At 37.9% G+C, this 144,179-nt stretch overlaps 2 protein-coding genes across 2 annotated transcripts; one reads left to right on the top strand and one right to left on the bottom strand.

Annotated features, from left to right (window-relative positions):
* The first annotated feature begins 48,271 nt into the window (after positions 1-48,271).
* Positions 48,272-134,282, top strand: CEP85L (centrosomal protein 85 like). Its single transcript, XM_070417554.1, has 13 exons — positions 48,272-48,511; positions 60,205-60,366; positions 76,652-77,439; positions 106,811-106,932; positions 108,589-108,706; positions 113,403-113,582; positions 116,929-117,081; positions 119,036-119,190; positions 122,147-122,264; positions 122,769-122,819; positions 123,646-123,753; positions 125,583-125,814; positions 129,591-134,282. The coding sequence occupies exons 1-13, from the start codon at positions 48,439-48,441 to the stop codon at positions 129,752-129,754; spliced, it is 2,424 nt and encodes an 807-aa protein (XP_070273655.1). The 5' UTR covers positions 48,272-48,438; the 3' UTR covers positions 129,755-134,282.
* PLN (phospholamban) lies at positions 81,067-92,323 on the bottom strand. The gene is made up of 2 exons (XM_070417553.1): positions 92,216-92,323; positions 81,067-83,804 (listed from the first exon to the last, which is right to left on the bottom strand). Exon 2 carries the CDS (start codon positions 83,713-83,715, stop codon positions 83,557-83,559), a length of 159 nt encoding a protein of 52 aa, XP_070273654.1. The 5' UTR covers positions 83,716-83,804; positions 92,216-92,323; the 3' UTR covers positions 81,067-83,556.
* Positions 134,283-144,179: the final 9,897 nt, after the last annotated feature.

The raw sequence follows: 144,179 nt of genomic DNA, 5'->3' as shown, positions 1-144,179 counted from the left end.
TTGGTGCCGAGAATATGCTGGGTTCGCTTTTGGACTTGCCTTCATTTCCACAGACACTTCAGAGGTTCACAAAGAATGACATGTTTTTCATCAGTTCCTGAAATGTAACTGAGATGAGAAAGACCTTCATGACTATTGACAATGTAATATGTTGGGGTTCTCATTAGGAAAATAAAAGTTTTGCTGCTTAAAAGTGTTTGAAAATGTAATCCATTCATTTGAGAATACATTCTCAAAGTCCTTTGAAAACTCATTGAAGACTTGTCTTGAGGGGGGGAAAATACCTGATGATTATTCAAAACCAAACCTGGTATATTGGGAGACTAATCAAAGCAGTTGTGAAGAACAAAGTGTGAGTGATAAAATTAATAAAATCAAATTTTCTTATGTGAGATTGTGAGATATACAATGATTAGTTACATCCTGTATTTCCATCACAACAAACTTTGGCCCCAAACCTGATGTCCACTAGGGAGTCTGCACAGGGACCAGGTGATGGCTCACCTATTCAATAACTGCTGTCCAAGAAAGGGCCAAAATGATGATCTAAGGGAGATGCATTAATTTAGCAGCTGGTGAACTTTGGAGCAAGGCAGATGGTGGAGGTAATGATCTTGCAGGAACTCTTTCCCTTCTCAGCAAGACTGCCAAAAATGTGCTCCTCTGCTATTTTCTCAACTGAGGAGAAAATAAGATGTAGGTCAGTGATGAGCATGACCTTCATAAACTGTTATGCATGTTTTAAATGGGGACATATAAGTTTCATAATGATAAAACAGTCAAATATTCTTTTGTTAAGAATTCTGAATTTATTCTATTTAAAGTTTTGATTCTGTTTCTGGTATGGTTGGTTGTTTGCCACCTACAGCTAAATGTAGCCAAAATCAGACTTATCTTCTGTCCCTGCCGTCCTTACAAACCCTCATCAGATCTGAAGGTTCCTGTTGTTGTCAAAGGCTCCATTCTCCTGCCAGCCTTTTATGTTCCTAACCTTGTCAAACCTTTTCCTTCTATTACTTAGTCCAGAAAAACAGCAATTCCAGGACTCCTTGCTCTACAAGGCTTCTCAAAGCCATACACTGTCTTTATTCTCATTGGTGCAGGCTGGATTGGACCTCAGCATCATATGTAGACAACGGGAATAGCTTTTTCTTCTCCCCCTTGTGTTCCTTCCTTATTCAAACCATCCTGACCAGCAACAAGCATTCTTTTCATGACTGGCCTGAAAAAACTCACTGTCTTGTATGCTCTTGCTGTGGCATCAAACCTTCATTGTCCCTTTCTTTGACCACTTTCCACCTCTGAGGCATCCACAGACCATTCGGCCTGGCACCTTCCACCAAGTAGCGCCACTTCATCCCTTTCCAATACTGTTCAAGATTGCCCTTTGCCATGAGGTTTTCCAGATTATATGAGGTGTCCATGTTTCGTTACCACAACTCTCAACATCCTTTTATTCCTTAGGCACTGAATTATCGATACAACTAAAGGTCAAAATTAAAAATTTACATGCAATTGTATTTGCATTTCTAGCCTTTTCATAAATTGCTCAAGCTTCTTTTGTGCAAGAGTCAGTCTCAATTTTCTTTTTTTGTCAGTCTCATTTTTCATGCCACACCCAGGCCTTGGGCGGTCCCCCGACACAAGGCAGGTTTCCATTAGTCCCATCCCATGCAAGGGTCATCTTTACAAATTCCACATTGAAAAAACAACAACTTGGAAGTCAGAAAGTCCTTCCCTGTCCTATGTAACCAAACCTCTCTTGCCAGATTTAACCGCCCACTGAACAACCTGATCTCCTTTGCCGAGCATTTTCTCCACAGGAAATCATTGATTCTAAAGGCCGAGTTTAAAGATAATTCTTTGTACTGAATCTTATTTATTTAATGTTGTGTGGCAAAGGAGAATTGGAGATTTTTAGAAAGCACTTTCTGTCTAGATAGACAAGTTGTTAAACAATCAACCTGGAGTTAAGATGCCTACTAAGCTATTTGGCTAGGATATGTTTATTTTTTTATTTTATTTTATTTATTTTTTTAAATTGTTTGATTGCTTAAAGTATTACAAAGGGTATTACATATGTGTCCTTTTTTTCCCCCCACCCTTGACAATCCCCTGGCCTCCCCTACCCCCCAGTGTCTTATGTCCATTGGTTATGCTTATATGCATGCATACAAGTCCTTCGGTTGATCTCTTACCCCCCTCCCTCCTGCCCCTCAACCCTCCCCGGCCTTCCCGCTGCAGTTTGACAATCTGTTTGAGGCAGCTCTGCCTCTGTATCTATTATTGTTCATAAGTTTATAATGGTCTTTATTATCCATGAAGGAGTGAGATCATGTGGTATTTTTCCTTCATTGACTGGCTTATTTCACTTAGCATAATACTCTCCAGTTCCATCCATGCCGTTGCAAATGGTAAGAGTTAGGATATGGTTATTTTTTAAGTACCAGAATTTGATAAGTAGATTCATGTATATTATTTTACCCTTACAATAATTCTTTGAGATAGATTTTGTTATTCTTATATTATGGGCACTGAAACTGAAGCTCTGCACAGTTAAGCTACACATTCAAGGTAACCAGGCTACAGTGGTAGTAAGGTAGGACTGGTCCTTAGCCAATTTAACCCTTTCTTACCGTCTACACGCTGCACTCTCCTAATCTGGAGCTGTTCTATGCCAAGGGCTTCTGGTTAGCACTGAGCCTCTTAATGAGGAAGAGGCAAAGGACCACATTAGCATGGCTGACGATGGTGGTGAGGCAAACAGACTCAGGGGGACATGCCAGGTTGTTCAGATATTACATTTTCATTTGCATTTGGAACTATTTCTGGGCATTAATTCAGTTCCATTTAAAAAAAAATTTTTTTTTAAATTTTTTAAAAAATATATTTTATTGATTTTTTACAGAGAAGAAGGGAGAAGGATAGAGAGCCAGAAACATCGATGAGAGAGAAACATCGATCAGCTGCCTCCTGCACACCCCCCAGTGGGGATGCGCCCGCAACCAAGGTACATGCCCCTGACCGGAATCGAACCCGGGACCCTTGAGTCCGCAGGCCGACGCTCTATCCACTGAGCCAAACCGGTTCGGCCAGTTCCATTTTTTAAATCTGTTTATTTATGGGTTAGTACCACACTCTTAGTTATTGAAGCTTTATATTTCAGTATCTGATAGGACTAGCCCCATCCCCCACTACATTCTTCTACATTTTTCTTCTTGTTTACAATCAGTTTATCTAGTTCAAAACATCATTATGAAAGTTTTGGGATCTTTTTGGTGTCAAATTAACAGATTAAATTAGGGGGAGTTGACATCTTGAAAATATTTTGTGTCTTCCCAGCACAGAACATAGTAGGTTTTTTTCATCTGTATCTTCACAGTGTTCTCTTGTGTCTTCCAGTAGTAGTGTCTTTTGTGTTTTTACTAGATTATACAGGTACATCTCTTTTATCAATTTAAAGATAATCTCCCCCCTCAATTCAGTCTCTGTGTTTCAATATTGCTTTCTTTTCTTCTCTCTCTCTTTCTCTCTGACTTTCACACAGCACACATGGGCACATATACAGTAGTAACTTCTTCATTCACAGGGTCATCAGGGCATTTGAAAGAAATTAAACAAAAAAGTCCTGGACTTTCACCTGGCTGGTGTGGCTCGGTGGTTAAGCATCGACCTATCCACCAGGAGGTCATGGTTCGATTCCTGGTCAGGACAGCTGCCTGGGTTGCAGGCTCAATCCCCAGTGGAGGGTGTGCAGGATGCAGCCAATCATTGATTCTCTGTCATCATTGATGTTTCCATCTCTCTCTCTCTCTCTCCCTTTCTCTCTGAAATCAATAATATATATAAAGTCCAGCACCGTCTTCCTGGAAGAACATGGTTGTCATGGGCTTCATGATGGAGGGACTTTGATCTGTTTTGTCCATTGCAGTTTTCCAAGTGCCTAGAATAGTACTCAGCACATAGTGTCTCTCACACATAGTGTCTCTCACTCATTAAACTATTTAATGAGTAAATAAGTAAAAAAATCTAAAACCTGCACCCCTCACTCCGATTGGAACACGTAAGGCCCTTGGTTTGTTTTGCCATCAGGTGAAACTAACCAGATATTTTGTTGTAGAAAGTCTATTGAGAAGAGAAGCAATGATAGAATATAATTATCTTCCTGTGCATGCCACACTGACCTATTTCTTTATTGGGGTATTAACAATAAACTCCCAAAGCTCTATTGAAAATAAATTACCATACTCCTTTCTGCTTCTTATTAGCCAAATCCTTGAAATTCACACTTGCACAATGATGGCTCTAAAATGCGTCCTGACAGATGGATACTCATGAGCTGTCATAAGGCCTATGGAGAAAATCCTGTCAGTGTGTTAGTCGGCAATGAACAATCATCATTTTTGAACCACGTTATAAAGCAAGGCACCAGCTCCCCATCGCTAGAGCATTTCCCAGCGCGTGCAGGAAACACAGTCACATTGTGGTTTCACACCGGAGCTCAGGTTGCCTCTTTTGAATATGCATGATGAGGCTGGATCTTGCTGTGGCCACAGGAGTTTTCTTGAGCTTAACTTAACTCCCACAACCCCATTTCCTGCCTATCATTTGAAGACGTTCTTTGAGGAGGTTTGAAAAAGTGAGTTGTTTCTCCAATTTTACTGTTTTATTTCTCTTAAAGATGACAATCTGCACCCTCATTTCTTCTTATTCACTGTGAGTCATGTGCTAGTCTTATTTTATAGATAATATTTTCTACCTCTTCCTCAGAGGGAGATGGGAAAGTTCAAGGAAAACACCCTCTGGAAAGAGGAAAATGCTCCGGTTTGGAGGCATGCATTGGTGCCATTGCTGGGGTCCCGAGAGGCAGTGTTGCCAAGAGGGAATAAACAGATGGCAAATGGTCCTGGCAAAGCAGCCTTTACACTGGGCTTTCTTTGTTGTAGAATCAACTGTTATTCTGCCCTGACTGTGAGCTCCATGCACTCCTGAGAATGCAAAACACAAGTTGTAAACTCTTCCCCAATATCCACAGAGCAGGTCACTGGATCTGAAGAGCACTTGGCCAGTGGGGAGCTCGCACGCACACTTGCTAATTGTTTTTGTGTGTTGTCCCTGCGAGAGGAAATGGGGGAGGGGAGACTCCTCTAAGCCAAGAGGCAGCCCTCCAGGAGCCCACGTGGTGAACAGCATGTGCTGGGAAATGCCAGCATGTGTTGCTCCTCAACTTGGCACAGCAGACTCAACCCCTGTTTGACAAAATTGACAAAGCAGACAGGGAGCAGTGGGGGTGTTTTCCCTGGACAAAGAGTAATGGGCGAGGAAGTGGCCGGTGGAGGTTGCTATGCAGTTGTTTTGCTGTTGATATGGGAGCGATGCCAGGCAGCACTTAGACTCTGGGAACATTTTCGTTATTCCATGGAGGTCCCAGCCTTCCCATAGAGAACCCGCGCGAATGCCTTTTCCTTGGAGGACAATAGTTGGGGAGAAGGTGTGCCCCTTTCCGGAGGAGCTGCTCTGCTTTCTCCGCAGTCTGGCAGTCCCTTGCTGAGATCTGCTACTCACATCGTCTTGGTCGCCAAAGATGACCCGTTTCTAAAGAGCTATCTGTTGTGTTTGCTTGTTTTTAATATCAGGCATTCCTTTCCTATATAGCATTCATGCTTTTAAAATTGCTCAGCACTGTTTTGGCATTTGAAGTTCATGATTTAAGAGCTGATGATTTTGCCTCGTTGTTAAATGATGAAATAACAGGGTCAACGTGAGGTTAGCAGGATTTTAGAATTGCAATGTGATGGAGTCTTTCCTTCTCCTAAAAAAGTGGTGTGGGAAAAGAATGGTAGGAGGGAAGAAAGGAAAGGAGAAAAAGCCTACTCAAGGAAGGGTTGACTAGGTGAGATGAGTGACTAAATCCCAGTTTATCTGGGCTAAACTTTCTTATGTGCTCTTCTCGTGTCTTACTTGATTGCTTCAACAGATACCTTTCAAGAGTGTGCTCTGTCCAGGCATCTGAACAAAACAGCATTTTTGGCTACTGTTTAATAATACAGTCTTTTGATTCTGTCCCCAAAATGTAAATCTTTTTTACATTGTGCATCTCATATTCTGTCTCCACTGCCATTAGAACAATTGGATTACCTGTGACTTGTATTAACATGATTTTGTTTCATGGCAAGTTTATGGGTTATGGTTTCCCTGTGACCAGTTATCTTACTCTCTCTTAAGCTGTCCTGGACCACAGAACTTCATTCAAAACCTTAGAAACATGCTGTATGTTCCAAAGTCATGCAAATTTACTTTTCAGGGAAGTTTCTGAAGCCCTCCATTGCAGGCCCCAGGCCGGATTGCTTCCTCAGCACCTCTCTCAGGAGTTCCCTCTGCTTGTGTCCATCTCCCTTATGGGCTGTTAGTGCCCTGAGGGCGGGGCCTGTGTCTTGTTAATTTCTAAAGTGATGGCAATATAGTTAGCACTTAACAAATATTTGTAGAAAGAGATGAATGTGGCCCAAAGCATCTTTGTTTATATATTCTGAACTTTTGGCCTTTTATTTTTATGGAATTGGATTCTAGGAGTGGGTTTGTTGGTAAAAGTCTACATATGTTTTTTTTTCCTACATATGTTTTTAATATTAATAGATTTTACTAGATGGCTTTCTAAAAAATAAGCTAAAGCAACTTTCTCTGATATTTTCACCAATAATAGGTTTTACTGATCTTTTAAATGTTTGCCAGTGTATAGGTATAAAGTAATATGCCATTGTTTAATTTTCATTTTCCTGGCTATTAACCAGTTTGAATATCTTTCTGTGTTTGATGGTGATTTAGATTTGGTGTCGTGTTAATTAACGTTTTGTTCATTTTGACACATAAAAGTTTGCATTTATTTCAAAATATATAAAAACAAAAAGTATAAAGTCCTTTTTTACCTAAAAATTCTAATTCCAGGTGTAACCTACAGAAACACTTGGATATGTAGACAAAACTATATGAATATGCATCCCATTAGATCATTGTTTATAGTAACAATAAATAAAGTTTAATGGCAAGAAAGTAGTTTAATAAATTATGGTACTTCCTTATTGTGGAAAAGAATGAGGAGTTAAAAAGAATGAGATAGAACATATTTGCATAGTTCTATCCAAAATTACATGTGCATAATTGTAGAAGAAACTGACTTTCTCTTAGGAACTATCAGAAATGAGTGTTTGACTCATACTGCAACAAGCATATAGCAATGATAAAAGCTAGGTCAAACTCCAAAAGATACACTGAGTATTTATAATGTGGGAACTATATGACTATTTCAAGGTGGGAAAGAAAGAGAAAAATATATAAAACCCAGTGAGTCAGTTCCCTGGGGGTTCAATTGGTTCTGAAGTGACTAACAAGAGGCACGATTTATTATTTATCAATCATATATTGTCATATATTATGACTTTCTATCTTATTTTGAACATGTTTCACAAACTCTGATATGATAACTAAGGGTAGTTTCCACTTGAGATTGGTATAAGCTGTGTTTGTAGTAAAAACATCAGAGTCTTTATCTATCTTGAGAGATCCTGTCTGTTTCCTTATCCTATATAATAAAACCCTAATATGCAAATCAACCGAACGGTGGAATGACCAGCGGAACAACCAGTCACTATGATACGTACTGACCACCTGGGGGCAGCACCTGTGTTGAGCGTCTGCCCTCTGAGAGGGAAGCGACCAGCAGCTGTGGCATGGGGCGGGGCCGGCCAGCGGGTTGCGCCAGGCCGCCAGCCAAGGCAGGTGCCAGCGGGGGCCTCCCAATCGCCCTGCTGGCCGGTCGCCCCACAGATCAGCCCTGATCGCCGGCAAGGCCTAGGGACCTTACCCTATATATTGAGAACAGTCTCTTAGATTTAAAAATTAAAACCTGGCAAGGCTACTTTAACACTGAAAAAACAGGATGATGCAAGGATGACATGCATGGACTCTGGCTTGCACATTTTGTGGTCAGCCCTGATTCTGACACTTATAACTGTGTGACAAAGCCAATTACTTAACTTCTTTCTGCTTCAGTTTTTCCACCCATAAGTTGGGGAAAATGGTACTACTGCCTCAGAAGGATGTTATGTACTACTTTTTAAAAGGGCAAAAAAATTTAGCTGCCCATACAACAGCAAGATGCCTTTCACCTGTATGAAAAGTATGGTCACTGGTGCATGCAGCATCCTGGATTGCAAGATGGATGTCTGACTGCCAGTTTAGGCCCGATGCCCAGGCAGTCTGACATCTCCTGAGGAGTCCCAGATTGTGAGAGGGCACAGGCAGAGCTGAGGACCTCCCCAACCCCCCATTCATGAATTTTGTGCACCGGGACTCTAGTTTAGATATAAGTTGTGACAAAAGCATATAACAAAATTTAATTTTACTTGCGATTATCATCTCAACCTGATGAGTCAGCAAGTAAGTTCTTTGTTTTGTTTTCTGGATCATTAATTGTTTCTATCATTTAGCTTTCTTATCAGCTTATAGAACGTAGCTTAAGTTCAGGTCCAAATGATTTGCTTCATAGGGAATGAAGTTTATTCCTATTTAAGGGAATCCACTTCTTTCTAATGTTTACCTTTCCCCCACTCAGAACGACATATATCTAGCAGTTTTCACAACTTAGATGTGGATGCATATGCCTGCAAACCGCTTTTTGTTGTAAACCATAGAAAGGAGAACTGTTAAAAGCACTTATGTGCAGGGACAGGAAATGGGGTAGGGCAAGGGGTGTTGGGAGAGTTCACTCTTATTCTGAATACTTCTATATGTGTGAATTTTTAAAAAATGAGAATATTTTCATAGTTTGTACTTACGTAATATTAAAAATGAAAAGAGAAAATAAGTAGTAGTTAGCAAAAATTAATATTTCATGTATCTCTTGGGACAATATATAAGGAGAGTACAACTTTTTGGAGAGAGGATACCCTTTAATTGTTGAATGATTTTCTGAACAGTTATATGATAGGAGTTGCACGTTTAGTATTGGTTTAGGAAATAAACAGCAGAAGGTACTACGAAACCATTCATTCCTTTTTTTTTTTTTAAATTAAATCTTTATTGATCAGATTACATTTGTTCCTCTTTTTTCTCCCCATAACTCCCCTCCTCTCAGTTCCCGCCCCAACCTCCGCTTTCACTCCCCACCCACTGTCCTAATCCATAGGTGCACGATTTTTGTCCAGTCTCTTCCCGAATCTCCCACTCCTCTTTCCCCCCCAAGAATAGTCAGTCCATTCCCTTTCTATGTCCCTGGTTCTATTATAATCACCAGTTCATTCTGTACATCAGATTATTTATTCACTTGATTCTTAGATTCACTTGTTGATAGATGCATGTTTGTTGTTCATAATTTGTATCTTTACCTTTTTCTTCTTCTTCCTCTTCTTAAAGGATACCTTTCAGCATTTCATATAATACTGGTTTAGTGGTGATGAACTCCTTTAGCTTTTCCTTATCTGTGAAGTTCTTTATCTGACCTTCACTTCTGAATGATAGCTTTGCTGGATAAAGTAATCTTGGTTGTAGGTTCTTGGTATTCATCACTTTGAATATTTCTTGCCACTCCCTTCTGGCCTGCATAGTTTCTGTTGAGAAATCAGCTGACAGTCATATGGGTACTCCCTTGTAGGTAATTGAGTTTCTTTCTCTTGCTGCTTTTAAGATTCTCTCTTTGTCTTTTGCTCTTGGCATTTTAATGATGATGTGTCTTGGTGTGGTCCTCTTCGGATTCCTTTTGTTTGGGGTTCTCTGCACTTCTTGGACCTGTAAGTCCATTTCTTTCACCAGGTAGGGGAAGTTTTCTGTCATTATTTCTTCAAATAGGTTTTCAATATCTTGCTGTCTCTCATCTTCTGGTACCCCTATAATTCTGATGTTGGTGTGTTTGAAACTGTCCCAGAGGCTCCTTACACTATCTTTGTATTTTCGGATTCTTTTTTCATTTTGCTTTTCTGGTTGGGTGTTTTTTGCTTCTTCGCATTTCAAATCTTTGACTTGATTCTTGCGCTCCTCTGGTCTGCTGTTGGGTGTCTGTATAATATTCTTTATTTCAATCAGTGAATGCTTAATTTCTAGTTGGTTCTTTATCACAACATCAAGGGTCTCATTAGATTTCTTGAGGCTCTCATCAAGTTTATCGGCAGTTTCTAGCAAATTATTGAAAGCCCTCAAAAGTGCGTTTTTTAGCTCTATAGCCTCCATTTCTGTCATGTTTTTTTGTCTCCGCATTTTTTATGCTTTCTTGGTGCACCCCCTTGTGGTCTTTGTGCGCAGTCTTGTTGTAGTTAAGCCTTAATTGTTGTCGGCAATACTAGGGGTGAATTGACTTCCAGCCTAACTGGCTATGAGAGTCAGCTGTGTCTGCAGTGGGAGAGCTTCCGTGCTGAATCTCTAGGGCGGTGCTAATCTAGCCTTTGCCTGAGGCTCTCCAGCAAATGCCTCTGTGCAGGGCTTGGGTGGGGCGGGTCCCAGGGGATCTACAGGGCGGGCGGAGCGAGCAGTTATGGCTGCTCTCAGTTCAGCCCCCAGCGGCTCTGCAACCGCTGCAAACCTCGGAGAGAAAGCTGCCTTCCCTCTTCTCCCGTTTGAGTCTGGGTCCCTAGAGACTCGCCTGGATCTGGAGCTCAGAGTCTGAAACTCCCTCCCGATTGAAACCAACAACCCCGCCCTCCACCACTGGCCGGCTCCACGTGCACCTCCGCACCTTAGTATTTCACCTCTGCACTGCGCCTCCTCTGAGTCTCGGTATGGATTTCTCTTTACTTCTAGTTGTAGAATCTCTCCTCAGCCAGTCTTCCTGTGGTTCTGGGTGATGTCCGTTCCGTCTTTTAGTTGTATTTTTGAATTAGTTGTTCGAGGCGGCAAACTCTGGCGTTAACTTATGCCACCATCTTGGTTCCTCTCCATTCACTCTTTTATTATCTTGTCCATGGTGTTTCTCTCTAGTATCTCAACTCCCTTGCCCTTCATGAGCATGGTAAAGCCCCAGCCTTGAATGAGGTCACATTCACGTTTTCTCTGTCTGCATCCAGGCTATCGAGGTCTCCTGGGGGAACAACAGGATTCGGCCATGTGCGCTAGTCCGACTCCATGTGTTCCCATCAACCCTCCTGTGTTTCCCGAGCCATCTTGACTCCCACTCACCATAGTAAATATTTCACCCACTTACTATTCTTCTAAAAAATTAGCCTCCAAATAATTCACTTCTCTGAAGTTGATTTAATTTCTGTTTCTAGGCTAGATTTTTAGCTCTCTGAAGGCTGAGACCTTGTCTGTCTTATCAACAGTTATCTCCTAGGATCCAATATGCTGCTAGAGTGAGCATCCAGTAAATATTTAGGGAATGAGTGAATGCATTCATGAATGAATGAATGAATGATGCTTTATAACAGCAAGTAGATGTGGAGGAATGTGGCAGCTTTGAGGGACCCATGCTCGATGACATGGAGCTGAAATGGCACTTGTGGCAGAGTTGTGCACTATTTCTCCAGAAGACCTCAGCAGCATGGGTGCAGATAGGGAAAACATGAAGATACACCCATTCAATGTTGGAGATTTTCCAGGCTACTGAGAAGAAAGGGCCTGAAATGCTAGAGAGAGCAGTCAAAGTGATGGATCTCGGCTGGTTAGGGAAGGAGTCAAGAAAGGAGGAGACTAAAGGGAAAGAATAGGACAGAGCCCATGAAGGGAAAATTCTTATGGGATGTGTGGAAGGTAGCTAAATGACACCTGGAAGAGGAGGTATTATGGTTGGAGGGAATATTTTTCACCTAAAGGTTTCAGAGGTGAAGCAGTCCCAGGTGATGGGTTGAGGTTGTGACAGAGGAGGTTGTACTGGCTGAATGTAAAGGGGTCATTAGTTTTGAAAGTTCAAGAAAGATGAGAGACCTTAGGGCACTGAATACATCACCATGTAGAGGTTCCCAGTGGAGAGTAAGTCGGTTTCTGGGAAGACTGCCACAATTTTCAGTGACAGAAGGGACTGTGAGACTGTAGATCACACTGATAAGGAGGATGGAAAGGGATAATTGAATTAAACATATAGAGATGTGAAGAAAAGAAGTAATATGACATAGGTGGTGTTGACTGATACCTCAAATTTAAGAGAAGAGAATTAAAAGAGAAATGAATACAGAAGGGTAGTGAAATTTTTGTATAATTCTCTGTTGTTTAAAGTAAGCAGTACCATAAAACAAAAGTTCCAACTTCAAATACATACAGTATTTCATTAATTGAGATAATGATAAAAACTGAAATATTAAAATGTTATCAACCTCTCAGAAGACCTAACATCTCAAAAGAGCTTGATTCTAGAAGGAAAATTGTACTGGCTTGCCAATTAGTTTCCAGTTCTGGTCAGGCATTCCTAGAATACCTTGGAGTGGGTTTTAGTCTCATAGGGATTCCACTTTCAGAATATCAGCAGGTCCTGACAAGTAAGGCTCTTGAAGTTTTTCTCTACACAGATGCTCAGTCTGTAAATTAGGAGAGTGACAGAAAGACAGAAGCTTCATTTCTGGTACTTTGATTGTTGATGAACTTGGACTTTAGTACAAAGAAAACTGTGTTCTCCTCTCTAGAAAATGAAACTAAAAACAACTCCCAGGTCAGGGTATCTGAGTTCTGTGATTACATTTAAGTCAATTTATGGAGTAGACACTACATGCAGGATTTGAGTCCTTCCTTCACAGTCAGCAGTGCCTGAGGAGCAGGGACACACACCCGGTGAAGGGCTCTGGTACTATAAACAAAGCAACCCCCAATGCCCCCAATTAGCTCAGTGCTGACTGTGGCACAGAGCTGAGAGCATCCGTGTAGGGCTGGGTTCCCAGGGAAGGCCTCCTAGGCATTGCATCAATGCACAAGGAGAGAGAAAGAATTTATACCAGGGAGGGAAATTATTTCTGGCATTGCAAGGGTGAAAGGAGATGTCTTCAAGGTCCTGGTATCTCTGTTACTCTGTCCTAGTGTGTGGACATATGGAGTCAGCATCGCCATTAAACTATTAAAATGTGCCGGAAGACTTGGAATCTCTCAAGAGCATGTTGTGAGAAGGGCTGACACAATTCCTGTTATGCTTATGGTCCAAGTGCCCTGTCAGACTGATGTCTGGGAAAGGATTGAGATTTGGAAAACGGCACAATGAGTTCTTGTATTGCATTTATCCTTTGTTTTGTGTGAACCATGCTCAACGTGCCATTAGTAGCTTCATCACAACTCAACAAGAAAAAGGTCTGTAAGAGGGACTTGCTCGCTCTCTTGATCCCAAATGAGAACCTCTTAAAACTTGGATTTGCTTCAGGGGCTAGGCAGAAGCCCTTGATGAGCCCATGCCATGCCTTGTAGCTAAACTTTAATCAGTCTTCCTTTTGTTGTTCCTTTAGCAGAAAGCATATCCCTTCCTCCTGTCCATAAATGCTTTCAGCTCAAAGGGATGTTTTGTGCTTTTTTAGTGTTTGCTCACAGCCTAGGGCAAATTATCAGCTAAAACAAGAAGCCAGCATCTAATAAGAGGAGGCAGGGTGCGGGAGGGTGTGGGTCCCCCTGGAATGAAGAGAACACAGAAGCGCCCTTCATTTCCTTTAGAGACCATTTGACCTATGAGCTTATAAAAGCAGCAGAAGAAATGAGCAGAGAGTGGAAAAGGGTGTATGTGGGTGATGTTGTTACTTAGCAACAGAGAAGCTTCCGGCTGATGTTCTGAATTGAACAAAGGCTAACAGCTAGGACAGCATGGAATAAATGAATGGGGGGGAAATGAAATAGAGGAAAGCAGATACGACGGCGAGGGGGAGCTAGAGGAGAATGACAAATAAAACAGTAAAGGAAAAGCATGAAAATGAATATGGTAGTACTTTATGCATATAAGTCATTTGGGAAAAAAAAACAAGTGAGAGAAAGGTGAAACTAGCCAGAAGCATAAGAAAGCACCTGCAGTGGAAGTTGCCAGGTAACTGGTGGGATAAATAAATGGAGTGAACTCTTAAAGTGTGACTTTTTTTCTGGTGTTTGAGGTCATACCCTGGTGGACTTGAGGCAGGTGCCTGGAATGAACTCCAAGCCACTGGCGTCTGACTGGGCCACTCAGAAGATTAGCCAAAGAACATACATGCATAACCCATAGACACAGGCAATAGTGTGGTGTTGGCCAGAGGAAAGGGGAGGGGAGGAGGAGGATGGGTGGGAGCAGGTAAAGTGTGTGTGTGTGTGGGTGGTGGTGTGGGAATGGGACATCTGTAATAGTGTCAATAACAAAAATAAAGTTTAAAAAAGAAAGATGAGCCAGGAGGTAAGGCAGCTTTAGAGATGTTTTCTATAACATTTTGTGACAGGTATGAACCCTTAGAATGACCCTAAAATAGCATATAGGTTTTAAACTACTGCATCGGGCCTGAGTCCCCTCTTCCCCCAAATGCCTGGTAATTGAATGTACTTTAGATCAGGCAAGAAAACAAATAATTCCAATTTTGATTCCTCCAAACAGCTTATCACAGTGTCATGCAGAGTGGGTCATGCATATGTACTATGGACAGATATGCCATGACGTTTTCTCAGGGCCTTTACCAGGGCATGGGTGTGTTTATTTCTATTGCATGACGGGTACTTCTAGATATGTCTCTTGAAAGGGCAACTGTGATTCCTAGCCCATCCTCCATATGCCTTGGTCATTTACGTGTGTAAGTAAAACTATTGTGAGCGTTTCCTCCCAATGTATGTATATTTTAATTCATAGACTATATACATGTTATCTAATGACACATGAGTCATTAGAATACGGTACACATATTAAGAAAGATAAGAAAAAATAAATTTATTTTAAATTTTATTTAATTGTCTCAGAGGTTTATTTTGTTTAGTAATGGAACCTTCACCTCTCCATCTTCGCCTTGAAGTCCCCACCCACCCCTTAGCTTACCTACCTGCCTAACACGGGGCATAATGCAATAGCACGTAGAGGAGCTCATTATATATTTGTAGTAAACAGAAGTGGAATGGCATTTTCCAAGTCCCCACTCAGAGCTATCACATCATATTTTATGGGGATGCATAGAATTACTTATATTATCAAACTCTGTCATTTGCTGAGATCATCTATCCCCATAGCACACCCAGAAACTGGATAAATAATCATGCAAGGGCTCAGGGGCCTAGCCACCAAGGGAATGGCAACTACAGATTAGCTTTCAAGATTGGATTGCTGAACCAATCACTAGGAGTGGGGAAGGAATTAATATGATGGCTCAACCTAGTCAGTTTACTCCTGAACATGAGGTTAGGTTGAATACCTGAATAAAATTGAGGCTTCCATTAGGAAAAGGAATGGGGAAAGGTCCATATAGTGTAACTTCTACTAATATAGTACAACATCTATTGAGAATGAGGAATTTTCTTTCACTCAGTAGTCAGAGAATAAAAAAAAATACCACATATTATTTAAGGTTAATGTGCAATCTTGGAAATAAATGCATTATTTTTTCTTTATATTTACTCTCCATGGATAGCTCTGCTTTGGCATAATAGGACTTTCACTTTCTAGTGGAAATTCTATGCCTTTGATATCATTTTTTAGTTACACCTACTTCGATATATGCTGACTAAACAGCAGAATTCCCACACTGACTCCCAACCTGCTGAGTGTAGGCTAACAAAGTTATCATGGTAGGGATAGCTTAGTGAAAGCTCAGGAGGTCAACTTCCCAGCCAAAATCCTATATAATAAAAGCCTAATATGCTAAATGTCGGACCGTTTGACTGTTCTGTGATACGCACTGACCACCAAGGGGCAGACACTTCAACCGGTAGGTTAGCTGGCTGCTGGAGTCTGGCCAATCGGGACTGGGCAAGACTGGCCGGATATGCCCTAGAGCCCTCCTGTGGTCCCTTCCCAGCCTGATCATGCACCAGGGGGTCCCTCGGCCTGGCCTGCACCCTCTCACAATCCAGGACCTCTTGGGGACTGTCAGAGAGCTAGTTTCAGCCTGATCCCCACAGGCCAAGCCAAGGAACCCCACTGGTGCACGAATCCGTGCACTGGGCCTCTAGTAGTAAATAAAAAAAGAATCCTGCTCTACTTCAATAAAAAATCACTGTAATTTTTAATTTAATTTTATTCATTTTTAGGCAAATCGCAAAGATGAAGCCTCTGTGTTTTCTAGAACATCGCCACTTCTAGCCAGTGCAAAAGATGGATGAGTCTTGAGAATCACAGGGATTACTGTAGGTGAAGTGTTGATTCCAACTGCATAAGATCTTCTGGATGCAGTGGCTTTATTGCAGCAAATCCACATACACTGTGGCGTACTGACTGCAGCTTTTAGCTGGACCATCCTTTTTCTCTGTTCCAATAAACAGACAGTACCAGAAGTAGTTTCATTTCACCTAAAATGGCAGAAACGTATTTTAAATACGTATTTTAAATAACTCAAGCTTATTTTAACTCTCTATTCTCTGTGCCATAGTCTATAAGAATGGGGTTGTCTCACCAGGACTAAATTGGTGATAGTATGCTGATGAGCTCCAGAGAGCAGGAAGTGGTGAGTAGTTTAGATAGAATTATGTGTGCCAGAAAGGGGGAAATAAATCCTAGCACAGTCAAGTTTCTTGGGATTTGTGTTGTGTGGCATGTGAGTTTATCCTCTCCAAGGTCAAGGGCAATTTTTCCCTACCTCTAGAAAAATGTCCTATGATTGGTGGCGCTCCTTGAATTGTAGAAGCAGCACATATCATATGTTGGGTGCCCTTCAGCTCTTTTCTGAGTGACCTGAAATGCTGTCAGCTTTGCGTAGGGTCTAGAGGAAGGCCCTCCAGCCGGTCCAGGTTGCAGCCTTTCCATATGGCCTTGTGGGACCCGGTGAGATCCGTGGTGCTCAAAAATGCAATGAAATCTGTGATGCAGAGAGACCGAACACACGCTTCACAGCAGAAACATCAAGATTTTGGAACAAAGCTGTACCTTCTTCAGAGTCACCACTCCTCTTTGATGAAAGAGTATTCGGCTTAACTGGGCTCCGTAGAAACCAGGTGACTTTGAAATATAAGCTACCTATCGTGAACTCAGTGTTATCTGACCTACCCAGTATAAAGGCAAACATATCCAAGTGGAAATAGTATATAAGTGAGTGCATCTGAGCAGGTCCTGAAAGCTCACGTTTCACAGGCTGCTGTCTTCCTAGTATGCCTACTCACACACTGCCACCTCTTCGCCAATCAATACTTACAACATCATGACCAATTCTCCGTTATCAGTTAACTGAATGAAAAAAAAGCATACTTCACAGATGGCTTTGCATAGTCAGCTGACACCAGCCTCCAATAGATTGCTGAGTCCCACTGAAGTGAAGATGGAAAATTCTCCTAGTAGGTAGAAATTTGAGTGGTATAACATCTCTGCTTTTTCCTGGAAAGGGAGGAGTTGATGGACAGTAACAGATGGCTTGGTCAGATTGTCATGGACATGAAAAGAGTATGAATACCAGAGGATTAGTGACAAGGGGGTTTGGGAAGAAGCACGTGGGTGTGTCCACTAAATGGGCCCATAGTATAAGGACTTTTGGGTTCTGTATAAATGTTCACCATGTGAATTGTCAACCCAATTCTGTACAATCATCCACGCTCTTCTGTGTGACTTTATATTCCAAGGAAGGCTAGTCACATCTTTATCCCAGCAAGCAAATCAATGAGTATAGCCAATCATGGTTAGTCTAGTCTCCTTCTGAGTGGTTGGCTTAAAAAGGGCCATGTGACCCAATTTGGGCAATACGATATTGAAGGAAGTCAGCTGTGGGGTTGGTTCTATGAGAGTTTCTTTGTTTATTAGAAAGAAAATGAGAGGTACTCCCTTCTCCTACCTCACTTGAATTGGGAGCTGGTCTTACAAACAAGGAGAGAGCACGTCTGCTTGTTGTGGTTTCCAAGGACAGCCTTGCCAGTGGCATCCATGTAGTAGTGAATGCATAGTGTCAACAGTGTCATGGCGCAGCTGTGCTACCTGACACTGAGTGGCAGCAGCCTCCGTGTTCTCACGGACTTGTTTTGTGTGAGATTTTGGTTGTATCCCTGGCTGCATGGCCTCCGAGACTGATTGCTCTCCTGGGGAGTCTGTGAGCTAACCACTGTCCTCTTGGTAATCTCTTTTCTGCCCAAACCAGGCAGAGTCCATTTCTATCGATTGCAGTGAGGCTCCTTGGCTAATATAGTTCCTCTGTATCAAGTTATCGGTGAGATATTGGTCTAAAAGTATTTTTGCAGCACTAACATTTCTCAGAATTGTGGGCTTCTTTGTAAGTTTATTTTTTGATGTTATTCAAACTTAGGAAAGATACATTCTGGATACACAATGGAAAAAGCTCCCTATCTCCTCTAATTCCTAAGGGAAGAGCATTGGCCCGGTGCACCAAAGGGTCACAACTCGATTCCTGGTTAAGGGCATGTGCCTGGGCTGTGAGTTCACTCCCCACCCCCAATCTGGTTGTGTGCAGGAGGCAACCAGTCAATATGTCTCTCTCACATCAATGTTTCTCTCTCTCTCTCTCTCTCTCTCTCTCTCTCTCTCTCATGCTCCCTCCACTCTCTCTGTAAAGCAATGGAAAAATATCCTCAGGTGAGGATTAACAACAACAAAACAACAACAACAACAACAACAAAAAACAAACCTGAGAGGCTGAGGATTTGCAAACAAGCTAATGTCCCTATGAACTATAATTTTCCTTTCTAAAAAAGTTGAACACCCATTTAACCTGAGATACTTTGAGCTTTCAACTTGGGCAAATAATTTACAATGTAAAACCCTCCAAAACTAGTGTCAGCCACTGACACAAAGGTGGCCAAAGGAACGGAAATAGGACTCCAAAGTGTCTGCTACATAAAACAAACATGTGGAGGTCAAATATGGTACATGGTTTGCCAGTATCGGACTTTTAGCACCTTGGCCTAGAAGCTCACAAATGAATTCATAGCATGGTCTCACTCACTTCCCAGAGATTCTAGAGATATTGAATTGTAAAAAGAGGGGGAAATTCTGCTTTTTTCCATATATATATGTATATATATATATATATATATATATATATATATATATATATATATGTTATTTCAGAGAGGAAGGGAAAGGGAGAGAAAGATAGAAACATCCATAATGAGAGAGAATCATTGATTGGCTGCCTCCTGTGTGCCCCCCACTGGGGATCAAGCCTGCAACCCGGGCATGTGCCCTGACCAGGAATCGAACAGTGACCTCCTGGTTTATAGTTCGATGCTCAACCACTGAGCCATGCCGGTTGGGCTTTGCTTTTTATTTATGCTTTCATTCAACAAATTTACTAGTAATGAACATTTACCACATGCTAAGTGCTGGAGATATACATCAATGAACAAGAGAGAAAAGTACCTGTCTCATTGAGCTGGGATTCTGGTTGGTGGCCAGTCAGTAAACAACAAGAAAGGGAATTGTAGGTTATTCATTTATAGGTGTGAGTGGAAAATGAAACGTTGAAGCTAGTAGTGAGAGAAGCATGGCTGCTAGTTTAGGTAGGGCGGCCAGGGAAGGCTTCTGTACCTGTGTGATATTTGAGACGAGAACTGAATGAGAAGCAGAGAGCCAAACGAAGATCAGGGAAGAGCATACTAGGCAAGGAGAATAGGTTTTGCAGGAGCCCTGAGGGCTGAATAAACTTCACAAAATCAACACTGTTGAAGTTGAGAGGGAGAAGCGGAAAGAGATGAAATGAAACACGCCTGCGAAGGTCGGGCCAGACAGGGCCCTGCAGGCGATGGCAGCAGCGGGGCTTCATTCCTAGTGAGAAGGGAGGACACCAGGGGAATTTTAATCAGAGGAGGGATGTGATCTGATTCTGTGTCTTAAAAGCTTCACTCGAGCCTCAGCTGCTTTTGCTCAGTGGATAGAGCATCGGCCTGCGGACTGAAGGGTTCCAGGTTCAATTCTGGTCAAGGGCATGTACCTTGGTTGCAGGCTCCTCCCCAGCCTGAGCCTTGGTTGGGGCATGTGCAGGAGGCAACCAGTCAATGTGTTTCTCTCACATCGATGTTTCTCTCTGTCTTTCCTTCTCGTTTCCACTCTCTCTAAAAATCAATGGAAAAATATCCTCAGATGAGGATTAACAACAAAAAAAGTTCACTCTAGGGAAGGCCAGGGAGGGTTGAGGGGTGGGGTAAGAGATCAACCAAAGAACTTGTATGCATGCATATAAGCATAACCAATGGACACAAGACATTGGGGGGTAGGGGAGGCTGGGGGAAGGTCAAGGGGAGAAAATAAAAGAGGAGACATACTCTTTGTAATACTTTAAGCAATAAAATAAAATTTTAAAAAAAGTTCACTCTAGTTGCTGTGTGGAAAGTATCCATAGGCAGTTGTGACTCCCCAAGCTGTGGTACACGACAGACCTGAGTATGTCTATTTATTTTTAATTTATCTTTATTGTTGAAAGTATTACAGATGTTCCCTTTTTTCTCCCCATTGGCCCGCCTCTTCTCCCCCTCCCCAGGCCTTCACTGCACTGTCTGTGTTGAGTATGTGTATTTTCCATAAACAAGTGAATCTCTCTATCATGTTTTGCCTAAAACACATATAGGTGTTCACACAAAGACTTGCCTGCAAGTATTCTTAGCAGCATCTTACCTAAAAATAGACAAACATGTAAATTAACCATCCCTCCGCTACGCTCACCAGCCAATCAGGAGAGTATGCAAATTAACCCAACAAAGATGGTGGTTAATTTGCATACGTAGGCCCGAAGCGGCAGAGAGAAGACTGAAGGCAGCTCCAGCCAGAGCAGCGAAGGCCTGGGTCCCAGGTGCTGGAGGAAAACCGGTGCCAGTAGCCAGGGGAAGAGAAGGCCTATTGCACAAATATCTTTGTGCAACGGGCCTCTAATTATTTATAATAGCCCCAAAATGGAAATAACTCAAATGACCAGTAACTTGTGAATGGAGAAACAAAATATATTCATCCTCAAGCACCTATCTATACAATGGAAAGCTATCTATATATATAAAAACCTAAGTGACTTTTATGACCAGATGACTGGATGACTGGATGACCAGCTAGTATGTGCACTGACCACCAGGGGGCAGATGCTCAATGCAAGAGCTGCCTCCTGGTGGTCAGTGCACTCCCATAGCCAACCTCCCACAGCTGGCCAACCTCCTCCAGTCCCTCCCCCTGGCCAGCCAACCTCCTGTGTCAGCTGGCCCCAATTGGCCCTGATGGGGACCAGGCAAGAAGGCCCCAATTGGCCGGGAGGGTGGGGGAGGGACCCCACCCCCCACTCATGCATGAATTCATGCACTGGGCCTCTAGTTTAACAATAAAAAGAAATACTGATAAATGCTACAACATGAACATCAAAATCATCATGCTAAATGAAAGAATCCAGACACAGAAGACCATATATTACAGGATTCTATTTATATGAAATGTCCAGAAAAAGCAAATCTATATATAGAGAAAGCAGATTAGTGATTGTCTGGGGCTGGAAGTTGGAACAGATTAACTGTAAAGGAACAGAAAGGGTCTTACTGGATTGATGAAAATATCCCCAAAAGTGTATGATGGTAAATGTACCAGTGCACAACATGGTAATAAACCTACTGAAAATCATTGAATTTCATACTTAGGTGAATTTTAAGGCATGTAAATAAAAACTCAATATTTTTCTAAAAATGTATAGATATTTCTAAATTTAGAACATATATCTTCAGATCATATAGACCCTTGGTCTCCATAGACCGTGCTTTGCCTGACCTGAGATTCCCCTCATCCCCCTAAGCTGCCCGGCTTCCCACAGCCACCAGTGGCCTGCTTTGAGAACCAGTTGAGTTAATGCTTCTTCCTCTCTCAACTCTTTCCTCTCGAGATATCATACAAATTCCAAGCTTTCCCCATTTCTCCTGTTTTCAGAATTCTCAGGTTGGTTGGTTCTTCGGTAAGAAATGTCTATCATCTTTAGTTCATTCACTTTCTCTCTCTCACTTTTCTACCTCTTGCCAACTGTTGTAAGAAAATGTCTTTACTACTTTCTTTTCTCTTTTTTTTCTCTTCTCTTCCTCCCTTTTCTGCCTCTATTGTCTTCACTATCCCCAATCATACTTACTCTGTATTTGTTCCATTTGTGACCCCTCAAAACAACTATAAAAATGATGGCCTGTATGTGGGAGAACAGTATTGGGAACACATTACTATCAAGAGACAGGAAAGACTAAGGAATACATTGCCATATCAACTTCTAAACTTGAAAGTACCCAAAAGTCCTTCTCAGGAATATTCTAGAAATTTCTTTCTATCTCACTGTTGTGCATTTAACTTGCTCTCTCCCTAGAACATTCACAGAAAATAAAAATGTTGTTATTAAATCATACTTTAAAGTTTTGCATATTAGCATATCACTGTATTTTAAAATTATTTTTTATTATGAACAACAATATTTCATTACAAAACGTATTTTACTGATATCACTGTACTTTAGTGGACTGACCCAGTAAAAGGAACACTATTACATTATTTCTCTAGAAAAAAAAATGTCTTAAGTCCAATGAATAACTTAGAGTTTATTTTTGGTTTATTAATTGGAGATTGCCATTACTTCACTGATTTTAAGGACCTTTATGTATTCTTAAGTACTATGTTGTCATTGTTCTATTGGCCAACACCTATCTTGTTTCATTGCAATTTTCTTCTGTTATATTCTTAAAAGCAAAAGGACAATTATAGATATAACAAAGAAAACCACATTTCCCTGGCAGTAGAATATATGACAGGTTCTTAATTTTCTGGTCTTCCTTTCACATAAAACATATCATTCTAGGAATTATTAGCATGCTAATAGTCTCTGTTGTCAGAGTTCATTTCTTGGTAACAAGAATGTAAAAAAAAAAAGAGATTCTAATTTCAGTTTTAAAAACAACAGTCAGGACTGCAGGTCACCATGCCCTGTTATGTGAAATCAGGGTTATTATTATATCTTGCCTTAAGGGAGCTGGATATATTCAGACATGCTGAGGCAGACTTCATTGGGGATAAAGAAACTGTTTAGCCGTGTTGGGAGAAGTGTAGAGAGAAATGCTAAGCTTTCATTTCCTGTAGGTTGCTCATAATTTATGAAATGTCTTTGCAGCTTCAAATATCTTTAAGCTTTACATATACTTGTTAAGCCACAATAATGAAACTAAGATCATAAACAGCAAAAACTCCATTTAACTGCAAGGTAGATTTTAAAATATATATATATTTCTTTATTGATTTCAGTGAGGAAGGGAGAGAGAAAGAGAGATAGAAACATCAATGATGAGAGAGAATCACTGATCAGCTGCCTCCTGCACACCCCCACTGGGAATCGAGCCCGCAACCCAGGCATGTGCCCCGGCCAGAATCGAACCCGGGGCCCTTCAGTCCACAGGCTGACACTCTATCCACTGAGCCAAGCCGGCTAGGGCCAGGGTAGATTTTTTTAATGTAACCTAGGGAGGGAGTATCTCAGCAGGATTTTATGTTTTGGTTTTTAACTGTTAATTATAAAATAGGCTGCCATAGAAAAGGGTGTGAGTTTGTTGTAGCCTTGGTTCCCATTTCCTGCATCAGTCCTTTGGGATGGATGCTAGGCACAGATATGAGACCATTGGTGGAAAAAAACAAACAAAGAGAAAAATATTATTATGAAAAATGAAACATTAATTTTCCACTTAGTTCTTTGACAGGAAAGTCCATTTGGCAAGGCAAAAAGGACTTTGGCAAAACAAGTGGCCCCGAGGCCTCTGCCTAGGCGCCCTGCAAAGAGGACCCAGTCTTTTGAAAGATCCTCTCCAGACAGGAGCAGGCCAAGAGCCAGCAGATGCTTCTTCCCCCCACAGCTTGAAGTCTGCAGGAGACAGATGATTAAGTCTGGGGCTTTTACGGGAGTTGGCCATGTTTTTGAATTCTGCCCTTTAATTAACTATATGCTTCATAACATGAGGTAGCTGTAGTAGACTTGGTTACACTCAGGTGCTAATCACTTATTTCAGTAAGAAAAACATTGGAATTTACAAATGGACATTGGTCTGTCACTATATGATCTTTGTTAAACCACACTGCAAATGCACCCGAACCTGCTTTACCCCTGGAGTTGGGAAGGAGACTTGAGACTGGCCAACATCTACCTTGAGGAATATTACTCTCCTTGCCCTTTGGGCCAATGACTTCTGGAAATGCAGCCAATAAGAGATTAAAAAAGTTAAGTTTTCATATAAAAATGTTTATGTTTTATGTCTTTCCATATAAACATTTAAACGGGGGTGGGGGTGGAGGGGGGGAAACACTCCCACCAGCTTGAGATGGAAATGTTTAGATTCTCCTCCAAACATTGGTTTGGAAGACTTCCCAAAAGAAAGCTGTCTGATCGAATTGTTGTAATCTTAAGTAGTGAAAACACAATGCAGTATATTTAAATGTAGCTATCAGATTTTTCTAATTATAGTCTAAGAACCCTCAAAATCATCTTGCCGGGAATCTTCAGAAAAATACACACCTTTGTGATTTAGGATGGAACCCTCTGCGGAGGACTCCACAAACTTCACAACTTCTCTTAGTAGCAACTACTGGATTCCAACGGCCTCATGTCTGTACAAACTCGTGCTTTTTCAAATTCAGGCCATATCTCCCGTTTGGCATTGTTCTGGTTCCCTTGTCCTCACTGGGGATATTATCATCACCCTGGAAATTCAAGAAGAACTCAAACTGATGGATCTAAGCTCTAGCAACATTTCTATATTGGATCTGTGAACTGTAAAAATAATGTTTCATTACTATGTACTTGATATTCAAGAGCAAAAATTTAGAGCAACCTGTAAGTGTGTGGGTGTGTCTGGGTATTTCAAAAGTGGGAGGATTTAACTTTAGGGTATAATACAGGGGTGGGCAAAACCAGGTTTACAGTTGTAATACAAATAAGTAATACAATTAATAAATAATAATTCAAGAATAAACTCTGGCCTTGCTGGCATGGCTCAGTGGTTGAACATGGACCTATGAACCAGGAGGTCATGGGTCAATTCCTGGTCAGGGCACAGGCCTGGTTGCAGGCTCTACTCCCAGTATGGGGCACTCAGGAGGCAGCCAATCAATGATTCTCTCCCATTATTGATGTTTCTATCTCTCTCTCCCTCTCCCTTCTTCTCTGAAATCAATACATATTTTTTAAGAATTAAAAAAAGAATAAATTCTGTGTTTTGTGTACTCACAACTGTACCTTCATTTGCCCATCCCTGAATTCAAAATTTCACCTACCTCTACCTGAAGCACACAAACCAAAGAAATGTAAACAAATTAGGAGTGAAGGGGACACTTGTGTTCCTTGTGCCGGACCAAATCACTTGTTTCTTTACTGCACATACACGGCAAAGGCACTTCTTTAATGCTTCTTTATGGCATCATACTGTGGGCCCTTGGAGATGAGGCCATATTTCACACCCAGAGAGCCCATGGTTCTGAATCCCAGCATCTAGTATAATCCCATTACATAAAGCACTAAATTGATGAATAAAAGAAATCAATGAAATAGTAACCATGTATTTACAAACTGCTGTAACTATGAAGTGTGAGGCCTTACTTAATAAAATCCGTTGATTAAATTAAGCTTGAATAAACACTATTAAATAGAAAATTGCAAAAATTTAAAAATTCAGTGGGGATAAAAAGAACTACAAATATTTTAAAATCTTTTAAGTTTTCTTGAAAATATTAACATTAGGTCTGCTTATGATTAGTAACGTACATATTGTTTTTTCCACTCCAAATCCTTGATAATGAGTATTCAGACTAGTCCAATTCCTTCTTCCCAACCCTTCTCCCTCTTATGAGTCTAAGGATGAACCCAAGAATACCTGAACATAACACACTCTGAACAAAAACAGCAGTTTCTTGTAAAAAAACAAACAAGTAGTTTTGTGTGTGTGTGTGTGTGTGTGTGTGTGTGTGTAATTGTCTTCTCTCATTTGACTTGCATAAATCTACATTTAAAAATTTTCAGGACTGCACTCAATGCTTTAAGATAAAAGGCTACTTTTTTGTGTTGAGTTACTGTAAGTTTTTTGAATAACGTGGCAACCAAGTGAAGATTATTTACGGACCGGACTCAAAAGCTCTTATTTACCGTCCATCCAGAATTCAGTTCTCAAGGCAAATGTCATACACACAATAGTCCTGTTGTGGATTCAGAACCAAGTTCCATTTCAACACTAAACTCCTCCTCTCCGGGCCTGTTCCACAGACATCTGGTTTCAGACCCTTCACGGTCACCTCAGGATGTCTTTATTAGCTCAGTTGGTCATAAGTGCTTATAGTTACCCAGCTTAGAACAAATTTTTTTCCTGCTTACCAGCTACCTAGCTTTGAGTATGAATATCAATGCCACAGTTCTACAAAGCACCTCATGCATAAACTAAAATGCCAAATAGAGGCTGCTCACTGGTAGTGAAATTTTGAGAAATTATTTTCTAACTTTTCCCTATATTTTCCAAAGAGCTTAGGTTAATTTTGTAACAGAAGACCATTTTTGTTTGTTTGGAGAAAAACAAAAGCAGTGCCAAAGGTAGATATCAAGATGTTTTGTATAGAAGGAAAATCTTTCTCAACCCGCGCCCCCCCCCTCCCCCCGCCCCCGCCACCACCACCACCTCTTTTGGCCACCCGTGAAATTTCTGATCTAACATTCTGGCAGACTGTGAAACCACTTCAGAAAGTATTTATTTCTTACTAGAAATATAGAAGCATCCTCTTTTTTTACATGGTAAATAGGTTGCCCACATCTCTTCTCACTCAGTTTCATTATAGTTGAGAAAATACTTGATTTTCAAATATATAGGAGTGGAGGTAAACCAGCATCTTTCAGAACACACCAAGCCCAAAACCTGTGTTGTTTGGTGACCACATGAGTTAAAACTTGAAACTGAATGCCCTTCACATGAGCATTTGGTTCCCCACAAGCCCACCATGCCTTTAGGTAATTAATCTATTTGGCATTAGAAGGCATTTGACATTCTTGGAATAGCACAGTGATGGTGAACCTATGAAACACGTGTCAGAGGTGACACGCGAACTCATTTTTTGGTTGATTTTTCTTTGTTAAATGGCATTTGAATATATAAAATAAATATCAAAAATATAAGTCTTTGTTTTACTATGGTTGCAAATATCAAAAAATTTCTATATGTGACACGGCACCAGAGTTAAGTCAGGGTTTTTCAAAATGCTGACACGCCGAGCTCAAAAGGTTCGCCATCACTGGACTAGCATCTAGTAAAAACATGGGCTGAGAGATGAAGAGACTAAACTATGTTAGGCAAAGCAACAATTGTGCTAATATCATCATCTGTTGTTCATTTTGTATGTGGGAAAAACTAATTCTGGAAATATGGAATTACAGCTAATTCACTCTCCATGTACATGTCTCTTATATAACCCTATAATTTCTTCCCCTATATCATCCTCCCTGTTTAGTTCATTCTGTACACACTTCCTGGCTGATATTCTTAGAACTTAATTTTACTCATGTATTTATTGTTTATTCATTTATTCTTTCATTCTTTATTATGTGCCAGACCCTTTAGGTGCTAAGGAAGTAAAAATGAATAAGAAGATCACAGTCTCATATCCCCTGAAGGGGATCAGATGTGCAAATTTAAAGTAACAGGATTGTGGTAGTTGATACGAACTGCTTCTGTAGAAACACAAAGAATGACTATTGTGAATATGTATGGGAAAGTTTTCCAAGGGTGACACTGAGCTGACTCCTGAAGAAGAAGTGGGCATTCAGCTGATGGTCAGGTCAGATGAAGGCATTCCAAGCCAAAGTAAGAGCATGGGTTCAATGGGAGGTGTGGGAGATTCAGGGACCTGCAATTGGTTTGGTTTGACTGGAGCACTAAGGAGTAAGGAATGGGGAGAAAAGAAATCTGTATTATTCATTTATTTAAGGATTCATTTGAAAAATTATTTAGTGACTTTCTGTGTGCCAAGCATTGAGGATGCAACGACTTACATAGTCAAAGCATGTGTTGTATAGAGATCACAGTCTAATGAGAAATACAGAGGAATAAAAAGGCAATATAACCAAGTGTAGTGGGGGGGGGGGGGGCGGGTGTCCCTCAGCCCAGCCTGCACCTCCAGGACTGCTGGCTCCCAACCGCTCGCCTGCCTGCCTGCCTGATTGCCCCTAACCTCTTCTGCCTGCCAGCTTGATCACCCCTTAAGCACCCCCCTGCCAACCTGATCGACGCCTAACTGCTCCCCTGCTGGCCCAATCGCCCCCAACTGCCCTCCCCTGCTGGCTCGGTCACCCCAACTGTCCTCCCCTGCTGGCCTGGTCACTCCTAACTGCCCTCCCCTGCCAGCCATCTTGTAGCTGTGGGTGCTGCCATCTTTGAGGGCGGGGCAGTCAATTAGCATATTCCCTCCTTATTTAGCTGTGGACGCTGCCATCTTTGCGATGGCGTGAGGGTCGATTAGTGTATTCCCTCTTTATTAGATAGGATAGTAGGAGTCAAGGAAGCACAGAAGGATGTGAACAAGTAGACAGAGCATGGTAGCTTTTCTGATGTGCTGCCCAGATCCCCCTTAAGGAATGAAGAACTTGGTCTCCCAGCTTCTGGGAGTGCTTCCAGAAGACAACCTCAAATTGTAGTGTTGTCTCAAGTCATTGCTTCCTTTCAGGGACATCCTGCATTTAATGACTGATCAAGGTGTTAAATAATGCTCTGGTTCCCTCACTCCAACTTCGAACTATTCTGAAGGGCCATTGTAGCTACAGAGCTCTCTGTGGGATGGGCTGAGAGGCCTTTGTTGAAACTGCAGCACAACTTCTCCCTCTGCCCAATCCTGCTTCCTTCTTCACCCTCCCATGAGTAGTGACCTTCAAGGAACTCTCTAATAAATATCCCGAACATTAGTCTATGTTTCAGAGTTTTCTTTCCTGAGCAGATTATAAAGTATCCTTGAATGATATTCTAAGTAACTTTGGTTTTGTATTGCAATCAATTAGATCCAGAGAGGGCTTCTCACAGAGGAACAACTTGATCATATGTGTAAGTTGAAAGGGTGCAAAGCTGAAGTTAGGTTAGTTAGGAGGATGTTAAAATAGTCCAACCAAGAAATGTTTAGAATCTGAATAAAGACAGTGACAGTGGAATGGAGAGAAAGAGATGGATATAAGAGGTATTTATGGGAAACATTGGCAGAATTTGGTGATTGATTATAGGTGGCAGACAAGCTAAAATCATGTAGGAGCTCTACTAGATCTCTGACTTGGGAGAAAGAATAAATTTTTATGTCATTAATCAAAATGGACAATACAGTGGAAGAAGTAGGATCATTAATGAATATGAAAAGTTCACTTTTTGAAGTAAGCTCAATGCAATAAAATAAAGGTGATGCTTGGCAGATAGTGGAAAATACACATTGAGAAATGAGAAGAGGTTAGTGCTGGACATAGAGGATTGGGTACCATTAGTATATATGAGGAATTTAAAATAGATGTACATGATCTCAAACTATCACTGTTCTTTTCTAAAGTGGTCAGATCTCTATATTGCTTAACAAATTAATTCCTAACTCCTTCTAATAGCATTCAGATAAAACAATAATGGTTCAGCACTATGGACAGGGGCAGTATTGCTTGCCTTCTTCCCCCCTCCCCCACCCCACCCCCATTTTCTAGTTCTGTTAGATCAGGACTTCATCACCTCCCCCTGTCTAGCTTTCTTCCTTTACCTCCTACTACTCCCTGGTGCATATCATATGTTAAAGTCAACTGTGTTAAAAGTAATGTAGTTCAAGTTTTTCTTTGTTTTTATCAGATGACAACCTGAGAACCAAAGAGGCTAAATAATTTTCTTGAAGCCATGTTCCTGGTTACTGGGAGTTTGGACCTAGAACTACAGGATGGCTTAATGTTCTACTGCAGTACAACATGGGATAGTGACTCCACAATTTTCCAAACAGGAAGATTCAAGCCAACTAATGAGGGTAGAAAATAAATAAAATAGAAAATAATAATATCAATGAAATTAAAAAATAGATTGAAAACAGCTAGATACTGGAACCAAGATGGCGGCATAGGTTAACGCCGGAGTTTGCTGCCTCAAACAACCACTTCAAAAATACAACTAAAAGACAGAACGGACATCATCCAGAACCACAGGAAGGCTGGCTGAGTGGAAGTTCTACAACTAGGAGGAAAGAGGAAACCATACAAGACTCAGAGGAGGCGCAGTGCTGAAGTGAAATACTAAGGTTCGGAGTGCATGTGGAGCGGGCTGGCGGCGGAGGGCGCAGTTGTTGTTTTCAATCGGGAGGGAGTTTCAGACTCTGAGCTCCAGATCCAGGCGAGTCTCTAGGGACCCAGACTCAAACGGGAGAAGCGAGAAGGAAGCTTTCTCTCCGAGGTCTGCAGTGGTTGCAGAGCCGCTGGGGATGGAACTGAAAGCAGCCATAACTGCTCGCTCCACCCGCCCTGTAGATCCCCTGGGACCTGCCCTGCCCAAGCCCTGCACAGAGGCATTTACCGGATAGCCTCAGGCAAAGGCTAGATTAGCACCGCCCTAGAGATTCAGCACAGTAGCTCCCACTGCAGACACAGCTGACTCTCATAGCCAGTTAGCCTGGAGGTCAATTCACCCCCGTATTGCCGACAACAATCAAGGCTTAACTACAACAAGACTGCGCACAAAGACCACAAGGGGGTGCACTAAGAAAGCATAAAAAATGCGGAGACAAAAAAACATGACAGAAATGGAGGATATAGAGCTAAAAAACGCACTTTTAAGGGCTTTCAATAATTTGCTAGAAACTGTTGATAAACTTGATGAGAGCCTCAAGAAATCTAATGAAACCCTCGATGTTGTGATAAAGAACCAACTAGAAATTAAGCATACACTGACTGAAATAAAGAATATTATACAGACTCCCAACAGCAGACCAGAGGAGCGCAAGAATCAAGTCAAAGATTTGAAATGCGAAGAAGCAAAAAACACCCAACCAGAAAAGCAAAATGAAAAAAGAATCCGAAAATACGAAGATAGTGTAAGGATCCTCTGGGACAGCTTCAAGCGCACCAATATCAGAATTATAGGGGTGCCAGAAATGAGAGACAGCAAGATATTGAAAACCTATTTGAAGAAATAATGACAGAAAACTTCCCCCACCTGGTGAAAGAAATGGACTTACAGGTCCAAGAAGCGCAGAGAACCCCAAACAAAAGGAATCCAAAGAGGACCACACCAAGACACATCATAATTAAAATGCCAAGAGCAAAAGACAAAGAGAGAATCTTAAAAGCAGCAAGAGAAGGAAACTCAATTACCTACAAGGGATTACGCATACGACTGTCAGCTGATTTCTCAACAGAAACTTTGCAGGCCAGAAGGGAATGGCAAGAAATATTCAAAGTGATGAATACCAAGAACCTACAACCAAGATTACTTTATCCAGCAAAGCTATCATTCAGAATTGAAGGTCAGATAAAGAGCTTCACAGATAAGGAAAAGCTAAAGGAGTTCATCACCACCAAACCAGTATTATATGAAATGCTGAAAGGTATCCTTTAAGAAGAAGAAGAAGAAGAAAAAGGTAAAGATACAAATTATGAACAACAAGCATGCATCTATCAACAAGTGAATCTAAGAATCAAGTGAATAAATAATCTGATGTACAGAATGAACTGGTGATTATAATAGAACCAGGGACATAGAAAGGGAATGGACTGACTATTCTGGGCGGGGGGGGGGGGGGGGGGGGGAAGGGAGTGGGAGATGCGGGAAGAGACTGGACAAAAATCGTGCACCTATGGATTAGGACAGTGGGTGGGGAGTGAAGGCGGAGGGTGGGGCGGGAACTGAGAGGAGGGGAGTTATGGGGGGAAAAAAGAGGAACAAATGTAATAATCTGAACAATAAAGATTTAATTTAAAAAAAGAAAGAAAGAAATTAAAAAATAACTTTCACCAGTGTCTCTGAATCTTAACTTACTTTAGCCTTCTGCTCAGGAAAATTAAAAAAAATATATTTTTGACGAATTATGCTATCATCTTTAAAAAAATTAGATATCCTAGATCTGTTCCCAATGCATCTCTGACTTTTCCAAGAAGGCTCACAACCAGTTATACAACCAATTTTCAAATTGCTGGGGATGAGCACAATTTCTCCCAACTTACTGAAACCAGAGAGAAATTTCTCCAAAGGCTAAGTGTAGTCTGACACCATCCTACAGCCAACACAGCAGTTTCATAGAAGTCATTTTCCAATATAGGCTAAGGACACACAGGTCTTTACACAGGACGTTCAGTAAACCAATTTTATGTTGGGCAGTGTTTTCAGCTGACAATCCTGCTGGTGGCCCTCGTGAACATGTCCATGGTCAAACGGAAATGCCTCGACACCCATAATGCAGCTCAATAGCCTTGAAGAAATTTCCAGATCAGAGGACATCTTGTTGGATAAAATTCACCAAAAAACTAAAAGTGCAAGAGATCTATGGTATCAGTCAGTCTGCTACAATAGTGCTGCATAACAACCAACCACAGCTTTTAAAGGCTTAAAACAAGAAATGCTTGCTTTTGTAGCTGAAGGCGATGGTCCGCTCCACATCTCTTCATTCTTGAGTCAGTGGCTCTGCCAGTAGATTACAGAGGCAAAGGAAGGAAAGCCAAAGACAAACAGCTTTAAAGCCTCCGCTTGCATCACATCTGCTAACCGCAGCTGACCAAAGCAATTTACATGGCCAAGCCCAGTGTGCAGTAGATGGGGAAATAGACTCTGCCTACTCGGGTGGAAGGAACTTCAAAACCAAGTCTACATGGAACCCTATGAGTTTAGTGCATGAGATAAATATATGATTAATGTTCTAAACTTCAATCTCCAGAGGGAAAAGCCTAGATTGGCTGCAGAGGTAAAGAGGTTTGGTAGTACACCGAAGGGAGACCTTAAAATCTAGCATCTGACTTCGAGACATTGGTTTTTTTCAGAGAGTTTTTCTAAAGGAACTATTAATAGAGTCTGAGTTGTTATTTAAAAATAGGTAATGTTTCCAGAAGGAAATGCTTAGCTTGTTGCCCAGTTGCTTGCTATTGTCTTCCTATTTCATCTGACAAAGAATCAAACATAAGAAGGGGCAGGGCAGTGGGTAGGTGGACTGAGGATGGAAGCTTGCCAGAGATGGAGGAAAGATATTAAACAGGCCTTTTCAAGTTGACTGCTGTTTTTTAAGTTTCCCTAATGTCCTCCCTAAGGTAAATCACTCGTGGCTATGTGTTTGGCTTACTCCTCAAAAGCAGATCTGAGCTGGTAAGCGAGCAGAAATGCACTGAAGTAGGGTTTGCTTTGAGAGACGGGAACAGCTGTTCCTCCCGGAGTCCCCAGCAGACACGGAGCCTATCCATTGCCTCGGTGTTCCTAGATGGTATTGCTTACAGCCCTTTTTGTATTCTGTTTACTGTTCCACTTGTGTAGGTCAGTTTGACCGATATTATTATTTATTAGAGACACTTAATAGCTAAGATAGTATTTATTAATGTCCTTTCCCACGTTTGACAGTTTCTTTAACATTTCATGGTTTTACATCCAGTTAGTTTACTTCGGCGAATCAGCTCTCCTGGCAAGAAACTTGACCCCTGTCGATGATACTATCTTGGAGGAATGCAGGGCTACGCGAGAGGGTAGTTTTTCTGAGAATCAGTGATCTGACCACACATAATAAAGCCAGACAAGAAGCAGTCATTCAACATGAAAAACAAGAGTGATAATTTAGCTGTACAACTTTCAAATAGAAACACAGGAGAAGATGCAAAATATGTGTTAAAATAATTATTTCCTGTATTAATGTCGCTCTGTTCCCTTTATTTTAGCCTGGAACAGACAATCCCAAAACTTTCAAGAATGATCCCATTTTTAACAACAACAACAACAACAACAAAGGAATGTCATAGAACCCCACATAATAGTAATTGTGAAATTTTAGAATTTGAGAAAATATAGGACAAAACATTGTTATAAGTTTAGTAATGCTTATAATGAAAGTCATACTTTATTAACAAAAGAGCATTTACCTTTACTTGAGAATAGGCGTACATATCAATGCAAGCCACCTTATTTAAGATTCAGATAAGTGTACTTCATGGAACTGTGGGTTCTCTTATAATAATTTTAAAGCCAGTAGATGTGAATGGCTCATAAGTTGGGATCTAAAGATCTAATCTTTTGCCTGGCTGGTGTGACTCAATGGTTGAGCATTGACCTATGAATCAGGAGGTCAGAGTTCGATTCCTGGCCTGGGTTACTGGCTCCATCCCCAGTAGGGGGCATGCAGGAAGCAGCTCATCAATAATTTCCTCTCATCTTGATGTTTTTCTCTCTCCCTCTCCCTTCCCCTCTCTGAAATCAATAAAATCAATCAATCAATAAAACTGTATAAAGACCTAAATTTTTGTCCTTTATCTCTTATGCCTGTCAATTTTTGGAGCTATCCAATTCAGTGATATCATTGGTCTACCATGTACACATGCATATTCTTGCTAGTTGGATCAAATAGAACAATATAATGAACTGAGTCCTGTCTGTTTAAAAGTCAGAAGGCTGGAATGTGGGGTCTTTTAAAAAAATTTACTAGTATGTTCCTCTGAGGAAATCAGTATCTTTGAGACTGGTTTACCATTTTCAAAATTAAGGATGAGGGCTGGAGAGATACTTGCTCTGTTCAACTCAACAGATCATTGTGAGGATCAACTTAGATTATGTAGCACCTAATTATAGAAACAATAATTGGTAGCTGGCCAGTCAGTATTGTAGTACAATCTTCCCATTAAGAGCCCAATTCTTTGCTGTCACAGTACTAGCAATGTATAGTTCACCCAGAATCACATCGGCCTGGGTGAATGTCATGCTCTCCAGACTCAGTGGCTTGGGGGACAGGGATTGGAAGATCTGTGCAGTAGATGGGCCTAGTTTTCAGATTTACCTCTGCCATTTCAGCGACTCATTTAACCTCTCTGGTTTCAGTTCTTTGTTGATAGAGAAATGGGCCAAAACCTCAGAGGTGTTCAGTTTTTGCAATGAGGCTCTTTTTTCCTTCCTAAAGAAAATATTGTGAAATTCCAAAATATAAACCTAATACAAAACAGTGAACAATATTCACATGCAGTTTAAAACTTTCATTGTTTGCAGATAAGGCCCTAGGACTACAGCTTGAAAAACCACTGTTTTAGATCATATTTAAAATCCAGCTCTGAAGGAAGATGTCCATTTATTAATTTAAGGGGAGAGGTGTTCCTGCCCAAAGAATTGCTAGTGGTCATCTTTGTGGAACATGTTGCCCTGGTGGTCATGTCTACTCAGGAAATAAAACCTTAGATCAGAACTTTGAGCATAAAATAAATCAAAGCAAGTTCTATATTCTTGAGAACTAGTTCCATCAAACAATGTGAACCAATTTGATGCCCTTCATTATGCTAATAACACTTCTCTCTACTGAACTGAAGAGGGAGATCTAGACTCTCAGCACCATCCCCCATTGACCAGCACTGGAAGAAGCACTCACCATAATCTTACCCTTTGTCTTTTTATGCCTCCATGTAGATCTCCATACGCCTATTGACATGACTTTCTTCCTAACATTCAGAATATGGATCGTGAACTCCAGGGTGAGAATTTTTCAGGTCATCATGTTTGAATGCTCTTCATAGAATCCTGGCCAGGTGGTCATCCAGGCGCTGCTTGCCCATCTTCTATGGTGGAGGGTTTGCTCCCACTGGTGGTACAGCCATTTCTCTTTCCTCCAAAGAGTAATTCTTAGACATTTCTTTCATACACTTACCTAAGATATGACTCTTCATAACCTCAAGTCTTGTCAACTGTGTAGCTGTCTGATGAATACATCATACCACAGCTTGCTCTAGACTGCACAGGATTCTGAACTACTCCAGGACTGAGCCTGGACCTGAAGGATTCATCTTTGTTTGCTAGGTGCCTAACAGTCCCTTACAGAGACACTTGAATGACTAAATTGAATTTGTGAAAACTCATTAAGCAAGAAAAGACTGGATTACATTATTATTTTCAAAAGTAGCAATTATTAAGTTTATAATTCAGTTTGTCACTGAGCAAATCTAGGTGAGACCCTCAGTCCCCAACAATGCCCCTGCATTCTCATGGCTTCAGAAAACTCGAGTTTCCAAATCACACTGGGATCATTTTGAGCGTGCAGATTGAACTGTCACCCAGTATCTGCCTTCATTTTTAGTCACTGAAAGCATGAGGCTAGTAGAGCATGGCAGCTAATGATGGGAACCAGAGACCGATGACCCAGGTTCTAATCTTGATCTTTCCCTTTGTGAGCTATGTGCCTTTGGGTATCTCTGTATCTATCTAATGGATGTTAGCTAATATGAGGATTTAATGACTTAAAGCCCCCAAAGCTCTTAGGACAGACCCAGGCATGTTGTAAACATTCAATAAGTACCGGCTCTCATGAATTCACCCTGGTTTAGTGGAAGGAGCATAAACTTTGAATTAGGCAAGCCAGGCTTTTAATTCACAAATTCACACTCTGGCCCTTTTTCTGGGTAATCATTTACTTTCACTAAACTTGTTGCATCTTGTGTAAAATGTGGATAATAACATAGCAGTCGGGGGAGAATGCCACTTAACACTACAGCAGACTACAGGCCTTCTGATTCCTAGACTCTTAAGTAGAGAAAACAACCGGATGGGCCTGCTTTGGATATGAAGGAAGAAGACCCAGGCAGAGAACGGAATCGCTTGCATGATAAAGGAAGAATTCTGAGCATCCCTGAGCTTGACATGAGAGCACCAACCCCAGGAAGGAGAGATGTTGGGCAAAATAGCCAAAAGCCTGGGGCTCTTTTTGGTGCAATAGTCTAAATATACAATGTTCATTTGTTTGTTAATTGGCACCGCAGTGGACCATTCCTTACTTTTTAACCAGAACATAAATAGAAGTTTATTATACCAACAGGCATACATAGGTGATACTTTGGGGAGTGAAGAAATGAGGGTGATGTGTTTATGGTGTTGGAAGGCGATACAGCAGAAGAGAAAGCCAACATTGGGATATATAGAGGAGAGGTGGAGAATTTGGCCTGGGCAGAAAAACAGAATGTGTAGTGAGGAAGAGAAACCCAAAGATGTAAGGAGCAATAGCAGATTTTTCACCAGTATGTGAATGGCAGTCGGGCATGTTATTTTACACTGTTCTTAAAGGATAAAAAACAAATAAACAGACCAGTCGGTAAGGCTCAGTGGTTGAGCGTTGACCAGTGAACCAGGAGACCATGGTTTGATTCCTGGTCAGGGCATAAGCCTGGGTTTCGGGCTCGATCCACTGTGTAGGGCATGCAGGAGGCAGCCGATCGATGATTCTCTCTCATCATTGATGTTTCTATCTCTCTCCCTTTCCCTTCCTCTCTGAAATAAATAAAAATATATTTAAAACAAACAAACAAACAAACAAACAAAAACAAAACTAGGGTCAGTTGAAGAACCTAAGTACCCTTAGGCATTAGAGTTAGACACTCAGCAGGATTCTTAAAATTAGAGTTAATGGATATAAACTTCTAGTATAAGGTAATCATTCTATAAATGATAGCTATCGTCATTCATCTTGCTAATTCATATATTATTCAGTGAATATATATCTAAGCCAAGGAAGCTGGGCAAGGAGCATCTGGTGTATGTGGGGGGCAGTGGAGCATACAGGTTCATTCATCTTCCCTGTGCGGGACATTTACCTACCATCCCTCCCCCTTCCCCCCCTTCTCCCCACATCTCCATCTCTGACCTCTGTCTTCTTTCTGCACGATACAATACACTTCCTGAAGGAACAACACCGGCTTTCGAGAGTGCCAGAGCTGTCATTCTTGGGGAGCACGCTTGTGTGATTATAAAAGATTGTCCCTAAGTCATGTTCATGCTACAATGCCTGTAGACTGCGAGGTTTGAAATGATCGACTCAGTTAAGGTAGGAGTGACAAGCAGTGTTCTAAAAACATGCAGTTATTTTTCCCATGATCCTTTTTCCAGTAAGAGACTACCAAGATAGCTGGTGCACAAGAATAGGTAATGGCTTTGTTTTCCCAAGATGTAGTCACTGCGATTATTTTTAGATAAAAGATTTGGAGCCAGAAGCACAGCTCACAATTATGTTGCTATGATTTGACAACCAGTTGTTTTGAGGAATTAACTCAACCGTGACAACTTTAAAGTCACCACATTTTCTGGAAAAAAAAAAATCAGCAAATAAAACCCTAAAATAACAGTTTCCATGACATGAAGTGCTTTCTCCTTCAATCACCTCACATCTGTCTGCTTTTACAGCTTGCGTGTCCCCTTCCCTTAGGCCCTCTCCTAGTCCTCAGCTCCTACCTGCTCTACCAATTATTGAGGCCCACTGACAGTATTTCTAAGGCCCCAGACTAACGGGTCTCCTCTTCCTCTGAACTCCTACAGTGATTGTGCGTTGTCTACAACCTTCCTTGGAACTTTTCATCCTCTCCCTTGAGTTCTAGTTTGTTTTCATGTAGATCTCATCATTTCTTGGTTCATGGGTTGACGCTCAACCACTGAGCCACACCAGCTATCTCATCATTTCTATAGCTAGGTTTGTCCTATGTAATAATTTTACATTACAAAAACATTTAGCCAGAAATCAATATTATGAAAAATTTGAAAGAGAGAGGAAAGAAAAATATTCAAATCTCATTATCCTAACACTAATTCTGTGTGCATCATTTTAGGGAGTTTTTTTTTTCTAAACTTCTTTCTATGCTTATTTTTTCACTGATTTAATTCTAATGGATATGCAATTTCATGTTTTGAAATTTTTTTTTCAGAGGAGACTATTAACCTATGGCCCTGGTTTATCAAATTGTAGCACATTTCCATATTTCACTAGTTTTATATAAATAAAATATTACATATATGGTTGAAGTCTTTGTGTGCCCTTTCCCAATTCCACTCCTTCCCTCCCTCTCCTTAGACAACTAGAACTACATGTTTATCATTCTTTTGCATTTCCATTTTCATCATTTAATTGTTAAATCTTAGATTACTAATGATCTTAAGCCTTTCTCCATAGCATAGCTAATATTAAAGTACTCATGTTCTTGCTAACTTTGTCTTCTTGGACCTTTCTGTGCCTCAGTCTCCTCATATATAAAATGGACATATAGTCATTCCTACTGTTCATTATTGTGTTGTCATGAAGATTAAATGAGACAGTGCAAGTAATATTCTCAGCACTCAATACCTTTCTTTATTACTCTAGATTCTCTCTTTTATTCCCACCATCTTCTTAAAAAGATTTGATGACCTAGAACTTAGAAATACTTTATCAAACATGATCATGTTTAATCGAACCAGCAATTTGGTTAATGGGTCAAAGCTCAACAGCTGAGCCACACCATCTGGGCCATTAATGTATTAGTAATAAACATTTCAATTTAAATAACCCAATAATAATGCTGACTATTTATTAATAGTTAGCTGGAATAGCATTGCAATTTTATGATTTATAAAAATTAATTTTAAAAGAAAAAGAAAAATAATAAGCCTTATTAAGTATATTTCTAAACCATATTTCTCATACCCTATTTTTTATATTTTTCAAGGCACAAGAAAAAAGTATACTGGATATAGATTATAAAATACTCCTGCATGCATTAATAGGTCACATGAATAAATATTCATTTTGTTTATACAAATTTTAGACTACAAGAAAGTTTTAAAGTTGTCATTTTATGGTAATCATATTTTTCTCAGTTTATTAACACTCACTTTCTTTGAATAGTCTGACATCTCTCCCATTAAGTGACATTCTCCTTATCATTCTGTAAGAAAACCAGACTCAGAGCACCCAGGAGGGCTGGAGGTAATGAGGCAGTTACAGACAACATTGCAAAGCCTGGGGCCTGGTGAAAGGAGGGACCCTTAGTGGCAATTGGGGGAGCAGAGCTCATCTCAAGATTCAGGAAAAAATGTGAGTTAGTGGACACACAGTATTGCATTTGGTGAAATAAATGCTGAAGTATTTAGAAAAGACCAACATAGATCCAGCCCGCCTAAATCCAGTGTTTGTTTTGGTTTTATTTCAATAGGAGAATAATCAGGTCCTTTTTTCTTCCAGAAACCACAGAGTTCAGGTACGTGGCAGTAAGGTTTCTGACAGTCCATAAAACCATCACGTTATAAATGACAGTCTGCCCCTCCCCTGGCAATCTGCCAGTTCATCCAGCTACTCACAGTAGCAGTACCCTGGGTCTGGCCTTTGGCCAGTATCTGAAAAGGGATCAAGGCATCTGAGCCTCACTGTAGCTCTCAGTTGAGGGCTCCTTCCGCGGACACCTTCTCCAGGAGGCAGGCAGCCATCGTAGGCGCCCGGATGAAAAGGCCACAGAAACACTACAGTGACCGGTACCGGCGTCCTGGTAGCAGGTAGGTATTTAGAGAGACACACGAGAGATGCGCACACTCTTATCGGCTAACTATGAGTCATTTCCTCTAAGAAATGTTAAGCAATCTGTTGTAAAAGATGGCAGGTGGGAAGATGAAAATGCTTTGAAAAATGAGGTAGTGAAACCCAAACTCAAAACCAGGGCGACAGTGGCATTGCTCTTCTACGCTTGATGAGGCAGCGGGCTCAGGAGTTGGACGAGTTCAGGGGCCATGTTAGGGCAAGCCGGTGGGATTAGATGTTCCAGTCTGCACTGCTCTCCTAAGCCTGCCATGATCTGAACTTGAGCCTTTGAGCCTGGGCCAGAACCAGACTGATGTCCCAGGGTGAGCAAAGAAGGCAGCAGCCTTCAGGCATCTGCTGCGCAGAATTCTCTAGATAATTTTCTCTCTTCTCTCCCAAACACTGGTCCAATGTCCCAAACTCCTTTCCCCCCTTTGTGTCACTATTGGTCCCTACTGCTGAAATCATGTACCTTTTTAAGATTATGGAAATAAATGCTAACTGTTATCTCTATCTTTTGACCTCAATTGAAAAACAGTGATCGTTCAGCAATCTTTCACAGTTTAAGTAACTTGCCCAGTTTTACTAAGACTAAAGTTTGCTCCCTAACTTCATTAGGAAATTATCTGTAATGGAAAACAAAATTATTTAGTATCAAGAACAATTAATATAAATATTTGCATTATATCCCAATTAGGAAAATGTCATAAATGTATATCATATATATATATATATTTGTAATTTATTTTGTCATCATTCACAGTACATGTGGGAAGAGTAAAAATTTAATTGTAAATGCTTTATTCATTGTTAATTCATTTCATATTCTCTGTGAGAACTTATGATGATGAATGCATTTGATATTCAGGTGGCTTTCCGGTGCTTTCATTTGCAGTTCAATAATTGGTGATTCAGGGAACATAAAACATTAAAAAGCAAAGGGCCTCAATTACTGTAATGAAAGTATAAATTAGTTATTCTACTGGATTTTAAAAAAACTTTTAAAGCCTTACCGGGATTATAAGAAAAGTCTATGAGATGTTATTCTTTCTGAATTCTGTTTTAGGTGGCATGTTAAAAATAGACTCCCATAACATTATAACATATGAGAAATATTTTATAATTCTTGTTATATTTTATAACAAGACTGTCTGTGGCTCAAAGTGGAGAAAAAAAATAATTTTAATTAACTTAGTCTAGATATGTCCAATATAAGGTGATCCCATTTGTTTTCAGGTGTATTTAAAAAATATGTTTGGGCCACTTAATATGTTAAAATGTTGAGATATAAGTGAATTAGTGAAATTTCCACACAATGTTAGTTTATTTACATATATTATACAAATTTAGGTTTGTATTTGTAAATGTTGCTTTTTTCCACAGTCATATTTAATATATATTTACAATCACTGCAATATAATAATTATTGCACTACATTTTAAAGTTATCTTTTAAAAGCTCAGATTTTACAAATTAAATTTACATTAGACTAAGTGACTTCTCCCATCAGTATGTTGTTGTTCAAAATAAAGTAATTAAAAGAGTGACCCTGTTAATATGAGAAGCTGTAAGGAATGGAGTAAAAAGTGACTTCATCTTTTCTGAGAGGTAATTTGGGTTAAAAAAAAAAGTTAAAACAGCTCTCATCTTATCAATAATAATAAAAGCATAATTAGACTGGATGGCCGAACAACCTTCTAGGTGTCCTTCCAGACGACCTTCTGGATGAAGCTGAGGCTGTGAGGGCCAAACCCTTGCACGAATTACATGCATCAGGCCTCTAGTAAATATATGCTGAGTGGCCAGATTATTATGACCACCCCATCATTACTTCATTGACACTTCCAAAAATACTGAATATTGAAAACTTCCTAAGCAAATACTCTCAAGGTTTTATTATTATTATTATTATTATTTGCATAACTAATTCACTTCATTGTACTGATAGGGTGGTCATAATAATCTGGCCATTCAGTGTATATGTATGTTTACACAATAGAAATTAAAAAACTATAAAGGGTTTTAGTGAAGTAGGCCAAACTAAAGTTCTCAACAAATATTTACTAAATAAATAATGAATATTTTTATACTATCTTCTTTCTGCTTGTTAATAGGTATTCTTTTAACAAGCAGAAAAAAAGATACAAAAAGAAATATATTCCCCCATATACCTGAAAATCGTAGCTAGACGTGTGTTTCATTTTCTGAATGCTTGTTAAAATTTCAGACCTCCATTGAAATTTTGGCAAAAAGATCCAATCCTTAAATTAGCCCAGATCATGTTAGGGATTGTTTTAGTGCTAGTAACTCTATCTGTAGTTCCAAAGATCCCTATGTTCTTGCATTGTGAAAGCAACAAGGGGAAAACTCTTTGGAAAGAAAACCTACCAAAGTTAACAGTTATTGAAAAGAATTCTCTTCAACTACCTACAAGTATGGAAGCCTTTATGCAACTGTCTTAATGTTATTTGGGTAGTGAAGTTGTAACCAATTTAACTTTTATTTAACTCTGAATTAAAATCCTGTTGACCTCAATGAAGTCAATATGTTTTACCGTGTGTAAGTACGTTTGGAAACTGGCAAACTTTTCTAACGAGGGCAGCAGCTGCCAGGGCCAGCCCAGTCAGACTATGGAGGCCTTTCTCCCAGGAGTTTCATGTGTGCCCATGTGGTATTCTGAATCCACTTAAACCTGCGGCTCCTCTCAATCCTGCCTTCCTCTGCTGTTCAAAATGTAAGGCGTGATTTATCTGTACTGTTGAATGGTTTCAGTCCGTGTTGCTATGTGCTGCCTTCCTGATAACCCATTCTGGGTTTGCGGTCCTCAGAAATCTTTTCATCATGCTCTATAGAACCTCCATTTTACTATTTAAAACAAACCAACAGAGGGAAACCCAACTCCTTTATATTCTTCACAGATTGCTTCAGTTGGCTTCTCTGGGAAGCAGAAGCTAAAATGGAGTTAAGAGTGCAAGAGGTTTATTGGAGGATAACACCTATCTATATATATAAAAGCCTAAGCGACCATTCCGACCAGTTGCTATGACACACACTGACCACCAGGGGGCAGACGCTCAATGCAGTGGTTAGACCAACCCCTGGTGGTCAGTGCGCTCCCACAGCCAACCTCCCGCAGTCCCTCCCTCTGGCCAGCCAGCCCCAATCGGCCCTGATCGAGATTGGGCGAGATGGCCCCAATGGCCCCAATTGCTAGCCAGGCCAAGGGACCCCACTCATGCACAAATTCGTGCACCAGGCCTCTAGTGAAAGATAAAAGGGGCAAGGAATCAGATTGGAAATGAAAGGCTCTGACAAGGTCTCAGTCAACTCAATGGTGAGCTAGAGAAGAGCCTGATGATTAGGAAGTTCTGCATGGGAAAGAATGGCAGGCCACAGGTCTCTGCAGTCCTTATTCATTGGCGGGGGCTATCTAGGAAAAGTGTGGCCTCCACTCAAATGCTGAGGCAGATCCCACAGGTGCTAACAGCTGGAGACTGTCAGCCAACTGCACTCCTTGAGGCAGAACATCAAGGTCTTTCTGGAAGGGAGACCAGAGAGATGCAACTCCAACTGCCTTATAGATTAATTCCTCCACTGTGCCACCTCTGAAATCTTAAACTCCAACATCCTAACACTCACCCTAATGCCCTATCTTTTCATCATTCACTCCTTTACTCTCATATTTGTTCTTTGATTTCATATGAAACTTCTACTCTCTTATTCCCTCAACATTCTTTCAACATTTCAACTCTCTCTTGATTTTACTGTTTTCTCCAGATAGGCTAGCCTCAGTTCTCTATCATTTCATCAGTTCTACAACCAATATTCTTAAATTCCTTGCCACTTTGTCCCAAGTGCCCACATTGCAAGACTCTGTTTGTCTATCTGCCTTCGTTCTTCCTATACTCAAATTGCTGGCTGCAGCTAAAGAAAATCATACAACACTGCAGCTTAATGTCACATGGTTTCCAATCTTAGCTGAACCCTAAACATTGTACAGAAATCCTATAATTAGGTACTTCCTTCTCACATGGCATCTGAAGAAACATCTTATAATTTTAGTTTTGCAACATGTTCGAGAGCATGATTGGGGAAAGCATGGACTTTGGGGTCATATGGATTAGATTTGAATTCTAGCTCTTTACTGCCTGTAAGGCCTCACTTGACTTCTCTGGGTCTTCTTACTCAATCTTTAAAATGGAGCTGATATTAACTGTCGATGACAGATTGTTTTGAGGATTATAGAAAATATGGTTTAGGGAGATGTGTTAAATCATTGAACATACTAGTAAATACTCTAAGGTTTTTCCCCAGTAACTGCTACCAACGGTACAAAAACCCCTTTAACCTTAGCTGGTTGTTCAGTGGTTAGAGCATCAGCCTGCAGACGGAAGGGTCTCAGGTTTGATTCCAACCTTGGTTGCAGGCTAGATCCCTGGTCCCAGTTGGGGTGCATGTAGGAGGCAACCGATCAATGTTTCTCTCTCTGTGTCTATCCCCCTCCCTTCCATTCTCTCTAAAAAATTAATGGAAGAAATATCCTCGGGTGAGGATTAACAACAATAAAACAACAATAACAAAAACCCTTTCCACTGAGTACATTTAAATCCAATTCTATAATGGTTTGGACATTTTAAGTTATTTCAAGTCCTCTTCTCCACTAGCGAAGGTTAGATAGGTGGCTGTGTGTGTGTGTGTGTGTGTGTACTGAAGGCATGGTCTGCTTTCTTGAACGATACACTTCTCTCCTTCCACTTATACCTCTGGTATCTGAATAGGAAAATAGGCAGAGAAAAGTTTCCCTCTTTATACATTGGCAAGATTGCTGTCCTCTTTCCTTGAATCTTTTCTAAGGGTTAAGTATGACCAGGTAGTTATCGTAATAAATTCCATTGACAAAGGCATTAGTCCTAAGGAGTTCCAGTAGACGTTGATGGTCCCTTGGAAGACTTTGGCTGACTTCCATCCCTCCCAGCCTCATCTCCCACCCAAAGGACTGCTCCATATATTACCTTTTTAGTGGCCCATAGCTTACCTATTTTCTCATTGGCTATTGCAACCCAACTCTGGAGCCAAAGGTGCAGTTGGAATTCATTTTCTGTATCTCCCAGGCATCAGGGACTTGAGATGAGGTGTCCTTGCCCTCTTGGTTGGGCGACACCACCTGGCTACCTCTTCCTAATCTTCCTTCCTCTAATTTGGTCATGACAGGCAGGACAGGAAACCCAATCGCTAGGCAGACATCCACAGGGGGAGCTCAGGGAATCACAGCCTCGAATGAAGGTGTCAATGAACTTGGCTTCAATGAATTTAGTCCATATTTCTTGAGTGTACCATTGCATCAGAATCCCTGGAATAATCAGTAACCTCAAAAGGTCAGGAAACAATGTCAATCAGTACTTTTTCCACTCTGATACATATATACAAAGCATCATTTATAACTGACCTGGATATACCAATGGATGTTATTTTTTTCTTGATGAGGTATATCAGAGTTCCATTTCTAGACTGTATGCCCGTATCACCAATATAGGGTGCACACTTGAGTTGTTCTAAGGACTATTCATTTAATCCCCACAACAATCCTATGAGGTATTTACTATTATAAACCCCAAATTGCAAATGAAGAAATTGAGGCACAGACAGGTTTAGTAACCTATATGTCTGCCATTCACCTTTGTATAGTTGAATGTATCTATTAGGAATCCAATTAAGATTTTCAAATCCATCATCAGAAGACATTGATTCTTAGTTTTCTTTTTCATTATTATAAATGATTATTTGAGATTATACTAACCATAATAAATTCAGTAACTTGTCCTTTTTGTGATCTGGAAGAGGTTATAGCATGGTCTTTGTTATACCCTGATAACACCACAAGTATCTGTTCCTTGGAATTTTTAGACTTTAGTTATAAATCTGTTTCTATCAAATATCAATTGTTCTTTAGGAACTATTTTAATCATTATTGATTTGTTTGATTTTTCTATGTTCTTTTTGTTTTGGTATTTTTTATTTTTGTAAACATTAACTTCTCTTGAGATTTCCCCATATTATGCACAAGATTTTCTTCTAATTTTAAAATATTACTTTAACCCATTGTTATATCACTCTTCAGTTCTCTGGTTGTTTGCTAAATATGATAAATTTATATAAGAAAGATATATGTAAGTTCAACTTAATTAGTTCAGAGATTCATACCCAAAGAATTAAATATTTATGAGCGGAATGGTTATTTTTCATTTTTAAATAACCTTCTTTGAATGTAACATTTAAAATAGTTTAATATGGTTTGATGTTAAATATGGTGTTTTAAGTACTATTTTACTTTGTGATCTATTTTATATTTTTTAAAAGTTCCCTCATAAAACATTAAGTATCTGACTTTCACATAAATAAATTTATGTACATGTATACACACAAACATACAAGTCACTATTTTCATTACTTGTATTATTTTGGTGTATAAGATTAATTACCAAGATACTGAAGTTCAATAATAAATGTTTTTGCTTGAGATTCTCCTTGTGGTCTTTACAGTCTGTCACAACAAAACAAAAATATGCCAGTTTACAACATTAGGCTTAGTACTGGTTAGGTAGTCCCCAGGCTCTGGATCTTGTGTTTTGATAAATTTTAATAATTTTGAGAACCATGGATACTGGATATATCATGAATGTGGGGGAAAATATAAGCTCAGTATATTCTCAGAATCCATGTTTTAAAAAATGGATGGTTACAATTTACTTCGTATACATATTTTCACTTAGTATTTCAAATATTTTAATTGCATTAAATCTCTATCATCCCAGTTTAATTAGTAGGAAGACAAAAATATTTCTTTTTGGTGCCAATTGCCAAAATAGCAACTTTTGTTTACTATTTGCCTTTACTCTTGTAATGGGTATTGAAATATTTTACATAGCCTCAACTTCTTATGTACTTTTTGTGTGTGTGTAGTAACATGCCCTTCACATTGGTAAAAACGTGGGACACTGGAATAAACGATTTAAAAAAAATTCTGTTTAGGATTGAGTGGCAGTTAGCAGAGTTTGGGAATAACAAGTATTTATTACATTCTCAAAGGACCAAGGTGTATGTATAATAGTTACGACCTTTTTTCATCCCCCACTGTGATCTATAAACGATGTTTGTGTAATGAACGTGGATGATTTTAATCCCAATCCCCAATGAGACCTGGAATCCCTCTCCCTTCTAGATTAGTCTTTATCTCAGCAGTTGTGTTGCCAATGCAGGTCCTGCAGGTCTCTTTCGAGAGGTGCCCTGCAGGGCCTCGGGGATTACCCAAGGGAGGGGGTTGCTGAAGATGGGGTCCCGGGCCCCGTTATCGCCTTTTTCTCATCTCGCAGGGCACGGAGATGGGGAAGGAGGGATGCAGCGGGCGGGTCGGGCCGACCTACTCCAACAAGACCAAGGGAATACCCACCGCGACCCGCCCGCAGTCCCGCCTCGCGCGCCCCGCGCGCCTTATGTAAGCGCCGAGGCCCCTCCCCTCCGGGCCCCGCCCCCGGCCCTCCAGGCCCCGCCCCCGGCCCAGCTCCGGCCCCGCGGGCGGAGGGGCGGAGAGAAGCAGCCGCTGCAACTTCGCGTGGAGCCGCGGAGCGTGGGCTCAGCCGGACGCCGAGCCGCCGTCGCCGCGGAGCCGCCGCGTCCCCGGCCCGGGCCCCAGCCCCGCGGGCTCGGCATGGCCCCCGCCGCCGCCGCGGCGCATCCGGCCCCCGCGCCCGCCGCTCGCTGCTGAGCAGCCGTTATCAGCCCGCCCTCCGCCCGGCCGCCGCGGCCCAGGCTCCGCGCAAGTTTCCGCCGCGGGAGGAGCGGGAGGAGCGGGAGGCGAAGGCGGCGGAGAACGGACGAGGGGAATCGGGCGCCCCCAGCCCGCCGGCCCGCCCGCGATGTGGGGGCGCTTCCTGGCCCCGGAGGCCGGCGGCCGAGACAGCCCGGGCGGAGCCCGCAGCTTCCCGGCGGGTGAGTAACGGGACCGTCCCCGGGCTGGGGTGGGGGTCGCGGCCGAGCGCTGCGCTTGGGGACCCGCCGCCCCCTCCCTGGCCTCCCGCCGCCGACTCCCCGCCGCCGCCCAGCGCCCGCCCGCCCCCGACCCGCGGGCTGACATCTGGCGGCGGCGTCCCCGGCCCTGCCCGCGGCATCGCGGCCCCCACGGCAAGCTCTCCGGGACTCTTCGGTGGGCTTTGTTGTCCATCCTTCTCCTTCCCCTCGTGGGGTGTGTGGCAGACGTGGATAACGGGGCTCGCGGGGACCCGAGCGGGAAGGTCGCTGCGACCGTGCTGCGGCGGCGTCTGGGGGCGCGCTCGGGGGGCCGCGGTCGGCTGAGCCCACGCCCGCGGCCGCTGCTTTAGGGCGCGTTTAGGGGCGAGAGGGGGGCAGGTGATGCCCTCGCCGCAAGTGACCCCCGAGGGGAGTCAGCCCCGCGCTGCAACCCGGTGACCGCCCCGCGTCCCTCTCCCTCTCGGAGTCGGGGATGCCGCACGCTCTGCAGGAGCCCGTGCATCCTGGAGCAATGAGGGTGTTCATCCGTTTGCAACCCTTTTGCATCTCCCTTTCCCCTCCAAGGTGATTTGGGGGTTTGCCGGCTTGGGTGTACGAAGGGAGCTGTTTGAGTCGGACAGCCATTTCATGCCAGCATCGCTCAGAAGTTGCATAGGAGCCACCAAATCAGGATAAATCTTACCCCAATTTGGGATAAAAAAAAAATAAGTCTAGGGTAGTCTGTGACAAATTGTCTGAAGTTGACAGGTCCTCCAGGCCCTTTAATCCTAATTGAATTTTTAACCCCTTTGAGAAGCTGAAAGTTACATGGACTCTTTATTCAGAAAGAAACTTCGTATGTACATACACATCCCCCCCGCCCCTACTATTTTAGGTGGTTCTAGGACTCCCACTAAGTAACCTTGTTCCATAAGATGTTTGCGCTCAACTTGTGTAACTGACATTTTTGTATACCTTTTTCAAAGCTATTTGCAAAACAAAAAAGCAGAAGCAATATTTGGAAGTGGCTTTTTTTTTTTTTTTTTTTTTTTTTTGCTGGTAGTTTCTGCTGTTTAAAAAGTATTGAATACAAACTCAGAAGATTGCTAATTAAAATGTCAAATAATGCAATTCCATGACAAATGGAAATTGTGTATATAGTCAAGGTGTACTACTTGCTGTTTTCATATGTATACATTGTGAAATGACTTCCACAATCAAACTAGTTATCATATTCATCACCTCAGTTTTTTGTTTTGTTTTGTTTTGTTTTGTATTTTGGTGTATAGTGAGGACACTGAAGATCTACCTACCCTCTTAGCAAATTTCTATCATACTATACAGTATTGTTTACTGTAATCAACATATTATATATTATACCTAAATACACATACATTTTATAACCCAGGGTTAGATTTGAAATTATCTTGTTAAATTTGATCATGTAACACTTTTAGAAATAATAGAAAAAAAAAATAAATAGGGAATTATTTTCTCTAAAATGTATAATGTTTGTGTACATAATAGAGGAGACAGCTGTTGAGAAGTTTCTGATGCTTACTGAATATTTACAATCCTGAAATCAAAGTACCTCAAGTGAGAAGACATTTCTTTATCCCTAATGGACTGGAGGGAGTCTTTCAATTATGTGTACATGTCAAAAGCCATCTGTAATGTTTTTGTGACTTAACCTCTTAAAGTTTATTTGTAATAATAACATGTATAGTGGTGTAATGTCATCCAAGCATTGTATCAATTTTTCCATTGTTATATCTATGATAGAAAACTACCATAGTGCTTAGAAGTTAAGTGACTAAAGCTTTGAGATTATACTGCAGTCTCTAAATCTTTGCTGTGGCAAAGAATATAGAAGAAGATACTTTATAAATCTACCCAAGTTTAAGGAATTTGGACACGATTGCTTTACAAAGTATATATTTTATCCCAGCTTTGATATTGTTGGTAAGTCAGGACTTGCCTTTCCAATAAAAATTTTTTCAGCTGTATGCTGGTAATTGATTACTTTTATAGTAATAGTGACGACATGTTTTTTTATTCTGTTCTTGAGCAAACAAATATTAAAATTATTTTTATTTAGTTTAAAAAAGTTATACGTTAGATGAAAAACTGTGTGGTTTCTTTAGCAAATGAGCAGATGGTTAAGGAAGGTAAAGATAATGACCTCTTAATTGATTCATGTAGGGATTTTTTTCTGTTTCTGAGAACTTGAAGAAAATTCATAGTTTTTGAAATATTGTCCAGTACATCTTTTGACTAACTTGAGTGATTTTACAGTTTTTCTGAAAACAAAGAGAACCAGTCTTCTGATTCAATGTGTCAGCAATCATTTGGTCCTGAAGTGCCAGTGGGAAAACATGGATAAATAATTTCTGCTATTTAAATAAATTTATCTCAGTATATGGGTTAATTCTAAAACTAGTTTGTTTATACAAATATGTAACTAAAGGGAGACCTAAAGGCATTATAGAACTAGTGTTCTAAAAAACTGGAGGACACTTTCTTTTTAAAGTAATGCCAGTAAAAACAAATAGAAATAATGTGTGGTTTGGAAAATACTGAACTTTTGACCTTTGCTTTAGGATTTAACTTTTTTTTTTGCTTTACCAACAATATTTCAGCTTTATAGAGTAACTGTGTTATAAATTAAAATAAGATAAACATTTTCTATATTTCTGTACAATCACACACCTTCCCCCTTTTTTCTCTATTGCCTTGACAAGTGTGGTTAAAAAAAACTAATTTTAAGTAGAACGTGTGGTTTGTCTTTATGCATTTGGTTGATTTTTCGAGAACAACCTATTCAAAATGTATAATAGTGCCAAAGTTGGAAGGATGGATGCATTTCCTTTAGGTGTTAAAAATCTAGTATGATATAGGGCTATTTTGAGTACTTATACTTAGTTATATTGAATTTGTTCCTTTTTGTAAATCATACTTTAAAAATATTAATATATTCATGTGGCGGCAGGATATGCCAGTTTCAAGTTAAAAGTAAAATGTTATAGAAACACTTACGTCATCTGAAGGAGTGTCACTTGTTCAGTGCCTCCAACTTTTAAATCTACCTTTGCCTAGTTCAGTGGTTCTCAACCTTTTGGCCCTTTAAATACTACAGTTGCTCATGTTGTGACCCAACCATAAAATTATTTTCGTCGCTACTTCATAACTGTAATGTTGCTACTGTTATGAATCGTAATGTAAATATCTGATATGCAGGATGGTCTTAGGTGACCCCTGTGAAAGGGTCGTTTGACCCCCAAAGGGGTCACTACCCACAGGTTGAGAACCGCTGGCCTAGTTGCTGCATTGCCATAGGTATTTAGTGATGTCATAATGAGTGTGGTAGCAATTGGTGTGATCACAGCAAATACTAAAGGTTTCTGCTGTGGTTCTGAATTAGATGGACCTATAAGTACTATAGTAACAATGAAACATAACTCTTTTGCCTAAAGGCAGTTGGACATGTTCTTTTATAATAGGCAGTGGGGGCGTGAGGGCTTCATCTCAACTTCAGTGATGACTTTTGTGAAATGAACTTGATTAGTAATTGAAGCTCTGTCACTTCTTGGCTTGAATGAAGCTAATTTGAGGCCAGGCAATAAATGGTGAGTTGACAACCTCTTTTTGTTACACTGAATATTTCTGTATGTTGCGGACAGAAAGGCTTTACAGAGTCGTGATTTTTCTGACTGGATGAAATGTGTTGTATGTGTACTTGGAGAAAAAGATGAAGATGTGAAGGCTCCTAGGTAGTAGTTTATTGAGTGATAGCTTAATTAGTTCCCTCAAATTGTACATTGAAAAATGGAGAATGTGATTGTCTAGATGATTCCTAAGGCTACAGTGAGATACTCATTATTTTGACTACTTTAAGGATATTCATATTTTACACTGGCAGAATAATATTCTAAAAAGTAGAATTTATTATATAAGGCTATTCATTTTAAGAACAGGAATGATCAGCATAAAAAGAGCATGAAATTGCTCTTCATACTAATATTTTATTTCTAGTATCTATTTTTCTATGATTAAAAAACTCCATTGTTGTTACTTAGCATAGTGCTTGCACATAAGCACGTAGTAAATGTTTGTGAGTGGTAGGCATTGTGCTGGACTCTAAGGATACATTATTGAATAAGAACCATAAGGTCCCAGGTCCCTAAGGGAGCTTACATTGTAGTGGAAATAAATAATCTATAAGTAAACTAACAACAAGACAATTCTGCTAGTGTTAAGTATATAAGGAAAAGGGAACAGGGTGAGATGACAGGGGATGGGTAGAGAAACCTGCTTTGGGTAGGCTGGTCAGGGAAGGCCTCTCTGAGGAGGTAACACTGTATTGAGACCTGAAGGATGAGAAGGAGCCAGACCTGAGGGGAGAAGCGTTCTGTACCTGAGGGTACAGAAATAATTCCATGATGCGAGTGAGTTTGAGGAGTTTGAGGAATGTCAAAACCAGAGAGTCTGGAGCATAGTGAGCAGGGATGGGAGGTGAGGGAGGCCTGGTAATGGAAGGCATTGCATGAAGTTTGGATTCTATTCTCCATGAGGGGAAGCTACCCATGGGAGGAACCATTCATTCTTTCACTCTGCACATTGAGTGCCTGCTATGAGATAGACATTGTTTTATGGACCAGAGAATGAAGCAGGCATTCCTTATCTTTGGTATTTACAGATCTCTCCTGGCTTTTTTGAGGGTGGAGAGGGGGTGACGGGGATTGTGGAGGAGTGAGGGAAAGAATAGCAGTAGAGAAGTAGGTTAATAGGTCATTGTAGTTAGTTATGTGGGAGATGATGGCTGGGATTGGAGTGGTTAGATTGGATTAGGAGATGATGATGTGTTTGGAACATGTACTTGAGAAACAAAGCTAACTGAATTTACTGATAGTTTAGAGGTGGTAAATGAGGGAGAAAAGAGTCAAAGATGGTATCTTAATTTTGGCTTCAGTAATTATAATGGATGGTGGTGTCTCCCGAGGTGGGGGAAGGGTGTGAGGAGAATAAGTGGACTAAAGAGTTCTATTTTGGCCATGTGACGTTCGGGATGCTTCTTTAGAGGTTCATGTGATCGTTGAGTAGGAAGGTGGGCATACCAGTCTGGAGCTCAGAAAGGACATGGGCGAGGTGAAGGTAGGAATTTTGAGTGTTACCTGTGTGTATATGGTGTTGAAAGGTGATCACATGGAGAGAGTAGAGAGCAGATAGCAGAGACTGTAGATAAGATAAGACAGCAGAGGATCAAGCTCTGGGACACTTGATGTTCTGGTCAGGTAGAGGAAGAGGAACCATCCAAAGAGACTGAGAAGGAGAGCTGGTGATGTAAGTGTGGTGTCCCAGAAGAGAGGAGACTGCCGGAGAAAGGAGTCATCACTGAAGTCTGTGCTTCCAGGAGGCTATGTAAGACGTCAGAAGAGAATGGAGTAACTTAAAACTGGCGGAGATTAGAGAGTCTCTAATCCAACCAGCCCTCTTTATTATGGAGAAAGTGATCTATAAGGTGGTTACATTACTCCTGTAGAGTAATGCAAAGATTGTGTGTTTACTGACCATTAGAAGTACATACTGCCTTGCCATGACATTACTGAAGCTTTTCTGAAGCCTTTTCATTAATACTGAGCATTCCATCTCATTTTAGGAATAATTTACTGAGAAGTTTGACTAGAAATTAAGTTTCTTATTATTGGGGAGATATTTATAAATTTCCTCAACTTATTTTGGGATGTTAGTTTTAATACACTCCAAAATAAGTTGAAATTTAACTAGACTACTATTTGTCTCCATGTACAAAAATTAACTCAACATATATTAAAACAACCTAAATATAAGACCTGCATAATAAATTACATAGAAGAAAACATAGGTACAAAACGTATAGACCTCGGTCTTAAGGAGGATTTTCTGAATTTGACCCTAAGGCAAAGGAAGTAAAAGCAGAATTAAATGAATTGGTCTATATCAAACTAAAACGCTTAAACTGCCAACAAAACAAAAAGGCAACCAATGGAATGATAGAAGATATTTGCAAACAACAGCTCTGACAAGGTATCCAAAAATATAAAGAACTCATACAACTCAACACCAAAAAAAGCAAATAATCCAATGAAAATATGGACAGAGGACCTGAACAGGCACTTCTCCCAAGAAGACAGACAAATGACCAACAGGTATATGAAAAGATGCTCAACTTCACTATTAGGGAAATGCAAATCAAAACTACAAGGAGATACCACCTCTCATTTGTTAGAATGGCTCATTATCAACAAGACAAGTAATAAGTGTTGGAGAAATTGTGGAGAAAAAGAAACCCTTTCATTCACTGCTGGTGAAAATGTAAACTGGTACAGCCAACTATGGAAAACAGTGTGGAGCTTCCTCCAAAAATTAAGAATAGTTACCGTATGATCCAACAAACCTCTCTTCTGGGTATCTACCTGAGAAATTTTCAAATATTATTTGCAAAGATTTATCTGTACCCCAATGTTCATTGCAGTGTTATTCACAGTGACCAAGACATGAAAACAACCGAAGTGTCCTTTGAGAGGTGATTGGATAGAGAAGATGTGGTACATATATACAATGGAACACAACTCAGCCATAAGAAAAGATGAAATACTGCCATTTGCGACAACATGGATGGTTTTGAGAATATCATGCTATGTGAAATAAGTCAGAAAGTCAAGAACTGTATGGTTTTACTCATATGTGAGATATAAAACTGAAAGCAACAAGTGAACAAACAAGACGAACAATTAACAGTATGGAGGTTACCAGAGGGAAAGGTTGAGGGGTAGTAAAAGGTAAAGGGGATAAATATATGGTGATGGAAGAAGATTTGACTTTGAGTGGTGGGCACACAATGAAATGTACAGATGATGTATCATACAGTTATACACTTAAAACATATAATTTTATTAACCAATGTCGCCCCAATAAATTTAATAACCAAAATTTTTGTTTCAGTTTTTGCCTTTAAATGTATTGTGTACAGCACTTAGGTTCCCAAGAGTCAGAAAATAAATGGCTAATTGAGAAATAATTGCTAATCTACTCTGCTTCCTTTGGAAGCCGATGCTACATAAATAAAAGTAGCATGTGCAGAATTAGATCTAACAACTTCTTTATTTAGTTTCTTTTAATTTTTTCCTGGGTACTGATAATACTTCCTTCTTAGTTTTCCCATAATTTGCTACCATGTAGAATATTTTTCTATTGATATTATTAAATAATTATATTTAAATATATTAATATTTAATAATTATATTTTAACCCCTCTGGAATACCACTTGGTATACTCCCTCACGCTTGTAGTGGTTTTATTAAAAACTTCTTATTAGTTTTTACCATACCTTGTTTTTCCAATTTATAAACAGAAACAAAGGCTGTGAGAGACTAAATTAAATATGTGGCCCTCATTCCTCATATCTACCAAAAAACTTTTGAATACAGCATTTCATGTAACCAGAAGATAGGGCTTTTTGGCCCGTCACACTCTGAAATCAACAGGCATGTAATTTTTTCATAGAAGGAGATAGTCTTATCTGTGTTGGTTGCTACCCTAACTCTTAAATTCCTTGTTTATATAATGAGTACTTGGGGTGAATATTTATTGGTTTGAATGAATACTTTTACTGTGAAAGGTGAACCACTTATTTATCTGACTATTCTTAATTGAGGTAGTTTACACCTCAACCTGAACCAACCTAGTTTGAAGCTCTTCCTTGTTATATTAGAATTGAAAATAGGAAATTCAGAATCACTTCTGAAGAATATAGTTTTATACCTTTTGTGGTAATGTTTTTAAAGTTAGTTACAATAGTTAATGAATGAACTTCCAGATTTTTTTTAAATTTAGAAAGCAAAGAATACTAGCTGTCAATTACTTAGAATTCAGTTTAAATCATTAACTGCAAGAAAGCCAATTCCAGTTTGATTGAGATGTAATTGATATATAATATTGTATTAGTTTAAGGTATACAATATAATGATTTGATATATGTGTATGTTGCAAAGTGATTACCATAATCGTTTAGTTGACATGCATCACCAGACATAGTTACACTTTTTTTCTTTATGATGAGAACTTTAGGTTTTACTCTGTTAGCAGCTTTCAATATGCAACACAGCATTGTTAACTATAGTCACCATGCTGTAAATGAATCTCTAGAATTTACTTATCTTTTCACTGGAAGTTTGTGCTTTTTGGCTACTTTTGCCCTTCCCCCCATCCCCTGTCATTGGCAACCACCAGTCTGTTCTCTGTTTTCATGAGTTGGCTTTTTTTAGAGTTCACATTTAAGTGTACTCATATGGTATTTGTCTCTGTCTGGCATAGTTAAGGTAGCATAATGCCCTCATAATCCATCCATATTGTCAAAAATGGATGCAGGATTTTCTTTTTTATTTAATGGCTGAATAAACATCACATTTTCTTTATCCATTCATCTGTTGATGACACTTACCTTGCTTCCCTGTCCTGGCTGTTGTAAATAATGCAGTAAAACAAGGGGTGGGCGGGGTTGCGATATCTCTTGTGAGAGTTTGTTATATATACCCTGAAGTGAGGATTGCTGGATCATAAGGTAGTTTTATTTTTAGTTACTTGAGGAACTGGAATAAAGAAGAAAAAGTTTCTTCCATCTTAGCTAGAAATTCTCCTGTGAAGAACAGGATTTGCTGTTGTTGTTTTCCTTTTTTTGTGGTTATTACTAATATGAATATCTTAAAATGTGTTTTAATTTTACATTTACAATTTTTATTACTTTTTTTGGTCTTTTGATCCTATTAGAGATTGTTTTCCCATGTTTATTTGGAATTTTGGCTATAAACTCCTCAAACCATTTATAATTATTAGTATATTTTTAGCTGCTTTGGAAAATATTTACTGATCTTTAAATAGATACTTAAATGTACACTAGCTCCAGGGATAGTCTAAAATCTCCTGGATTTAAAAATAAACAACAACAACAACAACCAAAAAAGAAAGAAAAGAAAAGCTTCTTCTTCTAAATGGAAGAATATTTTTTAGATCTAACTATAAGTCTTTGAGAGTTTTAATTTTATACCACGAACATTTATTGAGTACTCAGTGGTAATAATGACAGCATTTATTGAAACCCTGCCTAACTGTGAAGCTCTGTGCTAGAGACTAAAAAAAGAAAAAAAAAAGTTGTTTTTCAGTGTTCCCAGTTTGGTTATGGTGAAGAAAGTAATATATATATGGGTTAATTTAAATTAGTAAATGTTGTGAATAGAATTTTGAATGATATATTGGGAGAGCACAAAGTAGTAGTTATTTAATACCACCTGGAGGAATCAGAAAACACTTAGAGAGCAAGCTAATTCTGCATACTGGGACTTTTAAAAGGTAGAGAAGGGAAATAGCTTGGAGTTACCAAAGAACCTAATTTGTTTGGAGGCAGTGATTAGGTATGTGTGGCTGGAGAGTGTTTGTAGGGGAGCCAGAATTGGGGAGGTAGGGTTTGCGAAGTTTTAGAAAATGAAGCTTCTAATTGATGAAGAACTTTGCCAAACTTAATGAGTTTGAGTTTTATTTAATATGCAGTAAAGAACCAAAAGACCTATGTAAGCAGGAGAATGACATAAATATGTTGATTTTAAGAAGATAATTCTGATAGTAGCATAGAGGCCGGCTCTGATGGAGTTACTCTAGCAGGAGCTCTTTGCAGTAGTCAAACCAAAAGGTCTGATCTGTGACAGTGGGGATGGGCTGGAGGGCTCTAATTCAATTGGCACTTCTGAAATGGACTGAACAGTTTCAGAAATAGATTAGATGTGTGGGTTAAGGAGAGATTTTTTTGTTGTATTCCCTGCATTTATTCTTCTTAAGTTAGTTGTACATTAATTTCTATTGATGGTAGAATTGGGCAATTGAAGGCCACTGCTCTGAACTTTGTGCAGAAGTACTGTGTACTTGTTGACATTTCAGAGATGTTAAAATGTGAGATACTAGTATGTGCATCTTATGATGTCATATAAGGGTTAATGTGCTTTGATATTTTCTGTTCAATTCTCTTTTATTTATAAAGGTTGGTCTCAATATACTGAATGGGTGATAACCTTCATTTTGAAAAAAAAAACAACAACACTGCAATTTGTATTTATGATTTGTAATATGTATTCAGCTTTTTATGTAAAAATGTAAATCTGCTTTGTCAGTGGTCTTTTTTAAATTTTCTTTTGGCTCAGAGTTGTCATTAAAAAATAAGATTAGTTGTTTTTTTAAATGTAGTTACAAGCATATTAACATATTGTAGAAGACTTGATATTGTATGCATTTTTGCTTCCAATTAAATAAAAGCTTCAGAAACAAAATAAGATATAATAGGTTACTCCTTTTTTAATGTAATCTTTCTATATTTTCAGTGTGAATTTTACTACTACTGGGAAGTTAGTAGTCTGTGTAAAAGAATTGAAATTTATATTAAAAAATGTAACATACTGTACTGCCTTCCAAAGAGAAGTTCAAATGTATGCTGTCTTGGGATCTTTGCTATTCTTACAGAAATGCTCTGTCTTTGTTCTAGAGAGAACTGATTTTACACAATTATTCAGTTGCTTTAATATGATAGGACCTAGTTAAGACTTGATTGTCAGAGTTCACTGAACCTTAAGTTTTTGTTAAGTGCATAGCATATATCTAGAAATTAAGTAGTTCCCCTTTCAGTAGCATAGTCATAACTATTATGTGAGAAAATTGTCCTTATTATATCACTGGTGAGTATATTTCACAGCTAGTTCTTACTGCTTTGTGATTCTGGATTGACTTGAATAGAGACAAGACATATTATTCTTTGACTGATGCAGTCAATCTAAAATAAAGATTAGAATGTTATTTTATTCATGACATTTGTTAATTATAATCAGTATTCTAATTACATAAAATATATTGAGTCTTTTTAAAAAGAGGAATATTTAAATGTTAAGACAAATCTGAGTTCAGGCTGGAGGAGATCAACATATAGATAATTCTATCATTTTATTATGTTACTGTCATTTTGGGAAACCTGAATGAATTGCTTTGCTTTCTTTAAAGGAAAAGTTTGACAAAAATAAGATCATTGTGATAGCCTCATAAACAAATTAATCTAACTCGAAAGGGAAATGTGGTGTTAAACATTTATCGAAAGATAACTGAAGAAATAAAATCAATTAAAATAATCCAAAATAATTTAAAATTTTAAGTGATTAGGATATTGTAGAAAAAAATAGATTTTTTTGACCTTTCATAAGCATAATCTACTTATATTGCCATACCATATGATTCAGTTAGACCTTATCTGAGCCCCAGTTCTCAGCTAATGCCTGTGTGTGGAATCACAGATGCCTACCTATCAAATATTCCAGAGCAGAGTAGTTCCAGATAGATTGATGATGTGTTTGATATTTTAAGTAAGAGAACAGTATGTGTTTGAAAGTTCAGATATCTATATGCAGATATCAGAGTCCTTCAGCCAGAGGAAGCTGCTAAATTAGCATTGAATTCATGTTGAATCTTATCTACCATTGACCTATTTTAACTATTTTGGGCAGAATATAACTTGATGTGCATTTTTTTTTACAAGGTGGAAAAAGATATCTTCTTTCTACTCACAGAAATTATAAATGTCATAATTTTTGCACATTTTTCTTTGTAGGCCCAGATTATTCTTCATCAGCATGGTTACCTGGTAGTGAATCATTGTGGCAGGCCACAACTGTTCCATCCAACCATCGAAATAACCACATCAGGAGACATAGTATAGCTTCTGACAGTGGTGACACTGGCATCGGAACTTCCTGTTCTGACAGCGTGGAAGGTGAGTTAAAATTCTTAGTGTTTTGATACGCCTATTTGGAGAATGGTTGAGTTGAGAACATTCAAGGGATATGTTTTATTGTTTTAGACCAAGAAATTTAAAAGTAGTGTTTGAATATTTAATGATGTTCAGTGTTGCTATTTTGAATAAATTATAGATTCACATGCAATTTTAAGAAATAATACAGAGATTCTGTGTACCTCTCTCCCCCATGGTTGTATCTTACAAAACTATAGTACAACATCACAACCAGGATATTGAGTTGTTACAGTCCAAATACAAAACATTTCTATCACCAGAGAATACCTAATGTTGCTCACACCCACTTTCCCCTCCTCAACTCCTGGAGACCATGAATCTCCATTCCTATAATTTTGTCATTTCAAGAATGCTGGATAAACACAATCATTCAACATGTAGCCCTTTGGAATTTTTTTCCCCCACTGGAGATTCATCCAGCTGGTTGTGTATATCAATAATTTCTTCCTTTTATAGTTGAGTAGTACTTACATAGCAATGGTGGTATTGAATAGACCACATTTTTCTTAACCTTTCACCCGCTGAATGACATCTGGATTGTTTCTAGTTTTTTGCTAGTAGGGATAAAGCTGCTACCAGCATTCATGTATAGGTTTTCGTGTGAACTCGCGTCTTTATTTCTCTGTGGTAAATGTCTATGCAATGGCTGGTCATATGGCAGTTGCATGTTTACTTTTTAAAGAAACTGTCACATTATTTTCCAGAGTGACTTTTCCATTTACATCAGTAATGGAAATGGATTAGAATGAGTAACCCAATATTGTCTTTATCCTTGCTAGCATTTGGTAGTTTTCAAATTTTAGCCCATCTGATAGGAATTAAGTGATATCTTATTGTGGTTTTAATTTTCAGCTCTCTAATGAACAGTTTTGAACATTTTCCACATGGTTATTTGCCCTCTGTATTTTCTTTGGTGAAATATCTCTTCATGTCTTGCTCATGTACTAATTGGATTATTTCCTTTTTTTAGTGTTGAATTTTGAGAGTTCTTTATATACAGGGTGTCCCCAAAATGTATACATACTTTAACAGCTGATAGCTCAATTTTGAAAATGAAGTGTATTTTAACAAACACTGCCTTTATAATTATTTATATACAGGGTATCCCCAAAATGTATGTTTTCCTAGGACACCCTATATTTTAAATACTAATCCTTTGTTGGCTATGTGGTTTGCAAATATTTTCTTTCACTCTGTAGCTTGTCTTTCATTCTCTAACAATGTCTTTTGCAGAGCAAAAGTTTTAAATTTGATGAAGTTAAGTGTGTGTGTTTACGTGTTCCCAAGACCACGCTTAGTCTTAGTGATTTGCTAGAAGGAATCACAGAACTCAGAAAAGCTGTTATACTAATGGTTATGATTTGTTACAGCAAAAGGATACAGATATCAGTCAGCAATAAAAATAGAAGGTAAAGGGAAGGGTCCAGGAGGCAACAGGCCTAAACATTCAGTTTGGTCTCTCCCAGTGAAGTTGCATGGACAGTTTTTTACTCTCCCAGCAATGATGAATTATGCCCATATGGAGTATTGCTAGGCAAAGTCACCTCGTTCTTGCTGGATGATGGTGAATATCCACATGATTAGGCCTCCTTTGACATAACCTAAGTGTGTGTGCATGGTGAGGGTGGGGGACTTTATACTTAAGAGAGATGGAAGTTTTGTTTCCCTACTTGACCTTCTTTGTTACAGATTGGTAAGGTTCGAAGTCCAGGCTCCCTACTTGGCTTTTGTTGGCATGGGTGGAGGAAGGGCTACAGTTTTTTCTTTGGCTGTTGTCTGGAGAAGAGTAGCTACTGTCTGAACATTTTCAGTCTTGTTAGGCTGCTTCTTTGGGCCATTGACTAGGGAGAGCAGGTTTTGTTGGGACTTTTCTGGGCGGTGCCTTTTGGTTCCTTTGTGTTGCTGATTTTTTCAGCTTCAGTTCTGGAAGTTATGGGGCAAGAAGAAAACCCAGGGAATTTACCACCGTCTTGTTCCTTGGGTCCTGAGGTTCTTAGCCAATTTGCTGCCTTCTTTCCAACTTTTAAAGTCTGTATTTGTTTTATATTATAATGTCCAGGGCTTTTAGTTGTTCTTAGTGGGAAATATAGGGAAGGGTATCTTTTCCATCTTCTAACAATAATTTTTTATGACCATTAACAAAGTCTTGTTTAACTACTGTCATAACTTTGTTAGCAACTACATAGAATCTTAACTTTATTATGGTCTTGTATCTAATATCAGTTGACTAAAACGGCTGGGGAACCTTTTTCCTGCCAAGGGTCATTTGGGTATTTATAACATCATTTGCTTAATGTAATTCATGTAATATAAATTTATGTTGCTACGAAAAATGTTCCTGGATTTATTGAATTTCAAAGTTCTGCCTGTGGTTGCTTTGGCAGGGCCAGACCAAATGATTTCATGGGCCTTATACAATGGCCTGCAGGCTGGGCGTTCCCCACCCATGATCTAAAACATACAACTCAAGCCCAGCTGGCATGGCTCAGTGGTTGTGTTTTGACCTATGAACCAGGAGGTCATGGTTTGATTTTCGGTCAGGGCACATGCCTGGGGTTATGGGCTTGATCTCCAGTGTGGGGCGTGCAGGAGGCAACCAGTCAATAAATCTCTCATCATTGCTGTTTCTATCTCCCTTCCCCTCTCCCTCTGTGAAAAAATACATTAATAAAAATATATATTAAAAAATAAAAATGTAAATTTAATTTTGGGGGTTTAGATCAAGTACATGGAATAATTTTTATTTAAATTCTGTGGTGCATTGCTTTAAGTAAAGAGTACACCTGTGAAGCAAGTCATCCTCAAACAAACAGAATGTTACTGTCTAGTTAGACCCCTCAGTGTCCCCTCCCAAAAACACTTTCTGCTCTTTAGTTTTGTTGGCTGATATTCCAAGTGATGCTCTTTGGACCCTGATAAATCCTCTAAACATCCTGTGACTCATCTGAAAAGTAACTTGCATTCTTTTTTATTTTAATGTATTTTATTTTAATTCTTTAAAAACTTAAAATTCATACATGAGTGTAAAGTAACTGAACACAGGATATAAATGCACTATGAATTACAAATATACAGTTTCATAAGTGACTATTATATAAATAGAGATACTTTTCCTTTCTTCTCTAATCTACAGCTTTTAGAGGTTCATTCATTTTTTCACTTAATAAATACTCAGTTATTACTGTGTTTCAAGAACTGCAGAATTGGAAAGAGCAAAATGGAAGAGAATTACATCGGAATCTCAGTAGGGATGGGATTTAGGACAGAACAGTATTCGGAAATTGCCATTGGGTGATTTGCTTTTAGCTGTGGTATTTGGAGATTTAAAATACTGCTAAATAAGGGTGTGAGATTTTTACATTTAACAAGAAGTTGAAACACTAATTTAACATTGGCAGCATCACTTTTTTAGCTGTGGTAATTTGTTCATGAGGTGTCAAGTTCCAGGTCGGTAGGAAATAGATCTGTGACATGAGGCTGGATGCATCTGCAAGCCTACCAAATTGTAACATAAGCCACATCAGCAGATCACCAGTTTCTCTTAGGTTTTTCTTTGCCAAGACCTGAAGGCCATGTAAATAGCTGTTGTTGCCACAGACATGCGTTTGAGAGGGAGTTGTTTTTGAAGTACGTGTGCAGCATATGTTGTGTAGGGCATAACCTATAGATTTAGTGCCAGAGTTGAGTGATTAAGGGAGAAGCAGAGGAAACCAGGAGTGGAGTATAGGACCCTGAGACCAAAAAAGAACTTAATTTTGCCTTAGGCTAGACTCTGAAGCCTTCAACAGTCTTTCTCTCCTGTATCACATGGCGCCAGAGAGGCAGGCTCTCAGGCAGTTCTTTATCTCATAACATCTGCGTTCTTAAATGTAGCTCCTAACTGTCTGTTTGGGATAATTTTCAAGCATATTTATACATGGTACTTAAAAAAGGTACAGATAGAGTTAAATATTCTTTTTGTTAATTTCCAGCTGCTAATTTGTATTGGAGATAATTTTCTTATCTAATTAACCTCATTTATTTCAAATAGGAGGGACTGATAAAAATGGACTTCAATTTAATCATATCTTCATTAGTTGTTCTTACTAAGAAATAATAGGGCCATTGAATAATACAAATTTTGAGGTCATCCTGTGAATATAGATCATAAAGGAAGAAAAGGCAGAAAAGTTACCATTTAGTGCATTGTTTTTATCTTATGAAGAAACTAAGGTCTTTTAAGATAAGGACTTGTTCAATCATTTATTTATTCACGTAGCCAGTATTTATTGAATGTGTGTTAGGTGACAGATACTGTACTAGGCGTTAGAATTAAACAGACATTTTCCTTGTTCATTGGATATATAAAGTGGAGAAGACAGACAGGAAATCATCAAATATGTTGAACAGTATAACGGGTGACGTGCCAGGGTAGGTGACATACCTAAACCCAGTAGATGAGGGGAAGGACCCTTGGCAGAAGTGATATTTCAGCCGAGGTCCCAAAAAGTAAGTTAGGACTGGCAGGGCAAAGGGGGGCGGGGAGGAGAGTAGTCTAGGCTGAGAGAACAGCGTGGCCAGAGGCTGGCAGGTGAAAGGACATTCTGAGCATGGGTCAGAGGAGAGTAAAACTGAGTGATGCCAGGAGACCACCTGTTGCAAGTAGGCACCCATGGTGACTTGTTCATAAACAAGAAGCAGTGGGAAAGGAGAAAATGAGATGATTCAGGAGATACTGAGACAAAAACCATACATTCTTTTTTTTTGTTTTTGAACTGCTTTATTCAGATGGAATTCACATACCATAAAATTCACCCATTTAAAGTGCACAGTTCAGTGGCTTTTATATATTCGCGCAGTTGTCGCTGGTGTCAGTTTTCAGACATTTTCATTACCCCAAAATGGAAACCCTGCTTCTCTTAGCCATCATCCACCAACACCACCTTCCCCTAAGTTCCAGGCAGCCACTGATTCTGGGAGACTTCATACAAGTTCCCCAGGGCTCTCTCTCTTCTTTGCTTGTATATTATAGTGATTAGGTTTTATTAGTTTATTTTGCCAAATAGTTTCTTTAAGACACCTCCTCTTAATGTAAAATATCCTCTTGTTCTTATTCTTTGTTTTTCTGTCTTCCCCCCCCTTTTTTAACAGAAAATTTCAAACATAAAATAGTAGAAATAAGATAAAATGGTAACCCAAATGTACACAACATCAAATTTATACAATTAGAAATTGTAGCACAAATCTTATTTCAGTTATTCTCTGCTTACCCTCATGTCCTCTTAACCTTTTAATTATAATAATAGTAACATTTATTGAGCACTTACCAGGTAAAAGGCATTATGATAAGAAGTCTACATGATTGTTGCAGTTAGATGTTAGGTACAATTATATACCGTATTATAGGTAAAGTAAATGATACTTAGACCATTTTCTAACCTGTTATCCTTGTTTTATTTTATTAGTGGTCAGTTCATTGGTGAGTAAAATTATGTTTTTGAAAGTTTATAGTTTTGAAACTTCTAGGACTTTGATGATGGATACTTCAATAACATGACTTCTGGATATTACAGTGGATTAGTTGGTTATTTGGCTTGCACTTAACCAAAATACCATAAATTTTTACAATATTATGTTTTTTATTTTATACATGATTTAAACTATTTTTATTTATCGAAATCCTTCTGCAGTAAAATATAATTACTTTCATTTTACTTACTGATGAAAAATTAAGATTCAGCATGACGATAACCTATCTGGGAATATACTGCTGTTCAAGTAGTAGAGCTAAGATTCTTCAAGTCAATCCAAAGCTCTGCCCTTAGCCCTGCTAGGTTAGATATCTGTCCTCAGAAGGGAGATCCAGGAGGGGAGAAGCTCCTAGGGGTGTAGTGTAGGAGCATTTGGGTAATACTAGATTGAGAAACAGGAGACCAGGATTCTATTTTGAGATTTGTACTTTGTCAAGTAATTTAACCTTTATGGACTTTAGTTCTTCATTTGCATATGGAATAGGTCAAAGGTTATGCACAGAATACTTTTTTTGCTTGTGAAATCAAATAATTTCAAGGCAGTATTCAAAATAATTACGATTTACATTTTATTTCAAACCAGATAACCCTTTTCACTTGCCCTCTATTTCTACTTAATTTTTTGGTCGTCTACATTATTGCTTAAAATGAAATGAGCATTACAGCTCTCTTAAGTTTGCAGAAATTAAAATTGTTTGTTGGAGGTATACTTTGTCTGTTTATGGGCGTCATTTTTACCTACAGTGTTATCCATCTATCTATTTATTTACTCATTCACTCATTTTTTATCTATCATTTTGTTTCTTGGCTGATAGAATATGAATGCTGTACCTGACCAACTGAGCTGAATTTAGAGACCTGTGATGAGCCATGGGTTTAGGGAAGAGATAGTGACTCTAATTCCCTTCAGACTTGCAAATAGAAGACCAAATAATTTCTTGTCTGTTCAGTAATTAAGTAATAATTTTGTTTCTGAGAAAATTTTCATTTTCAAAAATCATATCCCATAATTTAAGAGAGAGAGTTATAATTTGATTTGTAAAAATTGTTATAGAAGAGAGAAAATACTTATGGCTCTCTGCAAGTAAAATGCCTGATGATACTTAATCTTAAATTGAAATTAGTGGGAGATATCTAGAAAATGGGTACAACTTTATGAAATTTTAAGTTATTGGAGAGAAAATATTTTAAGTTTTTGTGTAAATAAAAAGTGATCTTTTTTTACTGACCAGCTTTTCAAATGAGTTTAGCTTTGAATTGTTGACCTCTTTAAGCTGTATCTCTCAGATTTTGCTTTAAATAAATTGCCAATAATCTAGGTGCAGATTAGAAATACCCTGTCTAATTTGTGAATGGTAGACTTCTGTAATTATTTTTAACAAGTACTTTTAACTTTTTGCTCATTTTTTAAATTTTAATAGAATTTGAAGTGGCTTAACAAAATGCAATTGAAAAAATATAAAATAGACAAGAAAACATAAAAATAATTAGGCAGTAACACAGTGAGAACTAAGATTTGCACAAAATTGCATACTGTTACTAATCATGTACAGTGGCTAATAGGACATACATTTGACTGTTGGGAAACAGAAGTTTCTATCTTTAAATATAAAGAATAAAAGCAAGCAGTTCAAGAAAGCACACTTTTTATAATATTAATACCTGGCATGTAGTTTTCCTAATGTTCTTAACCATTATTTTTGAATGATTTATTTTTTCCAATCATTCTCAGACTCTGCAGATACAATAATGCCAAAATAGGACCTAATAGTTTACATGTATCTTTTGTAAACATTTAGCTAGATTTAAAAAATTATTTGGACAATTTTGTTTTTTTCAGTGAATTTTCACTTACTATAATGATTATCTTTTAAAAAATCATGTTGTATACTTTTTCTGCTTTTCTCATTTTTTTCATTTTTCTTGCCTTCTTTTGATTGACTCTTTTCTTAATGTCATTTTTCTAGTCTATTAGAAATTATAAACTCTACCTATCTTTTAAAACTACAGCTTTATTGAGATATAATTCACATGTCACACAATTCTCTCATTTAAAGTATACAACTTAATGCTTTTTAATATGTTCTCAGAATTGTGAAACTATTACAACAATCCTGTTTTAGAACATTTTTAGCCTCCCTAAAAGAAATCCATTAGTTGTCACTCCCTATCTTTCCTTCTAGCCCTAAGTAACAACTACTTTTTCTGTCTCTATATATTTCTTTGTTCTGGTCATCCTATATAATAAAAGCCTAATATGCAATTCGACCGAATGGCGGAATGACCAGTTGCTATGATGCGCACTGACCGCCAGGGGACAGACGCTCCAATGTAGGAGCTGCCCCCAGCTGCAGGCCCCAGGCCAGCCAAGGCGGGTGCCAGCGGAAGGCCCCCTGATTGCCCGCCGGTCACCCCGCAGAGGGAGGTGACTGGCTGCGATGGTGGGGGGCGGGGCCAGTGATTGGGCGGCACCTCTGAGGTGGGTGCCAGCGGGGGAGCCCCTCCGATCGCCCCATCAGTCACCCCACAGATCGGCCCTGATTGCCAGCCAGGCCTAGGGACCCTTACCTGTGCATGAATTTCGTGCACCAGGCCTCTATAATAATAAAAGCATGATATGCTAATTAGACCAGACATCCTTCCGGATGACCCTCGGGACGAAGCCTGGGTGCGAGGAAATCCTGGGTCGCGGTGCCTGCCGGTGGCCAGAGGGAAGCCTAGATCCCTGGTGCCTGCTGGTGGCTGGAGGAAAGCCCAGGTCCCAGGTACCAGAGGGAAGCTGGTGCCAGCAGCCAGGGGAAGGAATTCCTACTCCTGCACAAATTTCGTGCATCTGGCCTCTAGTTTCACATAAATGGGATGATCTAATTTCCTTAGTGACTGATTTTCACTTACTATGTTTTCAAGATTCATTAATATTGTCGTATGTATTAGTGCTTCACATTTTTTTTTTTTGCCATATACTATATTCTGTTGTTTATCTGTTCATCAGTTGATGGACATTTGGATTGTTTTGACTTTTGGCTATTAGGAATAAAGCCCCTCTGAATATGGTTTTATTTCTCTTGGGTTTATACCCAGGAGTGGAATTGCTGGGTCATATGGTAATAACTCCATGTTTAACCATTTTGAGGAACTGCCAACCTGTTTCCTAAGCAGGGACACCATTTTACATTTCCTCCAGCATTGTATGAACAGTTCAGTTTCTCCATATCCTTACCAACACATTATCTTTCATCTTGATGATAGCCTTCCTAGTGGGTGTGTTGTGGTGTCTCATTGTGGTTTTAATTTGCATTTCCCTGATGACCAAATGATACCGAGCATCTTTTCTTATGCTTTAATAAGGCCATTTGTGTATCTTTGGATAAATGCCTATTCAGATTCTGCACCCATTTTTACATTGGGTCATTTGTATTTTTATTATTAAGTTGTAGAAGTTATTTGTATAATTTAGATACAAGTCCCTATTAGATACATAATTTACAAACGTTTCTTCCATTCTATGAGTTGTCTTTTTACTTTCTTGCTGGTCTCATTTGCAAGAAAATTTAAAACATTTTGATCATGTCTAATTTTTTAGGCAGTAAAAAATTTAAAACATTTTGATGATGTCTAACTTTTTTCTCTTGTTACTTGGGATTTTGGTGCTGTAGCAAAGAAACCACTGCCTGACATGAAGATTTGCACCTATGGTTCCTTCTGAAAAGTTTATATTTAGGCCGTGATTCATTTTGAGTTAATAAATGTGGATGGGAAAAAGTAGGAATCCAACTTTATTATTTTTTTCTGGTGGTAGTACAACTATACTAGCTCTACCTATTTTTTTTAGTTGTTACTGTAGAAGTTATAATATGCATCCCTAATTTGGCTATCTATAATGGTGGTTAGAATCTCTTTCCTTCTCTCACAAAGACTTTTAAACCCTGGAATGCTGATCCACCCTTGTTTTGAGTTGTATATCACAATTGTCAAATATTTTGTTTTGTTTTTTAAACCTACAAATTTGGTATTGTTTTTATTGACTTATGCAATCATTGTCCTTAGTTTTTTAAATTTAATTGTAATTTTACTTAAAAAATTTATTCCTTTTTATAATTCAGGGCTTCTTCTTCTTGAAAGAAACTGAGGAGATCTTAGTAGTTCTTTTAGTGAGTCTCTTGGTGATAAGCTCCATTTTGCTTAGCTGAAAATATATTTTGCCCTCAATCTTGAAAGATAGCACATATTTCCAAACAATTCTTGGGTGCCAGTTATTCACTCTAACCCTTTGAAGGTATTATTTCACTGTGCTCTGGATTCCATTATTGCAGTTGAGCATTTGGCTGTCATTCTGAGAGTTCTTTTATGAATAGCCTGCTTTTTCTCTGGCTCACTTCTTGTTGTCTGGTGTTTTGTAGTTTCCTTATGATAAACTAGTCCTGCTCTGCAGCTGCGTGTGTAACAGCGAAATTGTAAACCCTTAGGGGTAGAACTGTATTCATATTGTTATTGTGAATATGTTTGCATCATTTTTTCTGCCTAGCACAGTACCTTGCACATAATACATTCCTCAGAGAGTCTTTGGTTGATTATCGTTAAGATTCTGTAGATAGCCCTTTTCCTACCAGAGTGTAGTTTAGAATATGTTAAAATATATACCTAAAAATATAGTGAAAGCTTAGAAATGTTCATTTGGGTTTTGTTTTTTTTTAAGAAGAATGAGGTTACACGTAGCATTAAAAAATTGTTTTTCCCTCATATGATTGTGACAATAGTAGGGGAGGAAAAAAGTATCATGGTATTGTATAAAATTGAATTACTGACTTTGGGTTAGAGTTAACATTTTTGTTTAAAAATATGAAATATAGTATTTACTATTGACTGATAAATACATTAAGCTGTTACATTTAAAATCAGAATATTTTGGATACAGGTTTGTATAGTTTCCTGATTACTTTTTCTTTTGACTGTAAAGACTCATGATTTATTGTTAAACTATAGGTCTGGAGGGTGTGGTCTTACTCCTTTTTACTTTAAGGAGGATAGAGCAGAGAGATAGACTCTCCCTAAAAAGAGAGATGATATAATCAATGTATTTATCCATTGCCAGGTGTGAATAACATGCGAGTAAAGCAGGAGGCTGGGATTTTCTTCAGAATTTAGAATATGTTATCTTAAATGTAATGAACTTGCATTATCAGATGACAGCAGTGTCCTCTTAGAGTTTCCCTCACAAACTGAAATCTGTCTGAAACCATTAGCTCTTCTGTGCTCTGTGAGTGTTATAAACCTTGCCTCTGGCTTTTAAAAGAACTGCCCTCTGCTGGTTTCAGATTTCATTGTTGTAACTTACATGTGGGCTAGATGTTATTGTAATAATTTGCATTTGGGATTTGTGGCTACAATTAGATTGTATAATAAAAGCACATTAGGAATTGCATTGCATCTACCTCCAATTGATGGTGTTTTATTGGGCCAAGATAACATTTTTAAAGTGTCAAAATTGTTAAAATTAATATTTTCTGGACTCATCTCTGTCTAAGATATAATGGTCCTTTTTCAGATATTCATCCTGCCAACTTTTTAATTCCTTGTTCATTAATTCATGTTGTGTGTGTACATGTGTATTCATGTGCATATGTATGTGAACCGCCTAAGCTTTAATCCTTAGTTTTGACAGTAATGAATTCTACATGTCACAGGAAATCAGATTTTACACTAGAACTCAGATGTTGGTGATGGTTGAACTTAGGATATTACACTTGAAGGCTTCAGAACTGGAATTAGACCCAGGTGCAATAATGTTGTAGTGACTAGAATAGCAGAGTCCCTTATTAAAAGTGTTACTTCCTGGGCCCCCTCTCTACTTTAGCTGAATCACAATCTCTTGGAGTAGGCTCTACATGCCAGGTAACTTGGTTTGTATGTTCAAGTTTGAATTGTTAGGGTGGGGGCAGATGAGGGTCCTAATATATGGTGACAGAAGACTTGACTCTGGGTGGTGGTCACACGGTGAAATATACAAATCTTGTAACATAGAAACCTACACCTGAAACCTATATTTTCCTGTTAACCAATGTCATCACCCCAATAAATTTAATAAATAAATAAAAATTTTTTAAAAGTTTTAATTATTTTCAGATTTGTAGAAGTAAATATTAGCCTGATGTGGAATTGTGTTGTTGTTTTTTATTGCCAATTGTTGATTTTCCCTGCAGGTGGGAAATAATGAGCCACCAAAGAGAGACAAGAAAGTAGCACATTATCAGATATAAGTAGCTGCAAAGACTGGTGATCTCTGCTCTCAGAGGTTTCAGCTGTGACATGGAAAGTGAGCCAGTCAGTCACCTGATATATTATTCATACTTTAGAACAGTGTTCTCTGAGGTATTTCAAACTCTTTGAGGTCACAAAACAGAACATCTTTGCAGAAGTTTGACTAAATGGTAATGCTCTTGAAAAGAAATTATAACAAGACTTTGTATAAAGTAAAATTAGAAAGCACTGATCTGTTACACTATACAGGGGTTACCTTTGTTTGTTAAGTTTTGGATGTATGCTTTCAGGCTGTTTCTCTGCTCATGAATAAGTAAAATTGTGTTTATATATATTCACTTATATGTTTGCATGATATATAGATTGCCCTTCTTCCAAAAGCTATAACAGTTTATGTTCTCATCATTGAAGGAACATTTCTTGCTTGGTGGTTTGCTTACTGATTTCTTTTGCCTATTTTAAAATTTGGTTGTTAGGTTGTTTTTGTTTGTTCGTTTAGTTCTTTGTGTAGTCTAGACATTTAGCCTTTGGTCTGTTACATTGAAAATAACATTTACTTTTAGCTTTTCAAAGGTGTCATACATCGTGGTTTGTGCCAGTACTTTTTCAGAGTCTTTCATGTGTACTCTTTTATTGAGTCCTCACTGATGAGGTGACTGTTATGCAAGGAGGTTAAATAACTGGTTGGAGCACACATGGCTACTAAGTGGTAGAGCCAGGATTTCAATGTAAAAACACTTATTTCAAAACATTCCACTATATCTTTACTTAAGAGGCTACATGATTTTAATATAAATATTTAGGAATATAACATCTAATCTAATAATAGACAAAAAGGGTAATTAACAGTACCTCTGCTATGCTTCCCACTGGCTAATCATCGAGATATGCAAATTAACTGCCAACAAATATGGCGGCCGGCAGCCACGCAGCTGAAGCAAACATGAGGTTTGCTTGCTCCAGTGATGGAGGAAGCCAAGGTTCCCTGCCTGTTGCGGCCCGGCTCTGAGCTCCGGAAGCAGCAGCTCTGAAAGCAACAAAGTTTTAATTATAGAAGCCAAACAAACCCCAGATACCTGCTTTCAGCCAGCCGGGCCTCAGAGCTGGGAGCGCCAGTGAAGGCAACAGAGTTTCAATTATAGAAGGTAAATAAATCCCAGAATAAAAAAGAAAAAAGGAGAAGCTGGGGGCTTCAGTCACAGGCCAGCCTGAAAACGGCCCTCAGCCCCTCACCCAGACTGGCCAGGCACCACAGTGGGACCCCTACCCTGAAGGGGGTGTGACCAGCTGCAAACAGCCATCAGCCCCTCACCCAGGCTGGCCAGGCACCCAAGCGGGACCCCCACCCTGATCCGGGACATCCTTCAGGGCAAACCAGCCGGCCCCCACCCGTGCACCAGGCCTCTATCCTATATAGTAAAAGGGTAATATGCAAACTGACCCTAACAGCAGAAAGACTGGGACTGACTGGTCACTATGACACACACTGACCACCAGGGGGCAGACGCTCAATGCAGGAGCTGCCCTCTGGTGGTCAGTGCACTCCCACATGGGGGAGCTCTGCTCAGCCACAAGCCAGGCTGATGGCTGCCAGTACAGCGGTGGTGGTGGGAGCCTCTCCTGCCTCCTCAGCAGCGCTAAGGATGTCTGACTGCAGCTTAGGTCTGCTCCCTGCTGGCAAGTGGACATCCCCCGAGGGCTCCCGGGCTGCCAGAGGGATGTCTGATTGCCAGCTTAGGCTCAATCCCCTGGGGAGCAGGCCTAAGCCAGCAGGTGGTCATCCCCTGAGGGGTCCCAGACTGCGAGAGGGTACAGGTTGGGCTGAGGGACACCCCCCCCCCCCCCCCAGTGCACAAATTTTTGTGCACCGGGCCTCTAGTAAACATATAAATATGATAAATAGTCTACGGCCATACCACCCTGAACGCGCCCGATCTCATCTAAATATGATAAATAGATGTAATCCTATATAATAAAAGGCCAATATGCAAATTGTCCCCTTGGCCGGGAGTTTGATCGGGGGTGGGGCCAGTCGGCCAACCTCCTGCATCCCCTCCCCCTGGCCAGCCCGACCTGATCAGCCCAGATTGGGGTGGGCCAGGCCAGCCAAACCCCGCCTGTGCACAAATTCATGCACTGGGCCTCTAGTACTATAATATATTAATACTTCTGGGGGATATTTTTGCCCTATTTCTATCTAGAACTGACCTTCAGTAGCATATTCCCCTTCATTTTCTTCTACTGATTTCATATAGCCTGTTACTCTCTCTCTTGCCAATCATTTAGCTTTAGTCCATCCTCAGCCCGGCTACCAGTCACTCATTCCTTTGTTTGGAAACTTGCAGTGCTATCACATTTCTTGCTGAGTGAAGGCCAGGCTCTTTCCTTTGAGAGCCTTTGAAGACCTGTACAACTCTGCTCCACCTTTACCTTTCAAGAATTGTCTAGAGCAACTTTTCTTGACACTTACTCCATACTGCAGATAAATGGGATCATTTGTTTTCTTTCTTTTTGAACCACATTCTCTGGCTTCCTACTTGGATCAATTCGTATTTCTAATCAGCAGAAGAAGCTGACTGTCTGATTGAGCAGCAGATGAGGAGTTTATGTAATGGTATTTGTTACCTCACAGAATTTGGGGGGAGAGCTGGAGAACCAGGGTTAAGGTTAAGCTTGCAGGTAATATGCCCAAATCACCTCTGAGAACTGTCCCTCTCCTGTGCCACCAAGTGCTGTAGGAAACCACCACTGCTGCCCACCTGCTGCCACCTCTGGGTTGGCACTTGGCTTGCCGCCTCTGCTGCCGCCACTGTGGAAGGCTGTGCTTCCACCCTTGCCTGTGCCACCCCAAAACGGTAGCTCGACAGAGTCAGCCCTTTTTCTCATGTGACTCCCTCCAAACTGAAATCTTGTGCGCATGCTTCCGAAGGTCTGCATCATAGTTGCAGGGTATATGTTTGTAATTTGAGGTCTAAAATTTATTTTGGGAGGTTAGGCTTACAAGGTATGAATTTTCCTGAATTCAAAAGATTCTGCAGAAGCTGATGAGAGAAGCTTGAATATGATAAATGTCCACTATAATATTTCTGCTTATATTCCTCCATTATAATATTTTCCCTCTTCACCTCCAGGTTAATAAATTCTATGCAAACACCTACTGGAATTCCATTTTTGAATTAGTCTGCTTGGTTCTTTATCTGAATTTTCTTATGAATTTTTCAACATTTCTTTCCCCATTACTTTATTTCTTTAAAACAATGTAAGAGCTCAGAAGTAATATTTAAATATATTCTAGTATGAATCAAACAGTTATCGAAAAATATAGAGCCGAAACTGGTTTGGCTCAGTGGATAGAGCATCGGCCTGCGGACTGAAAGGTCCCAGGTTCGATTCCGGTCAAGGGCATGTACCTGGGTTGCGGGCACATCCCCAGTAGGAGATGTGCAGGTGGCGGCTGATCAATGTTTCTCTCTCATCGATGTTTCTGACTCTCTATCTCTCTCCCTTCCTCTCTGTAAAAAATCAATAAAATATATTTTAAAAAGAAAAAAATATATAGACTAAATTGTGAAAGTTGCTTTTTACCAATCACCTCCTCTATCGCCACACTTCAAATTGCTATCCCCTTTATAGATATCCTCTGGTAAAAGTTATAATTTTTGCTTTTAATTTGGCAAGTATGATGATTATTTGGCACTTGATGGTAAGTTCATTGAGTATAGAGGCACTTATTCATTCTTTGGGCTTACATAGAGCCTACTAAAACTGTTCCTGTGTGTAGAATAATACTATGTCAAGGCCCACCTACGGCAGTAGCTGTGTAATCATTTTGGAAGTGAATGTGCAGAGAAAGATAGGAACCAAAGTATACTCCAAACAAGAGTTCTAATTTGGGAAATAAATCATTGATGTTGCCACTAGGGAAGACTGGGACCATAAGAACTATTCAGTATCTGCACATACATTGTTGGAAACCTTTCTGATTATTTTCTGATATTGCCAGAATTCCTTTACCCATATTTCTGATTTGAATTAGAGTTCAGGGGAAGCACTAAAAAACTTAGATTTGGCACAGATTTCCACAGTTTAGGAAAAATGATGAAAAATACAATTTTCTGATAGAGTTGTGTCTGAGTTGTCAGTGCTGGATTATGAGTAAGACCTGTCAGTGGGGAGATGCATTTTTCTTTTAAAGGCACAACACTTAGATTAAATGGGATAAATATAACATATCTCAGTAGATGGTAAATGGGCATACATTTTGTTATGAATCCATTTTTAGAAAATAATGTTTGAAAGCTTGATCTGTTTCAGAAAAACTTAAAGGAATAATAATAGTAAAATAACGACTCCCTTGTTTTGATAAAGTGCCTCTAAAAAAGTGCTGGGAACCTTGTGCAGAGTTTTGTTTTGGCCTTTAGCACTTTGCCTCTTTTTCCTGTTAATTACACTAATTTGAAATTCTTTTCTCTTTCCAGATCACTCAACTTCAAGTGGCACATTAACTTTTAAGTCTAGTCGATCATTGGTTGCTCTTCCTACTGCCCATGTCATGCCGTCTCACTCCAGCGCTTCTGTTTCCAAACACAGGGAGTCATTGACATCAGATGGCTCGAAATGGACTACAAGCCTCCTGCAAACATTGGGAAGCCACAGTAAGGGGGAGCAGGACTCTTCACTAGACATGAAGGACTTGCGGCCCCTCCGGAAATGGTCATCTTTATCCAAACTCACTGCCCCGGATAACTGCAGTCAGGGTGCTGCTGCACACACTGAAGAGTCGAGGAGTGGTCTGGAAAAGACGGGGAGAGGCAAGGCTTTCACATCACAACCAAGGACGATTGGGCCCAGCTGCTTACATGATAGCATGGAGATGCTTAAGCTAGAGGACAAGGAAATAAATAAAAAACGATCATCAACTCTGGACTGTAAATATAAATTTGAGAGCTGTAGCAAAGAGGATTTTAGAGCTTCTTCTTCCACTCTTAGGAGACAGGCCTTGGACATGACATATAGTGCCTTACCTGAAAGCAAGCCCAATATGACAAGTTCAGAGGCTTTTGAACCTCCAAAATATTTAATGCTTGGTCAGCAGGCAGTAGGTGGAGTTCCCATTCAGCCTTCTGTGAGGACACAGATGTGGCTGACAGAGCAGTTGCGGACAAACCCTTTGGAAGGCAGAAGTACGGAAGACTCTTATAGTTTAGCTCCGTGGCAACAGCAGCAAATTGAAGAATTTCCACAAGAAAGTGAAACACCAATGCAGGTAAGGCTCAAAATCTAGCATTTGCTTCCCTCCAGTGGAGGCTGTGAGTACAGTAACAGCACATGTGCAGTAAGCAATGGCAGTGTGTCCATGGGCTTAGATTGTTTTGCTTTTTCTTTTGCCTGAAAGTAAAGTAAGCTAAGATGCTGTAAATGCCCAAACGATTGCATTGATAGACAAAACTTAGAAAATATTTGAGGCTGATTAATATGAAAAAACTTGGTCTTTACTTTCCTTCTCATTTGTGCAATGGACATAAAAATAAAGAAAACATCAATTCTAGAAAAACTTGAAACAGAAACACAGGCTCTGGCTTGTTATCATAGAACATTAATTTTGGGAATATGAGGTCTTGGATTTTGTTTCTGTTCTGTCAAATTCAGAACCTAGATGATTTAATATCCCTGGGCCTCAGTTTTTCTTTTAATTGAGATATAATTGACATGTCAGTTTCAGGTGTACAGCATAAGGATTTTATATATTTATATATTGCAAAATGATCACCACAGTAAGTGTAGTTTAGTTTACATCTGTCAGCATATATAGTTACAAATGATGTTTTCCTGTGATGAGAACTTTTAAGATTTACACTCTTAGCAGCTTTCAAACTTATAATATGGGCCTCGAGCCCCTCGCCTCTGGGAACCACCTCCAATCTATTCTCTGTATCCATGAGTTCCTTTTTTTTTTTTTTTTAAGATTCTACATATAAGTGAGATCATATGGTATTTGTCTTTGTCTGACTTATTTCATTGAGCATAATGCCCTCTAAGATTCAACCATGCTGTCACATATGCCAAGGTTTTATTCTTTGTTATGGCTGAAAAATATTATATTGTGTATAGGGCAGGGCAAAAGTAGGTTTATAATTGTTTGTATGAAAAATAATATAAAAATTAATAAATAATACAAGAATAAACTATGTTTCGCATACTCACAGCTGTAACCTACTTTTGCCCCACCCTGTATGTACCACATTTTCTTGAGCTATTCATCCACTGATGGACTTTTAGGTTGCCTCCATCTCTTCGCTATTGTAAATAACGCTTCATTGAAAATGGGCATGTACATATCTTTTCAGATTAGCGCCCCCCCCCCCCCCTTTGGATAAGTCCCCAGAAGGGAAATTGCTGGATCATATGGTAGTTCTATTTTTAATTTTTTGAGGAACCTCCATACTGTTTTCCATTGTGAGTGCACCAATTTACATGCTCACCAGCAGTGCACAGGGTTTTTCTGTCTCTGCATTCTTGTTAACACTTAATCTCCTGTCTTTTTTATAATAGCCATCCTGAAGGTGTGAGGTGATACCTCATTATGGTTTTGATTTGCATTTCCATGATGATTAGTGATATTGAGCACCTTTTCATATAAACAAATTAATTCTAACAAAACTGCAAAATTTCCCTAGAGCAATTTTTAAAAATTATTATTTATTCCTGGTACTAATAAAAATGTTAAAGATTAAAAGAATATATTCTATGAAAGAAAAAGGAGATCCCTTACCTAGGAACCTCACAAATCTGAATACAACCCCAAACATACATACCTTAACGTGCTGCATTCACCGGAGAACCCTTAACACATCCCACGTGCCGCCTTTACTGTTGGGTTGAACCCTAGTTCTTAAAATCTTGATTATGTATATTTAAAGCACATAATTAGACAGAAGCATCATTGTGATATCTGAATTACAAGTCAGAAAAGAGCAATTTAACCAGATTTATTTGTGATTTATCAATTCAAGTGACTGAAACCTAATTTTAAACATACTATATTTTAGTTCTCAAATGCTTGTTATAGGAGAACAGGGATCAGGCAGTCATTTCTCCAGTTGGTCTGTGCACAGAATTGTAGTTGTCCAGAGAGGCTGAGTATTCCACTCCAGCCTGAAGTGGGGGCGATAGAAAGGTAACAGAATATTGGTTGAATTTAAAGGTTAAGTATTAATTCACTCCTTCTTTCATTCTGCTTAGATGAATGAATCTCTGCCTTAAACAAAGTTTTCCCCAACCTAACAGTGCAGCATCTTGAAGGTGTATTGTGGAGCAAAACTTATTTTTAAATCTTCCCAGCACATGGTAGAGGAAGAAAGCTATTAAAGGACAAAAATTGCCAGCACCCTGGAAAGTTCTACTTTTTTATTAACCCTGTTTGGGATGATCTCTATAGTGCTTTAAAGTTTTGGAGTAGGAAGATGAAACTAGGTAAAGAAAACTCAGACACTTCAATTGCAATGTTTAAATGATCACTTCTTGTCTAATTCCCTTCTTGGACTATTACAGAAAAACATTCTTTAAAAAATGTATTTTTATTGATTTCAGAGAGGAAGGGAGAGGGAGAGAGAGATAGAAACATCAATGATGAGTGAGAATCATTGATTGGCTGCCTCCTGTACGCCCCCTAGTTCGGATGAGTCCTTGACCAGAATTGAACCTGGGACCCTTCAGTCCACAGGCTGATGCTCTATCCACTGAGCCAAACTGGCTAGGGTCAGAAAAAAAATTCTTAAATAACTTTCTCCTTGGAGTGTCCAGTGCTATCTTTATTATTTTAAAAGCTCTTATCGTAGTTGTTTTTAAAAAGATTCTTTAAAACATTGACTTCTGTTTAGTCTAATTTTTACATGGAGGGCACAGCTACAATAAGGATCAGCTTATTCTTTCATGTGAGAATGTGTATGATTTTTAAGCACAACTACAAAACTCTCACAATGAAAAAAAATTTAAAACCAAGAAAAGGAATCTGGTGAGTCATGATCTAACACCATGATAGGTTTATACAGAACTTTGAAGCTCTTGGAGTATTTTATCTCATTTAATCCTCACAGCCTCCTTCCCCTCCTATTTTCCTCAGATGATTAATATTGTAACATGGAAGTTTGGTCTTCTGGGAACTCAGTCCAGGATAATTAGTGAGTCAGCTTCACAGTCTTCCATGCATAGTGTTCCTTGATTCCCACGTTTTCTACCAAATCAGCGGCAGTGCAGGTAGTGCAGTGCTCTGAGGCATTTTCCTTTGTGAATTAAGAGAAGCCATTTGTGCCCTCGGTTGGTTGGCATATAGGCCCCCATGTGAAATGCCCACCAGTGTCTTTGATTCTTTCCTCTATTATACATCACCCCTCCCTACCCTCCCTCCCCAAAAGCTGTCTGACCCTACAAGAAGAGAAAACAAAGTCTTGTTTTTTCTTTGGAAAAATGTATGTCTTTCCATGTTCCTGTTGCATTTCTTTTTGGGGGGAGGGGCTGGATATGGAGGATGTGTACTTCTACACACAGCAGTACCCATTGGACACATTCATTAGTTAATGAAAAAGCATATAAATGAATTTTGTACACATGCTTTAATAAATTTAGTAATACTTGATTTTTTTATCTGTCAACTTTTCTATATAGTATTAGAATATAATTTTTAGACATTTTAAAGTGTGCTGTTACTTAGAAGAGCACAGTTTTTTTTGAAAATTTATAATTTTTCCACTTTGCCATAAGACTGAAAAGTAATCAAAGTATAAGTCATTTCTAGAGAGAAGGAAATTCATTATTTTATGTAGGTCTGCCCTCTTGTGTCTGTACTAGAAAATCTTGATCGGATAGTCACCAAAAACAACCCAAAAATCAAAACTGCTTATATTAGATTTTTTATGATAATACATGATATCAGTCATAAGTGTATTAAAGAATGATTTCACTGAATTCAAGGAGGTCATTGTAATATAGTGATTAGCATTAAATAAACATTGTAAACTAAAATATAAAGACAACATTTTAAAAGTAATTAGTTTTTAGAACTGTGAAGTTTGGAATTTATTCTACTGTAGGAAGTATTTGAGCATTTGGCATTTACATTTAAAAAAATACATTGCTTTATTATACATCATGATAAACAGAATAAATAAGTTACATTTAAAGAATGGGTTTTTGTTCTGCATTCTACCTGAGTTACAGTGTTCTGTAATCATCAAGTTTAAGGTTTTAATTTCTATTAAAGGCAGAATGAAAAACAAAAAAAAATCTTTACTTGTAATTTATTAAGGAAAACCTGATATCTGAACAGTTTATAGTTTGAAGTTGATGTTGTGATGAACAATATATTGAAGGGAATAGAGCTTGTTATTTCAAATTTTCCACTTATTTATAAGATCATGCAGCTAATTATAGAACTTGGTTACTTTTTGCATGGAATTACACCAGTGAGGTGAATGTGTGTCTTCTTTATAAGCTTTCTAGTTCAGTGGTTCTCAACCTGTGGGTCGCGACCCCTTTGGCGGTCGAACGACCCTTTCATAGGAATCGCCTAAGACCATCCTGCATATCAGATATTTACATTACGATTCATAACAGTAGCAACATTACAGTTATGAAGTAACAACGAAAATAATTTTATGGTTGGGTCACAACATGAGAAACTGTATTTAAAGGGCCAGAAGGTTGAGAACTGCTGTTCTAGTTGATATTAGGGGTCTCTAACCCATAGATAAGGCTTTGCTCAAGAAATGCCCCTGTCAGTATGAGATCCATTTCCCCTCTGTTCCTCAGTTGTCAGTGAACCCCCTCCCATCTCCAGCACTGCTCAGAAATTCAGAAAAATTTTAAAAATAATGTCTCTATCTCTATTCCGCTGCCAGCACTGGTGTTACAAATCAAGGTCAATGTTGACTTTTCAAATACTTTTAGTAACTATATTTTAACAAATCATACAGTAAATTAAATGTTCTATACTCCTTTAATAATTGCTATATTAGTAATATGTCTTGAACTGAAGTTAAAATTATTGGATGATACAGTATGTGTAAACCATTTTAGACTTCATTTTCAACTTCATTACCAAATTTTGGTTGAATATATTTTTCATCACTAATTTTTACTTCTGTTGTTTTATGAGTAGTTGGAAGATATTTTAAATGACCAGAGGGGAAATAGAAAATGTATTCAGCAAGAAAATAATTCTGGGGCGTATAATTTAGTGTAGTAGAGTGGCCTACCGTATAAGTGTTTACCATCTGATTGGTAGATTAAGGAAAGTAGCTATATTCTGTCATAAACAATAATAAGAAAAAGTTCATTTCAAAATATAATCAAATAATTAGTTAATTTGGGAGAGAGAATTCAAAAAATTTTATTTTTCAATACTTGAAAATGTTACATTTTTCTTTTGTTTGCCTATATTGAGTATGAGGATAGAATAGAAGACAACCTATAAAATATGAAGTCTTAAGATTTCATGATTCCAAAGATACAGTATGGCAAGTTATATATTGTAACTCAGATAATCAACTACATGCCATAAATTAAGGTTAGACTCCATTCTATTAGTGTATTAGTAATTATGGCTAATCACACTGTCAGCTGTTAAATTAACCAGCACTTCTCCTTTATTTATCATAATGTCCTAGAGAAAATAGATTTATGGTTATCTACATGTACTAGCATTCTATAATTCTTTAAAAAATAGTTAAGAGAAATTTTATTTATGTAATAGTATGGTCTTCTTTTTCCTGCTTGATTCTCATGAACTTCAAACAATGTTAAGGTAAGTATAGGAAAAGAATGCAATTTCTATTTTAGAATGGAGGTTATGATATTTACTAAAGAGACATTTGTATAATAATAATGAAGATAAAGTGAGGAATCAGTGGGCTATTTAAAATAATGACATGTCATTTGAATGATTATTTTGATACTTGGTGAAGACCTGAAAAATACTTAATAAACATCAAAGAGGCTTTTTCAGTACAATATAAATTATATTTACCCCAAACAGTGAAGCTAATGCTTTATATATGAAGTGACTTGTTAGCAGTACAGTTTCAAAACTAAACTCCTAGTTCATCCTCAGAAAAGATTTGGGATTGAAATTTATAAGCTCTGTTGCAGAAATTAACAGTTACATTATGCACACTTATAGTCATTTTAAAGTTAATTTTGAAAATCGAGCCCTTTTCATGATTGCAAGATCCAGCAGATGAATACATTTGCTAATCATTTCTTCTGAACCTTGATCTTTGCATGAAGAATTTCCTCTTCATGGGAAGTGGTCTCTTTTCCCCTCTCCGTGGGTGACAGGCTTAAGCTGATGGTGACAGGTTGCAGCACCGGACATGGCAGCAGCACTTCAGAGAAGCATCACGATGATGCAGATCAGCAAGAGGCATATTAAGATGAGACAGAAGTTGATGAACAGGTTCTGGAGATTTTGACGTGCTTGTTGAGGCATTTCAATGGTTGAAGCTCTTCTTATAGCAGAGCGAGTGAGGTATTGGACTTTCTCCATGACGCGGAAGGCAAGGAAGTCTGAAGTTTTAAAGGATCAGGACAGAGGGAAAAAGTGGGCAGCCAAATGTGAGATCACTGTGAGGTAGCCTGGAATGTAGAAAGAGTAAATGGATTAGGATCATATGTGCAACCTGGTTTCTGAACAGGTAAAACACTATTTTGCATTCATCTTCCTCAACTTTATTTGTATTTATCACATCTTATATCTCTGTAGTCTGTACATGTGTGTGCACACACACAGGTGTTTCCTTGTCTGTCCTGTCTCTCTGGGTTTTTTGGTGAAGGTCACCATGATATCTTATTTGTCTTGTGTTTGGAATGTAATAACTTTATTCCTTGCCTCCTCCTCTCAAAATGACTAGAAATGTAGTTAGTTTTAGGGTGCACCTTGTTTGGGCTATTGCCTTGGGCAAAAAGTTCTTACATATAGTTTCATTAATACTGTATTTCTCTATGGGCATAATTGTTGTAAGCATTAGTGTCTTAACAGCTCTAGAGCAAATCTCATAAGAAATGCATGCAATAAATTATTCTTCGGATGTTAATCTAGTCCAAAATAAAATAGTTAAATGAGAATTGTTTCACCAGTACTACAGATTCAAATATTTGTCATTCCTTTTTTGATTTCACTAGAGGCCCAATGCACGAAATTTGTGCAAGGGGCTCGGCCCCCACCGCCGCGGCAGCCATGGGCTTCTGTCTCGCCCCGCCCGCCACAAAGTATGTCTGGTCTAATTAGCAAATTACGCTTTTATTATTATAGATAGTTTTGTAGAATATGCTATTTTAAGTAACATTTTAACAAGTTTTGATACTAAGTACTGAAGACTATCAGGCTCAGAAGTCTTAGCAATAAAATCATCATTATCTCACTTTCTAGCACAGATGGTAACTGTTTATGAATGACCTGTACTTATAGGCAGTGGGTGCCATTTGCTTTTCTTTCAGAGCTTCCACAAGTTATTCTGCATGATTAATTAATTAGTTGCTGCCTTATTATTTGTGATAATTAACAAAACAAAATAAAACCTAAAGCAATACATCACTGTAGAAAGATAATAGCTACTAAGATTTGAGGATATCTTGTTGTCAATCAGGATACTTCTATGAAAATTTTGAAATAAGAAAAATTATGGAATAAAAAACCATTTAACTGCTTAGAGATTATAGCTGTTGACATTTGTTGAAATAGCATTTTAGTCAAGATGTTATTGCTTTACTCCAGCTACCAGATTTAATTTTCTCCCATCTCTCTATATCGGAGGAAAACCCAACTTAATGTGTTAGCTCCATTTCTGTAGAGACTAGTGATGAAGAGAGCAGAAGGGAGAATTAGAGTGGAAAAGAGGAAGAGATGGGTCAGTGAGACCTTAGCATTCATTTTTACAAGGAAACCCTGTGGTATATAGTAGTTAGATTCTGTAGTTTCAGTACTTCAACTTGGCTGTATTATGATTGGAATTATATACTAGACCCACTTTCATTGCTGGAGACTCTGGCCTCCTTCATAGAGTTGGTCTGTAGTGATCCCGTTAGCCAAAATATCACAAACTTCATTCTCTTAAAGAGTGGTAACAACCTGTGTTAATCTAGTATACATTCTCTGCCAATTCTTAATTGTCCAACACCAGTAGCTGTTACTTAATTTATAACACTCTCTACTTAGAAAATGGCAGCTTAAACTTGTTATATATTTAATTTAATTGTTTTTGTTTCGGTTTCTTAGGTAAAATACTATAGAAATAAAGGGGTTTCTCTTATTTAAGAAAATGCTTTTTTAAGTTGTTTCTGCTTATATTTGCTTATAGTAGATATAGTGATTTTATACTGTTGGGTAGTTGTGGGGAAGATTATCTTTATTGCTTCATATACTTGGATGTATAAGGATATATTAACAGTACAGTTAAGAAAGGAATAAGAATTAGATTGGTAATTTCTATTTGAGCAGGTATTTTAAAAGGTCTGAATTTAAAAATTGTTTTGAGACAAAACATGGAAAAGGAGGAAGCTAGCCAGTTGTTCAGCACGAAGCATTGTATATACAAGAGTCATTCCCTATTATGACACTGGTGAGTGGTGTGTCAGTCACATGAAACATGTCACCTTTCCATAAATACTTCATTCCCTTTTATGATTCTGTCGTTTGCACATGTTGTTCTGGTTCTGCCTGGAATGTTCCCCCCACTTCCCCACCTTGGATTCTTTGCCAGGCACATTTCAGTGGATACTTAAGGCCCAGTTTAAATATCGCTTCCTAATAAAGCCTTCTATTAAGGTAGAATGATTATCAGCTCTGCTAGTTTTTAGTAGGGCATTAGCATTACCTATATCAGGATAGCTATCAGGCTGTGTTGCAATTTTGATTTACATGTTTGTTTCCTCAACTAGACTTCTAGTTCATGAATAAAAGGAGCCACGTGTTTATCTTGTATTCTGGCACTTGGTATATAGTTGATACTATTTGAATAACTCAATGAAGTTGAATAAGGGATTTTTATGATTTCCTTTAGTATTTTTGGAAAATTGATAATGATCAAAGATAGTGCTGTGATTGACAGAGTAACCAATTAGAGTAACAGAATTTGATAGTTGAACATATAATCCCCAAACACTTCTCAAGTCTTTTCTTATTACAGATGAGGAAAGTGAGGCTTAGAGCATTTACATCAGGTAATTACAATTTCGAAAAGTTGTTGTCAATGATTAACAACATTAACCTTGTACTAGGCTTTGTACAAATGGGTATTTGGTGTTTGTGAAATACAAAGTAGTGTGCCCTAAAGAGATGAGCTCTCTACTGATGAAAGTATATGGAATATACTTTAAAGATGATCTCATCTTTCAATAGCCAGCTATTATTGAAAAAGGATAGTTTGTTCTTGGAAGCAAATTGAGTATAAAGATAGTGGGTTTTTTCTTGTCAAACTTAGAAATGTTATAATTCTGAAGTGATTTGTAGTCACTTTATAATCTTATGCTAAAACTAAAAAACAACTCTGCCTCACATGCTGAAGTGTTTGCTGTAAACATTCAATTTACTGGACCCAATTCATTTTACAGTGGTACAGTCTGAAATGTGTTGAGTCCTATTCTGCTGAACTTCCAAAATTTGTATGATGATAATAAGCCAAAATTCATTCATATCAGATGAGGCTTCCTGTTTCATGTTGAGATTGAAAAGCTGTGTGTGGGAACAGCACAGTCCTGTTTTGGAGGTGTCTGTGACCTTTACTACATCACAATAACATGGTTTCAGGGCTTATCATTCTTTCTCTACAGTCATAACCATTCTGAGTTTAGAACTCCCCCTTCTTAGAGCCAAGCTCTAATAGTAATATTTGGTGGAGAACCTAGAAAAATAGTTTCACTTTATTTTTATTTTATCTGAGTTTTTTCGAGCATTCTTTTAGGATAACCAGAAAGAGATTGTATTGGGATGTTCTGAAATTGCTTCTGGCTTAAACAGCCATGAAGACAGAAATTAGCCCTTACCCACTCCCCCTTTTACAGGATGACGATATGTGTAAGTTAGGTATTTGGAACAAGAGGAGTGAGGACGTTTTAAAAATTAATTAATTACTGAAGCCCTAGAATTAGAATATTGAAAATATGAAAGATGCTTTGATAGTTCAGTTGTAGAAATGCCAGATCCCTGTCTCTTGAGTAACATGAAAGAGGCAGAAAGGTGCCCACAGAGTTATCTTGTGAGTCTGTGGGATTTATAATTATTGCAATTTTTGGAGGGATGGGAGAAATAACTCTACTATTCTTTGTAGGATTTATAAAGCCTTTGCTTGTTTACTTTTCCTTTTTTTGCTCAAAAAGTTGAACTTGGGAAATAAATGCAATGAAGTTCAGGATAGTATTCTATTTTCTTGAGGTGGAAGAAAAAGACACACCACAGGCAGCTCTAATCCTTCAACAGATGTGTGCTACGGTTAGGCAAATTTTGGGTGGAAGGTACTGCATCAATTTCTGCAGGAGTCTTCTCTGAGTCATTTTCTTATGGATTAGCAGATGCATCTTGTGCAAAAGGAACCTCAGTACACTTTTGAAAACGTTCCGTGGTCTGCTTTATGGATTGTTAGGCAATTAATGTGTACGCTGAGTATTCATCCCACCTATAGTTTAAGTACTTTCAGTCCTTTGCAGAACTTTCTGAACCAGTTTTTGGGGGTGCTCCCGCTACTGAATTATAAATTCCTGAGATTTAGAAATCTTGTGGAATGCTTTCCTCTGATTTTTGTCTGCTTATTTATTCTTTTAGTAAATGTGGGCATATTATGCTAGTAAATTCAAGTCTGACATATTTTTTGATTTTTTTCCCCCATTTAATTGGTTCATAAGATTAGAATTCGGTATAGATTTGAGTTTACAGGATTTGTCTGTATTGGTATTATTTTGGTATTCTATTTTTTTCCTACTATTTGCTGTCATTTTTGTAGATAATCTAGAAGTGATTGTGTATGCAGCTATTTTTGATTTATTGATTAAATCAAGACAGTTCATCATTAGATTTATCATTCTGTTAGCATCCAAAAGTTATTTTGATAGAATTATTTTCCTTTTGAGGTTGCCTAATGCTAAACTTGAAAGTTCTGATTGAAGTTAAATGTGATAGCAGCATTTCAGAGCTTTGTTAGTTCACACTGACTATTTGAAAGAATCTTCAAGCTGCTTCTGCCTGGTTATGAAAAGAATTGTATAAGCATAAAAATCAGTTTATTCTCAAACCTTAAAACGACCTCCATAGTCCTAGCCGGTTTTGCTCAGTGGATAGTGTTGGCCTGCAGACTGAAGGGTCCCGGGTTCGATTCTGGTCAAGGGCACGTACCTTGGTTGCAGGCTTCGGGCCCTGGTCGGGGGCAAGCGGGAGGCAACCAGTCCATGTGTCTCTCTCACATCGGTGTTTCTCTCTGTCTCTCCCTCACCCTTCACACTCTAAAAATCAGTGGAAAGAATATTCTTGGGTAAGGATTAAAAAAAAACTTCATAATGAAATGTTTCCATTGCTTTAAAGTGGTGCCTTGAGGAAACTATATTGAACAACAGTGCAGAGAGATTTTTCTCTTTGAAATTGGCACTTTGCTGTTGCTGTTTTGTCTGTAGGCTTGTCTTCATTATATTTATTTTGTTAAAATTAATTTATTTGCAATTAAAATATTTTTAACCCTGTAGTACTTGAGACTTTAGATTCTTCTTTTGAGAAAAGATAAGGTGGGGAGGTGTAGTGTAGGTGAACTTTTAAGGAAAAATGAATGCCAAGTTAAATATCTGCCCACTAATGTGAGAGCATTTTTTTAAAAGACCTGAAGGTGGAGTACATTGTAAAAAGCACTAGAGGGCCTCAGTTGACTACAAGTAAACTGGGTTGGCGATCTACACTCAGGTCTCATTTTCATGTCTATTTGGTAATAAATGCGTCAGATTTATGCAGGGTAAGATCACTGAGCACTATTTCTAGAAATGTTCAAGGAGACTATATATTATCTGGCTTAGGTCACTGTTATTTAGAAGGATTATTTCCTGGATTTCTAACCTTCTAGGTTTACTCCTTTGCTGGTATGGTCAGCACTGTGTTAATTCACAGCATTGGTGAAGGCTAGTGATTCCGGTAGCATAAATCACAAGATTCCTCTGTTCAAGCACCCCAGAATATATGGGGTTGAATATTTTAAATGGTAGAATGTGAGGAGGTCAGAAATGAAATTAAGAAAAATTAAAGATTTAATATATAACTGGGACAAAGTATGAAAAGTTTTGAAAAGTTAACCTGGATTTTAGGTTATCAAAACTAAATAGATTAAAGGCATGAATATTTCAGCAATAGAACAAGTTAAAGGAAATTTGAGTTTGATTATGTTAATGTTTTTTAAAGTCTGTGTAACTATTTTGAGTTTTGTCTTCCAGGGTGTATTACTTAATAACTAAGGTCATCTATAATTTTCTTACATCCCTGGCTTTGAAAATGATCAGGATAGTATTATATAGGCTATTAAGGATATAATGCCTTATGCACAAATGAACTTTAAATGAAATAGAGTGATTTAAATTATAAGTTTATATCCTCTGACTTTGCTTTTTAGAGTACCATTGATAGTATTTGAGGACTTTTATTTTGCTTTTTCAATGTCATGATTTATTTTTAAGCCACGTTCATCTGTGGATAGGATGTGCATGTGTTTTAGAGTTAGAAAATCTTGGTTCTTGGCCAAGGCTCCACCATTTCCTAGCTCCGTGACCTTGAGAATTCACCTTTTCACATCTGTTAACTAAATTATAAACTAGAGATGCAGTGTGAAACACATAGGGAACTAAGAGGATCAAATGAAATGTTTGTATACACCAGTGCATTTAGAAAATTGTTCAAGAATAAAGAAGGAAGTTTTAATGGAATCTTTATTTCTAGGATTGGTAATAAATATACAGTCTTACTTAGAAAGGTGATCTAATCTTTACATTTGATGTTTACTTAAAATTTTAATATATCTTATATAATTAAATATTACATTTAACAAGTTAAAAATTTTATTCTTTCTTTTTAACTATTTTATCTATACAAATATTCTCTCTAATTAGTGAGATTAAGAAACAATATGTATAAATATGAACCAAATGCAATTTTTTCTGGAATATTTTTTTCCTTAATGTTCACTGAAATACTATTAAAATAATTTTTGGAAGTTGAGTTTTAGGAAATGACAATGATGTAACTGATGTCTCTTGATAAAGCAAAGTACTCTAGCTCTTTCAAGTGTTTTTTGTAATTTAAACATCTTGCGCATTTCTTCCATTTTATTCCATCTGACACTTTTTTAGCACTTAATTTTAAACCACATAGCTTTATAAACAAAGACCATACTTAAATTTTACCTTATGATAGAGATAAACTGGTTGGGATAAATGTCTGGCAATGATGCATAATATTTGAAATTTGAACAATAGTCACTGTTAATCTGGACACACTATGGAAAACTTTAATAGCAGAATTTATGCTCTTTCTAGAAATTGTCAGTTTTTTTGAGCAATATGTGATGTGACATTCTGATATTATAAAGACTCAGAAACATTTCATTTGAAATGTGAGGATGTAATTTTGTATTTGAGTAAAAATGAATAAATATGCATATAAAACACCTTCACTGAGTGACTTCTGTGTAATATCAAAGGAAAAACATGCTATGGACATAATGATATTCAGAGGCAGGTAGGGTGCCTCAGTAGCAGACAAAAATTAGAAATGTTTTTGCATGCTTTAAGGAAAGCTGCTTATGGATATACAATGTTCTTGTCTGTGTAAAGCAGTAGAGTTAACATTTGTCATAGGAACTTAGAACTCTCGAGGTAAATTTTATTTTGACATACATATAAGAATAACAAAATAAAATTAAAGTATTATTCTTTATGCCATGACTGAGATTTAAGAATGAAGACACATTTTATATATTATATTGAGGATTATAACATCTTGAGTAGAGTAGAATTCAAACAGAAGTTATACAATTTATTGTGTCATCTTTATTCCTGAGCATTTCTTTCACTTTTTTCCCATTTTCCTTTATCCCCCTCCTAGATGCAGGAGGGAAACTGAAGAACACTTGGAGATAGTAACTTGATAAAGACATATTCATTAATAGGCAGAATAAACACTCATTTTATCATATTCACTAAAATGAGATATTTAGGGATGTTTTGCTTCCAAAGTAATGTCTGTCTTTAAAGTGCTGCATTACTATTCTGTAATTTTAGTAAGAATTTTGCATGTGTTTTTGACAAGTGTTTTAAAATTTCCAAACTCATTATTGATGCTGTAATACTGAATTTAATATAAGTAACTCAATTTATTAAATGCTTGGATTTTTTTTAGCAGTGTTTGTTAAAGTTGACTGGACTTTATAGCAAAGAAAAAAGTCTTCAAAAGCATTGTAAAATAGTTTATATTATATATTTTAATGCCAGTTTATTACCTGTAGGGAATCATAATGGTAATATTAGAATAGTCACGCCAATAGTGTGCATGTTGTACAATCACGCCAATAATGTGCATGTTGTACTATTCATAGTATTCCAGATGTAAATAGCCCTCTCCCATCCTGTTTCTTAGCAGAGTAACAACAACAAAATGAAGCCATTGTCTTTGCTTGGAGAAATCAACTCATCACTACCACCAAATATAGTAACATAATTGAACGATATTTTAATTGGCAGAAAAGCACTTTTAAAAAGCAAAATAAAAGTGAAAGTTAAACTAAAATGACAAACCAATAATCAGGATCAAAGATGAATAACCCTTATCATTTCAAGGTTGTCTTATTCTTTCTGTCACTGAATGAATAAGCATTTATTTATAATAAATAAATTAAGCTTTTTGTCATAGCAGACATCTTATTGTCTAACTTTGAACTGAAATTTACAATATGCCATTCCTTTTTTAAAAGTTAAGTAAGTTTGAATTACAGAAAGTATTACCAAAATCAATGAAATCTATTTTATCTTACCTTGACTGTTGTGATGATCCCAATATATAGAGTATTGTGAGTAGTTTGAAGTCTTATCGGCGTTTAGCTGGAAAGTTTTCTCTGTTCCCAGATTTATGGGGACAATTGAAGTCGGTGGAGGAGAAGAAGTGTTTTAGGGAGGTCTTATGATGTCACACAGGAATTCTGAAGTGGTGATTGGTTAGCCATAGTCTTATCACAGCCAGACTTTGTAGAATGCCATTTGTCTTCCTTTAGGTGTGGAAAGGTCATTAACATTTTGTGCCTCGTTTTCTTATTTTTAATTTTTAAAAGTATGAGATAGATGAATGAAAAAAATAAGTTTGGGGTGTAGAAAGCTCTTTTTAAAGACTCATGCAGCTTTGGGCTTAGAAATGATTGTATATGGAGAGTGATAATGTTGAAGAATGAAAATAGTTACATTAATAAGAATTTTAATAGAGTGAAAATAACAATACTGACTTAAGCCAAACAACTTTTGTTGAATTGCTGTTGTTTTAATTCTGCAGCTTCATAATGTTAACTTCTAACAAGACAATAATTAAACATTTTCACAGAAAACAAATTTTATACCTTTTCCTGTTTTATTTTTACATTGTTTCCTCATACTTCTGTGTATCAGAAAGCCAGGCTAATAACTAATTTTTGGTTTTAAAAAATTAGCTTTTTCTGATGGCTAAAGTAAGAAGTAATAAATGTATTTAATACATTTGTGTTTCCTTCAGTTAGGGTTTTAACAATATATGAGCAGTGATTCTCATATTTAACTGAAGCATATCACCACAAGAAAAGTTGTACTTTAAAATGGAAGTATTTAGGATTTTATAATAGCTGCATTAAAGTACCATAAAATATTACTAAAATTTTAATAAGTTGACACAGAATCAAGCGTAACATTCTAGCAAAAGAGAAATAATCACAAATTCCTAATCACTGGCATCCTAGTTAATCATACTTTGCTGACAATAGGTGTGCAGGCTGGAAATTTTTGTGTAGTATTTATAAAAGGAAGTGCCCCATTTAATACAGCAGTTTTCCTAAAAATTACTGTATAAATGAAATTTTAGTAAATGGGATGACATTTTGAACTTCCTGGAACAGTTTATCTTAAGGTAGAAGTAAGAAAAGAATTCTTTTGAAAAGCCAGGCATCATTCCTGTTTTATTCTGATTTTTTTATATATTAGATGTACTTAAATCACCAGACCTGCAAAGTCTGATTTTTAAGTCTCTTCTGTAATTTGGGGAGAGCTATTTGTTAATATTTAATTTTTTAATACTTAAGCAGGGTGAACTCAGCCTGCTTTCTTATGGGTAACTGAAATGTATTGCAGCAGCTGCTGTGTGTCCTTAAATGGAGATGATTTTGGTTTCCTCCAAAGAAAGATAAAAATCATTCTCTAGAGCAAAATCTCTCATTATTTAAAGAATCAACTAAAACTAATAGAAAAATATTTCTGCAAATATCTCCTGTGAACATTGCTAAGGGAAAATTTACAACTTAAAAGTAAAACCCAATGTTAAAAATACTGCGTGAATAATGTTTGACATTTGCTCAGTGCTCTGTAAGCATTTTTTTCTTTCAATCTTTTCATAATAAGAATCTCTTATTATCAATTGCCAGTGATGACTGAAATACAAAACCTAGGCTCAAAATACAAGCACAAAGTGGTTTACAGTTATATCTGCTGAGAGACCGAGGATTCTAATCCAGATGTTGAGTTACAATTCATTGACAGTGGCATGTTTGAGTCTGCTTTAAGTTTGCCTGCCAGATATACATTCATTTGAAAATGACGCTTAGGGGATAGCTCACTATAGTATAAGCACCTTTAGTTCTGGAAAGAGAATTAGTAATACTAGTAATATCTACTTGGATAAACGAAAGAACTGCCATGGACTGAATAAAATATGCCATGAATATCTCACATGTTGCTGTATTTGCTTTAGAAGCATACATAGGTGTGACACATACATACACACCCACCTTAGAAGGATGTTAACGGTGTGTGTCAGAGTTGGTGGATAGACGCAGAAATTTACTTTTCAGATTTCTACAAAAGTGGGAGGTTTCTATTTACCCATTTCCTTTTGGTTAGCTGCTGCTCCTAATTATTATTAGTCCAAAGGGAGCTCTAGGAAGTGTTACATTTTAGTTTTAGCCTGATGCAGCCTAAACAGAAAGTTGTTTAATAAATAGGAGCATTGGTGAGCTACAGTATAATCAGTAGAGTGTTCTTCAAAAATTCCACAACGAGGGGCTGGAAACTGTTTTTGGAGGTGCTCTGTCAGAGTATTAATTTGGAGTCACACTATATAATTCGAATCCACTTGTGGTCACATGACCATATGCAGCTTTCCTTTGCTGCCTTGTCTGTGGATTGGGTTTGTGGTGAGGGTTTAATGAGATGAAGTATGTGTAGTGACAGATATTCTGCAACACAGTGTCCATTTAGTGTTAGTACTTACTTTCTCTTTTTCTTTAGAAGATGATCCTTAATTAACCTATAGTCCGTGGATAGAGTTCAATGGTCTTTAACTTGGATAGGAAAGATTACATGTTTATTTTGTACTAAACTCTACATGAAATGTAGCCCTTCTTAAGTTTTGACTATAGACCACAAACTGCAGAAATGTTAATACACTTGATGTCATGATAGCAATCTCAGAAAATTTCAGAACTTGAAATACTGTTTATATTCCTCACTACTTTGAAATTACCGTAATTAGACCTGCCTGTAAATATTGTAATTTAATGTATCAAAGAAGCTCAAGTATTGCAGTATTGCATCACAGATTTGTTTTTTAAAAAGAATTATTTTAGGATAATTCATTTTCTTTCTAGTGCTGTGCTTTTTTTTTTTTTTTTTTTTAAGCTGGGTATAGTGAACTGTATTGATGGTGCATGACAAGGTACGGCTTCCTAACCTCCTCCCCTTCTTCAGGGGCATTTAACTTTTTAGAACAATTCTAAATTTACAGAATTAATGCAGATATAGTACAGAGGGTTTCTGTGTACCCCACACACCATTTCCCCTGTTGTTAATGTTCTGTATTAGTATGGCACCTTTGTCATAAGAGTTGCACCAAGACAGATTATTTTAGCCAATACCCCTACTTTATTCAGATTTCCTCAGCTTTCTGTAGTGTCTTTTCCCTTTCCAGCATCCTATCCAGGATACCAGATTACATTTAGTGGTGACAGTTTCTCAGACTTTCCTTTTTTGATGACCCCAAACATTCTGAAGAGAGCCGGGCAGATATTCTGTAGAATGTTCCCCAGCCGGAATCTGTGTGCTGCTTGTCTCATGGTGAGACTGGTTAATGTATTTTTGAGAGGAAGCGCATAGAGGTAAAATGCCATTTTCATCACAAATCCAGTGTACATGCTGTCAGCATGAGTTACCACTCTTATTGTTAAACCTTGATCACCTGGCTGAGCTGTAAGGTCGGTCAGGTTTCTACATTATAAGGTTACTCCCTGACCCTCCTTACTGTATCCACAGAAGAAAGTCATTATACATAGCCCACACTTACGTTTCCCTGCCTTTACAGTGGAATGTCTGTAAACATTATTTGGAATCCTATGTATTTTATGTGTATAAAACATCTTAAGAACAAATCAATAGGCTCTAGCAGTCTTCCAGAAAAGTCCATGGCATGAAAAGTTGAGAATTCCTGTGAGAGAGGGTATTTCTGTAGCTGTCTGGGGCAGCCCTTATTTGAAAGAGGAAGACTGACTTCTCACGCAGGCTCAAATCCGGACCTCTTAGTTTGCTTTTTTAGGCCCTGTCTTCCTAGCTTCATCTCTTATCACATTCCTTTGTATTGTGTGCTCTGGCCCTGTGCAGCTGCCAGCTACTCTCGGAACAGGCTATTGTTCTATTTTAAGCCTCGCTACTTTTTTGTAGGAATGTCCTTCTTACCAACCTTTCTGCCCATCAAGTGCTGTTTCAATTTATATTTGCTGTGCAGCCCTCCCTGCCTTCTGTCAAACAATTTTGCGTGTTCCTCTGTTATCATGTCTCTCTTTATTGCATTTATAAGTATATGTGCCTAGACTGCAGGCTCTTTGAGAGCTGATCCAATAATTCATATTTATACTGCTATTGATTCTGAATAGTATTACCTAGTACAGAACCTGGCTCATAATAATTCTTAAATACTGATTAAATGAGTGATTGGAAGAGTGAATAAAGGGAGAGTCAGGGAAGATTGCATGGTTGGTAGTGAATGAGTGGTCCTGCAGAAGTAAGTGTTAGGGACGATGATAAAATCCTCCATTTTAAGCTTATTGTAGTGGAGGAGGAAGAGGATGGGAGATTAGGCATTAGAGTAGAATAACTGGGAAAGTAACTTTTTTCTTGTCATTTAAAAAGGTTTAAATATGTTTGGAGGGTAAGAGTGAAGGAAGACAAACAAAAAAAAGGAGTGAAGAGTGAAGGAAGGCCAAACCATAAGCACACATTCTCTAAACGTATTTATATTTTGGGCATTTTTGTGATTATATATTAAATGAGTATTGTTTTTACCGAATATCAATGTGCCATAATATATTGAATTAGTCTCTTATTTGATATTTGGTGATTTATAACTTTTGCCATTATAAAACATAATATAAATAACCCTTGATGAACATCTGTGTAAACAAATTTGACCTTCCTTTGTCTTTTTAGTCTTGACTCTATAAGCTTGTTATAACTAAACTAGAGGCCCGGTGCACAAAAATTTGTGCACTCGGGGGGGTGGGGAGGGGGGTCCCCCAGCCCGGCCTGTGCCCTCTCCCAGTCTGGAACCCCTCGGGAGATAACGACCTGCTGGCTTAGGCCTGCTCCCAGGTGGCAGAGGGCACGTCCAATCCCTAGGTGCAGCCCCTGGTCAGGCTCAGAGCAGGGCCGATTGGGGGGTTGGGGCACCGCCCCCTGTCACACTCAAGGCAGGGTCGATGGGGAGGTTGCGGTGCCACCCCCTGTCACGCACAGAGCAGGGCCGATCAGGGGGTTGGGGTGCTGCCCCCTGTCACTCACAGAGTAGGGCCGATAGGGGAGTAGGGGCACCGCCCCCTGTCACACACAGAGCAGGGCGGATCAGGGGGTCGGGGCACTGCACCCTGTCACACTCAGGGCAGGGCCAATGGGGAGGTTATGGCTCTACCCTGTCACACACATAGCAAGGCCCGTGGAGGGGGGTTGGGGCGCCACCCTCTATCATCCACAGAGCAGGGCTGATCAGGGGGTTGGCGCGCTGCACCCTGTCACACTCAGGGCAGGGCCAATGGGGAGGTTATGGCTCTACCCTGTCACAGAGCAGGGCCCGTGGGGGGCGGGGATGGGGCGCCGCACCCTGTCACACACACAGCAGGGCCCATCACGGGGTTGGCGCGCTGCACCCTGTCAAACACAGAGCCGCAGGGCAATCGGGATTGGGGAGCTCCCCCCTATCAGGCACAGAGCAGGGCTGATCAGGGGGTTGGGACGCCTTCCCCTGTCACGAACAGAGCAGGGCGGATAGGGAGGTTGTGGCCCTGCCCCCTGTCACACACAGAGCCGCAGGGCGATCAGGGGGTTTGGGCGCTGCCCCTTTTCACGCTGATCCCGGTGCCGGGAGCCTCGCTGCTCCGCTGATCCCGGTGCCGGGAGGCATATTACCCTTTTACTATATACAATAGAGGCCTGGTGCATGGGTAGGGGCCAGCTGGTTTGCCCTGAAGGGTGTCCTGGATCAGGGTGGGGGTCCCCACTGGGGTGCCTGGCCAGTCTGGGTGAGGGGCTGAGGGCTGTTTTCCGGCTGGCGAGTGACTGAAGCTCCCAACCGCTCCTTGTTTTCTTTTTTTTTCTTTTTATTCTGGGCCAGCTTTAGCTCTGAGGCCTTGCTGCTGAAAACATCGATACAATGTTGCGGTCCGGCTGGCTTTCAGTCCGGCTGGTTTCTGGGGTTTTGTTTAGCTTCTTATTTGCAACATAGTACATAGTTGCTTAGAGTTGCAGCTGAGAGGCCAGCAAGTTAGGCGGGGAACGTTGGAGTCCGCAGTCACTGAAACAAGCAAGCCTCCCTGCTCGCTTCAGTGCATGGCGCCAGCCGCCATCTTGGCTGACAGTTAATTTGCATAAGGATATGCTGATTAGCCAATGGGAAGGGTAATGGTCGTACGCTAATTACCATGTTTCTCTTTTATTAGTGTAGATGTCAGTTTATTCAAGGATGATCAAGCTCTTAAATGAATTTGATTTGTATTTGAATTACAATTTAGTAATTTTTGAAAGTTTTGGTAGTTAGGTGACAGCAGTTCCTTTTATATCAATAAACTTCTTTGATGAAATTATCTATGAATAGAATTTTTTTTGGTGAGGATTAGACTGAAACTGGTCAACATGCAGAATGATATGACTGAATCACCCTATCCACTAAAGGAGTCACACTGTGGGTTTAGGTCAGGTGGCCTTTTTAACTGTGCTTCTGCGCTAAGGATGGGGAAGTTACCCTTACCTTGATTTAGGTCTGAGCTTTTATATAAAGACTTTGATTTTAACATTTAAGTCCTTGATTGCCTCAGGTGGGACCCTCTGAAACATAATAGCCTTTGTCCTTCAGTTACACAATCCTCTTTAGGTTTCTAGAACACAATTTCAACAGAACCTTGGTTTTTCAATATAGATGCATTGTTTGAGAAGGTTATGTAAAGTGGATTTTGAAATGTGGAACTCATGTTTACCTTATCAAGCAAGAGATGTAAAGTGTCTTAGTGAAAAATATTAAGTTTAATTTCTTGATGTGGAGACATTGTAACTTTTTATCAGAAATATACTGAGAGTTGTACATTGTTTTAATATATCTCAGGACATCTGTGCTTTATCTTTAACCATCTCTGAATTAAAAGTTTATAAACACAGCCAAAGGATGTGAACATATCATCTGCTGTTTCCATTTGCCCTTGAGTCGGTCAAAGGTGGGTGGTAAGTGGGTTCCAGGACCAGCCCTGCGTCAGTTTCCAGAGATGCTTTTGGCAGAGTTGTTTATTAGGCTTCTCTATGAATGTATTCATTTTTATAGGTTTATTTTTTAGTTGGGGCCATGATATCTGAAGAGTTTATTTTTGATTCCAGCATTAATATATTAACATTTAAAAATCTAACCTGAGAAAATAAAATATCTAAAAATTCAAAATTTGGCCCTAGCTGGTTTGGCTCAGTGGGTAGAGCATCGGCCTGCGGACTGAAAGGTCTCAGGTTTGATTCTGGTCAAGGGCATATACCTAGGTTGTGGGCACATCCCCAGCAGGAGGTGTGCAGGAGGCAGCTGATTGATGTTTCTCTCTCATCGATGTTTCTAGCTCTCTATCCCTTTCCCTTCCTCTCTGCAAAAAATCAATAAAATATATTTAAAATAATTCAAAATTTGGATAATTAAAAATCTGTGTAATGTATGTGAGAGAATCAGAAAGTGCTGGAGACTTCACACCTCCAAAATAGAACCCAGTATGGCCACCAATGACTATCTTTCACATTTTTCTCTACAATGCAAGCTAAAATTAAATTAGTTATGTAGATTACTCAGAGAGTTGCTGAGTCTGAGAGAAATGAAGCTAGATCAAGGCTGGAAAACATGATTTTTATTCAGATGTTAAGTTTGTGGACTGTTCTTTAAACTGTATCTTTAAAGTGTATATATTTGTGTTAATACATCATTGCTCTAAAAATGATAATAGAGATTTTAAGTAATGATAACTTGGAAGATGGCAGCCTTTTGTAGATAATTTTTAGATTGCTCAATATTTAGCAAAGATTGTTGGGTTCTGTGCTGAGTCCCAGGGGTTATAAAAGATTACGGCCTGGCTTACCATGATACAGACTAAACTGGAAAAGGAAACACTGTCCTGATTACTATCATAATACTCTAATTACAGTACCTTCCTGTGCTGTTGGAAAATATTTTTAGATTTTTTTTGAAGGCTGAGAAATATACTTGAGGGATTATAGTTAATCAACTTGTTTTTGTTGTGTGCTATGGGCCAAGTAATGAGCTAGGCTCAAATCACTAACATCTCTGGTTCTTAAACATTTTAGAAAAATATATGAAGGGATGTTAAACTGAACAGCAATCAACTTGTTCTGATTTTATAATCTTGAATTTGACTTGCTCCTCAGTCTTGGATATACTATTTTCCCCCTTCACATTTGCATTGTGACTGTAATAAGATTGTGTGTTGTGCATGGATCTTTCCTTTGTTGACATTGAAAAAACACACCATGTAATACAAACACATATTGGACATTAAACAAATTGAGAGGGGACATGTTGCTTCCTGGAAATAATGGGTTTAATAGTAATTAGATGTTTAGCACAGTGGAAATCAGTAATACCTCTAGGTTCTCTATTTTTATGCACATGTATTTTTATGACGTAGAAAAAGAGATATACGCTCCTCTCATTAGTTTTTTTTTATCATTTGTTTCTAGGGTCTATTACCATTGAAGATAGCATAGAGTTAGTAATAAAGACAAAACAAAGAAATAATATCATTAACAGCTCAGTTCCTTCTATAATTTAAATTTCAAGTGTTAAGATGTGGACTTGGGTCTTTAATAGGTCACTCTAAGGAAGAAGTTACAGATTGAATATTTTTATATGTTTTTTGTTTTTTATTTTGTTAGAGAAAATGTGTAGTAATATGCTTCATAAATAATTACATGGACTTAGTTAATATATAGATTTTTATTAAATGAACCGCTCTCTTAGTAATATAGTAAGATACAGATCTTATTTTAATGCACAATTCTTTTAGTAATCATATAATCCATGTTTTTCCTTTTCTTGCTGAATAAAAGCTCTTTAAATCCTATGTAATTTATAGTTCATTTTTATTTTTGAGCTTTATGAATTTATTTTGGGGTGAAGCATTATGATTATTTTACCAAAAAGCTCTTATAGGGTATCTCTTCAGATAGACTATTCCAGGAAACAGAGGAAGATTTGCTGTGCTATTTGACATGTTGTGAGTGGTGAATGAGCTAAGGAACAAAAGCAAATGAAGGCGAGATAACCAACTTGAAGAATCGCAGAGGTTGTATTCCAGCTAAGTGTGGTAGCGCTAGATTATCTAAATTTAACAGCATGTCCAGGACGAGACCAAGGAATTTGGAGCTATTTTCAGCTGCAAATAGCAAGCTTATTTTAGAAGCATGTTTGACCATTAAGTGACATTTTGGCAACTTTTCATATCACTGGGTCTCATCTAAGTAGCATGTATTTGGGTTGTTGTATATGCCCACTATCCCTATTCAATTATGAGCATGGAAATTGCTATTTACAATAACAGGTAGATTGTACATGTATTATAGGCCTATGAATCTGGATGATTGCGTCTAGATGCAGAGAGTTATGATTCCTCCTTGGATGATAAACTACTATTTTCTTTGCTAAACTATCATTGCAACACTGTATCTTATGCATTTTTAGGTAGAACATCTAAATGAGGACTTCTCTTCTGTCCGAGTTTGGTAACTACCAAATATATATGAAAAATGTTTACTTGTGCCCTGACCGGTTTTGCTCAGTGGATAGAGTGCCAGCCTGCGGACTGAGGGGTTCCGGGTTCGATTCCGGTCAAGGGCATGTACCTTGGTTACGGGCACATCCCCAGTAGGAGGTGTACAGGAGGCAGCTGATCGATGATTCTCTCATTGATGTTTCTAACTCTCTATCCTTCTCCCTTCCTCTCTGTAAAAAATCAATAAAATATATTTTAAAAAATGATTTACCAATGTATTAGTTTCCTGGAGTTGCCATAACAAAGAACACACACCAGGTAACTTAAACAACAGAAATGGAATGTCTCACAGATCTAGAGGTTTGAAGTCCCAAATCATGGTGTCAGCAGAGTTGGTTCCTTTTCCTTCTGAGGGCTATGAAGCAAGAATCCGTTCCAGGCCAAGTGTCTAGTACTTCTGAGTTAGTTCTTTTATCTCTCATGTACACATGGAAGATACCCATGACTCCTGGTTCATAGGTCATGCTCAACCACTGAGCCACCTGTACAGATTTTGATATGTTTGTTACTTTGATGACATCCTTTCTATTCCATACTTTAAATTAGCTCAGACACTTTTCATATTATGAAGGATTGTCCTCTATCTTTTAAAAAAATGTATATTTTTTTTATTTCAGAGATAGAAATATCAATGATGAGAGTTACATTCCTTTGTAATTATCTTTTAGATCTCATGTTCATGTCAGTTGAAATTATGTTATTCAAAAGCTATAAATATAAATTGGGTATTCATCAGTTTAAGCTATTATGTTCTTCTTGATTACTCATATTGGCAACAGTTAAGTAGAAATATGACTAACTGCTTGAAATTCTAAGAACAACAGCATAATAGTAATTTTCTACTTTATTGATATGTGAATTTTAAAACATTTTTTCTAGAAATATTCAAATATCTCTTCAGTGTCTTCTTCAGCTTCTATCAAAGCAATACCTATGCTTTCTGGAATATTTTACTATCAATATATAACTGCCACAAAATGGTATGCCTCTCCTGAAAGTTATAATTTTGTTGAATAGACATTCTTACTTGTTTTCTTACTACTCAGGATAAAAATGTGTCACTAATGGGTCTCAGGAGGAAAGGGTATTTGAATATAAACTACTTTTCTATTTTTTCATATTTTGAAGCAGGATTGTCCCTATCTTTTTAAAAAATGTATATGTATATTTTATTGATTTTAGAGAGGAAGAGAGAGGGAGAGAGACATAGGAACATCAATGATGAGAGAGAGCCTCCCTAATGGATATAGAGCCCATAAGCTGGGCATGTGCCTGACTGGGAATTGCACCATGACTCCTGGTTCATAGGTCATGCTCAACCACTGAGCCACACTGGAAAGAAAATCTCTATTCTCCTAGAGCAGGGATGGGGAGCCTTCTTTCTGCCAAGGGCCATTTGAATATATATAACATCATTGGTGGGCCATACAAAATTATCAACTTAAAAATTAGCCTGCTATATTTGGCCAAACATTTAACTTATTCCTAATGCCTTGTCAGGGCCAGACCAAATGATTTTGTGGGCTTTATATATGGCCTGTGGGCCGGACATTCCCCACCCCTGTCCTAGAGTATCGACAATCTTTAAAACCAACTGTAGGTTGTTATAAGGGAAAAAATAATAATTTTATTTCTCCCCTTCTGAGTTAATTCTTAGCTGAGACCCCTGTAATAAAAGGTGGTTAACAAGAGAAAAATCAATTTGTCAATATGTTTTTATCTCTCATGTACACATGGAAGATACCCAGGGAAAAGGAGGGACGCAAAAAGACAATTGGGTTCTTTTTGGAGGATCTTCAGGCAGATGAATGGAGTTCAGAAAAGCCTCTCCCTGAATGTTTTTTCCAGTGCTTGCAGCTCAAAATAATGTCAAAGCAGCACATTTTGGAGTGGCATGCCCTGAAATCCCACAGTCATATTTCGGCATACCAAAATATGGCACATACAGTATTTACTTCATCTGGTCGTTTATCTCATTATTTGCATGTGTAGAATAGCACTAAAGTGATGAAAAGATAAAACTAACATTGTGTCATATATAGTGTATCTTTGAGTACTTAAGTGTTCTCTCCTAGCAGACAAAGTCTTCATTTCCCCTCAATTCTACTTTAGAGAGAAAAAGTGTAAAGAAAAATAAAGTATAGGTATTCTATGTGGTAATTATATATTTTGTTTTTGTTGAGGTCTAATGTCTACACGAGAAATGCCTAACTGTATTAGCCTTAAGTGTAATAAGAGCTCCATTCTATTTAGTATTACACATGGCAAGTCCTTTATGTAGTGGTTCATCCTGCCAGTGGTTCAAACCAAGTAGTATTATAATTTGCTTTTCTCTCGCAGTCCTATTTTTTCCTGTTTACTCCTTTCTTTCTGGATGCCAAATCAAGAAAAGGCTTCTCCTTAGGAAGTTGTTAGTATGGGAAATCTTTTGGAAGATTACTTATAAAGAATAATGTCTTCTTGAGAAGTTCATCGTCTATTGCCTAGGCACTTGTCTTATTAAAATAGGCACAAGATTATAAAGCAACATAGCTTCAATATTATGGTATAGGTCTTTCCTGACGTGTGATGATCAGAAATGGAGGAGCCATTTTTAGATCTTTGGAAGAAGAGACCATAGATCTTTAATTTACCTTATATGTTTTTTGTTACGTGTGATAACAATGTATAAAACCAATATTTAATGAATTTGTCAACTGGTAAAAGTATATTAATATCTAACTCAGTATATAAATAAAATATAGTTATTTTTAGTCACCAAATAAATGATATATTTAGTATGATAACCTATAGCACAGAGGTTTCATCAAAACATTCTGGTAATTTCCAGATTTTATGTTGAGTTTTGGAATTATTGATATGGTCTTTTGTTTTGCTTAGCTTTTATTGTTTTAATTTCTGTTTGAGCTACATTTGACAAAATAAATTTTATGAAATGATTTGCCTAATAAATTGATAGTCATTAAGTAACATGGAATTGAAATAAGTAGAGACTTTCTCTTAATGTCAACAATATTTGTTTATGGGGCTGAATCTTCTCTTAGTTTCTAAGAGCAGTTAGTTTCAGTTTTTTTCTAGCCCTTGTGATAAAATTTGTAATAACTTCTTAGTTAATTAGACCATAGTAGAAGCAGAGTAACAATTTGGTGCTCTTTTGTTGAAGAGTATGAATCCTGGCTCTTCCAATTGAATATATGTTGGTAGTAGTGTTGAGCTGGCAGATTTGGGGGCTGACTAGTGCAGGAATCAATCAAACAGAAAGGATGCCATTTATGAATGAACAGGATCTTGAGAAGCCCTTTTTTATGTGCCAAGAAGTAACTGTTTTTTGTACGATGGAAGGTCCTGGGCAGTGGCCTGGGGAGTGGAGAGGACATTCATGGGGTTTGGGCAGTAGCTAGTTACCAACCACAGTGAAAGTAACTTAGTATTGTAACAACTAACATATCTGTATTGGTGTATACTAGCTGAATATAAGCCTGAGTTGTATGTTAGGCAAGGGAAAGAATGAAATTTAGAGATAGGATATCTGATTAACCTGCCCCTGTAACACTTTGTGTCACACTCCAAATATCTGCCCACCTGACTGTGATGTACTCTGTTATAACCTAGTTTCTTCTCTTCCTAGTCTGTTCACCTTGCCTGTCTTTCTGCCCGAAACATCCCGTCTGATATACTTGGCAATCATCTTAACTTGAAGGGTTAATCAAGGACTAGTTGATGTCACACAATTAGTGGTTTATTCAGAACTAGGTCTTGTCAGTATCATCTTTGGAAAAAAAGATAAAAATATCGTTGCACATTTGAACTCTTTTAAAGTTGCTTTGTGGTGTTTATATAGCATCATTTAGCTTGACAAGGAATTTATGTTCCTACTTGATTTACCAATGTATTAGTTTCCTGGAGTTGCCATAACAAAGAACACACACCAGGTAACTTAAACAACAGAAATGAAATGTCTCACAGATCTAGAGGTTTGAAGTCCCAAATCATGGTGTCAGCAGAGTTGGTTCCTTTTCCTTCTGAGGGCTGTGAAGCAAGAATCCGTTCCAGGCCAAGTTTCTAGTACTTCTCTGGCAATCTTTTGTTTTCCTTGGCTTGTAGATATGTCACTTCAATCTCTGCTTTCATCTTTGCATGATTAAAATGTCTCTCCCCTCTGCATGTGCATGTCTGTGTTCAGATTTCCCTTTCTCATGGAACATTAGTCATACTGGGTTAGGGCCCACCCTGATGACTTCATGCTAACTTGACCATATCTGCAAAAACCCTCTTTCTGACATGTTTGGGGTTTAGCACTTCAACATATCCTTTTGACGGGACACAGTTCAACCCAATACACCAGTATTAAATTTTTGTTTCAGCAATAGAAGTTTGAGGATATCTGTCATGTTGGTTTTTATGGTCATTGATATGTTTTAAATATCTCAAATGTTTCTTAAATTCTAAGAATATATTTTTTTCTAAATGATATTTATACTAGCGGCCAATAGACACCTAGATTATTTGCCTAATAGCTATATTGTCTATGGATATATTTTCTATGGATATATTTACTACTTTGTGCAAACATTTTAGCTTTTGAAATTATAATGTAATTATGATGATGTGATGAATGACAATTTGAAATCTGAATGCTACAGACACTGTTTTTACTTCCTTTTGGAAACCCTTCTGGTAATGTTTGTCTCGTCTAGCTATTGTATATTTCTTTACTGCACTCCTTCTTTAGGAAATGATGAATCTCTTTTCCAGAAAGCTTCCACAAGATAATGAGAACAAGATTTTATATATAGTAATACAATAAGCCAGATTAACTGTTCCATTGTCACTAGTTCTTCCTTAGACTTGTACATTTACTTTGGAACTTCCTTGCTGGTTTTCAAGTTATGTTGTATTCACAAGTATGATTTCAGATAGTCTGTAAAATTTTTTCAAAGGTGGAGTTCTCCCTTTTTTAATGAAAATCATTGGGAAAATACTAGATGCTATATAAATATTTCCTTTAGACACGTTTAGAATACTAACAGTATAAACATGTTTGTGCAGGTTTTGGCTGGATCATCTCGTCAAAGTTACTCACCTTCGGGCTATCAGGATTTCACAAAGTGGGAATCAGTGTTGAAAATAAAGGAAGGATTGCTAAGGCAGAAAGAAATTGTAATTGATCGGTGAGTCTGTTTTATTTTAATTACTAAATATTTCAGGCATACAGAAATGTAGATTTAAAAAAATACCTTTGTATCCACTGTGTAGACTTTAAAAAAATAGAACTTTACCAAATATATTGTCTGTCTTTCCCCAATCTCAGTCCTTTTAAGAACCACACACAGAACTAAGGGTTTGTTGGTGGGTCAGTCTGTCTGTCTGTCTGTCTTCTACCATACTCCCAGTTACATTAGAGTAATGCATTATTTGGAAACTCATCTTCTTTGTACATGTTGCAAGTTAGCTGCAATGTTAATGAGCTATCAAAGCTGCAAGTAAATGTTTGTATTTCAGACTTAGGAAATATCAAATTGGAAAGCTACTTTAATATCATTTCCTTTAATGTATGTTAGATATGAAGGCACAGAAACTATGAAAATCATGAATATTTAAAGTTAGATGACTTACAGATAAGAATCTTGGATATGGGGGTATATTCCAAAAATTTTGTATGTTTGAGTACCAAAGCTCTGAAAAAAAATTCTGATATATTTAATAGATTTCTGATTATTTTGAGCAATAAACCTAATATTATTTAATTATCTGTGATATGTATTGGTTCTTTGTCATTTATGCATACTTTTGAGATAATTAAACATGCTCAGTATCATGGTGGTTGGGAAATAGTTTGAGGAGGTGTTTAATCAATGCTAGTTATACTTATTTTCATGTGCTTATATGGGATAAAGTAGTAAACATTTTAGCTTTAAAATTAAACACTAATTCAAACTTTTAAATATATTTAAGAGTTGAAATTTCAAAAGATTTTACTTAGGAATTAAAGACCTACTGGAGTATGAACTAGAGCGTAGACATCTGGACTTTCTTATTTTCTACTATTTTCTCTTGAACAGAGCCTGACATATAGTATATGCTTAATGCTTGATAATGACGATTCTAGAAGATAGTTTTAATTGATTTTATGAAAAAGCTTTAAAAATATTTGATATTTCTAATACAAGTGAATTTTGTATGAGTAGTCACAGCTTGTATATATTTTGAACACTTACAATTTAGTGCATTGTACAATCCTGAAATTAATACTTTAATTTTTTAAAAAAATTATTTTACAACTAGAGGCCCAGTGCACGAGATTCATGCACTCGGGGGGAGGAGGGTCCCTCAGCCCTGCCTGCACCCTCTCACAGTCCAGGAGCCTTTGGGGGATGTCCACCTGATGGGGAGTGGGCCTAAGCCAGCAGTTGGACATCCTTAGCACTGCTATGGAGGCAGAAGAGGCTCCTGCCACCACCACTGTGTATGGCGGGGCTTCTGGATGAGCAGTGCTCCCCCTGTGGGAGCGCACTGACCACCAGGGGGCAGCTCCTGTGTGAGTGTCTGTCCCCGGGTGGCCAGTGTGCATCATAGTAACCAGTCTTTCGCTGTTCAGTTGATTTGCATATTAGCCTTTTATTATATAGGATTACAGTTGACAGTATCATATTAGTTTGAGGTGTATAACATAGTGATTAGACATTTATATACTTTACAAAACGATCACCCCGATAAGTCTAGTACCCATCTGGCATCATACATATTGCAATAGAATTGACTGTATTTCCTATGCTGTACTTTTTAAAAACATTTTTTATACTCTGACTTCAATTTATGTTTTGCAGGCAGAAGCAACAAATTACCCACCTACACGAGCGGATAAGGGATAATGAATTACGGGCACAACATGCCATGTTAGGACACTATGTAAATTGTGGGGATTCTTATTTGTCTAGTTTGCAGGTAAGATTACAGAGGATTTTATAGTTGTTTTATTAATAAGGCATATTAATTTTATACTTAGACTTGTTCGATGCAGGGTTGCCACAAACTTTCATTTGTAAAAAATGCAGTAACTGCCAAGTGTAATAATGACAAGCATGATAAAATGAGGTATGCCTGTATTTTTTTTAGAGAAATGTCTGTTCAAGACCTTTGTCCATTTTTTAATTTAGTTGTTTGTTTTTTTGATGTTCAGTTTTAGACGTTCTCTATGTACTCTGGACATTAATCCTTTATCAAATATGCAATTTGCAAACATTGTTTTCATTCTGAGTTGCCTTTTTACTCTGTTGATAGTGTCTTTTCATGTACAAAATATTTTAATTTTTATGAAGTTCACTTTACCTACTTTTTTTTTTTTTTAACCTCTGTCTTTGGTGTCATATTCAATAAATCATTGCCAAATCCAATGACATTAAGCTTTTCTGCAATTTTAGGTCTGACATTTAGATCTTTGATATATTTTGAGTTATTTTTTATATATTATGTTAGATAAGGATCCAACTTCATTTTTTTGCATGTGAACAATCCAGTTTTCCCAGAGCCATTTGTTGAAAAGACTGTCTCTTCCCCATTGACTGGTCTTGGCATCTTGTCAAAAATCATTTCACCGTATATTGTGAGGGTTTATTTCTGATAGCAATATTTTAATAGAACTGTGCAGTTTGTCCTTGTAATTTTATTATTTTGAATAAAGGCTTTACTTGAATGATACAACTATTATATTACCAATGGTATGTAAAATATAATGTGTATCCGAAAGCTGAATAAAATCCTTTCTGACATAGCATCAGGCCAGTAGAGGGCTCTCAAAGCCAGTCAGCCAGGACACATAGAAATAGCAAGGATATGGAAAAGGGGCTAGATTACTAAAACTATTACAAGGATTTTAAATTATGTGGATAATTAAAATATTGTTAAGAAATTTGATTTTAAATGATTAGGGTAGTTAATAAAAGCGAGATATCTGAAGTATTAACTGGATAGATCTAGAGAACTAATTAAATGGAAGGGGTTAGAAGAAACAACAAATATGATGATAAAACATTTCTTTAGCAAAGGGATTTTTACCTTGAATCTATGAACAACATTAATTTTAATGCACAGCATTTTGAATATGTACATTTTGGGGTTCATAGTTTGTTCATCCTAATTCCATAACACATTAAACAAAGAAAATAATACCTTTAATATTCTGTATATTCTAGGTTAAATAAAACAAGTTTTTGAAATAAAATAATGTTCTTTTATGGATTTCTAGGTGAAAAACATGTTCTTGAGAAGTGATTTCTATTTGCCCATTAAGAACTTTTAATAACCTGACAGTCCTGATGACCTGAGACATAGGCATCACCAAGTCTCAGAGGCAGGAAATGAGAACGAGGTCTTTATCCTGAACTTCAAACTTCCTAGATTGTTTAAATGGCAGAATTGGTATAACCAAAGTAATTTGTACTATAATGCCTTATACTAAAATGTCAACCTGTGGTTAACGGGACTTCATGGAAAAAACAAAACAAAATGTGGACTCTTTTGTTAAAGACTAAAGAAGAAAGACCGGGCCAAATACCAGGGAATTCATAAAATGCCAGGAAGTAACCAAAACCAGGGGATTTACAAAACATAGTTCACAGTCTTCTGAAATCATGTTACTTTCTTGTTCTAAAAACATCACTGGCTTTCTGTTTTCTAAGAATTAAGGTTAAACTCTGAACCTTTCTGTTCTACAATATGATCCACTTAGATTTTTAAATGTTTCTTTATACTCCCCGTTCTTATAACCTATACCTTAAACAGACATGAATATTCTCTGCATATGTTCCATCCTTTGCCTTTTTGAAATTTTTTTTTCTTTTTTTCTATTACTGCTAGAATCTTTCCTATTTTCAAAATCTATCTCAAAAGCCACTTTCCCAGTAAACCCTTTTTTCTCATTCTCCCAGTGCTGTCATCATTTGTCCTCACACTTCCTGAGACTTTGCACTTAATATGACTTTTCTTTGTCTGCCATATGATATTGTGTCCAATATATAATTATATAAGGTTTCTTTTATGCCTCTCATAATCTATAATAATAAAAGCATAATATGCTAATTAGACTGGACAGCCAAATGACCTTCCGGATGTCATTCCTGAAGAAGCAGTGGTGGCAGGGGCCGAGGCAGAGGCTGTTAGGGGTAATCAGGCAGGCAGGCGAGCAGTTAGGGGTGATCAGGCAGGCAGGCAGAGTGATTAGGGGCTATCAGGCAGGCAGGCGAGTGGTTAGGGGTGATCAGGCAGGCAGGCAAGCAGTTAGGAGCCAGTGGTCCAGGATTGCAAGAGGGTGCAGGCCGGGCTGAGGGACTCCCTGCCCCCCTGCAGTGCACTGGGCTTCTAGTTTCAGTTTATAAAAGGCGGTGCCCAGCTGTCATTTTTTTACATATCCTGAACATGATAAATCTATTTATATGCTTTTTTATTGCATCTTCACCTTTGGGTCAGGTTTTTGTTGTTGTTTTTTATTAATTCAACTATAGACTTTATAGACTCGTGTGTGTGTGTCTGATTTCAGTTCCAGGATCTTACTCAGGGTCTCACACAGCTAGCTTGCTTTTTTTTTTTTTTTTTTTTTGAAGAGATGTCATAATTTATTTTCAGATATAAAATAAGATTTTTATGTAGCTACCATTAGTTTTTTTTATTTAAAGAAAAACTATTTTAAATGTAATAATGTATGCAATAAACCTTAATATTTCAAAAAAACGATCCTAAGTATAATGTTATATGCAATAAACATTAATATCAAGAAAAACGATTTTAAATGTGATAATGTTACATGCAATAAACACCAATTATTCAAGAAAAATGATCTTACATATAATAATACATGCAATAAACATAAATATTTCAAGAATAAAAGGATTTTAAGTATAGTAATATTACCAAAATTGTACTAACATAGTATGATATCACAAAAGTTATAGGAAATATTAAAAATCTGCAAATAACAGGATTACTTCTATTACATTCTAGAATATTTTTCCCTCTGGCTCTATTTTTGTTCATCAGTTTATGTTGTTCATTACATTCCACAAATGAGTGAGATTGTATGATATTTATCTTTCTCTGACTTGCTTATTTTGCTTAGCATGATGCTTTTAAAGTCTATTTTGTCGGATATGAGTATTGCTACTCCAGCTTTTTTTTTCTTTTCTATTTGCATGGAGAAATTTTTTCCATCCCTTCACTTTCATCTTGCGTGTGTCTTTTGTTTTGAGGTGGGTCTCTTGTAGACAACATATAGTTAGGTCGTGTTTTTGTATCCATTCACTATGCTACACCTTTTGAATGGAGCATTTAATCCAGTTACATTTAGGGTTATTATTAGAGGTACTTATTTATAGCCATTTTAATTCTGTATGGCCACGTTTCTCTTTCTGTTTCTTCTTCTCAGCAATCCCTTAAGCATTTCTGGTATTGTTGGCTTGGTGATGATGAACTCCTTTAGCCTTTTTTTTTGTCTGGGAAGCTCTTTATTTGACTGTCTATTTTGAATGATAGCCTTGCTGGATATAGTAATCTTGGTCTCAAATCCTTGCTTTCCATTACCTTGAGTACTTCATGCCATTCCCTTCTGGCCTGTAGAGTTTCTGATGAGAAATCATGTGTCAGCCTTACGGGAACTTCTTTGTAGGTAACAGTTTTCTTTTCTCTTGCTGCCTTTAAGATTATTCTCTCTTTTTCTTTAACTTTTGGCATTTTAGTTATGATGTGTTTGGGTGTGGGTCTGTTTGGGTTCTTCTTGTTTGGGTTTCTCTGTGCCTCCTGAACTTGTGTGACTTTTTCCTTTACCAGGTTAGGAAAGTTTTCTACCATTGTTTCTTCAAACACCTTCTCTATTACTTTCTTTCTGCCTCTTCTGGCACACCTACTATTTTAATATTGTTACATTTCACATTGTCCCACAGCTCCCTTAAGCTGTCCTCCTGTTTTTTAATTGTTTTTTTTTCTTTTTGGTTCTCTAATTGAGTGTTATTTTCAACTCTGTCTTCTAATTCACTGAATCCAGCCTCAGCTTCCCCTAGTCTGCTGTATATTGCTTCCAATGTTTTCTTTATTTGTGTTATGTCATCTTTATCTCAGACTGTTCATTTTCGTAGTTGCTTTATCTTTTTTCATACTGTTGAGCATTTTTAACATCATTACTCTGAGCTCTATTTCAGATAAATTTCTTATCTCTGCTTCATTTATCTCTTCTTCTGGAGAATTTGCTAGTTCTCTCATTTGGGGGTTGTTTCTTTGTTTCCTCATTTTGGTTGTCTGTTTGGGTTTGTGACTATGTTTTAGGTAGACCCTCTATACCACTCAGTCTCTAGTGCAGGACAGTGTTAAAACCTTTGGGACATTTTGAGTTCTTCAACCTCATTTGAGTTTTTATATGTATGCCTATCTATAAAGCCTTTCCGTAGCTACTACGTGTACAGCTATCTTAGCACTTTGACAGTTTCGTTGTGTTTTTGTGTGTGACACTTTATTAAATGAGGGACAAACTGGAATTTATGCCAAGATCTGTTTATTGCTAGAGCTTATATGTGCTCTACCTCCTTTCCAATTTCTTTTCATTTATTCAAGACAAGTACGCTTTTAAAGTCTTACCTGTGTTTTTCTTTCCTAATAGCCACAATATGAGAGCACTGCACTCCAGACTCCATTTTCAGATCCATCAGTGTCCAATTCCCAGCAAGAGGAACTTGAACAAAAGCTTGCATCTACTGAGAAAGAGGTTTTACAGCTTAATCAGTTTCTCAAACAAAGAATAAGCCAATTTAGTGAAGAGAAGAAGAAATTAGAGGAAAAGGTAAGTATTTTTAATGAAGTTAAATTAGGCCAAAAACATGTCTTCAACATGCATGAGCGGACCCCAGCAGAAGTGAGCAAAATCTTAAAAAAGTTCATTATTGTGGGGAGAAGAGGGAGATAGGCGCATGAGTCAGGGTAACATGGCGGGGTGGGGGATACTTGCCTGTCAGTCTAGGCTGGAGAACAAAGGACTAAAGAAAGAATAATTAGGGATATCAAAGGTGTCAGAGTGGGTGATGAAATGAGTTCCTAAGAGAAATAGGGAAAGGTTGATAACAGACAACAAGATGGAAGAGGCACTCTTGGGAAGGAAGAGGAATTGCCTTCTGTGGAGTGAAGCAGTTAAGAATGGAAGTGTCTGTGCCAGGGAAACTTGAGGAAGGGGTGAGTGTAGAGGCTAAAGTGTGTATCAGACAGCATGGAGCTGAGTTCCCGAAGGGAGTGTAGCAGCTGGAAAATATACTCATTGGTAATGCATCAGCTACACAGCACTTTGGGCCCACATGAGATTGGATTGCATTGTTTTCTTCCTCATGTATTTTCTCTAATGCTGATCAAGACTGATTTTTTTTTTTACAGAAAAACATTTAATGTGCTAATAATAAGCATAATAATAATAAAAGAAGTTACTTTTTAGTGAGTTCTTTCTTGTGTGTGCTGGACAGCATGTTAATGTGCATTCAGGGCATTTTCTTATTTAATCCTAACCTTCAGAAAACCCTATGAGATATATACTATGCCCGTATTTTAAAAAATGAGGCAACTCAAGCTTTGAGAAAAGTAATTTGAGAAATTTGTCTAGTTGCATGTAGATAGAAGTTGTCAAAAAGCTAGGAGTAAAATTCAAGACAATTTAACTCCAAAGCTGATGCTTTGGTTGTAACAATTATTTGTAAAAAATTTACAGAAAAACACTTCCTCACTAACCTGTTTTGTTCTAATTATTGTATTTAAAATAAAGAAAAATAAATTAGTTTGTTAACCTCTTCTAAAACAGGCCTGGCCCTCCTGTTGCCTTCTAAGAATGATCTTAGGGTTGCATAATACTTCCTGGAAGGAAAAACATTTAACTTTTATAAATAGGATAGGAAAGATTTATTAGTGATGCCTCATTTACCTGGAATAATTACTGGAATTCAAACTTCAGTGACCTCTGTGAACCTAAAACAACACAAAACTTTGAAGTTAAAAAATAAAATAAAATAAAATAAAACAAAGAGCTTCTCATTAGTGAGCAAGGCTGGAAAAAAACAAGACCCAGTGGTTATGGGTTATCAACTTGTGGTCAACAAATAAAGGAGGTTATCCAGTAGGAGAGTGTTGGCAGAGATTTGTGATCAAGGGCAGCAAGCTTGGCATCATAGCAAGGAAGACAGTTGACTGACCAAAGAAAAAGAAGAAAACGAGGACTTCTTTGAGTAGTAGAAGACCACATGGCTGATCTATTCCAGTGGCTGCTTTTTGAGGACATCACTGTGTCGTGTCTAAGTGTAAATTCTGGAACACTTCACTTAGTAAAATAGACTGGGGGTTGTGTTTACTTCTGTCACTTACGGAGTTATTTGCTAAGGAAGAGCAGGCTTTGCTGATGTGCGATCCAGCACAGCTGGTTGTAAGAGAATTTATGGGAATCTGGTTCGTGGTATAGAACTGAAAGGGCATCGGCTTTAGTGTTCAGTCAGACAATCTATGCTTAAATCCCAACTCTGTCTCTGAGATTTGTCGTTAAGTCACAAAAGATCTCTAGGCCTCATATTCTGAAAGCGAATTATACTATGTGGTCTTGCAGGTCACCATCAGTGCCAGCAGTCTGTGAGTTGTAATAGATCACAAGTTAAGTTGTCATACCAGCACACTTGCCTTTAGTCCCGAGAAAGCCCCACTAAATAATGGGATTTGTCTGTTTTGCCAGTTTTGCTTCTTACCCAAGGTAATAAATGGATTCTGATGTTACTGATGGAATGAATGAGATGTGATTCATTTTTCCAATTGAAGTTGTTTTAATAAAATTTGTTATACATTGGGCCTGAAGAAATTAGATAAGGCATGAAGAAACTAAATTTTGGTCAAGTGTTAGCTTTAGTAAAATATGAAGGACTACTCCATTATACCACTAATTACTAGCATTTATTTCCCTGGCGAAATGGGAAAAGGCTGCAAAAATATTTTAAAACCTTGTAAACTTCTAAAAAATGTTAAATGTTTGGAAGACTGGTCATTTAAGGTAAATATGAGTCTGGAGTTCTCTTTTTAGGCAACTGTTTATATATGCATATTGTTTTTAATTGATCTTAAGTTTGAAAGAGCTTTGCAAATAAGGTGGAATTTGAAGAGTTTATTTTACATGCAAAGGTGAAAAAAATTACTACATAGAAATCTGAGGTCTGGCCTACACAGATTGGGATTTTCTAGTGTCATGTGCTCTATGTGTTCTATAGTAGGTGCTCAGCTAACATATTTCATCAATCCTAAAATGATAATAATAAAGCACACCATTATTTTATGTAATTTTTAGTACACAGGCTATAAGCTTAATTATGCCACAGTGCCTTAACAGTTGTCTTGCTTGAGGTATGGATTGGTATGGCTAGTCCCCTTATCAGTTCCCAACTACTTAATAATTTTAGTAAGTCCTCCTAGATTTTTCTTAGTTAATTTTTAAAAAATCTTTATTGTTGAAAGTCCTTCTAGCTTTGATTGTATTGCTTTAGTCCATGATAAGCAATTCCTTTGCAAGTTTGTTAGTAACAGAACAGATTTAATTATTTGTAGTTATCTTCCTTTCTTAATTCAAAACATTTGGATATAACTTTGTAAGAAATAAGAATTAGACTCATTCCTCCAGAGAATGACTTGCTTCACTGATTTTGAAATTATACCTCATGGCTCTGTTTCTGTGTCATGCTGAATACCAAATAACTTTTGTCAGTGCCAAAGTATAATGTAAAATTTTCAACACATAGTTTCAAGATGTACATAACACTCTTGAAATACCAAAAATAAGAATAGCCTTGATCAAATTTTCACATATGCAGGCATTAAAAACTAGGGTAAATAATACAATAAAAACTTTATTACTGCTATCTGGCTGACTGCAGTTTAAAAGATGCCATCAGCTGTAAATGAAAACAAAAAATTTCAAAAACTTGATTTCAGTGCTATGAAATTTGAAAAAATATGAATATTAGAATTGATGAAATAAAGTAAATCTTACTTGAGTTGGTGTGGTATCAACTATAACCTAGAACTGTTGGAGAATTCAGTGATGCCTAAGATTAGAATGTTTGTTTTGTTATTATTTTTTAATGGCACAAAACCACTGAAGATTTATAATCTTTTTATAGCTTAAAACTAGAGATAGATACATCAATAGCCTGAAAAAGAAATGCCAGAAGGAATCTGAACAAAACAAAGAAAAGCAGAGAAGAATTGAGACCTTGGAAAAGTATCTGGCTGATCTTCCAACACTAGATGATGTCCAGAGTCAGAGTCTCCAGGTAACAGGAAATCCAGTGCTCGTCTTTAAATGGCATGAAGAACATATTTTCAGTTAATGCTTTAGAAATTTCATAACTTCTGTAATTTAAAATTTTAGTTATATAATTGTCTAATTATAAGTTAAATCTGTTTAATTGCTGTTTTTAGGATTAACTTTTAATTAGAAACTGTTCATCTAAGCATAAGTAGATCTTTCTTGTTAATGTTACCTTCCCAATGAACCTGTATGTTAACTGTCTCACTTTATATTCTACTCTCAAAGGTAGTTTCCAAACCAGTCTGACATACCTACCCCATACATACATTCACACAGTCTGACTTTTCCCAGCATTCTGTGAGATCTCTCCAACAAGGTTCAACAAGACCTTTTTTTACTATCTTTCCAGATATTTGATTTGTTTTCCTCATCCTTCTTAATTTTTCCACAAATTCTTTCTTCTACTTTATGATCTCCATTTACTCCTTCGCCTTCTTTTCTGACCATTTTCCTTTCTTAAGGATACCCCCTCCCGAGTCTTTCGACCAGTTCTGGGGCCTGTCCCCCTGAAACCCTATTTATAAACCACCTATTTTTCAGTCTTTTTTTAAAATCTTACTAATCATGGAATTTTCAGCCTCAGCACTGTTGACATTTGGGGCGGATAATTTTTTGTTGTAGGATTTGTCCTGTGCGTTCAAGGATGCTTAACAGTATTTCCGGCCTCTATCTACTAGATGTCAATAGCACTGCTTTGTCCTTCCCCCCACCCCAAACCAAAACTGTTTGCAGATGTTTTCAAATGTCCCCTGGAAGGGAAACTTGTTCCACTTGAAATCATTGGTCTAATCCACAGAGTGCCACTATTCTGCTGACTCTAGACCTACAGCACATTCTCTGTTTAAGTTAATTTCTAGTTTGTATAACTAAGAGAGGGTGACTGAAGGAGGAGGACAGGAGTTTGCATGACCAGGAACAGCAAGGAATATAGATTTTAAAACATGGGTTTATACTACCTGGGTTTATACCACATTAAGATGGCTAATATAAAAAAAAGAAGAAAGCAAGTGTTGGTAGCAACGATGCGGAGAGTTAGATTCCTTATGCACTATTGGTCAGAATGTAAAATGGTGTAGCCACTATGGAAAATGATAATTTTGTCATCAAAAAATTAAAAATATAATTACCATACAATCCACCAATTCCACTCCTGTGTATATACCCAAAAGAATTGAAAGCAGGGTCTCAAACAGATGTTTGTACATGATGTGTGTTCATAACATTATTTGCAGTAGCCAAAAGGTGGAGGCAACGAGTGCCCACCAATGGATGAATGCATAAGCAAGATGTGGCATATGCACACCATTCAGCCTTAAAAAGGAAGGGAATTCTGACACATGCTACAAGATGGATGAACTTGAGGGTAATTTCTTGTGTAAAATAAGCCAGTTACAAAGAGATAAATATTGTATGAGGTCCCTGGAGTAGTCAGATTCATAGAGACAGAAAGTCAAAGTGTGGTTGCCAGGGGCTGAGGGGAGAAGTGGCTAGGGAGTTGTTAATGGGTATAAAGTTTGTTTTGCAAGATGAAAAGAGTTCTGATTATTAGTTGTACAATTATGTGAATATACTTAACACTACTGAAATATACAGTTAAAAATGGTTAAGATGGTAACTTTTTTGTTATGTATATTTTGCCACAATTAAAAATATAATTTTAAAAAATCCCTCAAATTGAGATCATTCACCTTCTCTCGCTGTCCTCTAGAACTTTTTGATTCCATTCTCTTTTTCTCCATAATTTCATTCTCCCAGCTCTCTTTACACAAAGGAGGAGATAAAGTGTTAGAAAGGGGATGAAATGAAAATAGTGTGATTTTAACCAGTGTATTAATCTTTGAGAACACAGTAACAATTTCTAGTAGAAAGACATTTAATATTTCATGTTGTATGAACTTTAAAACATTTCTTCTTAGCTGCAGGTTCTAGAAGAAAAAAACAAGAATTTGCAAGAGACTTTGATAGATATGGAAAAAAAGCTTGAAGAGATGAAAAAACAGTGTCAAGACAAAGAGGCACAGTTAATATGCCAGAAAAAGAAAGAAAAGGAGTTGGTAACTACAGTTCAGAAGTAAGAAAAATTTCAGTAATTCTTTTGTTATTTTAAAATTATTTATATTTTTCATAAAGCATTTCACTTAAAATACATTAATTTTTAATAATTACTCTTTATTCTTTTTATCTTAAAGAGGTATTATTAAGAACCAGAAGTAATTGTGTCCTTAAAACAGGTTGTCTCAGTTGTTTAACATTTTAATGCAACATACTGACATCTTGCCAAAGGGAGATAAGTGAAAACGCAAAGTATCAGGAGGAGAGGCAGCCAGGTACTCAGACTGCACTCCTTAGTGAGGTGTGTCCAGTGACGTCATTGGCTCCTCTTCACCTTGCCGCGGAGGGACAGATAGGGCCGTTTGCCACGTACGTTTCAGTTTGACTGACACATCTTGCCTCATGGGATCTTGCTTTTAAATCACTGCAGTTAGAATTATAGGGAATATTATTTGTTAGTATATTTAGCTACTGTATTCAAGCTGGAAAATTAATATTGGATTCCTGAAAAATCTGGACAACTGTGTTAAATATGCATGTACACCTACTCTCCTGTCTTGTAAAACTTAAATTTATTAGGTTATTGATCATAAATAGATAAAATATCCTGAAGAATGAGACAAAAAAGCAAAAAACTAAATTTAAGAAATATACTCTTCATGCTATATCAATTATATATAACTCAATGTATTCTCAGCTGTTTAATCAAAATCTATCTGATGATTCCATGTTAATACTGCTTTGCTGCTTTCAGAGTCTTAAGTATGTCTGGTCTCCTTTTTTCCCTTGGATTTCAGTGCAGAAAATTACAATTTCTGGGACAATTCAGTATTCAGTGTTCCTAAGCTAAGCTCCAGAAAAATGCATACACTTTGATTCTACCTTTACTTTTCTTCTGTTTTCTGCTTTCTTGCTCTTTAAGGGAAATTTTTATAACTCCACATCTTATATCCTATTTCTTGTCTCAAAATAGCTTTATGACTTCCACTAATTCTACCATATATCTTTTTCTGTCATCTTACTGATAAAATGAAAAGAGGTAATGTATCTGTTCTCTTTTAATAGGGCATTATGATTGTAAACTCAAGCTGTGTTGTTTTATGAATATAGAACTAAGAACACTTGAAAATAATTTTAATGTTTGTTTTGTTCCAGTGTGTGCTTTTACATATTTAATAAGATTTTATACCTTCTCTTTTATTTAGATTTTTCGCTTTTAGGTTTTTGGAGACATTGACACTGGTATTTTTTATTTGGAAAGACTTAGTACAGTGCATTTCAGAATACATTTTCCATTTCCTAATCTTATCTTGATACTCTCTGAGATGATATTATCCCAGAAAATTTTGCTCGATTTCAAATGGGTGCAAAGAACCAGAGAAGGTCTTCTCTATATTTTTCAGTACTTGTATGGCTATGGCGGCACTTGACTTTGGGGACAGGAGTGTTATTTCCGTTTCCTCAGCTAAATAATACAGTATTCCTGAAGTGCCAGAACTGCAGATGTATATGTGACTTTGATTTATATCATTACAGTTTTCGCTTTTGTATAATATCTCTTAAGTTCCTGCTTTATGAATACATAAGAACTTTTGAGATTTCAAAAGAAATGAGAAAAGTTTTCATATTAGAAAAGTAAGTAAATATGTGGGTGTGAGCCCTAATAATGCAATAGTTGATACCTTAGCTGATCAAGAGATTTATTACTTTTCCAAGTGAGCATGCTTTATAACATAAAGAAAATGAGAATGGATATATGAAAGAAGACTTACTTGGTATTTTTCCATGACAATACATTTTCCCTTCCTCATTGTTGGCTCATTTTTCAAAAGTTTTATGTCTTTTGGAATGTTATAAATACATAGTTGTGTCTTGACTGCATTGGGGGAAAAATGTATTCTGAAATTGAAATAATGTGTTTTTCACTTTTGGACTGAGAAAGCAAATTTTTTCATGGCAGGTAGTATATTACAAAGCAGTACACTACATTTGTAATACATATAACTTCTCTAGTGCCATTATTTACCAACACATCTGAAGCTCATATTGTATATTAGGACTGTCAATTCTTTGTCCACAATCTGAATATGGCATTTCTCTTTTGAAATTCTATAAGCATGTATTGAGCCAAACTGAGGACATTGTCAGGGAGCAAGATCACAATGCTCCTTTGTTTTTTTTGAAAGGCAGAAAACACAGGATAGCCATAATACTTGAAAGGAGAAAAATAATGAAAATAGCAAAACCCAAATAAGATGAAGTCTATTTCTTTTAGTATTCTGTAACTCTTGAGTATGACCACAAGCTAAAGTGGAGCTATTCCTAAGTGTCTTTCTGTTATATTTTGGTTTTGGTCATTATTGTAAATGCTATAACTTTCTCAGGGCCAATAACATCCTCCCATTTACTCTTTTATTCTTAGTGTGCCAGAGGGTCTTTTGTCTTTTGTTCTTCTAAAATGCAACTCTGTTGCATGGCTAGCATGAGAAACTGTTAGGTGAAGTAATACATATATTAGATTGCTGCTCTTATTAATAAAGGAGAAATGTAATTCTGCTGGTTTAGGCAACAGCTATCTTTACAAACTTTTCCTGAGCTCAGAATGAAGGGCAAAAGATGTGTATTCATATTCTTAGGCTCCCTACCACAGTCATCTTAACCCAGTAACTCTGCTTTTTGTGGGGGAGGAAGAGAAGAGGGCTCAGATCTCAGAGCTCGGGTTAGGGTGATGAGGGCCTGAGGATGCCACATACGAAGCAACTTGACTCTGGTCTCATTCCTGAAGAGATGATCAGCCTCCAGTATGTTTCTTACTTTCATGAACTATGGGTACTCAAACTTATTTATATACTGTCCGTAAGTCTTGATTAAAAAATATTATAGACCCTCAGAAGGGGCTGTATTTATGTTGAAATTTTCTACCAAAGTTAGCATCTAGAGCCCATTTTCTTTATATAATTGTTTTTCTAAAATAGTTTGCAGCAAAAGGTAGAAAGATGCCTTGAAGATGGAATTCGCCTTCCTATGTTAGATGCAAAACAGCTTCAGACTGAAAATGATAACCTAAGAGAACAAAATGAGAATGCTAGTAAGGTCAGTACATATCTTTCATAATAACAAGAAATCAATGCTATGTGGTCATGGTCATATGTGTAGATATATAACTTAGAGTTATTTGATTTATATTTTTTATAATATTTAATAGCTGGTGGAATTTTTAGTTTGCATATTTTTATTTGGAAATAAAATACCCATTAAGTAAACTTAAATAAAAACCAAACTCGGGAAATTATATTCTTAGAAAAAACAAAAGGATATCTTTTTCCTTCCTACATTATTCAAAGTCTGTTTCAAAGTTATTTTTGTAAATTGCATTCGAGAAAATTTTTATTAAGAAGTAGGAAGACTTTTGCAATTTTACATATGTGGCTATTTAAAGGATACTTGGTATGAATACTTTTATAAAAAAATTACACCCTAATTTTTTTAAAAAAACTTATAATTTCCTGTGATTTTCTTTGTTTTCTTGAAATACCAATACTTTTAAAAAGCAATGGGAAAAAATTGATTCAGACTGGTATGTTTTCTGTGTTTTAGATAATAGACCGCCAACAAGACGAGATTAATAGAATGATTTTAGAAATTCAGGTAAGAAATGTTTTGTGCTCATTTTAATTTAGCTACTTGCCAATCTACTCTTAATGGTTACACAACCTAAAAATATTAAAGCATATGTATATATTTGTGTGAAAAGATTAATAGCACTTGAGATGAAGTTGCAAATTCTTTAATATTAATCTTCCAGTTTTTTAGAACAGAAGTGCTATTCAGTAAATCAGTTCTTCAAAAAATTGTGAAGATTGTCTATTCCTTACTAGTCTTTGTTTTAATTGGATGTAGTCTATCTCTGTTACTAAACACACATTTAGTTAAGGTCATCATGATCTAACTAAAGACAATGGACTTTGTATTTTTATTATTTTTTATTACTATAATAATATTTATTAGATAGGAATACCTTTCAAAAACCTCATAGGATTTTTCATTTTCTTTCCAAAATGATCTGCTTGAATTAGTTTATGAGGTGTTGTCCTCATTTCTGTCTGTTCACCTGCCAGTGGGAGGTCTGACAGTGGTCTATTTTTAGTCCACTGTGATGGCAAGAGCCTTCTCCTTCATAATAATTCTATGTGTATTCTTCCTGTATTATCAAAACATAGACTAAAGTATTTGTTTATGTATTATGTAGATTTAACATATTTTACCCAGATTAAAAACGTTCTTGGAAAAGATGGTGTTTTTTTCCCCGTTGTAGACATCTGCTCTAGAGATAATATGGTTTGACTTAAATGTGAGCGCTTCATCTTCCAAGGGGCTGGCGAGGATGATAGATCTAAACTATTCAGAATCAATATTCCTTGTTACTTACCAGATTGCATTTTGCTTTCAATTTTAACAATTCTCTTTATTCTAGTCTATGCAAGGGAAACTGTCTGAAGAAAAGATGACCACTCACAAGATGATGGAAGAGCTGGAAAAGAAAGAAAGAAGCTTGCAGAGATTAACAAAAACATTGCTTGATGTGAGTAGAAGAAATTCAAATTACTTTCAAAGGATGATTCAGTATCTATTTAAGTTAAAGCAAATGCTTATTTTGTACATATTCAAAAAACATTTTTAAATTGAAGATTTGATTTTGATGTGCCATTTAATTAAATCTATTATGTTTCTTACTAAAATTATAATAATAAGACAGACTTATTTTTTTGTCTTAGAATACAGTTTCACAGACATTACTCTAAGTCAAATGTTAGATAGAGATTAGGCCCAAAATCATCGAATAAAGCATAAATTGAATGTACACAATACCCTAGGGAATCTTTAAGGAAGATGCAGTGTTGACACTGTCATTGGAACAGATTACACTTCCTTCACTTAATTATGAGATGGACTACTTGGCTTGCATTTCAGGACATATTATACAGATAATACTTAATTTTAGTTTTTAACTGTCATTGTGACATTTGCACTTAAATACTTCAGAATGTATTTCCAAAAATGAGGGACATTTTCCTGTATAACCATATCACAATCCTCACACCCAGTAAGAATAATATGTCTTGACATTTGATAATACCCAGTCTATATTGCACTTCTTTACAAATGCTTTTTATAGTAACTTGAAACTAGCATTCAATAAACACAGTGAGTTGCATTTCCTTTTGTCTTATAAACCTAAGGCCCCTTCTCCCACGTTAGTGACTTGTTGATAAAACTGTACCTGTTTGTCTTGTAGACTTTTATTTGTCAGGCTTCTAGGTTTGTCTGATTGCTTCCTCGTGGTGTCATTTGTCTTGTTCTCTACCCCCTCTATTTTCTTGTGAGCTAGAAGTTAGAGCTAAAGACATCGTTAGATTCAGGTCAAGCATTTTTTGTAGGTGTTGTTCACATCATCAAGTTATATATGTTTGGTTATTTCACTGTTAGTGACACCAGTACTCATCTCATTGGGTTAAGGGTGACAGACCGATTTTTTCCAGTGTCATGTTAGAACCTTTGCAAACAGCAGGCATTCTGTGGGTGATGCTTAGGCAACTGTGTGAATATGTAGTTTGCCAGCACCCTCTACTTTGTTGGTTTTAGTATCCACCGGTGATCATTATCTGCATCATTAGATGATTAAAAGAATGGTTGTTTTTTTTTCTAATTACATCATTCCTTTTACATTTACTAGCTGGCACTCATCTATTTTTAAAAAATCTTTTTCTCATCAACTCAGGCTATTTGGTTATTCTGAAATACAGTCCCAGTTGGAAAGCTAATTAAACTTATCTTTCATGAGCACTTTTCAGGATGAGAGTAGATGATGACAATTTGGGGGATGAGGCGAGGGTAACTTTCTCGAAGTGTAGTAAATCCTTAGTCATATTGATAATTCAAATTTAACAATTTACAGTGTTCAGGGTCTTTTTTCCTTTGAGTTTTTAGTTGTATTTTTCTCTTACACTGAAAATATTGGTTCTGGTTACTATAACAACAGACATACTTAGTAACTAAATCACTATTGCTACTAATACCGTAAAACTACAGGATGAGGTGTAAGTTCCTTTGTGGTTCATTTTGTTCTTAGCATAAATCTTGTTTTAGAAACATACATATACAACCAAGATGCTCATTATGTGAGAGACTCCTAGAAACTAAGATGGTTTGGAATTGTATTTCCTCTGTAGGGCAAAGGAACCATTCCATTATTTAAATTGTTTTTCTCTTTTTTCCCCACTAAATTTGGTTCATGTGCATATAGTATTCCATTGTTTCGTTTATAGACTTGGGGGGCGGGGGGGATGTTAACCTGTATGGCTTTTGAGTACCTATCCTCTGTTTTAACCATGTGTTCTTCATCTATTGCAGAACCAAAGACACACAGAAGAGACATGCTCTGTGTTGGATCAGGGCCAGGAAGCGGACCAACCCAGGCAGCAGACGGTTCTTTCCAAACGACCACTCTTTGATTTGAGTGTGATTGACCAGCTGTTCAAGGAAATGTCCTATTGTTTGTTTGACTTGAAGGCATTGTGCAGTATTCTTAATCAGCGTGCTCAGGGCAAGGAGCCGAATCTTTCATTATTACTGGGAATCAGATGTAAGTGGCCCATGACTTGTCCTTACAGTATTGCTTAACTGTTAGAAACCGGTCTTCATGAATTAGGAACTTCGGACTGCATTTACCGTATTTGTTTTTAATCTCCTTTCCTACGTAGATTTCTAAATCTCTGAATCATTCTGTGGGTCGTGAATACATGTTTTTACTTCATTAGTAGGACTTACCTCATGCTTACAGAAGTGAGCGTGGCCATAGGTGATATGGAATGGCACCTGCCAGATGCTGCAAATCTGCCTGCGTGCTGAGCTGTGCAGATCCCTGATGGAGTGATGATAGGTGTGGTTTCCTGACTGCTCTTCTAAACATGATAATTCTGTTGGCTTTCAATAGACCCCGCCATCTGTCCACTGGAAAATATTGGAGAAAAGATACTCCTTCGCTTTCCTCTGTAGCGTTTGTTCTGTGGAGGTTTTCATGCCTACAGGTCTCTTGCTCTTGTCATGCATACCTGCTGGCTTTGTCCCTCTCGGTGTGACACCACCCATCCTGCCTCACTCTGCCTTCCTCCACACAGAGTTGTGACAGCCGCCACAGGATGTCCCAGTGTCATGTCCCTTCTGTGCTGCTGTTGCAGGGACACTCATTTCTGCATGTGCTTCTCCATTTTATTATTGACGTGTTAGTCTCCTTTTAATACAGAAGAAATGGACTTAAGTGAGGCGGTAGGAATGGAGTCGGGTCATTTATGCAGCAACATGTTGTATTGAGTAATTACCTAATAATATAGTAAATATGTCCCTAGAGAGGGGACTAGGTTTTTTTTTCCAGTTTTATAAAGATTCCACCATCTTGCCCTGACCGGTTTGGCTCAGTGGATAGAGCGTCGGCCTGTGGACTCATGGGTCCCAGGTTTGATTCCAGTCAAGGGCATGCATCTTGGTTGTGGGCACATACCCAGTGGGGAGTGTGCAGGAAGCAGCTGATCGATGTTTCCTCTCATCAATGTTTCTAACTATCCCTCTCCCTTCATCTCTGTAAAAAATCAATTAAAAATATATTTAAAAAAAAGATTCCACCATCTTGTATCATAATTATTTTGTCAAACCAAATACATAATACTCTTGATCAAAGTGTATCACTTGTTAAATGAAACATGTAACTGTGCTCAGAGATGTTAGCAGAATTTCCCTCATATTCATCAAATGCCTTCTCCAGTCCAGGCGGGATAATGCAGATAATTGGAACACAGCCCTTGCCTCCCACATTAACCACATTCTTAGGGCGTTGTAATAAGTATAATTGAGATGGGCACAGGGACAGTGAGAGCGCAAGGGAAAGCAACTGAATCTACCTGATAAGTGCTATGAAGATGCCATGGAGTGTCTGGTGTTGGCTTGAATCTTAAAGGAGGAGTTTGCTAGGTGAATATGGGGTGGCTCAGTTAGCAATGATCTCTTGGAAGCAAAAGTTCAGTGTCAGAACTCATTCTCCACCGTTTCAGAGATGATCACTCTTTTACTTATTTTGTAACCTACATCTACACACTCCTATATAATAATTTGTTAATGTTTTCAGTAATAGGATAAGAGAGCTATCTTAATATGAATAAAAGGGAGATTGAAGAACATTGCCACAGTCCTCTCTCCATGAATACTCTTTCCAGTCTTTACAATTTAACCTCAGAATTCTTACCTTGGAGTTCAGCATTGTACAGCTAATTCTTTTGAATCCCCATCTCACTCTGTGGATTATTTGTTGGCACTGTTCACCCACGCTTTTTTTGTTTGTTTGGGTTTTTTTTCCTTTATTGAATAAAATATTACAAATGTGTCCTTATCCCCCAATGTTCACCCATGCTTCTTAAATGCTCTGCCACCATGGTGTTCATGACGTCACCCTGTAGGTCTGCTGCTACCTTTATGACTGCTCAGTCTCAGACTTCTACGGAATTCTCTGCCCCAGAAATACTGAGCTCCCCAAGATACCTTGTGTTATTGAGTTTTTGTTTCTCTTTTTAGATGTTTTCTTTGAATAATCTTATTAATATCCTGTTGTTGCATTCTGTTATCACTGTACCTTTGACCCATAGAGACAGTTCTCTCTTATTCTGCCTGGAATGTCCCTTCTGGGCTCCTGATTATATTGACTTGTACGTTAGGACCAGCTGTTTCATCGGCATCGCAGACTCAATATGTCCAAAGCAGAGCCTACTTCTCTTCCCTCTGTAAACCAACTCCTCTTAGTGAGTAGCACCGTCCACCTGTCACCCCAATTGGACTTTATCCTCTTTCCTCTGTCGTGTGTCCCATACACAACCCCTGGCCCCTATGCATATTGAGGATAGTTGGACTCTGTCGTTTTTATCAGTCTCTTCCTGCTCCTATTGTGTATTTCTGCCATTACAACTTCATTGCACTGTGGCCTTAAGTCAAGCTTTCCTCTGGACTGGTCTGTCAACCATCTTGCCCCTCCCCCATCTATTTTTCACAGTGCTGCCAGAGTGCTGTGGACTTCCTAATACTTACACTCCCAAAGCATAGATGGGTAGCTCACACCTGTCTCTTCAGCCTTATTTCTTGGCATTCTCCTCTCTCATAATTTGTGCTCTACCGTATTAGAGCTGGTTACTGATTTTCTTGAAGTTTTTCAAATTCTGTCAGACTATTTGGTTTTCTACTTCTATACCTTTGCTTATTCTGCTTCCTTGGCCCTTCCAGTGAACCTGTTCCCTCTACAGTCGGGGCACATATGGGAGGCAACCAATAGATGTTTCTCTCACATCCATGTTTCTTTCCCTCCTGTCCCCTCCCTCCCCTCCCGTCCCCTCCCCTCCTTGGAAACATGTCCTTGGGTGAGGATTAAAAAAATAATAAAATGAAAGAATAAGCCACTATATCTATAGGGTGTCCCCCTCAAAAAATGTATATACACTTTAACAACTGATAGCTCAGTTTTGAAAATGAAATGTATTTTAATAAACACTGCCTTTATAATTATTCAAAGTGTGTGTACATTTTGGGGGGTTACCCTACATTATTTTTGCTGACCTCAACATCTTGGATCATGGCAGGTATTCACTTAATGTTTGTTAAAATAAGTTTTCTGTCTCTTATGGCTCTAATAAGCTACCAAGGTCAATGAAGATATAAAGAAAGGTTTATTTTACAGTCACTGGCTCCACCTGCTTTTATGTTGAGATATGCTGACAAAGAGAGAAACTGGAGTAAATGATTAAAAGCTATCTGGCTTAGGGCCTCACCCTCAGTTATTCAGCCATTGGGTACCTAGCAATCAGCCTAATTTAATTGCTTGGGATTTGGGGGTCCCAGTTAAAAAAAAAAAAAATATATATATATATATATATATATATATATATATATATATATATTTGCCATATATTTTGAAAATTTGTTTTCATGCCAACAAACCCACTTTTCAGTCTATAAAAATGTGAGGTATCACCCTCACTACACAAATGATTTTCAGATTTTTGTCAAATGGGAAGAACTGAGTGGTCTAGGTAAGCTATAATAGAGTTGCTAGAGGATTTTTTTTTCTACTTTTGGAATATTGTCATCCATTAAACATGAATTTGTGTGCATTACTGTATGAATTTAATACATTTTAATTAACCAAATTTTGAAAGGACCAAGTAGATAAGACCTATTTAATAATGAATGATGCATAATTTAAATCTGACCCTGAATGGTGTTCCATGAATAACATTGTATTGTCAATGATAATTAAGTGGAAAATCCTAAAATGCCTTTGTTCAAAAAAATGTGAGACATTCTCTCCCTATTTTATTTCCACAGCACTGAACTGTTCAGCTGAAGAGACTGAAAATGACCACAGCCCAGAAACACTCACTAAAAAACTGTCCGATGTGTGCCAGTTACGGAGGGACATTGATGAACTAAGGACTACCATATCAGACCGCTATGCTCAGGACATGGGAGACAACTGCATTACTCAGTGATCAAGTGCTAGTCCCACAGCAATAATGACCTGTTCTTAAATGCTGCTGTGTTAGTCTTCACATTTCTTTTTAGGAGCCATGTTGGTCTCGGCCACACCACCCTGAACGCACCCAGTCTCATCTGATCTCTGAAGGTGCCATGTTGGAAAGTTGCAAGTGACATATGACTTGCACATAGGATCTTTTTTTCTGGGGATTTCTTTTGTTGGGGGGAAAGGGGATGTAGACGGTCTCAAAGGGCTTATCTAATCAGGACAATCAATCAAATTACCATTTGAAAATGTGATTAAGTATATAAGGGAAAAAATTCTGTATTCTCAAACTACTGAGGGTAGGACCAAGCTGTGAAGAGTGCCCTTCGGATAAAGGGGGGAGGATTTCTTTTTATCCTATGTTTTTGTGTGAATATATGTTTGTGTGTGCGCGTGCATGTGTGTTTATTCATAAAATAGTAAAGATTTCTAGGGTCAGAGCAAAGCTTCTGAGAAAGGCACGCACTTGGATTTTTTTTTTTCTTTCATGTAGAAGCTTGTGTTAGACTTTGGGGGTTTCAAAGGCTGGCTGAGCAAGAGTTCCCACAGCAGGCAAGTGTTCTAATAGTAGCACAGGAGGCAAACCTATTGTGTTTTCAACAGCCGCTGTGCCGAGATGATGAGGTGTAGGGTTGAGTTGGTTGTAGTACTGTAGATAGGTCAACTTTTTTTCCAGAAGGATTATGGACTGCCTTAAAGGTGTGAAATTTTGATGTGATCTTTTTCACTAGCATAGTAAAATTACATAGTATATATCACAAGGCAATTTAACATAATTTGAACTAATTTTGACATGTCCCTTACTATTTATGGTTTCTACTTATATGTTATATACATTTGTTTAATGTAAGCAAAGCCATATATAATTAATGCAGACCTTTTAAGGCCTCCCTTCATTCTTGTAAAAGATTAACAAAGTGACTCCAGAACAATAGCCTATTTATCCAAATCTCAAATGTTTACATTTTAACAGTTTCATATCTGTTTTAAAGTTGAAACTACTTTAAGAAAAAGCCAGCTTGTCCTCTTTATATTTGAATCATCACTAGCAGAAAACAAAATTTAAATTAGGTGATATTTCAATTCCTTTTATTAGGTAAGGTACATTAAAAACAGGCGTTTTCATAGAATACAGACTTGGTCAGGTTAGTTCTACTGGAGTACATGCTATCACTAAGAATTGGAACCGTTATTTAAGTAGACATGCAATCAGTTAAACTTCCAAATGACTATCTCCCTGTTTTAGTTGGTAATGTGGAAGGACTATATATTCTATTTCCTTCAGAGCATTCATTACATTGTTTTGAATATACTTTGTTATGACAGTCATTGTCCTTTATAAGTTGGTTTGTTTTCTTTGATGCAGCTAAGTCTCATTAAGTCAAGACATAAGAGGCAGACAGAATAAGGGGTGTGAGTCAAGCAAGATAAGAGCAGATCACATGTCTGTTTTCTTGCCAGGCTTATATCCTGGTATAAAGGCTGCTCCCAGAAGAGATTCTTCTTAAATCTTTTCAGCAGTGAAAACACGTGTTGTAAGGCCTTCAAGAAGACTGCCCAGTTCAGCATTTGGTTCACATACAGCTCTCAATAAGTTACTTTTACTTATATTGCAGCAGTCAATTATAATACATTGTGAGGGCATCAGACTTCCCTCTGTTCAGTGCCTGAGTCCTCTCTGCTCTTCTTAGTTCTTAGGATCTGGGCACTAAGAAATCAGTGCACGGTAGTGATTCTGTATCCAAGGCCCCTAGCCCTAGTAAGGAGGGACTGAGCACTGGTAGGAACTTGGCTTTCTCATGTGTTCATTTGCTCTCTAATGCTGGTGGGTTGAGGATAGTCAGGGAGTAGTAAATTTGTGCCCAGAATCTGAGGCAAAGAATTCTGCCTTGTAAAAATTAATATCTATAAAAATGACCCTTTATAGTAAAGTAGGAAGGAGCATCTAAATGCAGCATGTATTTTGATATTCTTTTTTAATAGAATCCCCTCCACCCACCCCAACCTTCACAATTTTGGAAATTAAGGCACCCTAAAATATAGTACTAACGGGCAAATATTCACTGATTTACCTGGGTCACTAGGTTCTTACTTAAGTATCTCCTAGTTTTTCAGTATATGTTTGGGGATTTTATGGTTATTACTGTTTTAAACAAACTTTTGGTCATTTGTTTTAATCTATTATAGATACATTTTGTTTGTGGCTTAGTTGGGATAAAATATTTTATTTTTTAAAATAAGTTTTCTAAAACTTTTATAGAATTGCACCTAATTCATATGTCTTGAGGTAAAAAAAATACAACTTAGTAGGAAATTAACAAATTATTGCTTATATATTTCACTTTCCAAAATGTATACACTCCATTAAAAAAGGAAATTAAGATGTGGTAGTTTAAGTATAGCCTTGAATTACAAAATGTAATCTCTTGGAGTCTGGAGTTTGTGAAAGGACATAGATAAGTGATTGGCCTTGGAGGGTATTTTGGGAGAAAATCAAACTAGTAGTATATTAATTCAGTATTTAATTTTGATTTTCATTTTTCAGAAAATGCCTGTTCCCAAGACAATCACTTGTGTCAGTTTGAACGAGGTACTCTTGGAAGTTATTACAGTGATATAGGTCTGAGGTGAAAAGTAACCTAATTTTAAAGTAAATCTATTTGAAAATTTCCTTAGATATGAAAACTTTTAAATTATGCTTTTGTGATTAAATGCTTGTCTTCTAAGGAAGTATTTCGTGCATTATCAAAATTTACTCTTAGTCTTCTGGGTTTTGAAGTTGAACTTATTCAGCCTCAGTCACATTAAAGCAGAGATAAAGTAACAGTGGTCTCACTAAAATACCCAAATTACCTGTGCAGATCAAAGGCACAATGGTTGTCTTTTCATTTGATGTCAGGAAAAAAGGGATGACTCTAGTTAATTGTTAGTAAATTTGCAGTGGTCTTTCATTTTAAAAAGCCTCAGTGAATTGACTAGATATTTTCATGCCTGAACTTTTCTTTTAAGAGGTGTGGCCCTGTTTTATATTTGAAATAGGATTCAATATTTAATGTTAACAATATTATATTTTAGTGAAATTTATTTTGGTTATGACCGTGATTAAACTGAATTAGATTTCTTTTAGTAGTTTGTTAGGGACAATCTCAAGGGCTAGGAAGTGTTGCTAAAATAGATAGTGTACATTTATGACTTATGAATAAGCTTATAAATTAATGTTGTGATAGTTCAAGACTTATAAATATGAATCTCTTGGAGGGTATTTTTAAAGGAACTACTTTATTGGGAAAACATTTTTTCAGTATCAGTCATAATTCATTGAATAGCAGCTGAGAACTTGGACTGTGGTTTTACATAGCACAGTTCAGCTCAGCCATACCTTTAGTTTGGATTATTGGCATCCTCTTACATAGATCTCTATCATTGTAGATATGTAATTACAGTAATAAGCAGTTTTCATAACCATGCTCACTTAGACCGTATCACTTGAAACGGCCAGTAGCTATAGCTCTCTGAGCCAAAGCTAATTCACTTCATTTCCATTCTTAATTCTTTTCAGTACTCACAAAGCAAGAAAAACTATTTGTTTGGTATATAGAATATAATTTCCAAATTCACCCCAAAATGCCATGGTGGTATATTGCTGTATGGTAATATTACACATTTAATAATATTTAATCATGAAGGGGAGAGATTTTGGATTTTTTTTTCTTATTTAGAGGAAGTATTGAGTAAATTAGGAATGTATTTTCAATTCAGTAAGTCATTAACACTCTTGCAGCTGCATACAGAGAGAACCTTTCGTGCCTTTTTGCCTGCAGTAAGCATTCATTTCTACTTTACAAGAGCTATAAGAATGTTGATGACTATCGCACCTTGTTAGACTCATTAACGATTTTTTTAAAGCAAGGAGCAGTTTTTCATTACTAGGTAGATAACTTAGTAAACATGACAGGAGGTGTCGGATATATGTCTTTGGAACCCAGCCTTTTCCCCATATTGTGAGCAAGAAACTCCTTTGGAATGTCGTGTGTGAATGCGTGTGTACATATATGTATAAATAGTTATTTAAATATATAAACATAAAATTCAACATCACACTGGTGTGATGGCAAGAGTGGTAAGGTGCTAGGTGGTCACATGAAAAGCACAGCAGAGTGTATAATCAGTCACTATGGCTGGTGGTTTTTGTAAACTAGGTTCAGTTTTGAACCACCCAGAATACCTCGTGTAAATACAGTGGTCATGACTTAATTGAAATACAGTCCTTGTAAAAAGAATGTGAAGCCACTGGTTGGCTTATGCCTTCTGATCTGTCATTCTTGCCTCTTTTTTGTAAAGGGGCTGTTTTTCTGTTTGTTTTGTTTTTTAATAGGGTTTACAGCTAGAATTTTGAATGCCAAAGTTCTATTTATTAAAGTTTTTAAAAAAGTTTTCAATGTTAATGGCTAAGTATTTTTCCACTGGATTATTGTTTGTTGATGTTGGACTTTGTATTTACAGAGAAATAAAATTTTTATTAAAAGATTTATCTCTTCCAAGTGCCTGATTTTAATATAACAATGTATTTGAAATTTCAGACTCGAACTTTCAGTAACAAGATTATATTGACTCGTCCTTTAGGTAAAAGCTTTTATAAATAAGAGAACCTATGACTAGAAAGTGGAGACTTCTGCTTTAGGTCTGTCTTAGACTTTCTTTTCAGTTACTAAAAAGCTTTTTCTCATGGCCTTCCCATGAAGGGTACTGAGATTTTTTTTATAACAGGTGCTGTAAATACATATCTATATCCATTTCAGCTAATAGTGCTATGTCCCCCATTTGGATTTCGAAAAGCCCCATTTATATCAAGAGTGTTTTCCAACAGAGAAAATTTGATTTTAGTTTCCCATATTGCTAAAAGCTTGGACTAGCAAATCAAATATTTCCCCTTCTAATCAAAGTTGAAACCCGACTGAAACATACGCTACGAATGTGACCTTGTGAAAAGATCATACTATGCAAGGACCTTGACATCTCACCTTTGATGGTTTGCCAGCCTAGTCCAGAGATGCCCTGTGGATGGCACCCTGGGTCCTTGTTGTAACACCTGTGGGCTGTGGCCTCAGTGTCTCTAGGAAGTTGGTTACTATTTGGATCAGCAGTGTTTGTTGCCAGCCCAGCTAACTTGACGCGGCTCTCAGAGTCTTTAATGAGGCAACTGATTCAGCTAACAGAAGGAGCACTGGCTCTCCGCTTCCTGCTGCTGCATCGGCAAGGTGGGGGAGCTGAGCTAGCTCGAATAAAGACTCTTATGCTTTTGCATCGGAAAAAAAAAAAAAAAAAAAAAAAAAAAAAGAAGGAGCACTGAAAAATCATGCATCATGGACTCTTTTAGGTTGAAAGCAAATGTCTTGGAAATAAAAGCAGAGTGGACAAAATCCTAGAATATTTCTTTGGCAGTTGGTGAAGAGGTTTCTCCCTCGGGATGGAAGATATAATTATTTTTAATCTGGTTTCAAAAATGTTTTGATGGGGGAGGCAGTAGCTTCTGATAGGGTGCATCTCAGTGATTTTGAGCTTTTTATGCCAAATCCCCAAACAGCCATTTTATGTAGAAATTCAGTTAAGAAAGAGGTGTGAAGGGTGTTAGTAATGGGCAGAGTGGGTCAGCAGAGCAGACACCTTCTCACAAAGAGCACTCCAACCTCAGGGCAGTAGAGACTCCCTGATTTAAGGGAGAGTCCACTTCGAAGGCTGAAACTATGATGAAAAATTTCTAGAATGTTTAATATTGCTGATGATGAAAAAAAATTTAGCATATAAACAAAAAGAAAAAATCTTTGCATTTTAGCCAACCTGATTTTACTTAAACACCAGCCTCACTTCATGATCTCTATTGACTCGCTCATAATAGAAGTTTAAACTGAATTTAGACCTACCCTGTAACCCAGAAATTCCACCCTAGATATTTGATATAAATATAAACATATGCCTAAAAAGAAACTTGCAGATGAATGTTCATAGCAGTTTTATTTATAACCAAATACTGGAAATACTTTTTCAGTATGAGTTCTCCACCCAGAGTTGAAAAATGGCATTTTTCTACAATCTTGAGTTCTAAGCGATAATCTATATACTTTTTTTGGAAAATGGAGTAACATTTAGTACACAAGGCAGTGGAGAATCAGAGTTGGAAAACAGCCTTTCTGTTAACTAGAGGCATTTGTGTTTATACTTCCCTCTGGGGTATTGTCCTTTGTCTTGCTGCCACCTCTGTTCTCTGTGTCTCCACAATTCACGTGAAGCGCTTGGTCACACCCTTATTGAAACAAACTTTCTATGCCGTTGTTTGCTATTGGGGTGCTGGTGATGCCTTGTCTTATTAAATTTTGTGTTTAATGAGCAACTGGAATGTACCATCCTCCCTCTATGTGCAAGCATCTGCCCTTAGCCCCAGGAAGTAAAAACCCTTGTAGCAAGGAGAAAATGTGGTTTAAAGCATAGCTCCCCCTAGGAAGGTTGTGGAGTTTGTTTGCAGCTTTTGATGGGAGAGGGATACAGGGATAATAAATCCTATTTAGGCAAGTCCCATTTTCTTCCATCTCTTGGATCTCCTGTTCATCTTTTATGTGACTACGCTTTCTGCCCTTCTGTGGGTCCAAGCCACAGGACTGGACACAGTTACTTTCCAACCCCAGAGCCCCAAGAGCATAGCATTATCAGGCTTTAGGCCTGCCATGCAGGTTTTGTAAGGGTGAATCCAAGGGCTGGCTTAAAAGAGGAACACAATACCAACTTAAAAGGCAAATGCATATATGTATATGTTTGGAAAATAATAGAAAGCAAGGTAAATTACATTTTTTATTCCTACACTGATTATTTAGTCATAAAACTAGTGGTTTGGACGAGAAGAATGGGTCTGGAGAAGAAAAAATAAAGCAAAATCCCTCTATAGTACTTGGGAAGGCCACGTGACTGACCGAAGGAATGCTGGCTTCTCTGCGATGTGAGTGACGAGATGTTGGGGAAATTGCTTTTTCCAAAACTGTTACCAATAGTTCACAACTAGCGAGTCACACTTTTGTGTTAAACAGTTTACCCACTGTGCAATTCTTTTTGAATGGATTTTGTTTTTAGAACACTTGTAGTTTTACAGAAAAACTACAAGTTTTTCTGTAAATAGAAAATAGACCTACTCTCCCTCTGCCTCAGTATGCAGTTTCCCTGTTAACATCTCGTGTTAGTGTGGTACACCTCTAATAACTGATGAACTAATATTGATGCATTATTACTAACTAAAGTCCATAATTTACATTAGGGGTCATCTTTATTTGGACAGTACTATGGGTTTTTGTCTTGTACCTACCCTTGGAGTATTAATATACAGAAGTTTGGTCACCCCCAAAATTCTCTGTGCTCCACCTACACTTCTTTCCTACCTAACCCCTAGCAACCACTGATCTTTTTACTATAGTATTGCCTTTTCCAAAATGTCATAGAGTTGAAATTATACAGTATGTAACCACTTCAGATTAGTGTCTGTCACTTTAACAGTATGCATGTAAAATTCCCTGATATCTTCCCACGCACAGTTTATCCACTCACTTTATTGAAGGACACTTAGTTGTTTCCAGGTTTTGGCAATTATGGATAAAGCTGTGATAAAAATTCATCTACAGATTTTTGTGGGGACATAGATTTTCAACCCCTTTGGGTAAATACATAGGGGCGTGATTGCTGGATTATGTGGTAAAGCCATGTTTGGTTTTATAAAACACTGCCAAACTGTCTTCCAAAGTGGTTGTACCATTTTGCATTCCCACCAGCATCCTTGTCAGCATTTGTTATCATCAGTGTTTTGGATCTTAACCATCCTATATAATAAAAGCATAGTATGCAAATTGTCCCCTCGACTGGGAGTTAGTCCAGGAGTTTGACCAGAGGGCAGGGCCAGATGAGGGAAGGGAGGGAAGCCCTGGCTGGCAGCAGCAGGTGACCAGGGGAAGGGAGGGAGTACCCTGTCTGCAGCCAGCAGCCGCTAGGGACCCTACCAGTGCACGAGTTTTGTGCACTGGGCCTCTAGTTCTACTAGGTTAGGGAATAGTGGCATCTCATTATTATTGTTTTAATTTGCATTTTTCTAATCTATAATAATAAAAGGGTAATATGCTAATTAGCCACAGCGGGTGGGGGCCACAGCAGAGGTGGCAGAGGCCCCTGGCCTCAGCGGCAGCAGCGGGCAGGGGTCGGGGCCAAGGCCCTCACACGAATTTCATGCATCGGGCCTCTAGTAACATATGATATTGAGCGTCTTTTCATATGCCCATTTGCATGTCTGTATATCTTCTTTGGTGAGGTGGTCAGATCTCTTGGGTACAACTACTTTTTATTTGGGCTGTTTGGTTTCTTATTGAGTTTTAAGAGTTCTCTGTATATTTTAGATACAAATTCTTTTTTAAAAAAATAATTTTTATAGAGAGAGGGAGAGAGAGAAACATTGATGTGAAAGTGAAACATCCATCGACTGCCCCCTGCATGTCCCCTACCTGGATTGAGCCTGAAACTTGGGCATGTACTCTGACTGGGAATCAAACTGGTGACCTCTCAGTGCATGGGATGATGTCCAACCAACTGAGCCACACCAGCCAGGACTATTTTTGATGCAAGTTCTTTATCAAATATGTGTTTTACAAATATTTTCTCCCATTCTATGGCTTATCTTTTCATTATCTAAATAGCGTCTTTCTCAAAACAGAAGTTTTTAATTATAATGAAGTCCAGCTTTTCAATTTTTTCTTTGCTGGATTATGCTTTTTATGGAGCATCTAAAAAGTCATCACCAAACCCAAGGCACATAAGTTTTCCATATTATCCTCTCAGGGTTTTATAGTTTTGTGTCTTATATTTAGGTCTACAATCTATTTTGAGTTAATTTGTCTGAAAGCTTCAGGGTCTTTATCTAGATTCATTTTTTTGTATGTGGATGTCCCTTTGTTCAAGCACCATTTGTTGAAAGGAATAACTTTTCTCATTAATTGCCTTTGCTCTTTGTCAAAGATCAGTTGACTATATACGTGTGGGTTGTGATTCCTTTTAAAATTAGGCTCCTCCTGGGAAAGGTAATGTTGAAAGTTATTAATATTTAGTTTGAAAGAATTATTCAGAATCTTCTATTAACAGGTGGGGCTGAGTTATAGGATACTGGCTGTTGAGATAGCCATAATGGATTGACATAAATTGACAGCTAACATATACCAAAGACATAGTCTCTAATGTATTCTTAATTGTGCCTGGGGCCTGAGTGTGTGGGGGTGAGGAGGTTACCTGCAGCCAGAATTTTAGTCCAGGTGCGTCCCTACCCCCAACATGAAGGATTGGACTGAAGGGTGCATTCCCTTTCCTGCTCCTTCTTCACTTACACTGTGAAGGTAAATTGTGATCTCATTATTCAAATGCAATAGCTATTGCATTGTCATCAAGTGATAAATTATTTTTAGAATTACATTGCTGTTAATCTCAGCTTTGAGGCTATAATTCACAAAGCAAACAAAATGAATTCACATTTTCCATGACTCGATCCCAATGATTCCTTAAGTGTGGAGCAGAGCTGGTCTGAAAATTTTCCAGGCAGAAGTCATAAAAAATGAGGACACTATGGAAAAACAATGCATCTAATAATCTTGAACTATCAGTCCATCTATGCAGGGATTAATGCTTTAATACAAGAGTGCTATTCCAGAAATATGTAAATTCACTTAAATTTAATCTAATGGCTAGATTCAATTTTCAGTAAAAAATTGAAGGCTTCTTTTCAATCTGAAAATGGTGGAGTATTTTCTTGCATAAATCTGTTAAAGGATAATTTTCAAAAAAAGCAACATGACTCATGAATATAAAATGAACATGTGTCAAAGATTTTATTTAACTCGTAATTAAATGAGGGAACTGGAAAAGCTATTACAATTGATTCAAAAGAGAATCCAGAGGAAAAAACACTGTTATAAATCAGGAATATTGAAATGCATTTGCAAGCGGTTGCAAAACGCTTTTTCATCCTGGGGAAGGAAAGTCAATTGAGCCTCCACTAGTCAGAATTTATTGTGTATTGATAGATAAGAATTGTCGATAGACAATTACTTTGCCTTATTATTAGTTATCTACAACTTATAAGATTTATAAAATAGCTCCAATGCTTGATAATTCCTGGAGCTCCAAGGTGCCAAGAGTTATAAAATGGCTCCAATTGCCTGGTTTAAATCAGATAACCTCAGAGGCTCTAAATGATGCATCGTTTTCTGTTGAAGACACCCAGTAACCATTTTTTCTTATTCCAAATTTCCCTACAAATGTTTTTGTGCTCCTATTCTTCTTTAGATTACAGGGCATTTGTACCACTTCAAAAACTATTAAGGCTTATGGGTATAGGCGACTTTTATAAACTCCCTGAACCAGATCCAGACAATGCGGTTTTTCCTCACTGGGCGACTTTAGATAAAACAACGAAGGACTGAAACAGACAGGGATAGATGTGTAAAATACAGCTGTAAGTACATTATAGTACAATAGAACTATTTAGAAAATATATATTTTTTACTTCATTTGGCTTTTATTTTCTATTTTTTGGAAGCATGCCTCTTTTGTTTCTCTCTCCTTATTATCAACTGGATAGTTTTGTGGCTTGTGATACACTTTTTCTCAGCTTGTATATCTGATATGTAGGCAATGAGTGTGGGACAGAGCTCTGTATTTTGATGAAGTAATACTTTTTATCACGGTATTAACTAGTAATTGTTCTTTCTTCTGGATTCTTCATACAGGTCTAGATGTTTAGAAAGGGTATCCCTAAAGGAGTCTGCAGAAAGGTGTCAGCAATACTTTTGCACGAATTTGCTTATTTTAATTCCCATAGTCCCAGAAATTATTGCCAACAAGAAGAAGGTTGCAAATGGGGAGGGGAGACCTATGCAAATCATGATATTCTAGAGCAGTGGTTCTCAACCTTGGCTGCACATTAGAATCACCTGGGAATCTTTATAAAATCCTGATTTCTGGGCCTCATCCTCCGGAAATTCTGTTTCTTTGTTATGGGGTGAGACCACAACATTAGTAACAAAGAAACAGAATTTCCGGAGGATGAGGCCCAGAAATCAGGATTTTAAAAAGATTCCCAGGTGATTCTAATGTGCAGCCAAGGTTGAGGACCACTGTTCTAGAGGGAACTTGCTGAAAGGAACATCCAAAGTCAGATTTGAGGGAAGCTCTTTTTCTAACTGTTTTTTTTTGCCTATGCTGTGAATGCTGGGAACACTATATCATACAAGATTCATCAGTGGGCTCCAACCCCAAGCAAAGTGATTTTTGACCTTGAATGACCCCATCTAGTGAAAAGGCATAATTTAAAAGTAAATTTTAAAAATCTATCTACTGTCTACTAATCCAGGCTGCAAGATGTCCTCTTTTTAACTTGATAATTTTTTATATTTAGAATATTAGGAATAGCAAATAGAGCTGAAAGGAGGTATGGCCACTGTACTAGGTTGAATGTCCTCTCCAAGTTCATTTCCACCTAAAACTTCAGACATTTGGAAGTGATCGTTGCAGATGTAATTAGTTAAGATGAGATCATACTAGATTATTGTGGGCCCAAATCCAGTGACTGACGTCCTTATAAAGTGAGACACAGACACAGAGGAAGAACATGTCACAGGGGGCAGAGATTGAGGGGTTACATCTCCAAGGCCAGGAGGGCCAAGGAATGGTGGTGATCCTGGAGGCGAAGGAGGGGCAAGGAGGGTCTTCCCTAAGACCTTGAGAGACAGCAGGGCCCTGTTGACACCTTGGTTTTGGACTTGTCGTCTCTAGAACCGTGAGAGAATACATTTCTGTTGTTTTCAGGTCCTCAGTTGGTGGGACTTTGTTACAGAATCCCTAGGAAACTAATACAGCCAAATGCGAGCCCTTAAGCAAAATGGAGGTCAAGGTGGCATTTGGCTTCTTTGTCCCTGACCCCCTCCCCCCTTTCTCTCCTCTTTCTTAGGTATTCTTCAATGGGTTTCATTCCAGTGCTTTAAATGGCCCCCAGAGAAACACATTTCAAAGGAATGAAGGCTTGTGGTGTCCTGTTATACACTGCAGCCCCTGCCTGGGAAGGCTCCAAAGGGCAAGTGAAATGTTCCCAGAAGCTGTAGAAGAACTCCCCTTCTCTCCAGAGTAAGGGATTTTGTAAAAGCAGGAGCCATAGCTCCCTCCTGCCTTCAAGCAAGTCCTGGGGAGTGGACACCCAAACTTCCAACCAGCCTCCCCTCACAGGTAGGGCGTGGCTCTTCTCCAATCAGAAGGTCCACACTGCAAAGAGGCATCATGATATTTACTAATTTGCCACATTCCTTTGTCACCATTTACTGTGCTGCCCATGGGTCTCCTGAGTATTTTTCTCAGGTTAACGGCCGTGCAAATTCACAGCTGTAATGTGTAGTGCAGTCACCGTGCAGATGAAACTTGCTGCTCAAGCTTTATTCAGAACATCATCAACAAGCATCCAGGCTCCTGATCTGCACTGAACTTGGTTGAGGGAATATTGCCACCTCCCCTTGCCCACAGCAAACCCAAGGAAAAGTGCAACTAAACTCATTTCACCAGCTTAGGGTACAAATATGGTTATAGTTCCCTATTCATGGCTAAAGCATGGCGTCTTCCCTGTGAGCTTTCCTCCCCCATTGGATTGGTCTAGAAATGTGGGGGCTGATTTGGGTCAGATTTGGTGAGTTCTGCCTTGTACCCAGAAGGACACTGGCAGGTCAGTCAGATGTGGAGCTGCCTGCAGCCACCCACACATGCTCTGTAGACCCTTGTTCTCTCACACGCCTATGGGCCCTTAGTTGAGACAGAACCACCAGCCATTGTCCCTGGTATTGTAGGTGAATTCCCCAGGTGAGTTCTGGGGTGTCCTCTCCCATCAGCCCTTTGGTCTGGTCCACTCTATCTGTTAGAAAATACCATGGGATTTGGGGAAAGGGGTTTGGAATTGGGCTTCCCCTTCCAGAAGTATGAAAATTATCATGACACTTCCCAGAGCTCTGAGAAGAGTGGGACCTTTTCTAAGTCACAGAAAGTAAAAAGGTCCAGTTAAACCCTATTCCCAGGGTAATAGGTACTTAATTTTCTGAAAAAAAAAAAAAAAAAGATCACTGCTCCTCCTTCAGCTAAAAAAGAAGTGAATATTTTAAAAATTTTGTGGCAGAGAGACCATACTTAGTCATCCTCAACAAATCATGTATCTTATTTTTAAAATACTTTCACATTTATGAAAATAGTAGTTGCTCATAGAATATTTTTTAAAAATAATGTATTTTTAAAGTGACAAAGTGAGGTGCCACTTGTCACTCTGACTCCCAAACTACTACCAGGACATCCATCATGTCTACTTGGACTGAGCCCAACGAGGGGAAATATCCAACATCTGAAAATGTCCAAACTTGGAAAGAAACCCTGGGCTAGTGGACAAGGAGAAAATTAAACTCAGAATAGCTCCCCTGACTTTAAAGAGAAAGAATAGAGAAGCAGAAACTCAGTAGGCACATGGCTAATGCGATCATCAACCAAACAGAAAAGTCAAACCCCAGGTGGCAGAGCTCTGTGATTATGGCAGAAATCCTCATAAATTGCAACCTCTAACTGAGTCTCCCCATAAGGATTTAGTGAACAGGCACATTACCTTCCCCATTTCTTCCTTTTGTGAAAAAAGGAATTGGTGATCACAATTAAATGTCACTGGAAAAGCAGAATTTGACAAGAGATTAGGTAAATCTGCTTTCAGATTGTTGCTGATGATGCTCATAGAAATGTAGGGTTTGCTTCATGCCGTTATGAGCAATTTTCTTTGAGTCCAATTGACGGACAGGTTTATCTGTGACTTTTGCTGCAGGTCACCAGTTAATCAAGTCTAGTGACATCAATCTGACTGTTGGGAATGGAATGTGAATGGTTCATAATTGAGTCTCAAACGTAAAGTCCTAAAATACCCTGCTGCGAACATCCGTCACTACCCACCACTGGAATCACAAAACAGGCCGCAATTAAGTTGATAATTACAGCTACACTAATATCCATTTACAATGGACAGCAGGATAGCAGCACTGGAAACACCAATGACCAGCTTAAGGAAACACTGACATATGATAAAAAACATGTTTTCCTAAAAGTGTAGGAATTCTAACTATGTGTGTGCCTTGTTCTATTCATTATATTTCCCTTATTGAATGGAAGCTCCATGTGAACAGGGAGTTTTTATTTGTTTACTTGTTTTGTTCAGATGTACTCCCAATACCCAGACCAGTGCTTGGCTCACAGGCAGTGGCCTTTGGTGGTCTTAAATAAATGAATGCACTTTATATCATTACCAATCACTGACA

The sequence above is a fragment of the Myotis yumanensis genome, unplaced genomic scaffold (genome assembly GCF_028538775.1).
Source record: "Myotis yumanensis isolate MYYU_CA2020_CCGP unplaced genomic scaffold, mMyoYum1.0.hap1 SCAF_6, whole genome shotgun sequence".
Taxonomy (NCBI): Eukaryota; Metazoa; Chordata; class Mammalia; order Chiroptera; family Vespertilionidae; genus Myotis; species Myotis yumanensis.
The sequence above is the reverse complement of the archived record's forward strand: the minus strand, read 5'-3'. Positions and strand labels throughout refer to the sequence as shown.

Bases quoted from the DNA above. Each gene is read 5' to 3' on its own strand.
- CEP85L (XM_070417554.1), top strand. From the start codon at position 48,439: ATGTGGGGGCGCTTCCTGGCCCCGGAGGCCGGCGGCCGAGACAGCCCG. The intron at 60,367-76,651 runs GTGAGTTAAAAT...TTCTCTTTCCAG, and splicing joins CTGTTCTGACAGCGTGGAAG to ATCACTCAACTTCAAGTGGC. The intron at 108,707-113,402 runs GTAAGATTACAG...CTTTCCTAATAG, and splicing joins CTTATTTGTCTAGTTTGCAG to CCACAATATGAGAGCACTGC.
- PLN (XM_070417553.1), bottom strand. From the start codon at position 83,715: ATGGAGAAAGTCCAATACCTCACTCGCTCTGCTATAAGAAGAGCTTCA.